This window comes from Chrysoperla carnea, chromosome 2, assembly GCF_905475395.1.
Source record: "Chrysoperla carnea chromosome 2, inChrCarn1.1, whole genome shotgun sequence".
NCBI lineage: Eukaryota > Metazoa > Arthropoda > Insecta > Neuroptera > Chrysopidae > Chrysoperla > Chrysoperla carnea.
The window spans coordinates 15,077,170-15,221,348 of NC_058338.1; the positions used below are offsets into that span (position 1 = coordinate 15,077,170).

Below are 144,179 nucleotides of genomic sequence, written 5' to 3' on the forward strand. Positions count from 1 at the left end.
TTTGAAACCTGTTGTGGGCTTCAATTTATATTGTGATAAAACTATTGGAACTAAAACGAAAGGAAATGACTTCCCTTATTATATTTTTCGTTTTTAAGGCTGGTTTAATCGGGATAGCTGTTTTGATGATCATGAGTCCCTTAATTTTTTCTAATAATAAATGATAAAAATGTGGAAAAATCTTCTATGGTTTATATTGGTAATTGAAAAATATACTACTTTTCTGGGCTTCTATGTCAAAAATTTAGTCGCAAACTAATTTATTATTTTACGCCGTAATATTTATAATTCCAAAAATTAAGCTTGGGTTATTTTTACTTCCCTGTACATAGATAGCAATGGAAGTGTTGTAGACACGAAATATCTCGGTCTCTCACATTTCAACGGAAGTAGTCATTTTAGCAATCCCTTATTTCGTTTTGATGAGCTTGATGACCTCTTCTACTCTTTTCTCTTCCTTATACTTACATTCTTGGATTCTTGTATTTTATAAAAATTATTTCTCCTAGATCGTAGCACAGTATTCGATGCTACTTTTAGAGGTAAGATCTTCCCCTTTTTCCAAGTAATACTTCTCGCGGACATCGGTACTTAGGTATACGGGGGCATCGTACATTCAACAAAGTTGTATATATCATTGAAAACATAATATATTGCATTTTCTCAAGCAGAGGTACTTGCTCATTTAAAAAGTCCATGGCAATTATTTTTCCACCAAAAAAAAAACTATGATACCCCTCCTACACCTACGCAATGTATTTTCTGTATTAAAATCACGGAAGCTAACATCCTGGGAACTATTTATCAAAGTGTATTTAATTATAATAGTTGGAAGTATAGACCAAAAATGACTATTTTTATGATTTTCAAAAATCTAAGTGGTATGTTTATTAATTTTTTAATTACTTTTAGTTCCTTAATAAATTTACACCATGTATAACAATTTTATATCCAGACTTTTTAATCAAGGAGGACAAAACAGGAATATTAGCCTAAAGAGGAGCATATAAAAAATTTTTGGCCTGAAAATTTCATAAATTCAAATGTATTTTGGTATAAACACGTTCTTAACCATCAAAATCTATGGGAATAATGTTTATGGCATTACAGAAACTATTCTTCTGCAAATGGTATATTAATCTTACGTGCAGAAGAATATCTAGCATCTAATTTTATAGTGGTACGAGAGCTGGCACAGTTTTCGAGAGTTTATTTTAAGATGGCTGAATTTCAGATATTTCTTTCCTTATTGAAATAAGGAAGGGATGAAATATGTCTTGCATCTGACAGTGGTTGCGCTAATAGCGATGGATTTTCGCTAGTAAAGCAACCTAATTTCTGTCTATCAAATTAAAATTAAAATCTTTAACTTCAAAACTAAATCATATTAAAATTAAAGCCATGCTAAAAAGACATGAATTCTTTTTTTTTATTTTATTATTATTAGGTTAATATTTGGCGCGGTGTTACGATTGTTAAAACTGTCTGGCAATTATAATTTATATCGCTAAAAGGGAATAACAAATAATTTGATAAACATGGTCTTAAAAGTTATTCTAAATTTAACAATTTTTCGGCCTATTTTCATTTCTATCTATTTTCAAAAACAAAATAAATATCCAAAATCCAGTCGTCTTGAAATCAACTTTTCCGTGACGTTCTTATACTATTCGGCAGTCCTGCTACGAGTTTGAAGCATATATTGGCTAAATAGCAACTCGGAGCGGCTAAATAGCTAAATCGGGCTATTATGAAAGGAATTTTTTTTAATAACGCGGCGCGTTAAAGGTTTCTCGGATAGGATAATTGACTGTATGAAGTTCCTTTAAACGTGATTGAATTTACGGAGCTTTACCTTTTAAGCCAAGCAAACAGATTGCAACACTATAATGTTAATCAAAAACAGTTTTCATATCGATCTTTCAACAGCAGGTGTTTTTTCGTCTATAGTCTGATTTACAACAATATCATACATTTTTCTAGTTCAAGTATTGTGGTATATTTGTAGCTATAGTAACAAATATAATTAAATGACACGCATTATTTATGCGTTTATGATTACAAACGAAACGCTCAAACGCATACGTATTATCATTAATATTAAATAATATAAACCATTTATAGTATTTGTCAAAGAAAATAAATTATCTATATACACGGCACTACAACGAAAATGGATTTTTCTTTTGTATAATCCATGGATATATAATAATTGAGGTCACTTTTAGTTTAAAGTTTTAATTATAGAATCAAAACACATTTTAATTTGAGAATTACCTTCGATAATTTGTATTGATCAAAAATAGTTAATAATTTTGGTTCTTGATTGTATACAATTTTTAAACGTCACTGAATTTCGACGATCCGTCATTTTATTTAGACTTTTTCAGACTTATCAATTACATGACATTTTACATTTCTTTTGTGTTACTATTCCATGAACCTCTTGTAAAATAAAATCTAATAATCACTATTTTTATTGCCTTCACGGCATTCTGATTATCTGCTTGAATAATATTCGTCGATTAACTCTTCCCTCTGACAAATCTGAAAATCAAAACAAGTAATATTTACTAATTTTACAATAGTAAAAAAACCCTCGACAAATGAGGTTTTTTCCTTGTAACCCTTCTTAAACTGAACCGATTTTCTTCCAATGTCAAGTTGAATTTGCCTAATTTTTATGAAAAAGTAGAATCAACCTGATCAATAAATTTTATGTCCAAAAAGGTCTGAGAATTTTTGTATGTAAATTGGATTTCACCTAACATTTCTGAATCTGTGGATTTTATAGCTGTTGTTGATGGGTGGCTAAAAAATCTCAAATGGCACTAATTCATAAGAACTTGGATTTTTTAAGTATAGAGAGTAAAGTTCAAATTTGAGCAATGCCGGCTTCTATTACAAGTTATTTTTAATTTACTGAGTACGATTTATATTAAACTAACAAAAGTACACGAACAGGTCCAAAAATTTCCCATTATTATTATTTTATTTATTTATTTTTTGCTTACATCTTTACTCTCGTCTTTATTTTCAGCTGGTGCTGAGAAAACAGCATTCTTAGGTGTTGTCGCTGGTTTTGTTGTACTATTATTGGTATTCTTTTTATATTTAAATAAAAAATGGTGTTTTGGTACTGCAGCAAATGCATTTAATTGTTGTGATGAAACACAATTATCAACACAACAATTACAGCAACAATCATCTTCAACATCACAACAATCATTACATCATCATCAACAATCAACATCAAATAATCATCACTTATATCATCAAACATCAAATGGTAATAATGGTTATAATAATCAGTCAAATAAACATCATCAATATATTTTTGGTGAGTAGAATTAATTAGTATTTTTTTTAATTTGTTTTCATTCATTCCAAGTGAAAATTATCAAAAACTTTCAAAATATGTCGTTCATATTCTTTGAGTAAAAGTCTACCTTTATTTTCTTCATTAGAATATTTTCAAAATTTCAATTAATTAAAAACTAATTCGAACTTTTTAAAAATACTCCCTTTATTTTTTTCTCAGGTAATAAGACAGCATATTCATTAGATTCACCAGAATCGAGTAGTGATTCTGAGTTAGATGTAATACGTCGTTTACAACAGTCTGCTAGTTTTGTAACAAATCATCAGCGTGGTCCAAGTAGTGGTGGAGGTGGCCTTTTAGGTATAATCGGTTCGCCAACAAGTGGTACACAAGCATTAATCACTTCTTCATCGCATCGTCCAGTATTAAATTCACCGCCACCATTAATTAGTAATTCATCAAATAATCGTAAGTATATTCTGCTTTTTGGAAGAGCAAACTTTAAGACGCAGGGAGTCGACCCCTCTCTTATTGCTTAAAAGCAATTTTTTATTAACTTAAAAAACATGCACATCAAAAACATACAAGTTCATATAATAATATCCTTTTTATATTTTTGAAGATCTATTACCTATCCGATTTTCCAAATTAACAAATATTAGATTTATTCTTTACCAGTTCAGTTTTTAAATTTAGATAATTTTTATAATAATTGAATCATTTATTATAGAAATAATAAAAACACCAATACAATCACCACGTTCGCCAAATGAATCGCATGATTTAATATCGTTGGTTGAAAAAGGACGTGTTGGAGTAAATAACACAAGTAATGTAAGTTCATGTTGTTCCTCGACAAATAGTTCACTAGGTGCTGGTGCTGGACAAAATCAAATAAGACCTATTAGTGAAACTCACATTCATCATGTACAAATGGCAACCCACAGGTATGTAACATTTGTAGCATTTTTGAATTTTCAAAAAAATAATTAGTTGGTGTCTGAACTAGTCTTGTAATCGACCAGAAATTAAATGTATGAAAAGAAGTATAGGTGAAAATACAGGAAATTCAGAAAATCAGAAAAACCGTTACTGGACAATGTATACATTTCCCCAAATTAAATATACTTTTCTCTGCCTTCTTTTCTTAAAAATCGTTTGCTATACGAAAAAAAAATTCTACGATCTTTACTTACATAAGAAGCACAAAAATAAACTTATCTGAGATATAAAATTTGAATTAAACACCATTAGTAATTTTATTAGGTCGTGAATGACTAATTTTTAAATCTCAATTGTTTAGAGCCATTGCACAAGATATACGTGAGACTCGTATTGATAACTTTGGAGATCCAGATAAATCAATACAAAATGGTGGACATAAATATAAAAAATTAACAACAGACAGCAGTGTGGAAAGTCAAAGTACTGATATAAATAGTAATAGTAATAGTAATCAAGACGTAAGTATACTCAATCAAATCTTCTAGTTCTCAATTCGAACTACCATACAATCATTATCTGCAAATTTAGCTTATTGTTATAGAATGGGCGCACAGAGTTTTGGAAAAATTGGTTCTGTACCTCGCAGAATTAACTTATTGAAAAACAGACACACATTTCGATCTAATAAAATGTTCTCTTACTCGAAAAAAGGTTTCTTGTTTTTATTGACTTTATGGCCTAAAATCATTAACAAAACTATGAATATCCCCCTTGGATGATTCCTGCGTTCCCGTCTGTTATAATTTAATTTTTTTAACACTTACGACCCCATCAAATTTTGCATCCCGTATTTGGAACTATGTTCATTTTCAGTATTCAATTCAGATTCGCGCAATCCATTAGTGATCCAGTAACTTTATACATTACAGTCTACGTCAAATTCGGTATGATTTTTCGCAGACATATTTATGATATTGATCCAATGAATAATTGAAGTTTGTGATCTCGAGCGCCGAATCGAAAAAATCGTGAAATGTTTTATCAGAAACTAAGTTTTTAGAACTATAATCGCCAAAATCGTAAAAAGAGCCAAAATTTCCACGACTTTTTTCGATTTTTGACAAAGTTGCGTTCGGCGCTCAAGGTCACAAACTTGGATTATTCATTGGATTAACATCATAAACAAGTCTGTAAAAAATCAGAACTACCGGATTTAACGCAAAACCCCCCGTATTTTCAGACGACAAGGTTACGGATTCTAGCCTAAACAAAAATACTTATGATATAAACCGAAACATTTTTTTTTAGTGTATTGTAGTATTAGGCCAAGAATCATGTTATGATACCGACGGTCAATCAATATGTACAAGTATTGGCGGTGGAATGGAAAGAGACGCAAATGAAATTACCAAAGACAATGGAGGTGATATACAACAAGATGGGGCTGGTAACAATACAACAACTAGTAATAACGATAAAGAAGTTATTAGTAAATGTGGACATTTAGAAGTTGCATTATTATATGATGCGCCAATGAGAAAAATGACCGTGCATGTATTACAAGCACGTGATATACCAAGCAGAGATCGTGGACAACCAACCCACACGCAGGTAAAAAAAATAAACATATCTTTATGATATACGTAAAAAAGTGAACTTTCTAAAAAAATTTAAACCGCCACAAAGTCCACTCCAGTTTACGGCAATATTAAAATATTTTTTGCTCTGACAGGTTCGCCTTTTATTGTTACCAAGTAAGAAGCAAAAACATAAAACAAAAATACGTTCTGGCGATAATCCACAATATATGGAAAGTTTTTTACTTCATCGCATAAATCCAGGTATGCTAAATATAAATCTTGAATAATATATCAAAAATTCTTATCAGTTTGAATCATATTCTGGTGAATTATTTTCAGAGGACGTCAATTCAATGGGATTACGATTACGTGTGTATGGTTGTGAACGTATGCGACGTGAACAACTAATTGGTGAATGTGTCGTAAGTTTCTCAAGTTTAGACCTCGAACTGGAAACGACATTATGGTTAGCTTTAGAACCACGTGCTACAAGTAGTCATCATCATCACAGTGGACACAGTGGAAGTACAAGTGTTCATCATCATGGCCCACTAAGTCCTGGTGGCAATGGCGGTATAAGTAGTGGTGGAAGTAATGCTATACATGGATCGTCTGCCATACACGGATCAATATCTCCCACACATCATGTGGATTTGCGTAGTTTGGCACGTTCCGACTCGACTGGATCAGCACAATCAATGCAACATGGTGGAGTACCTGAATTATTATTGGGACTGGCTTATAATGCAACGACAGGGCGACTAAGTGTAGAAATTGTCAAGGGATCACATTTTAGGTGAGCTTTAAATTGTCTTGACACTTCTTGATTCTATTCACTATTGTGATTCTTCATTTTTCGAAGTTTACCAAAACTATTGTTGAACTGTTGATGGGCAAAAATTTCGAGCTATGATTAATCATTTCGACTCAATCATGCTCCTCCCCCTGCTTTTAAAAACCGTATACAATAATTTCTTTGTAAGTTTTGATAAATTATTTTATTTACAGAAATTTGGCAATGAATCGTGCTCCAGATACGTATGTAAAATTGTGTTTAGTCAGCAGTAATGGACAAGAAATGGCCCGAAGTAAAACATCTGTGAGACGTGGTCAACCAAATCCACTGTTTAAAGAAACATTTGTTTTTCAAGTAAGTACATTTATTAATTTATTTTATTACAAACTTCAAAAATTTTAATAAAATTTTATTTTAAAGGTTGCACTATTTCAATTAGCCGACGTCACATTAATGATATCCGTATACAATCGAAAAGGAATGACAAAACGCAAAGAGATGATTGGATGGTTTAGTTTAGGATTAAATTCAAGTGGTCCAGAACAATTAGCACATTGGTTAGATATGAAAGATTTGCATGCTCAACAATTATGTCGATGGCATGTATTAGTTGACTCTTAATCAAGAGAACGCGACATGTCAGATGAAGTTAAAAAAAACTCCTAGCAGGGAGTTTTATCTCACACAATTTTATATAAAAATATTCACACTTGTTTCTAAACTTGTTGTCTTTTTGAATCAAATCCATTGTTGTTAATTGCGATATTGATTTCGTCATGAGGTTATACAAAGCGATATTTTTTGCTTTGATTTGGATTTTGGAACAGTTTTGACGGATTCCGGAGGATATGAAATGGAAAAACGATTTACATTTCTAGAATTATACACAGGATTTCATAAGGTCTACGAAAAAAGTCACTGATAAAAAAAGGTTTGCTCCTTTTTCAATTGCCAAAAAATCGTTTGCCTTTTATCAGTAAATAAATTACAATAATTAACTTTTGTATAATAAATACGTGCGAGTTTTGAAATCCTCTTTACAATTTGTAAAAGAAATTAATGGTGCTATAATTTTCATAAAACTATTGTAATCAGCGCCAATTGGATAAGTGCTACACGAAAAAAAAGCACGCTCAATACTTATATTTAAATATTAATTGGTCTAAAAAAAATTTCGAAGAAAGGCTATATATACGCCATACTTTGTTGCCATTGAGAATACGGAAAACAAAAATTATATTCGTAAAAAATATATTTTATACTTATATTTGAAAATAACCAAATTTTAAATAATCAAATTTTTAAAATAAAATTATATTATATAAATATATAAAATAATAAAAATGAAAAGTTACTAAAAAAACACATTATATTCGTAAATAAAATTGAATTTTGAAAGAGGTTCATGCTATGACATTATTTCGTTGAATTATTTATTTTTGAATAGACCTTTTTCACATTTTTTTTAAATGAAAGTAAAAGTCTTGATAAATGGGCTAATTTTTTTCTCCGATTTTTTTGGAGCCATATGACCGAAAAAACAGACAATGAAAATCATTAAAATTCAAATTGGCGAAAACGATTCGGAAACACACGAAGTTACACGAATGTCTTTTTGACGTCATTTAAAGTTGATAATAATGATATATTAATACGACTTGACACTGTTTTATTGTCATTGCTTGTCGGATTGTTATAACAGATCACGTGTGCGGTGGAGCCAAAAAAAATCGTTTTAAATTATTTCAAATATAGTGACTTTTTTACAATTTCTTTCATAGTGTTTTTATTGTTAAAAATACGTAATTTTCGAGTTACAGGCTCTACTCGACCTTTATTTTCATAAAAAATTATCAAAAAGTATTTCTGTTTTTCATGAAAAAGGTCTATTGCTTCTATATAAATTATTTGTAGATCTGTTTGTTAAAAATCCACGGTTTGTGATAATCATTTGAATTTGAGTCTGTAAAACAATTTATATGTTAAAAAGCCAATTGCCAAAAGACGTAAACAAGATTTTCTATCTACCTTAAACCTTTATTTCAATGAAACTGTCTATTAGCAAACCTAACTATCTTTCATCCTAAATATAATATATATAGGTATAACTCTATATTATTGTTGATAAATTAACCAAATTATGTCTTTTATATACGATTGAAGCGTCAAATATGTGTTTTGCAAAAGAATGTCGTATGTTTTTTTTTTAAAAGCACGTTGTTCAGTTATGAAAACTGAACAATTAAAACTTTTAAAATTTTGAAGCAAAAAAATTAAAATATTGTTGCACTATATTATGTGTGTGAAACTTTAATAATGAATGCTATTAATGACTGTCAGTCAAAATTTTTAACCACAGTACTTTGTACTAAGGAAAAAATTATTTAGATCATGCAAATTCATTAGGTTGTGTAATCAAAAATGATTTTCTATTCAAAGAAATTTTCATTAAATTTTCCTTACCATTGTGAGTAGAATTATAAAGTATGTATTGAACAGCTGCCATTAATTCAAAATTAGACTCGTTCTTTTATGCAATTTAGTAATCTGTGGGATATATTTACGTAGCTTAAGTGTATTAAGGTGTATTTTCTTTCATGCTGACGCTTGACGCTGAATTTTTAAAATTAGGTCACGTGATTTAGGTCTTGCTGCTATCTGGAAAAAAACTTAGCAGAGTCACATTGTAATATAATTGATTTGACAGTACCGGCTAAATACAATTTATATTCAACTATCGAAGAAATATAATATTTAAAATATAACTATAAAATATTTTAATTACAAACAATGAAATTCTCCGAAGTTTATCATTACCATACCTGTGTTTTATTAAAAATGAAGCTAGGGAATTACTCTTAGTATATATACCTCGAGATATCGACTTTCGATATTGATAAAAAATTGTTGTCACTCATTATCATGAGATTACATCTTTAGACTGTAATTGTAGGAGTTGAGTATAATTAATTTATTTCATTTGATTAATCAAACGTCAGTATGAATTTAGAATTATAGTCAGCACGAAAGGTGCTGTAATTAATTTTATGAGTTAATGCAATCGATACAACTATGTAAGTTATTCTTGGGATACTGTTTGGGCATTACGGTTTAAAATGTGTAATTCAATATGATACCAAATTAATATAGTTTAGGCTAATATGGGTTTAATCATTTTTTCTTATTAAGAATTTTGTCAAAAATTTCGGAGCTATGATATAAAAGTAAAAGTTACGATATTATTTGAAATATTTGGAAGTATTCAAATTACCCGCAAACAAACAGTTTAATTTAGCTTAAATCCGTTCTAATTGACCGATATTATTTCCGCATCTGTTATTTTAACATAAATCTTTAAGGTTGTTCCAGTGAGATGGTTACAATTCAAAGGAATACAAGTGAATTGAAAATCTCTGAACCTACATACTCTCTAATATTCTAGTCCCCGATCGATTACAAAACTTAATTATGTGAAAAAAACATGGATTAAAAAAAATATTGTACATCCTTCATTCTCTTTTCTTTTTAAACAGTGTTAAATTAATCCGTCAGAGACTGTGTTTAATTGCTAGTTTATATTTTGTTAATCAGTTAATGTTATTGTCTCCAAATAAACAAATAAAAAAATGAATAACGACCTTTGCCAAAAAAAAAAAAGATTTCATGTTCGAATTACCTTAAAATTAGTTGTACTAACATAATTGTCTCATCGATTATATTATTATTGGATAGTTAACATAAGTTTTTAATACCAAAAACAAATATTAATTTAACAAAAATTTCAACTTTTTCATTCTTTACGGTATGGGATTCTTTATGAACTTATGTTAACTATCCAATATATTATTATTGCATAAAAGAACTTCGTAAGGCGATTAATAACAGATAATAAAAATAAAAATTTCATAATAATCATAGATACCGAACCAAAAATTTTTAAGTATTTTTTATTGAACAATTTAGAATTATGCAGTAGTTTAAGGATTGTGGTACTATTCAAATAAAAAAATAGTACTTTTTACAATTTTTAGTATTTTATGTAGTAACATGAATACTACATATAAATTAAAATAATTAAAATAGTGTTTACACTAAATTTAAAACAAAAATTTATAAAATTTAAAGTTTTCAATTGTACTTGCTGTCTCAAGTACAATTTATTTAAATAGATACTTTTCGACTGTAGTTTTGGCTACAGATTTAAAATAAGAATATATTCAGAATAAATTACTTGGAAGAGTAATATTACTGAATATAAAATAAAATATTTATTAAAAAGATACTCGCAACATATTGATAATTGTCATTTCGCCATAATATATAATACAGATTCTGAAATTATTTTATAGCCAGCAGAGGTAGAGTTCAGAGACAGATTATGGAGTGTAGAGGTAAAGGAGCACAATCTCTGTGTCAAAAAAGTTACCCTAAAAATTGGATTAAATTAATATGGCATTGGTGTTCCAAAAGACATACAGTTCATACAAATACACATACACTTACACTTCGCTATATGAGCGCCATTATAGCCTCTTTATTTTAAACTATTTTGGTGCCATTTTTTGAGACAAACAGCCATAAGAGATTGTGGCCCTTCACTTCTACACTCCATAGTGCAGACGATCGTGTCTCTCTTACAGTTTGTTTAACGCATAACTTCGCGCATCCTGTACATCGTGACTTCGTGTTCAGGATTTTTACCTACTGTATAGCGTCTCATTTACTCCATACATATATGTGGCCATATGAGCGTTGAGCGCGAAGGAAACCAATTCCACTTCTCTTTGATTTCTTTCTTCCCTTGAGACGCTGGCTATACAGTAGGTAAAAAATCCTTTTATATATGCATAAGAAAAGTTGTTATGGACATCAATGTGTAAAACAAAGAAAGAGAGACATCAAATAATGTGTGTTTAATATTAATAAAACATTAACAAGTATATTCATACGAATTCCAACATACGTTGAGTGAATATTATGATCTAAGTAGTGTTGGATCAAAATCCCCACCACTGAAAGTCACAAAAATAAAATAGTATTATCCATTATATAAAATGGAATTTTTTACGTGCTGTAACTTTTACAATACTTTTTGACTGATAAATCTGCAAGGCTTGCGCGAAGCTTACTTGCACAATTTTAATATGTTAATAGTATCTTTTTTCAATTAAAAATTATTTTCTACAAAACAACGGAATGCTGATATAAAGTTATAAATACGAAATAAAGTATTATAAACATTTTTCAACAATATAGTAAAAATTTCTTGAGTTTTTATTAGATCTAGAAAAGAACCTATTTGAAAAATCTTCAAAGATTTCTAGTTACATTACGATGTAGCTTTTGTAGTCTCTCATAAGTTTTTTTTCTTATCAGTTAAAACAGTATGTATAATGTCCGATTTTTTTCAAGTATGTTTAAATAATTTTGAAGTTGATGATTTACAATTAAAAATGAATTGAAATTCATGGACATTTTTCTGATTCTTTGAATCGATGTTATTTTTGCTATGAAATCACGGTGTTATTGTGTAATTTTATTAAGCAAAAAGAGATTATATTGCCTGTTAGTCCTTCTCCAATTTGAATCATTTAATATAAAAATTAATGCGCATTTTCTTTAATATCTCCTCGAAATGTGACAATCAGAAAATATATACAGTTCTAGAATGGAATAACTTCTCGTTTTAAACTAGCACAGTCTTCGTAATCATTCAAGATTTCATCATCAGAGTACAATCGTATACAATCTTGAGGAAGATTTAACTGAATTGACCAATCACTTTTCCTTTCATATTTGAATACAATAACTTATACAATACTTTTTAATTTAAATTACGAGTTGTTTTTGTTACAACTAAATTTTACGCTAATCAACTATACTGCTATTTTTACAGAATTTAGAATAAAACTCAATTATGTACAAAAAACCGCGACTTGCGAATAATATCAAACATTCACTTAAATTCGATACTATAAGTAACTTTTTTCACCGTCCAGTTACTAATATTCTACAAAATTTACAAATCAAGCATGACAAATTATAAAATTTATTCTAATAATAAATATAATAAATGATAAAAACGATACCGTAATCAAATTGCTAGCACTCTAAGTCGTTCTTCAATGAAACTCACCTCTTGAAAGTTAGGATGCTGTTTGATGACAACTTCTAAAAATTTACAAGCTACTATCAATCTGCCGAGACTTCTCTCAAGACGCAAAGATCCAATAGTTTGGATATAAATATTCTATTCCATTCTGTATCGTATCTAGGCTTATATAGATGTATGTATGTATGTCGCAGTCAACTAGCTTATTTACCCGTTCAATTAACAGCCTAGCCTTTTATTAAACAGCACCGTTCAACTAGCGACCTGAAGGCTATCAGTTATTCAATCAAACATCTAAGCAAATAAAATGCCGAATTTGAGGTTGGCAAGGAACAATATAATTATTTGTCAGTTTGGATTTCTTTCAAAAAATTTCTATTCAAAACTAGTTTTCACAGAAAAAGTTACGCTATTTGATCTAATGAGTACCAAATAACAATATATTATATTTTAAATTTCATCTTTTTTTTGTCAAATGGTCATCCTTTTGTATGAATGGTCTAAGCACCAGCTAGCTAGTCAGTTCATTAAACATTGTATTAGACGCTACGGCTGAATATTATTATTATGGCTAATTAAGTCAGTTGGCTGTAACATATCTACAACATAAATGGAGATTTCGCCCTCCCCATACATCCACTAAATATGGGATCGTCAGAGATTCCCAGAGCGTATTGATATCCATTGTTGGACGAGCACAATTTAGCATGTCCTATGTCTTCTGCGAAATCCCAATTATAAACGTGAACGAGTCGCAAACGCTTTTTGTTTTAAAATATCACAGAGCATCTTGTAGGAGTTGGTGCAATTGCTGAAATGCTGTATTAAAGATGCAAACGAGTTCACAACAAATCCAACTTTTGTGTTTGCGACTGAAAATATAAATATTCAATTACGCAACAATTTAGTTAACGCTAAACAAATAAACTATTTTTCTGAATGTCACAATAATTTAAATAAAATATTTGAGGGCTTTAAGTGTGTTACTGCTGTTTCATAATTTTTTACAAATCATTTTTTTAATTAAGAAAAAGGATGAAAAATACAATTATAACTCTAGATAATATTTATAAATTTATAAACTTATGGATGTGATGGGGACATTATAAAAAAAAAGATGTGGGTGGGTATTGTGCACAAATTAAATTTTAAGCTTTTTATAACCGTTCATAAAAGTAAATTGAAACATTAACAAAATGTAAATTTATATAATTAATTAAATATAATGTTATTTCAAGAATTGTTGTTTTTGTACTTCTTACCTTTATCGAAATCTTTGCAGAGTGATGAAATTTATTACTTGTAAAGTTGTCACATAATTGGAAGATCTTCTGAGCCAAAATATCTTCATATAATCAATTTATTAAGAAGTGAGTAAAGTATAAGTTGATGACACTGATGACGAATGTAGCTTCTTCGTCGTTGCTGCTAAGTGTGAAATTTTTGGTGTTGTCAAGAAATATATACTAATTTACGCCATTTTTTGCTGCTAAAAAATATATTTTGAATTTATTATTTATTGTCAAAAAATTCATATTGAATCTGAATAGAAATCACATCACTCAATCATTTTCTCTCACACGTTAAATAAAAAATTTTTTCATTTTGAAAATTATATTTTTTTTATTGATTTTTTGATTTAAACTAGACAAAATATTATAATAAATTAACATTTGATTTTTGTAGCAAGATGAAAATTAAAAAGTTTAATCATCATTATAATATATTAATGTATGTTTAATTGTATATTACTTTTTAAAAAGTTGTTCCTTTTAATTAAAATTGTTTATTTAATTTTAAATTTGTTTTAATTTATTAAAGTACACAGAATAATTGTATTTTATTTTTTATTTTATAATTCTTAATTAATAATAATATTGCTCTTTTCTGAGTTTAAGGTACATAAGCGATCATTGTCTCTTATTTTTAATTATTATTCTTTTTTTTAATACCGTTGGAATACTAAATAATAATATAAGTCGACAATGAATAGACAAAAAAATTATGTAAAAATAATTTTAAAAAGTTAATTATAGAGATCTCGAAAATATAAAAAAACATATATTTTCGAAAATAATATTATCGACCCGTCCACGAAATGATATTTTCGTATGCTTTAAACGATATGGTGGAAGAACCAAAATATTTATGAGCATTAGAAATTAGATTTGCAACAACGTAAATAGCCGCTATTATAAAAAACCAATCGTCTTGCTCAAAACACAAAAATTTAAATGAAATTAGAATTATGCCGATCGCCGATAATTTTGAAAAAGGGGAAATAATAATGGGTTTTCCTCATATTCTTATAGACTACAAGCCCATGCTGAAAATTTTCGGGTGAAATGACCCATAGGAATCCTATAGAAAAAGATGCTTTTATATGTAAAAGTAAGTTTAAGCACCATGGCGTCAGTTTTGAGCGGTACAGGTGAGAATATAAATGTCACACACCTCGGTATCTAAACCTTGCACCACGAAATATGTACGCCGTTCGTGTTACTAAGGCTGCATAAGTATTCGAAGCGAATTACATAAATGCCGTACAGAAATAAGTCCGGTAACTTCAGTACCGAAAGTTTAAAAAAATTTTTGATCTCGCGTCAATTTCCGAAGCCCTACGTGATTTATTTCTGTACGGTATTTAATGTTTTCACTTCGAATACCTATGCAAAGTTAGTATCCAGCAACGCTGTACATTTTATATGTTGCAGGGGTGAGATACTTTTACATATCCACCATATTTTTTAAAATGATTCCTGGTGGGACATTTCACCCGAAAGATTTCCTCATGGGCTTGTAGACTATGAGGATTTTAACAGGCTTACTCATACAATTTTAACTCGTTGGTTAAAATTGTTGAATAGCCCTATGTTTTTAGTGAAATTTCCCAAAAAAAAAAGTTAAGAATACAAAAATTATTTAACAGTATGCAAATTATAAGCATGAACAAAAACCTAGCGTAAAACGTAAAAGTTTTTTTTTTACTTTTCTGAGTTATCTTAAACGAAACGGAAAACTTATACTTTCGAAAACTCGTCGACGGGATTATTATCAAAGGTTATTATAATAAAAATAGGTTATGACCACCCACATATAAACCTGTTTAGTTACAAAAATTATGAATATTTTTGGGCCCATAACCTGTAAAAATTGTATATAGTATCTTGTTTATTATAAAATTGTATTAACTTTTTTAATGAATTAATTTGTATTATATTTAATTATAAACAAAAAATGATTTGTTGTATGAAACGTAATTTTCAGGCTCTGTTGTAGGGGACATATTTTTTTGGGGTTATAAAAAAAGTTGCTATGTACATTTCCTTTTTAAAATACAAGTGCAATGAAGTATATACTTAGTAAAAATAAATGTTGAGGTATTTTTAAAATTAGTTATACAAACACAAAATTTTTAATCATTCGCACAATTCATATGGATATCTGTTATGTCGTATACAAAACTTGTTCAGTCAAAAATGCTCCAAAATAATATATACAGAGTTGGGAAATTTTGAGTAGATAATGATTTACAATGTCAAAAAAGTTTATAAATAATATAATATCCAAACATTTTATATTATGTTGCTGTTATGAAAATGGAAGGAGGCCTCATTATACCTCTCACTGTCTTTCATTTTGTCCCTTAAATTATGTGTTTTCCATCGTTTATCTATGATACAATGTAATAACCCGTCTTAAACTAGTAGCTTTATCATCGTTTTTCATGACTATCAATTTTTATATAAAATAAATTAAATTATAATATAAAATGACACTTTAATATGAATTAGCAAATATTAATGTTGCATTTTTTTTAAACGCCAGTATACGTTCCGAACTCTGAATATACATCACAATATGCTATTGACATATTTTCACCATTGAATTGTGATTTTCATTTTTACACTAAGGCAAGTATACATTATTTTATTTCTATATAAGTGGGAGGGTAGTAGGTTGTTGGAGAAATTTTATTACTTTATCAAATAATGTTAACTGATGTCATTTAAAAATATTTTGTTATTTATTTACGTGCAACGTAAAAAATACTTTATAAAAATGAAAAAAAAATTCGTAAAATATAAATAATTCTAACTCTAAAATTAGATGGGCGGATGGATTTTTTTTTAAATCAAGTCTATTCTAGAGATCTTAGTGATCTGATCTGAGATTTTTTGAGATAGCATTTATTTTAAGTTATAATTAATCACACATCAATTAATCAATTATAAATATTTTTATCTAGCACTCATATGTTTAGCATTTTTATTTTTAAATACAATTTAAAGTTCACCATACATTGCAAGCAAAATTTATTTGACTATGTGCTTTTTTATTTCTAAAAAGTGTAAAAAATATTTATACTTTTTATGGAATCGAGTGACATATTAGTTCAAAAAAGCGTGTTTACTGAACTATTTGCCTAAAATTCGAAAAATGAATTTTGGTTTACTCAGAAGTCACCAAAATTTAATAATTAATTATATATAATCATATTCCATAAATTATAAATATGATAATTATTAATTTTTTTAATTAATTTGATTTTGCTGATTATTTTTTAAATTTTTATCAAAGTAATTTTGTCGTAATGATTAATATACTGTTTATGTGCATGGAAATGTAAATTTTAAGAAGATGAAGGAAAATTTTCAATTTTCTGTAATAACACTAACAAATGTCTTTTATGTAATACATTTGCTATCGAAACTACTTGTAAATTACGTTTCGTTGCTCTACTCCCCAATAAATCGCTATCGTCAAAGTTTAATTAAGTTTTTCTTAGTCTTCTGTTAAAATAAGGGAGGAAGCGAAATGAAATATATAAAATTAAATTAATTTTTTATTTACAATTAAATTAAACTATCAATAAAATAGTATCTAAATTAAATATTCAAATAAACATTTATTAGAGTTAGAGTTATTCACAATAAGTACTCATTATCAGTACAGTAAAATACATGAAATAATTTTACTGTAATGTCGTAAATAAATGCATCCAATAAATTACTCTTAAAAAATCAGACCATAAAATTATAAGATGCGCTCTATCATGCTGAGCCCATTTTAAGTATGGGTAAATTAATTAGACCCGTCGAATGAGATAGAAATGCTTTAATGAACTCATAAAACCAATGTATCTCTTCGAAATCGGGTTGTTTATTTATAATGCATCCTATATTTACCAACAAATGAGTCATTCTGTCATCTTTCTAATCGATTATGTAAATTCGTTTTTTATTTTAAGTTTCAGAACACTTTTTTAATACAAGAGTGAGGATGATTGAGATCTACATTAAACCGAAATTAATTAAAAAAATTTAATCACTTTCAAAAGGCATATCTTTCTAATGAAACTTCGCGATATTGAATCACCTAACGTTTGTCTATACACCCGAAAATTTAAGTCCAATCCTATATACAATTTGTAACTTAATTTAGGAAAATACACAGGTCAGTGGTATATATAGTGATATTATTGAGGGGTACGAAAGTACCATTGAGGAGACACCGATATAATTTTTGTACTATTTTCCTCAGTTTTTAAAAAAAAAGTCGCAATTTTTGTGGGACGTACGCTCTCCTACCCCGTGTAGCGACGTTTATGGATACATAAATTATAGGGTATTCATTCATAGTGAACGGATTGCAAACGTAAATTTTGTTGATATTCAAATTGGTGCGTTCTGATTAAAGGATGTATCTCCAAAAATGTTTTGTATTCTACTCCAGAAGTGACATCTTTGTACTTCGTACTTGTACAATGATATAGTCTAAAATACAATAAAAATATTTTTGGAGATAAGCCCTTTTATCACAACACGGAAGTTGAGTGCCTCATCTTAATGAAGAGTCGATTGTAATCATTTCGGTTTTTTGAATTTTGTCCATTCCTCAATTATTGAATTGTAATAAGAAAATTTTGACGTGTGCAGTTGAAGTATTCATTGCACCTGCAATTAGCATCTCGTTAATATAATCTCATCAAATATCGAATAAAACTCTTTATTTATCGTTATAATTACTATGACCATTCTGCACTTCCAGTATATGGTCGTGATTTTAACTTAAAAAATTTTTTAATTTTTTACATTTTTATCAATGGAAATATTTAAATAATAATCATTATTCATTAAAAAATTGTATAAAAAATTGTGTATAAATAATAAAATGCATATGGAATAAAAAATATATTATATATATTTTTATACTTATTAATAAATATTTGCGATAAAAAATTCATATTTTTACGCAAATATAACTTTTAAATTCTTTGTATTGTTTTGCATTTCACCTAAAATATATATTTCTATTTTTTTTTCTTTGTGTTATATTACTATAAAGCTTTAGAGCTTTTTATACAAGAGATCTCTATAGAGATATAGAGCTTTTTATACAAGAATTTAGGTGTGACAAGGGAAGAATTATTGAAAGCGTGCATATTATAGATTAGTTTATAAATAGTTTCAAAAACTTGAAAATATGATCTAATGAGTTGTTCGTTGTATAATGACTTTTCTTTATCAAGCTCGTATTGATGATATTTTACAGAGAAAATTTATATTTGACCATACTTTCAATTAGACAAACTTTAGTTTTTGTAAAGAAGTGAAAGAATTTAGCAGAATTAAAAAAATACAAATTTTACTATTCAAATATTTTGCTTTCTTTAAAAATTAAAATCAATTCAAAAATAAATTTATTGATTATCACACACTAAACAAGTATATAAGTAACTTTTAACTGATCTGTAAAATTGTTTATTTTTCCGAAACCACTCTTTTTTCTACAGGTAAAAAACTAAAACTCAGAATATTGCCTTCAAAACTTCGGTAAATCGTATGAAATTTCATCTTCTTTGATGAAAGTAGTTAATAATTTTTTAATTGTCGGCAAATATATTCGTCGATTGTTTGAATAGTTTCAAGTTTATTCTATACAGTTATAATTATACTAATATTAAGGGAATTCTAATTTTTAAAATGTATCATGTAATGTAAGTTTCTCTATTGTAGATTAAATTCTTGGATTTATTGATTTATTTATATTTACAATGATAATATAAATTAGGAAAAATTATTTACAGATTTTATATTCTTAAAAATTGTAATTTAAGCTTTTTCTTCAATAATGAATGCTTTTAACTGTAATTGATCACTAATTGCTCTTTTTCAAAAACGAAGAAGGTTTTTTGTTATTTACTATATCTTTAAATTCGGCGAGAAGATTCTACTTATTGTTATAAGTGTGTGATAATCAAAATTTCACTCATTGTCAAAAAAGAAAGTATCTGTTCAATGTAATGTTCAATATAGTGAATATGTTTAATCACTGATTAATGAGTCAACTCTTTCCTTCACTATAAAGCACACATTTTGAGTTTAGAACTATTTCATTTGTCATATATCACTTTCTTCTTTATCTTATAATAACATAAAATGAGCGAGTGCTATGAAAATTAATAGATAATCCGAAATATAAATAATAATCCTAAAAGTAATGATTCTTTGGCTTCTTAAGCAATTAAATACAAAAATGGGAAAATCATGCAATGAAATTTGTCACATATTTATAGTGGAAACTTTTTAAAATAAGGATTATTTAGTGAGACTTTGGACATGATTATACGCTTCACCCGTACTTTTGCGTATTAACTCTCACGAAATTAATTTTAGAATCCTACCCTCAATCTGATCTTAAATATATGACTAACCTTGTTTATAGTATAACTTAAAAACGGTGCGAAATAGACGATAAAAAAAAAATTAGAAAAATTGTTTGAAGAAAGTTGAAAATTAAAAATTAACTTCTAGTCGCTAACCATGGATGATCTAATACATCCTCTGCACTGAATCGTAAACTTGGTGTTAATTGTAACATATGTTGAATTAATTCTTTCGCTAACGGTGATACCTCAGACCAATAATCATCAGGAAATTCATATTGACCTAACAAAATTGCATCAAATAATTTATCTTGATCATTATCCGTACTAATAAATGGAGGAAAGCCACACAATAAAATATATAATATGACACCAGCTGCCCATACGTCGATTTTTAATCCATACCCTGTTTCAGCTAAAATTTCTGGGGCAACATATGTAGGTGTACCACATACTGTATATAAAGGACCCTGAACTTCACATGCTAAACCAAAATCACCTAACTTTAAACATTTAACACGATCACCTTCCAATTCAACTAATAGATTTTCTGGTTTTACATCTCGATGTACAATATTCATATTGTGTAAATACGCTAAAGCAGATGCTAGATGACTGATCATTAATGCAGCTTGATCCTCGGAAAAAGTTTGTGCAACAGTAATTGCATCGAATAAATCACCACCTGTAAAAAAATGCAAATCTACAAATGTTGTGGCGGTATACAAAAAATAAAATGTGTGTGCTTATGTACGTGCGTGAGAAGTTACACTTCTTCGGTAAAGCTTAAAGAAGTATAACTTCAAAAATTTTACAAAAAGAAGTTTCTTACATAAAGTGGAATTAATAATAATTAGGTACTACGTTATGATTATTAGCCGCTTCGTACTTTAAACTTAAAGAAAAATTGTCGAGAATTTTTCAAAAGTAGAATAAGGTAATTTAAGTTCGAAAACACAAAATCATTTAGATGATAGATTTTTAGTATGAGTTTTTGGTAAAAATAACTTTTATGTTATGATAAAAAATCACTACTTTATTTGTTATAAAAGATGAAGACGAAAAAATACACTAACCTTTTACTAATTCAACCACTAAATATAACATATTTCTAGTATCTTGTTCTTCTATTAGTGACATAATTCGTGGATGATTGACTTGTCTTAAAATTCGTACTTCATTTTCAACCATATCCTCCTAAATAGACAAAAACCACATGTTAAATACGTGAATAAAAATATTTCCTTTAAAAATTTATTACCTTTCCTTTACATTTTGATTTATCGATAATTTTTAATGCAAATTCTTGCCCACTTTGTTTATCTTTACATACTCGAACAACAGCAAAATTACCTAGAAAAAATTCAATGAATATATGCATATAAAATTCACTCGCTGTCTCAGTTATAGAGGTTGCTATGACGATTAAACTGAAAGAACGAATCCTGGACATAGAGGTTTGCTTCGTCTCACTAACAGAGATTCACTACCAAAGTATTGGCACCTCAGCATGAGTTCCAGTTAGGGAGGTTTTTCATTCATCCAGGTCCCACTTAACCAAGATTCACTGTATATATTTTCATCAATTAAAAATTAAAAAATTTTTTTAATGTTAAGTTAATTCGTTCCTTCCCCCTCCCACTTTCATAACAACTTTAATAATATAACAGACTCGTTATAAGTAAATAATCTACATACCATCACCAATGGTTCTTCCAACGTTATATTTAGCACGTAAATTCGGTGGTAATGGAATATCATTTTCTTTACTTAGTTGTGTTAACAAAGAATTTCCATCATCAGTATTTATAATATCATTTCTAATATTGTGTGTTTTCTTTGGCATTTTTGGTTTTGGGCCAGATCTATAACAAATATCTAAAATTAATTGTAAATCATCACAAAACTTTATTAGAGTTTTTTGGAAACGATGTCGCAGAATCTTTTCGAAATATTACTTTAAACTTTTGATTGAGAACTACTTCACCACACTCTGAACAGAATAAGATAAAACATACCTATGTTTCAATACAGGTGTTTTCTTATACTGTTGAATAGCTTTACTCTCTTCAAATTCCAATTCGAAATCATCTTGACTGTAACGTTCATTACCATATACAAAGAATACATCATCATTCTCAAAGAATTGTGATAATGTTTGCACAGGAGTACCAGCCAATGTGAATACACGGCGAACAGCACCCGAATCTAATCGAACAGCATCTGTGATTGATGCTAATGCTTGATCCATATTTGCTGCATTACGTTTGTTTAATAATAATCTTAAAACCTACCAAAAAAAAAAAATATGTCTTAGAAAAATTTATACCAAATTATTTTTTTTAAATATCCGATTTGACTAGATCTCTGTACAAGGTTATTAACAGTACTCTCCCCACTATAACGTTGTTTTTATAAAGTAATTTTTTCGTCCACATTAAAGATTTTGGGCTGGCGAACAAGAAAACTGTTTCAATAGTTGTTAGTTTTGTTAAGAGAAACGTTTTCTTAATCTATATGTTTTGCTCTATCTATAACTACGGTTCAGAGAGATCAAATTGTTAGCAAACTGTTAGAGATAGAACAAATCCTGTAAATAACCTAAATGTTTCTCATAAAATACCAACAACTTTTGTCCGAAACATTTTCTCGAAAGCCCACTACCGAGCGGGGCAAAATTTTTGACCGCTGTATATCAAACTCTCTATCATTCGAACAAATAACATTCAGCTCATATTATTAAAACTAATATTAATTTTAATTTTTCATTAACGTTTGTTATCTTATACAGAGGTAGTCTTATTTACGTTATTTGCACACAATAATTAAATATTTATGCAAATACGTGACTGTATATAAAATTATATTGTAAAAGATAAGGACCACTAATAAAAGAAAATATATTTATCTCTTAACAAATATTAAAACAGAAACTTACAATGGGGAATACAAATTACCGATTTTTTTCGTTTTTTTTTTTTTTTTTTTTGTCTCTTTTTACTATTTTGAGCAATATCATTGGGATGGTCTGGTTCGGTGTCCATGAGCAATATTTCGAAACTGCAAATGATCTGCGGTTCATATATTACGCTTGTTATTGATACTTTACGTTTACCTGGCGCAGTACCTGCCCCACCTGTGAATCCCAGTGAGACTAATCATTCCCGATAAAACTATTATAGACGATACGTTTAAGCAATGTAACTAGATGGGTCAAATTTGTGCTCAAAATGTGTCACCAGCTTTTGGACTATATATAAGCATTAATATCCATGGACAAGCAAAAAATAATAAAATTATTATCAACAGGAAATTACAAATTAACCATATTAAAAAATATTATTAATAGGTAATTGATAATTAAAATTTTTTTAATTAATAAAATTAAAGCGTGAATGTTGATATTAAAAATGTTATTTAAATACTAAAGGTACTGAGCCTTTTTAAAATGTTAGAACTATTTTTCTCTTTTTTTCTTTAGTTATCAATACATAGTATAAAACAAAGTCACTTCCTGTCCCTATGTCCCTATGTATGCTTAGATCTTTAAAACTATGTAACGGATTTTGATGCTGTTTTTCTATCAGATAGAGTGATTCAAGAGGAAGGTTTTTATGTATAAGTTTGTTTATACATGCATAATTTAGTAGAGAAACACTGATAATTTTAGAGGTTAATGTGATTTCGACGAAATTGTGAACAAAAGAAGGGTAAGTGACGGCATATGAAGCGACGGATTTAAGCGTTACAAACTAGAGACAAACTTAGTATACCTAAATATATATATATCTATGGTATAAAAAAGCGCTGAATACGATCGTGACAAATAAAGTAAGGAGTCAATCGGCTATAATTTCAAACGATGAATTTTTTATCCTTTAAAACATAGGATATAAAAAAGAAAGATTCCTTAAGGAAAACATAAGGTATAGCACTAAACACTGAAATCGCACCTTACGCAACCAAGTCATTACTTTTTCACAAATATTTAATTGCACCATTACATATAAACAAAACTTTCAAAACCACGTAGGAGCTAACTAGTTTCAATTAAACAGACGAAAAGGAACTATTTCTATTTTTCGTATGTTTATTATAATTTTTTTTTCTATTTTATTATCATAAGAAAATATTTAAACAATGCAATGTTTATATTTGAACTTGGAATATTTTTAATCAATTATTATATAAAGCATAAAAATTATAACAATAAATAATGAATAAGACCAACCGACCCCCATTTATGTACTTTAGTTTCTTACACAATACTTAAAAAAATTTTGAAATAATGACAATAAATTTTATGACATATAAAGGATTACTAAAATAAAATTTGATAAATCATTATTACTTATTTACGTAATTACGTATGCGTCTAAATTAAATTAGACGATTCAAATGACGTAACTTTATCAGATTCTAGAAAAAACAATATTAAACAAATGCTTGTAAAAATGAATTTTGGTAAAAGTTTCTGAAACTGTGGATTCTAATCATCCCCGCGGCCCCGTTTAGTAATTAATTACGCAATCACCAACTATCAAAAAATTCAAACATTTTTTCAATTCATTCAAACACAATTTTTGAAATATAAGATATCAAAATTCAAACATAGACAAAAATTTAACTTTTCGGGAGCTTATATTTAGCGTATTATTCGCCTGAGCAGCAAAGTCACTGAATTACTTTTTGTGTTTTCCTTATGACTAAAATGAAAGATGAAATTTTTCACTAAGGTGATTATAAGCTGTTATTTTAGATGAGTCTTTAAAAATACAATACAAGTCATTCAGTAAATTTTCTCTGAGACAAATATTGTACCAGACATACAGACGTTCCCGAAATCACAAAATATTTTTCAAAGATCAATATTTCGAGCCATTATATTGCTCGGCAAATGGCCATTCTTTTGTACGAATGGCCCTGAGCATCAGCCAGCCAGTTCATTAAATTTTGTATTAGATGCTACGACTGAATATCATTCAGGCCGCTAGTTAAACGGAGCCGTTTAGTAAAAAGGTTAGGCTGTTAAACGAAAGGCTAATTAAGCTAGTTAGTTGCGACATATACACAAGAAAGTATACACAAAAAGAAATAGTATTCCAGTTTGAAAACACTAACAACTGATAAAAATGTTATTTCACATGAAATTTTAATGACAAAGGTAAATAATTTAATTTTAAAATTTAATTCCTTCAAATGTGCGTTAAAGTTTATAATAATAGCTGCGGTTGTGTGCAATATGACGAACTAATTAAATAAATCATCGAATATTATTAATGTAAACTTTTCTGGATTTGGATAAAGCTCCTTGTACGAGGTAAATCAGACTTTTAAACACAATATCAAAATTAATTAAATTAAATTAATTACAAAAACACGAAAATTGTTATATTTTAGTGAGCTATATACATAGGAATTAAAAAAAAACCGTCCTATGAACCGAATTTTTGTGTTTTAAAGCTGTTTATCAGCAACAGGATTTCGCTATCAACAATGTGAGTGAACCTTGTGAATAAAAGTTAGCTTAGTCCTGGCCTAAACGTTCACTATTTAATACTTAGCATTTTAAAAATGATTAAAAATTATGTCAATTTTTTCTAAAATATTTATCGTAAATTAAAAGTAACCATGGACTGCATAAATCGAAATTTTATTATAAATTTTAAACATAAATGCATATTTTACCTTTCGTGGTTTAATACCATTACGTATTAGTGTTACAATTCGCGGACGGACACAATCCGATTGTGATGTATTAATTCGGGGTAACGATGATTGATGGTTTAATGATTTTTCATACGATGACGATGTGATTGACGATGATCGTGTACTTGTTTTTGATCCAGCTGACACTGATTTACGCATGGATGTCGATAATTTGTTGTAATCTAAACGTTTAAACGTTTCACCTTTACCAAGGCATACATACGCCTTACCATCTTCTAAATCGTCCAACGAAGAAACCTTTTTAAAAAAAATGTCATTTGGTAATGTTTATTTAATTACTTCAAATGTTTAACGGTGATTGAAATTACCTTTCTACCATCCATATTATAAATTGAACGAACTCCACTTGGTAAATTTACATGATCGACTAATGTTCGTGTTAAATCTGCTGTTAAACTGTCAAATGACCTAAAATCAACCGGAAATTTTTTAGAGAGGATAATCAAATAAGCAAAAATAGCGCTTTTTTCTTTAATAATAAAATTTGTGGGTAGCAGAGCTCCATCACTCATATTTTCCCTTCACTAGATTCTTATTATTATATGGTTTTATTGGTTCATTAGATTTTTTAATTATTAGCATTTGTGTCTTTTCATGAGGCCGTCTACAAAAAAATGGATAATCTAATCTCGGCTGCACACGAATATCACTACGAATTGGTCCCCGAGGTGCCTGGTGTCCAGGACAGACGAAAGGAGCGAAATACGCTACATATTCTCTTAAAACTTCAAGAGGAGAGGTGTATACTGTCCGTTCTGGGCATCAGATACCTTGGGGCCATTTTCGTAGTGATATTCATGTTTAGCGGCCCCGAAAACCCTCGTGTAACAAGTTTCGATGAAATATGTTACGTATTCTCGTAAAACTCCAAGAGAAGATGTGACATTTTTGTTGTGATATTCGAGTTCAACGGCCACGAATACCTCCGAGTAACAAGATTAGTCTCATTTCCATCGATATTTGGTTACCAGCTTTTCATTTCTATTTCATCGCTTTTGATCACAAAGTTTGCAAAAAACCGCATCCCGATCCATCTTACTGCTCACAAAGTCGATAGCTGACCCGTTTTTAGTGCTTTATTTCTTTGTCTATAGAGGTATTTTGTATTTTTAGGTTATTGAACATATTTAATATTTACATAAAGGGGCAAGAAATGTAGCTGGGAAGTTTACACTGCTAAAAGGCACTTCTTCAACATATATTCAATTCACATATTCTTTTTCTGAATTTCAAACTAAGTATTCTAAGTTCCAGAAAAGATTTATTTCCACAAATGCATCTTTTTGCCACGAGCACCCAAAAGCTCTCACTGCTCTTCCCAGCTCGAAAACTAAATTTCGTTGACCCCAATAAAATAATTAAACAAGAGCATTTTCAATATCTCATTAAAACATTAAAAATAAAGAGCTTGAAACCGGCACAAAACCAAAAATCAACAAAGGTATCAAACAAATAATTTGAATTTTACATTAATGTTTTCTTTATATAATTTATTTGCAGGCACTGGATAGGGCTCTTAGAGAGATTAAAGCTTATATTTCAGTGAGTTAAAATGCTTCCTTTGGGTCATTTATCAAAAATCCTTTTGGAAATTAAGCGATTTTGAATAACAATCCTCGATACTCCCCAATAATTGAAATTATCGCGATTGGGTAAAACTATCCCTACATAGTTGTATTTAAATACAAAAAATTATATACAAACCTATAACGTTCCTGCATAACGGGAATAACAACACCACCAAAAAACTTATCACCATTCCGATAAAAACGTACTCGCTTCGCTTTCCGTTGCAAAGTATTAGATATAACACCACCCCCACCAGAGGGTGGTGTTTTATCTGATGTCGCAGAATTTACTGTTGATTTTTTTCTTGTTGTATTATTTTTTTGTATATTTAATTCAGTTATATCATTTTCTAAATTATCTACATCCGATACCGATGTAATACTATTACATGAAGTTGATGATATACTCCCATTATTCTCCACTTCCAAACATTTTATATTATTTGTAGTCATTTTCACAAAAAATCACACTACACACACACCGGTTTTTCACAATAAAAAAAAACCGATTTTGAGGAATTATAAACACGTATCAAATAAATTGATGAAACCCACCCAAGCAAAACCAATTTACCTTACTTTAAGAAGAAAAATATGTCAAAAATGTGTTCGTTATGCATCGATTGTTAAATAAAATTGTACATTTTTTTTTTATTCTTAAAAAAATCTTAATTTTTCATTTGATTCATTATTTTTTTTAAAGAAAACACTCGGTAAGTGTAAATTTTCGAATGTAAACTTGATGTAATTCGGTGTTATAATTCTAACCTATAACAATAAATGCTAGAAATGCATACACAAATGGTATGTATATAGTAATGTATATACTCTTTGGTATATACAATAAAACAAAGTATATGATTATTACTCATTGAATTCCTTATGCGGCTTTACTCATATTTCCTGATTTTTAATGACACTTGACAGAATTCAGAACTGACACATCATTTGTAACTCACTTGAAATGTGCAACTAACTTCTAAAGTCTCAATTATATTAAACAAAACATGAGGATTTAAACTTCATTTTAACCATTAACTAGTGCATTAACCGTATAAAAATGAATTAACAATTATTCGCTAGTGAGTAAAGAAGAATATTCAAGCAAACTCTTAATACCATGTATATGAAATATACATAGTATATTAAGTTTAGTCCCAAGTTTGTAACTTCATTAGTCCATTTCCGTGTGTCTGTCCGTCTGTCATCACGATAACTCAAAAACGAAAAGAGATATCAAGCTGAAAATTTTACAGCCTACTCAATACGTAAAAAGTGAGGTCGAGTTCGTAAATGGCCAACATAGGTCAATTGGGTCTTGGGTCCGTGGGACCCATCTAGTAACCGTTAGAGATAGAACAAAAATTTAAATGTAAAAAATGTTTCATATACAAAAATGAACAACTTTTGTTTGAATTATTTTTTCGTAAACATCACTGTTTACCCGTGAGAGCGCAAATTGTATAGTATGTATGTTATGGCTATATATACGTGTTACATGTATGTATGTTTAATATGACCGAGTAATAAACACTGTCTATACATGGTATTTCAACAATTAACTCAGTCAATTATTTGTTTTTACAATTTTTTTTTATTAACCTTTGAATATTATGTACTATAATATTTTAACAAACTGAAAAAAAAAATGGGTTAAACTCTTATAATGTATTAAATTCATATAATTGCATTGCAGAAAAGCAGTAATTAACGAATCAAATCTCAATAAATTGTGGACCATAAAGAGGAAATAAAAAATAACACAATTTGTATCTACAGATATTTATTTTTGCAGAATATGTAGAATAAATCGCTTATAAAATTACTACAAATATTTATACTAAACCAACCGGTAACAACTAATGAGCCATATTATTTGTTCGCTTGATGATAGAAAAACATATATTTTCTCACCTCAGTGCAGAAAGTGTCAACTTTCTATCCACTGTGCAGAACGAAGATGCCGCTTTCCGCCTCCGCTGGAGAGAAAAATAGTATAGACACACCACGGGAGCAAGTAAAGAATGTCTCAGATCTCATATTTGTCACCCTCGGCTTCGCCTCGGGCTACAATGAACATGATGATCTGAGGCATTCTTTACTTTTACTCCCTAGGTGATATATATACGATTAATGTATGCGTGCTTTGCTAAATTATAAAGCGATTAGTAAATACCAGCACAGCATATATCGATAGTTCATTTTTTCTTTAAGATCCATGAATATGACGCTCAGTTCTACCAAATTGCAACTCAAAATAATGTGAACTACTCGTACACAGTCGCGTAGTCTAAACACATTTAATTATTTTGCATTTGATTTAAAACCGCAAAATAAGAATAAGAGTTTCTTAATATCTATAATTAAAAAACATGTAACAATGTTTAACATAATAAACTGTTTTGAAATTGATATTTTTATTCAAAAAACCTACCGCCATAAAAGTGTGTAATGATAACGTAAAAAATCTTCCAACACGTAATTTTAATGGCCGTTGTGTATGGAATATTAGAAATTCAACATATTTTTTATAGTTTTTATCCGATTCATACCAATTTGTTTCATAAACAGTGTTCGGTAATGATAAACTCTAATCAAATAAAAATGCCATCGTTAGTTTATATGCATTGCCTGTAATCATTTTTAATTTATATTTTAAGATCCAGAAATTCAAAACAGTGGCTTAACAATCCGATCAATAATGCCACTCCATCGAAAATTCAAGTATTATTAAGTAACTTTATTTCCTCGTTTTATTTATTCTATTCGATGCAGTGATATTATATCACGTTACTTTTATATGTAATTTTTCGGATTATAAGGTATTATTTTTCAAAAAGTTCCGGGCTACAGGAGTTTTGTGGCAGTACTCTATAGTTCGATAAATTCGATAATTCAACACCACGCTTGCAAAACGTTTGTCGGATTATCCTGGCCCACTGTATTTGATTTTTTTTAACGCCTGGGCTGGCCTGTACAAACGTTATTTACTGTCGAAAATGTCATTTGCGCAAGCGTTATCAAATCGCTTCAACTTTATTTAAACATTTTTTAACTCAAAATCAGAACTATTTGCCAATTTAGATGAAGTGTGAGAAAACCTTAAAATATATTTTTTGTGGATTTTGCCATTATTTAATTCTTATTAGATTTGTTATAAACAAAACTTAATGAAACTTTTAAAAGTGGAACTTCTAGATCTATAATTTTGTTTGAGATTTTTCCTTACATGATGTATAATTTCATTTCCATACCAACAATATAAAAATATTTGACTTAGCATACATATTAAATATGTAATGAAAGCGAAAAACTCAAATGTAAACGGCGCAACCTATACACAAATAAAAAGTGAAAGTTACAAAAACTAATATATTAAAATTCAAAAACCCACGCTACGATATAAAGTTATACTCACAATAGTTAATTGTAATGCAGTGATACACAGTATTAAAATACTTGCAGAAAACTGTGCAAATATTCCAAACGTAAAAATTGATTCTGTTTCATTTAAAAACCTATAATATTTCTTTTTAATAATTTTCTATACTCGTAAGAAACTTCATTAAAACAATACTTAACTCTTTAATTTTTCTATGGTGAAAAATACAATGAACGCATCGACTTGTAAATTCAATTCTTTTAGCTGTAAATTTTGTGTGATTTGTGGCCTAAAAATATTTAAGTTTCTAATTCAAATGTTTGCATGTGAGCGGGAACAAAATAGGGCGGTAGAATGTAGTGCATCTGACCCACGCTCTAGTAAAAAATTTCAATCGATTTCCTCTTGAAAACACTTGGAAATCAAGTGCAAATTAAAAAAGATTTATTCATACCTATTTAAATTTTATTCAAAATTTTGAATTGGAATTAATGTAGCAAAAAACCATCTAAAGAGATTTAAAAAAATTTTCTTTAATTTTCGCGAAAAATTCGTTTCAAGCTATTAAAATTTATTCGAAATTTTCAGTTTCCGATTTATTATTGCAAGTTTGTTTTAATGCAAACTATTGGAAATTTTTTCTTATAATCTATATACGCAATTTCTCATTGTTGATTCATACTCATATTATTTTTATTCATTAAATATTTTTACCTTTAATTTCATTAGTTCATTAATAAGTATTTTTAAATTTTCAATTTCATTCTGTAACAACGCTAATTGAGCACAAATATGGACCATTAGGCCAGAAATGATTGTATCAATTGCCGCATTATGCACAGCATTATTTACAACACTAATCGTTTGGTATGCGTAAGTTAATATATATCTTATTAATGATTCATGTATATCAAATGGGTACCAGATTCGATAAGGTAATTTTCTTTCATCACCTTTCTTATCCAAAAATGGAAATATTGAGTACATTGTACATCCCGACATATACAACCACATGAATAATTTTGTATTAAATATGACACGAGTTAAATATATGTTGAATATAGACTTTTGTTTCTCTGATTTTGGTTGAAATATATCGATATTTAAATATTGTAATAATCGATATAATCGTTTTGAGTAAAAGAGCATAAAATATATTTTACAAATTTGAGCACAATGAGTTAAAAATAAGAAAGATGCCTCAGCCATAGCTGCTAAATCTCCCCATACCTAAAATTTAAAATATATATTTTATAAATAGCAGGAAAATATGATTTAAGTATTTATTACAAGATCAGTGGCATATGAATTGTGAGCTAGGACGAGTTATTCCCTGCCTGTAAAATCGGAGTTGATGTTTTTACTACTAAAAAGTACCTAACTATAATAGGGTGTAACTTCCGTTTCTCTGAATTTACAATTCATTTTATGATGTTAATACCTGACTACTGAATTTTGGATTAACGCCTTGGCCAAGTGAAATTTTGGTCGGCAATTTTAAACAAAAGATCTTATTTCTTTCTATAAACGACCAGAAAGAAATTTATCTACTATTACTATTATTTTAACAATCATTGCAAAAGGCTAATCGGCAGTAAATTAACTTCAATGCAGCGATGTGTGTACCGATCAGCTTGTGAATTTACAGCATTTATAAATGTAATATGTAGTTACCATAACCATTGTAATAAATTCCGTGATCATGTATAAAATGAAAAAGAAACCAATAGTAAATGTTTGCCAATAAATATATGCCTTAATTTTTATATAATTAGACTGATTTATATTTGATGTTATATACGGCCATGTTCCAAATAATTGTAATAAGCGTATGTTAAATGAAAATGATTGTATTCCACTTAAATTATTTTCTTTCATTTCGTTTTTCTTCTTAACTGAACTAAATAATAATGTAGTTATTTCGTGTCAATACGGTTTTATATTGCTCAAGAATAATTAAAAAGTAATTAAAAATGTTGAATAATTAATGAAATTTAATCATTCAATTCCTAAAATATTTTTTTAAATATTTTAGAGTATGGTGACAAAGAGAATATTAAATTAATTAAAAATATGATTTTAATATAAATATTTAATAGCTTCCTAAATTTAAAAGATTTATTTTATTGGAAATTTCCATTTATATCTACATACAAAAAATACGATATTGCAATTAATACATCAAATCTATCATTACTTCCCAAATTCCGCGCGTAAAGGTAATATTATAATAAAGAAAAACAAAAATCATTGTAAACTAACAACCCCAAAAGACTAATAAATATAATCCGTGTGGGGTTGAGCTAACACAATCTAGCGTTATTACTAGCTCCTATCAGAAGATATTATATTCATATAAAATTTAATAATTTCAACCCCTCATCTTAACTTTATTAAAGTTCACCAACAACATAATAACACACCCATCTTCAAGAAATAAACAAATATTTTATACAGATAGTCGAAACAGATGATATTGCATCAATTCATGTCAACTAAGTGAGCATGATCAGTATTTTAACCCGAAAAATGGGTCGGATCTCTTATGCAAATCACACTCATTGCTGTAATTTCTTCAAACTACAAAATTTGCTTAATAGAATACATTATTAATTTTAATATAAACACACTTTAAACAACAAAGCAACATATTTATTTTTGAAAAAATGTATCGTAGAAGATAAAGAAAATAATATGAACATTTTGTAGAACACAAAATCTATTTAACAAATTAGCAAAATCGAGAAAAAATAAATTTAGAAAAATATTCAACATATTAATTTCGGAATTAATAAATTGATTAGCATTCTAACAAATATTATAATAATAACTGTAAATAAACAAATTAATTGAGTTTAAGTTAATACAAATTAGTTCAGTTTAGGTTCATCATAGCAAATCGTCAAATAAATAAGAGTTTAGAAAGTAGAAGATAAGTTATTATGAAATTCCATACAGAATCACTATATTAAATTTGTACGATTTGTATCAATTCATCACTTTCACCATTATTTGCGTCCATCACACTAACGGTTGTCCTGTAAGTTTTAAAAAAGGGATTATTTGCATAAGTTTGAATATTTAGACAAAAGGCTCCCCTTCATTGACACGATTAAATCACTATAGTACGTGGAATCCAATTAGAAGCTAGCCACCCCCAATGTAGTACAGCATTAACCTTTTTCATTGCTAAAACATGCTTCGCAAATAAAAATATTATTTTAAAATTTTCAAGTAAGCAATATAGAAAAAATTATTGTATGATTGAAACTTCTTTAGTCTGCTATCGAAGTCAGTAAGTCAGTAAAGCCAATGAGATATTTAAGGCAAGGTCAAAGATTTTGGTATGGTAGAATCGCACGTAAGTATTTCAAATAGAAAATGGTACACGAACTAGAACTAGTGAAGGAGACTGTTTTAAATATGTTTTTATAGTCAATCATGTAAAAAAATATGAAGACAGCGCAAAGTTCGCGCACTTGTAACATTAACAGAGCGGTTAATAGATTAAACTGTTATTGTATGGATAACCGACGAAGTAACAGGCTATAATTTAGAAAATTTGCTGCAGTTTCTCTTCCCAAACTTTAAAGAACGCTGGTAAAGTTATTACAAAAAAATTAATTGTAGCCGCATATCTTTTGTCAGTTTTGCCCCAAACTTTTAAAAGTAAAAGTAGTGTTATAAAAGATTTTAAATTTAAAAAAAAAATTACTTGAATGTAGCTAATTCTCGACTCAACTCTGGATCATTTTGAAAATCATCATCCAAATTTAAAGGATTATTTTCCTCATTCTCAACACCCGGATACCCCATACTATTTTCATTATGTTCAATACTTTCATTCGGGGAAGATAATCGACCAGATTTCACATATTTTCGACGCTTACGTCTTGTCTCTTCAAAACTTTCAATGTTATTACCACCATTGTTGGATCGTAGATTCCATTCTGGATCACTTTCAGCACTATTTGCTAATAGTTCTTCCACAACACGTTTTGTGGTTATATCTTGTACATCACTTCCCGGATTCCCATTGATACCATTTGTTGTAAATCCAGGAGCACCCATTGCGAAGGCACTACGTAAATGATCAGTAGGCATACCTTGTAAACCACCAATTTGTGGATTTACCATCAAATTCGATGCTGGAAAACCAAATCGACCTAAAACCTGTAATTCGAAAAAAGTTCATAAATTTGTTTCCCCGTTTGTAGTATAGTACTCGAAGAACATTTACTCGAAGTTATACACGTGCTTGATATAACTCAAATCACAATTTAAGCTGGCTGACTTGAAGATTGTTTTGAAATATCAATTATTTTTTGACTGGATGAAGGCAGTGCTGGATTTAAGCTTAGACGCGTGAGGTAAGTACCTAGGGCGTCAAATTTTTTTAAATTTTCCGCAATGTTAATTTTTTAATAGATTTAATACCTTGGAATACTCTTCATTTTAATAAATTTAGTTTGATTATTACCTGTGAAATGTAAAAATGTTTTTCGGATTCTTGTAATGTGTCCCATGCAGATACAACAATGTTTTTTAATTCTAATTTTGATGTGGACGGATATAACCAGTGATATAAAGTTCTGGTACGTTTTGAAAATAAAGACTTTGCTGCTTTTAACACTTCCTCGGCTTTATCACCTGTTGGTTTCGGTATACCAGCTGCATGCTTCACATTCGAATTATTGTGTACATATTCCTAATACGAATTTTTCAGATGAAATTGATTTCGAAAATAGAAACATGTCATTATTTTATAAAAAATTCATTACCTCATCATTATAATTTGGATCACGAAATTTACGTTTTCTATATTTTCGACGACAATTTTGATCAGTTTGTATTAAGCTATCACTATCAATGTCTGTTGATAAATCTCGGCATTCAATCCCATTATTTTCGTGTTTTGTTTTTAGGTCAACTTTCTCAACCTTAAAATGATTTTATAAACTTTTTGTTTCAAATTATAAATTAAAAGTAAAAATTTTGAAGAAAATATATCGATTTCGGAGTTATATTGGAATTCAATTTCAAGGTTACAAAAGTGTGTTAAATAAATTAAAAAACAAACTAGAATAATAAATAATGTTTCTGATAAAAATTATACCCCATCAAAATCCTCTTTAACAACATTTCCATCGACGGTATTATGGTGTACAATTTTGACTAAACTACCATCGAATGGATTCACTTGATAGTTTCCAATTAAATTTTCTGCATTTTCAACAAATGGTGATTGTACAGCAGTTGATGTAGATGTTGATTCGATAGAATTTTCATTATTTTCTTCGGTTGCATCTTCTGTGGGAATCGCTAGAGGATCGGTTGGTGGTGACGACATAGATGCTAATTGAGCAGTATGATTTATTTCATTTTCAGCTATTCGATTACGATTTTGTATAAATTGCCCTCGATAATTAGGCACATGTTCATGATCACCACTTTCGAGTCCTGATTGATGTTCATTTTGACCCCACCAAGATTGAGTACCACTTCGTGCTAAAGTATTTGATGTGGTAAATATACCACGCTGTTTTCGAATTGATCGAGAATGGATCATTCCATTTATAAATGACGATGAAACATCTGGACTTGATATTGCAGTAGTAGACGACATTACCTTTTAGGAGATGAATAATAAAAGCGTTTTAGAAAAGATTATAGTGTATCTCTCCTACGGACCCAAGACCCAATTGACCCATGTTGCTCTTTTACGAACTCGACTTCACTTTTTACATTCTCAGCACGCTATAAAAATTTCAGCTTGATATCTTTTCGTTTTTGAGTAATCGTGATGACAGGCGGACAGACGACAGACAGACAGACAACCGGAAATGGACTAATTATGTGATTTTATGAACGCCTATACCAAAATTTTGTTCATAGCATCAATATTTTTAAGCGTTACAAACTTGGAACCAAACTTAGTATACCTTGGTATATTTCATATACAAGGTATACAAATTTGGAGTGTTCCCTTCTAAGAATTGGGAAATAGAAATATATGGTAATCCATTTTCTCACCCAACTATATTTTTAAATAAAATAAAATATGATATGTAGAAAAACCATGAAATACAAATGTTTTTATGGTAACCATTTTATATCGAATCCTAAATTATTCCTAAATTATTTACCTGTGGTTGCTGAGGTATTGATCCCATAATTTGTGATGATTGCTTTTCTTCCATACTTCAAAACAATCAATAATAAAATGAAATATTCTGAATAATAAATAATTAAACATTCATTAATCTACTGTTCTTTTACCATTATCTTCCTATATAGAAATAAACAAAATATATGACGATCACGGTAACAAACTTCAAAATTGCATGGCTAACTATTTTTATAAACTGTATTTCAGAAATTTTTGTGGTTGATTCAAATTTTTATTTTCATATTAGTACAATAATTTTATGTGAGTGTTTCATTAAAGGAGACTGCAGAATTCTTATGGGAAATAGCTTTCGGCGAAATTGGTTGAAGGTAGTTTTTAACATGCTGCTTAAAATATGTAAAAAAGGGGCACAAAGTTCTGTAGTGTATTGTTCTGTAACAGTTTTTGAGATATTTAAGGTCAAATGTTCCTATCTCTACCACCCTTAGTGCAAAAGTATAAAATATTTTTTATAAAAAATTTTTTATTAATGATGAATTTTTTTTTAAATTAACAATTTTAACAAAACACTTTAAAAATATGTTTATAGTTGTTTATCCCACCTCCAAAGGGTACCATCGTCACATGCGCATATTAATACTGATGCTTCACGACTTAAACTAGTTTGACGAATTGCAGCTGTACATCGTGGATGCTGCAATGTAGCATATTGTAAGGCACCAGGTTCTGAAGCGGTTAATTCCCATACATATGTTTTACCAGCTTGATTTCCCAATGCCAATATCTGAAATTTAGAATAAAAAAAACGCTTTAGGGGATCTTTTCAAAGCAGCTAACGGTGTAATAGCCTGATTTCCTATCCTAATAAAGAAATAATATTTTATTCATAACGTAATGAAATAACAATTTACCTTTTGCCAAAAATCCATAGCAAATCTTACAAACCATATTTCACATTCTTTATATTCAAAACGATGTATGATATGTGTAGCAGTTTCTCCAGACCTTAGTTCATTATCTTCTAAACGACCTGGTTTCCAACATACAATACAATTTTCACACGATTTACTTAAAACGAAATCACCTAGCCAACGAACACAATCCACATAATTTCTGTGTATATCACGAGTAGAGAAATCTGGAAAATGTTCCTTTAACGTATTAAATGGACGAGAACTGCGACCTGACACCCATTTATATGAATCAGCTATCGCTGCTTTTGTAACTTCTTTATCTAAACGCCACAATTTTAACGAATGATCCATTCCACATGACATAATACGTTCACCGCGCATATCAAAATCAGCACTTAACACTTCATCACGATGTCCTTCAACGCCACCAAATATTACAATACATACATCAGTTTTGATGTTCCATAAACGTAAAGCATGATCTTTTGACACAGATAGTAATAAATTTGGATCGCGTGGATGAAATTTCAATTCGTTTATCGCATGTCCATGGCCAATATAATGCCGGGCGCATGACATTGTGGCCGGTGTTAAAATTCGTATGATCCCACGAGAACCAGCTACTGCGAGTAATGGTTTTCCGTTATCATCATCGTAAGACCAAGCGCATGTGTAATAATTTTCATCTAACTAAGAGTTTTAATTAAGAAAAATAAAACGAAACTTTAATTAAAAAAAAAAAAAAACTTGATTTTTTATATAAAGGATACATCTGGATCGGCATAGCATTGTAACAGTTTGATGCCATTTTCTTCTGGACATTCGTATATTGATACTCGATTACTACCAACAGCAGCAAATATTAAGGGCTGTCCATCTTTTAAATGGTGATTGAATTGAGCCCCAAACAATGGTTGACCATGATCTTCTTTAATGCTACATCTAAAAATAAAAAATAGTTTGCAACTTCCACGATTTCAATATTAAGACTTCATTTGATATCAATCAAATTGTTAGGGTACAAGGCCTCTGAGTGGTACCTTCTAAGGAATTTTCATGCATCCCTATATTCCATACTTAAAGTCCCTACAAAAAGGGTTGTGGTCGTTAAAAAAGTTTAAACGTTCAGTAATTCTTTTTTAGTAAATAATTAATCCATTTTAATGAAAATTGTTAGGGTACAAGCCCTCTGAGTGGTACCTTCTAAGGAATTTTCATGCATCCCTATATTCCATACTTAAAGTCCCTACAAAAAGGGTTGTGGTCGTTAAAAAAAGTTTAAACGTTCAGGAATTCTTTTTTAGTAAATAATTAATCCATTTTAATGAAAATTGTTAGGGTACAAGGCAAATGACTTTACACGAATTTTTAAAATTGTCTGCTAGCTTCAGTTTTCCTTAGTTAGAGTCCCTATGAATGAGATTTTCACCACTTTAGAGACTTGAACCTTTTTAAAATTTATTATTATTTTAGTATAAACTTTATATAAATTATTATTTTCAATTATATTTGAGTTTTTCAAATTTTTAATGATGTACAGGAAGTTTCGTATATTCTTGAGAGGAGAATAAATTTGCTAGCTTCCGTTCAGTAAGAAAAGACCAATTACTTGTTCCAAAAACTAAGGACACTTATTTCAATTAATTAACAAATAACTGGCAATCCCTGCTAAGCTATAAAATATAGTCGGATAGTTGGTGGCTTAAATGGAATATCTCACAAAAATTTATTATTTTCCAAATTTTTTCAAAAGTAAAATCGCAAAAATTTGGTTGTTAACTAATAAAATCGTTTATGAGGGGGAGAGCAATTTCTTCAATATCTCAGAAAATTGTCGTTTGTTTCAAAATAAACAACATTTTCGTCTGATTTCGATCTTATTTGGCGGTTTTTTTTATTTATAATAAATAAGGTTAAAAAAGTTAAAATTTACGTGTATTTGTATGGTGGTTTTTGAATTTTTTGTACTTTTCTACGCCCTCGTCGTCCTTTACGCCCTTTTATAGTTGGTGTTTCACTTCGGGATGTATTATCAGTTGTTGAAGTACTTCCAATACTTGATGTTTCATCCTAAATTTTAATTTGTTTTTATAAAAAGTATTCGAAATAGTTTGACGTTTGTTTACCACTTCATCAGCAGAATCTTCGGTGTTTGTTGATAATTCCAAATTAAACATTGAATTTTTTATTACTTTATTTTTCATTTTAGTTTATACACAAAAAAAAAATTCATATAAATTTTTTAAAAACAACTTTGTATTGTATATCAAACGCTGTTATATGTATCTGCTTATGAACTATTTCTACAGTTTTTAACCGACTTCAAACAAAAACGGAGGAGGTTATCAATTCGACTGTATTTTTTTTTTTTGTATGTTTGTTACCTCAGAACTTTTGACTGTATGAACCGATTTTGATGATTCTTTATCTGTTTGAAAGCTGGTGCTTCCCGTGTGGTCCCATTTTGGTCTAGTTCTGATAACGGCATCCATGAGAAAACCATAAAAGTCTTAAATTTGCATTAAGTATGCATGACAAGAGAACGAATATCAAGCCAACCGATTTCGATGATTCTTTTTTTAGTAACTAATTAGTGTATTCACTAAAAAACACAAAATAAAAAAACTTTAAAAAAAAAAAACAACCGACTTCAAAAGAAAAACTTTTCCAAAACAAATTAATATGCACTAAAAAGTAAAAAAAAAAACGATAATACATATAATGTAGTTAAAATTATTGTTACTTTTGGAGTCGGTGTCAGCCAAGGAAACAACTCTGACAGAACAGTTTGCTACATTAGCTTGGCTAACACCGACTCCAAAAATAACAATAATTTTAACTACATTATATGTATTATCGTTATTTTTTTACTTTTTAGTGCATATTAATTTGTTTTGGAAAACTTTTTCTTTTGAAGTCGGTTTTCTTTTTGTTAAAAGTTTTTTAGTGGTTGTGGTTATTTTATAAATTGTAAAGCATATATTACATGATACAGTTTAGTTATCTTAAAAATATTGATGTTTTGCGAACCAAATTTTTTTATAGGTGTTCATAAAATCACCTAATTAGTCCCTTATTTAGGTTGTCTGTCCGTCCGTTCGTCTGTGGACAACACTTAATTTATGAATGAATAATCAAAAATTTACATAGAAAACTTTTATTTCTAGTACAATTCAAATTTGATTTGGTTGTAACTTTTCAAGAATCCTTCTTCCAAATTCTTCACAGCCTCTTATATTCTCTTCACTTCCTTGTATATGATGCGTACATCGCTTTATCCATTTTTTAATATTTTTAAATCGTGAGAAATCCCATCCAATTGCCTATATACAAAAATGATTAGTTTGTTTGCGCCAACAAAATGGCGATAATATAATCAAATTTAATTTTTGCTTGGTTAACGAATAATTTTTTTATGATTTTTAAAAACACAAACCTGAACAGTTGTAGCTGTTGCATAAAGGGAAATATCAGCGATTGTTAAATAGATACCACAAGCAAAATCATCACGTTCTAAGTAATAATCTAAATGATCCAAAGCATTGTTTAATAGTTGTTTTTTATCCCCCGGTATCGTGCTTGCGTTCATATGCATTATAGGTTGCTGTAAAATAAATTAGGGAGATGTAGGGCATGTTCAGAGCAAAAACGTTAAACTACTAACTCCAGCTTAACAGATAGCGTTCAAACATGATATTTGATTGCTATTTGAAATCATAAAACTTTGATGAGGACTTACACAAACATTTCGAACAGCTGGATATAATGTGGTGGCATCAAAATATAATCTCTGATTGACAATTGCACGTTTTTCTAAATTTCTAGGATATAATGTATCAGTTTTTGCATATCTATCAACTAGGTAACAAGCTATTGCTCGACTTTCCCATAAAAAGAAACCATTATCCTCCAACGTCGGCACTATATGCTGTGGGTTCATCTACAAATAAAGCCTTGAAGTTACAATTAAGCTCAGCTATCTATTTGTTTGATAATGTATCTGTTAACTAACATTATGTCGATGCCCATAGCGAGAGAACAACCTTACAAGCCGAATTTTACAAATTTCGTCAATTTTAGAAAGTTTTCAAATAATGAAATAAGGAATTTCGTTTCAAAATACAAAATAATCGAACAATTTTTTTAACATTGTACATACCGAAAGAAATTCTGGTGAATATTGTTCTTTTTCAGATAAATCAATCATTTTTACTTCAAATTCTAATCCCAATGTTTTTAATGTTAAATACGCACATCTTGATGGAGCGCTTGGGGGCCAATGGAACAATTTCATAGGCATAATTATAAAATTATTTTCACTTAATTAAAAGGTTATATTCAATTTATAATTCAGCACCCCTAGAATTGGAACATCAGATCCATTAAAATATTGTTGGAAACAATTTAATAGTTTTCACTGTTTATTGTATCTCACGCCTACCTTTTTCCCTCAAAATAGATATTGTCCGTTTCATAACGAGTATTTATCACAAAAACATTGTGTTTAAAAAATAAGTAATAATGGTTTTAATGACTTATAATTTTGAAGGAATATTTTCAACCAAAAATAATTTTTGTTTAAATATACTATTCGCTGTCAAAAATGCCAATGAAATGAGTTGCTTTGATCCTGAAAATGGGAAAAATCACTTCATTACTTATTGGTCGAGTAGTCATTCCTTTTACTGTATTTATTAAATGTTTGAATCGATGAATGATCTTCATATAAATTATCCTAAAGGATGCATATGAAGGGGATTCACAGGATCTACTATGTGACTACTGCAAGGGTACTATGGCGCCAGCCACGTAATTGTAAATATTCGTTTCAAAACATGTAAATTAATAAAACAATAATCGAAAACATTTATAAAATAATTTTATTTCCAATATATTTATAATTGATTCGGTTCTAAGTGCTTATGCACGAGAGCCGCAAACTCTTTACATCCTTTTACATTTTCATTAACGCCTTCAATATGGTTTGTGCATCTTCGTATCCACTTTTCAATATTTTTAAACCGTGTAAGATCCCACCCAATTGCCTAAAAAAGATCAAAAAGCTGTTTTAATACAATTAAAGATGAATTATTCTATGTTTGTACGTTAAATTGTCAGCCTTTTAAGGTATCATTTTACTCTGGAATTTGTCAAAAATTCGTACTGCTATTTGGCACGATGCCTTCCCGTACAACATAAAAACTCACCCATGAGTTTTTTCTTTTGGAGAACTATTAATAAATAACTAATTTGTTCGGTTTATTTAAGTTTCTGCACACGAGCAAAGTGTTTGAATGGTGGGATTGTACAGAAGCGGTGCATATGGGGGAAATGATTGGTGGAGAGTCATAAGCTGTAGCGTTTGTGGAGCTGAGAATTTAGGAGGAGTTAGGTATTCAGAGGCAGGTCTGGTTGGGGATTTAGAGGCTGCAGTGTTCAAAAGTGCTTCAGGTGTTTTGTCTTGTGGGGGTAGGAAGAATCTCTGTGCTGAGAATAGTAGGATTCGGAAACAATATCGTTGGAAAAGTTTTTAGTTACATTATGTGTTCAGTTATAACTAAAAATGTATTTTTTTATGCAAATAAGCTTTTTATTGAATGTCCCAGAAACACCAGAAAATAAATTTTTGAGAGAGAATGCAAATATGTTAGCCCTTTAACAAGAAATGCAAATTTTTAAATGTTTCAAAAATTATTTAATTTTAAAAAATTATTTCTTTCTACCATCTTTTTGGAAAAATAATTTCGGACCATTTTTTTAGGACCATTCAATAGTTTTTCGTTTTTTAAGGCCATTCCTCTATTAAAATTTTTTGAGGTATAGTCTACAGTATGTTCTCAATTATCAAAGCGCATATAGTTATACAAATAAAGCTCAGTTTGCTTTATTTTTTATGTACTCTTACAGTTTTTCTTTAAAAAATTACCTATTTTTCGAGGAATCCTTTTTTCTATCGACAGTTACCTACTATCAATGAGTATATTAATTTTTTAAACACACAAACCTGAACAGATGTAGCTGTTGCAAAAAGTGAAATATCAGCAATGGTTAATGCTTTACCACAAGTAAAATCATCGTGTTCTAAGTAGTAATCTAAATATTTTAACCCATTTTGTAATGTTTCCTTTTTCTCAGCTGGTATAGTTCTTTCTTTATCATATATAATTGGTCTCTGTAATACAAATAATAAAGATGTGAAAAGGGCCCGAAGAATCGATTTAGTTGATTGATTATACAAATCGAGAATTTGCGACAAACTTACACAAACATTACGAACAGCTGGATATAATGTAGTCGCATCAAAATATAATCTTTGATTGACAATGGCACGTTTTTCTAAATTTTTGGGATATAAAGTATCAACCTGTGCATATCTGTCAACTAGATATGAAGCTATTGCACGACTCTCCCATAAATAGAACCCATTATCCTCTAGTGTTGGTACTATATGTTGTGGATTCAACTATAAAACACGAAAAAACAGACAAATTAGAAACAAGAAATACAAATTTACACTGTTTAAGTTTCGGTAAAATCGAGAATCCGGAAAAATCGAATGTTTGAGTCGATTTTAGGCCGTATCTCAAAAACTATTCGACCAGTCATCAAATGCACACGTTTTATGTACTTTTTGGGTCAAAATTACCTAAAATACTGAGTTTTATCGAAATTGGAGATAACAAAAATTTCTCGATTTTTTGCAATTTTTTTAAGGGGTACCCCTTTGAAAAAATCGAGAAAAACGCAAAAAAATTTTTGTTTTGGAATTTGATTAAACTCGGTGGGTGGGGTAATTTTGATCCAAAAAATACAAAAGTCAGGTTAATTTAACGATTGGATGCAGAGTTTCTGAGATATCGCAATATTTGGGTCGATTTTAGGCCGTATCTCAAAAACTATTCGACCAGTCATCAAATGCACACGATTTTTGTACTTTTTGGGTCAAAATTACCTAATATACTGAGTTTTATCGAAATTGGAGATAACAAAAATTTCTCGATTTTTTGCAATTTTTTTAAGGGGTACCCCTTTGAAAAAATCGAGAAAAACGCAAAAAAATTTTTGTTTTGGAATTTGATTAAACTCGGTGGATGGGGTAATTTTGATCCAAAAAATATAAAAGTCAGGTTAATTTAACGATTGGATGCAGAGTTTCTGAGATATCGCAATATTTGGGTCGATTTTAGCCCGTATCTCAAAAACTATTCGACCAGTCATCAAATGCACACGATTTTTGTACTTTTTGGGTCAAAATTACCTAATATACTGAGTTTTATCGAAATTGGAGATAACAAAAATTTCTCGATTTTTTGCAATTTTTTTAAGGGGTACCCCTTCGAAAAAATCGAGAAAAACGCAAAAAAATTTTTGTTTTGGAATTTGATTAAACTCGGTGGATGGGGTAATTTTGATCCAAAAAATATAAAAGTCAGGTTAATTTAATGATTGGGTGCAGAGTTTCTGAGATATCGCAGACTTTTTGATTTTTTTTCACCACTTTATAATAATGGCATAATAAATAATAATATAATTGTGTGTGGGTATTTTAATAGTTAGTTAAGCAACTATAATTAATCACACTTTAATGTTATTAACTAACTGAATTAAACTTTCTGCGCACACTATAATAGAAAGTTTAAATATTTTGTAGATAGGCTCGTTTTTATGGTGCGGGCGAATATACATATATTTATAAAATTACACATATTTTTATAAAATTTACAATTTCTTATTTATATTCTACAAAAAATTAATCATTTAATTAAGTAACAATAAGTTTAACCACATACCTTCATAAAATCTGGATTTAATTGTTCTCCTTCCTGTAAATTTACCAATACTACTTCAAATTCTAATCCCAACGTTTTCAATGTTAAATATGCACATCTTGATGGAGCACTTGCAGCCCAATGGTACAATGTTATAGGCATTTTTTCCAAAATAAAAATGCAAAATACTGGAGCCTAACGCTATAACAAAGTTATAAAAATATAATTTAATACTACAATCTACAACTGAATAAAAAATTCAGTATCTACTTCTTATCCCCTTTTTTTCATTCAAAAAGTGAAAGTGTTCTTCATATAATCTATGTCTCTCTTGTGATAATATATTTATCACAAAACATTGTGTTTAAAAATTGAGTAAATTATGTTTACTTTAAAATTTAAATAAAATATGTTTTTAAATTAAAAATACGTTTAAATTAAAACTCAAAAATTGCTGTCAAAAAATTCGAAGGGAATATGTTGCTTGATCCTTGTAAAACAGAGCAAAAAGTCAATTATAAATAAAAATTACAGTTAAAAACGAAGTCGATATCATTTTTTGTTTGCTCGATATAGATCTGGAAATTTTTTCAAAACATTCGCCCAACTCTACCGAATGTTCGGAAATTCTTTTCAGATCATATTGGCGTTAATATGCCTCGATCGTCGCCACAACGAAGTCGATATCATTTTTCATTCACTTCAAGCTTATTGTGCTTTTACACATGGTCTAAAAATGTACCGTTAAAGAAAAAACAGGTTAGGGAAATAATATTAAGATTAATTTTGTTCATTATGTAATTTGTATATCATATCTGTGATAAAATTGCCTATGATGACGATGTAATACAAGCAAAGTTTAGGCTATGTACTATAATTTTAACATGTTTTGTAATACACATTGTAAACTGACGACTTACTAAATTAACTTTGAACGTGCACCTGTGTGCAGACAGTCGCCAAATTATTAATGATTACTGATGAAGACTACATGATAGTCGAAATACGTATTGATATAATACAAAAATTGATATAGGAAATCGAGGAAAAAATCGAAATTTAAATCATTTATATTGTTTTTATTAAATAAAAGCTAAATTAAAAAAATCACAAGGAGAATAATAATATACAAAAATAATAATTTATAATAGATCATTAACAAAATGATTACAATGTTTTTTTTTTTTTTTAGTTTAAAAATGTAACTTTTCAGAGATGCCAACGTAGCTTTCGATCGAGCTACACTGGCAACACTGTTTGCTTAATAGTTCACCCATGAAGGTTATAAAGAAGGAGAACGATTGCTAAGTACTAAAGCGCACCTGTCCCTGAAAATTTGTAGAATTTATAGTTCATTTTCAGCCACCAGCCGCGCTGTCGTCGGTAAGTAGTATATTAGCGCACAACAGCCCGCATTTAATGATACAACTTAGCGATCCCAGCGCCTCACTTATTTTTTCTAAATATTGGGGACAATATTTTCTATTGCGATCGTTCTCCTTCTTTATAACCTTCATGAGTTCACCAAAAATATACAACGGTATTTTTATTTTGTTTCTTTGTTTGTGCTTTTCGGCCGTGAATAAGTTTTTAAATTACTTCTTTCAGTAGTCAGTGTCAGTTTTTCTTCACCTAAATGAATCCATTTATGTTGAACTAAAGCATCTTGGTGTTTAAATGTTTTATTACACTTATCACATGAAAATGATTTTTCCCCAGTATGAATACGTTTATGTTTCATAAAATTACTTCGTCCATTAAATCTTTTATTACAAATATAACATGAAAATGGTTTTTCTCCACTATGGATCCGTTTATGTTTAACTAGATTATGTTGATGTTCTGTATGTTCATCAAGTTCGTGTTTTACACTCATATCACTACCAAAAACATTGCTGCCTTCTTCTGGTACTTCATTTTTAATTCGTTCGTCTTCGATTGTAACATTGTCATCGAATGGTTCATTTTTAATAAAAATTGTTTCTGTATATAAATCTTCATGAACCGGTTCCAGTTTTACACTCACAACACTATCAATATCATTGCTGCCTTCTTCATTTTTAATTTGTCCACCTTCCATGATAACATCGTTATCCAATGTTTCATTTTTAATAATAACCGATTCTATATATAATTCTTTTTCAAGTTTAATTTTTTCTTCATTGATAAACAAATGATTGTTTGTATCAACAATTGAATTATTTGCCATTTTGTATTTATTATTATTTATTCCCTAAACTTATTTAGCCAAGGTTCAAAAATCAATTCTGCTTTTAACTCAGTTAGTTATTTTCACTTTTTTTTTTAATATTGGTTTTGTGTTGGATCTGTAAGTGTATTAAAATAATCGTATTATAATAATAATTGATTCTTTATTGATTATTAAATAATATTCCTGTTACAACATCAAAACTAAGTATCAATGACATTCTACATTCGGCGCGTATATCTATTGAATGAATAATCACGTCTTGATTTAAATCACAATGGGCTGCATTCTATGCACCTGACAATTAATATTTTAATACGAGTTATTATCAAACACTTACATGGTGCCGAAATTAAAAATTAATTAATTAAATTAATAAATGAAGTGAATTAATAATATTGCCGGTTAAAATAATAAATATAAAACTGTGCTCCAAAATACCTTAATATTAACAATGATAGCAACATGTCAAAAAATTATTTGGATTGGATACAGCAGTTCAGTTGGTATGCTACGGCAACTAATCTGGCTAGTAAATCTGCAGAAGTTCAAGTCGCAACGTTTATGTCTGCGATCGGCCCGGACGCGGAGAAAATATACAACACATTCAAACTAACAGCAGATGAAGAAAAGAATTTAAAAACGATCCAAGAAAAATTTAAAAAATATTTCGTACCGAAAATAAATCTAACATACGAAAGATACATCTTCTTATATATATAAAACAAAGTCGTGTTAGTTACACTACTTATAACTACTTACACTACTTATAGTTAGTTACACTACTTATAAGAACGGCTGAACCGATTTAGCTGAAAACTGGCAGGGAGGTAGTTTAGAGCCAGGAGAAGGACATAGGATACTTTTTATCCCGTTCGACAGCATTCCCGTGGGACTTGATAACTGGGTTGGGTTTCGGTGGTGGCGCCATCTATAGTAAACATATTGAACTAACATTTATTTCGATGGTGGCGCCATCTATGGTAAACTTATCGAACTAACATTAATTTCGATGGTGGTGCCGCTATGACATCACAGCAGGGCTTACCCGCGTTTTAGGTCACGTGCTATACAGTTTAAAAATTACGATTTGTAATTTTAATATTTTAAAAGAAAAACGTGCTTTTATGACTCGAAATCAGAATATTTAAGTATATTTTTACATAAATTTTAACTTTTTTCAAATTTCATGATTTATTTTTGACTAACGATAATACTCGATTATAAATAAAAATTATAGTTCAATATTGTTTAAAACAAGTCGTGGATAGGGTCTAGTGCGATCCTTGAGGTCCACAAGAATAACTTCCCAGCTTAATACATAGTTATAAAAAATATAAATACCTAAATAAAAACTTGACCGAATTATGTAATGAAACTCTTTTCGAATCATATTGCCGTTAGTATGCTTCGGTCGACACTTCAACGAAGTCGATATTTTTTTTTTTTCGATCGATATAATGATATTTCTTCTCCAAATTGGTATTAATGCCTTGTCCAGATCATGAAATGTAAAGATATATTGGAAAGTTTAAGCTATGTACTACAATTTTAACATATTTTGTAATTACACATTGTAAACTGACGATTTAATACATTAACTTTGAACTTGCCCTGTGTGCAGACAGTCGCCAAATTATCAACGAGTACTGATGATGACTACATGGTAGTCGAAATACGTATCTATATAATACAAAAATTAGTCTAGGAAATCGAGGAAAAATCGAAATTTAAATCATTTATATTGTTTTTATTAAATAAAAGCTAAATTAAAAAAATCATAAGGACAATAATAATATACAAAAATAATAATTTATAATAGATCATTAACAAAATGATTACAATGTTTTTTTTTTTTTTAGTTTAAAAATGTAACTTTTCAGATATGCCAACGTAGCTTTCGATCGAGCTGCACTAGCAACACTGTTCTTCGCTTAATACAGCGGTCGGGGAACTTTTTTAATCATTACCCCAAAATATTTTTGTGTAAGTTGATATTACCCCATGGCGAAGAGCAAAAAAAAAACGAAATCGCCTCTTTTTAGCATCTTTCATATTATAGCCCCCCATGATAATTTTGAAAATATATACATACAGATATAACTCGAGAACGCACTAATGGTGGGGAGTGAATGGCGTGGCCTGCATATGTCCATAAATTGTTTAAGTTGAAAAAAATACTAACAGGTTTATAAAATAGCAAATTATAAATATATGCTTTTTACTCACAAAATGTTCATTTATACCCCCAAAAATTTCATTTTTACCCCATTTGGGGTAATTTACCCCGGTTCCCCGACCGCTGGCTTAATAGTTCACGAATATTACACAACGGTATTTTTATTTTGTTTCTTTGTTTGTGCTTTTCGACCGTGAATAAGTTTTTAAATTACTTCTTTCAGTAGTCAGTGTCAGTTTTTCTTCACTATTATGAATCCATTTATGTTGAACTAAAGCAGCTTGGTGTTTAAATGTTTTATTACACCTATCACATGAAAATGATTGTTCCCCATTATGAATCCGTTTATGTCTAATTAAAGAACCTTGACGATTAAATTTTTTATTACAAATATCACATGAAAATGGTTTTTCTCCACTATGAATCCTTATATGTTCAACTAAAGGATTTTGTTGACTAAATCTTTTATTACAAATATAACATGAAAATGGTTTTTCTCCCGTATGAATACGTTTATGTTTCATAAAATTACTTCGTCCGTTAAATCTTTTATTACAAATATCACATGAAAATGGTTTTTCTCCACTATGGATTCGTTTATGTTCAACTAAAGAACATTGGTGATTGAATGTTTTATTACAAATATCACATGAAAATGAATTTTCTGCGTTACGAATCCGTTTATGTTTAACTAGATTATGTTGATGGTCTGTATGTTCATCAGGTTCATGTTTTACACCCATATCACTACCAATAACATTGCTACCTTCTTCTGGTACTTCATTTTTAATTCGTTCGTCTTCGATTGTAACATTGTCATCGAATGGTTCATTTTTAATAAAAATTGTTTCTGTATATAAATCTTCATGAACCGGTTCCAGTTTTACACTCACAACACTATCAATATCATTGCTGCCTTCTTCATTTTTAATTTGTCCACCTTCCATGATAACATCGTTATCCAATGTTTCATTTTTAATAATAACCGATTCTATATGTAATTCTTTTTCAAGTTTAATTTTTTCTTCATTGATAAAGAAATCATTGTTTGTATCAACAATTGAATTATTTGCCATTTTTTGCCAAGTATTTAATATTATTTATTCCCTAAACTTATTTAGCCAAGGAACAAAAATCAATTTTGCTTTTAACTCAGTTGTTTATTTTCACTTGTTAGTTTATACTGGTTTTGTGTTGGATCATTTTAGGATTATCTTAGATATGAAAAATGAAAGAATAGCTTAGAAAATTATTATAAAACCACTGATCATTAATTTTTTTCTATGCCACTGAGCTACATATAACCGCAACTTTAGTTAAACAAAACGAGAACACTGACAGTTTAAAATTTCCTCTTTCAAAATCATAGATAGAACTACTTGTATTTTTTTAATTTATTAAAGCGGGATTTTATCCAGTCAAATTAGTCCATAAAATATAAGTATAAAGTTACAAAAATTCCCAAAGAGCTAAAAATTGGTATGAATGTTCAGAATACTATTATAAATAAATTGTGAAAAGTCCCCATCAATCCCCTTTGTGCAAAAAATTTTATAGAGAGGGGAAGTTTGCAAAAATAGGTTTTTCGCGTTTAATAATGTAGAAAAAAAGAGTCTTTTTAACACGCTTTTATTAGCTTCATACGTATGTTAGGATGTAACGGAAACTTTGAACATGATTTTGACCCCTTCAAAACTTCGGAATAACTAGAAATTTAGCATACTTATCAAGGATCAACAGTTATTTAAACAGTGAGCCCACTTAATAATTGGGGGCTAGCCGCCAAAACTATTCTATTTGAACTGCTTGACTGAAACGTTACATCCAATTAGAATGGCTATAACGTTACATCCAATTAACAAACTATTAGACAAAAATGCCTTTAAATAAACAAAAAAATTACAAATCAAATTTTTATTCAGTACAAAAATGTTTGGCTTTACAAATTATTATGACTTAGCCTGGAAAAATACTAGTAGTAATAATCATAGGCTGGTTGTTGGTTATAATAATGTGCAGGTTTATAATCAATACGATCATCGTAGTATGCACCTTGTTCGTATGGATACCGAGGATCTTCATAAATTGTTATTTTTGGCTCATCGTACACGGGAGCTGGGTGTCGTATGGGATGATGTACAACTGGTGTTGGAACTGGCACAGCTACAGGAATAGTTTTGGCTACAACAGTTGGTGGGTATGCTCCACCATAATATCCAGGAATTTGATGTTTGTAAGCTTGTTCTTGGGCAATACCGTGTTCACCATATTGATTACCCAAATTACTGACAGCATGTTGATTACGATCATCGTAATATTGTCCCTGGTTATATTTTTTGTTACCACCACGTTCGGATTCGTAATCAGTTCCTTTATGGTATCCGGCATGTTCTCCAACACCATTTGATAGTAATTTATTATCGACATGTCCACCGTGGACAGCTTTTTGAGCAGCATCACCATAAATTCCTTTGTTTGAATTATAATATTGTTCGCCACCTTCGTCGTTAGCGTCATCGTAAAAACTGGAATTGGCGGAGGATTCATCTTTGTGATAGCTGTTATGGAATCCTGATTTATGGTGTCCTTTCTTATGGGATAATTTTTTGCCTGCATCTGCTAATGAACCACCTTGGATTTTATGGAAGTTTTCATCATTGAAATTATCTGGGAAAAAACAATAATTTAAAAAAAAGTATTGGTATGTATTCTTTGATGATGAACTTTACAAACTACGTTTTGAAACAATATCAGTCATATTTTTATAAACCATGAACAACCAGAGCTTTCTGCTAATTAGCAGGAGTTCGATATATGTACATACGAAATCCATGAAAATGTACTATGAGTCAGTCATGTTATAAAAAATCCGCAAATAGCACTGTATCGACTGTATATGAGTCTACTCATATTCAAAATAACTTCATACCTGATAGTTGATGTGCTTTCTTGAAAGCATCGGCATGATCAAAATGTCCACCAGCTTGTGAATGTTCATATTTTTTTCCTTCGTCTTCGGCAAAACCACTAACAGCTTGTTCTCCGGTTACACCTTTCTTTGATGCTTGATCAAATAATGCTGTACCTTTTTGTAAGGCATGGTCACGTATAGCACTTGTTTTAATCGCATGTTCGTATGGTAATATTGGTGTACCATAAATTTGCACTAAACTAATTAACAATAGAATTGAAACAATGTTATAGGTATTCATTTTTGTTACTCCGAATTATTTCTATACACAAGATATTTTTAATTGTTACTAAAGGATTATTGAAACTGTAATGACTACGAATTCATCTAAATTGGGAAATATATTTATAGTAAATTTTAGAAGGGATGTTGTATATAATATTGTCTTCAAAAAGAAAAACATTTGACCTTCCATAATTAATATAAACAATTGGTGACAATTCCTTCTTCTAAAATTAATAATATTATAATCTAAGTTTCACAGTTTATTAGATTTGGATAAGACAGGATATTTGTATTATAAAAATAAGTTTGTTCTATGTTCTAAGTAGTGTAGTAATCAATATTTTTGTCCAGTTCAAATTTACCCCTCTTGAACGTGCCTATTTAGTATTTACAAAAAAGACAAAAACTTGATGAAAAAAGCAGTTTTAGAAAAGAAATCGAAAAACTTTAAAGAGATCGCATCATTATTAAAACCCTTGTGGAAATATTTTAGGCAAATGACGTAAAAAATCTTACTAATTCTGAAAAATTCTTCTTTTTTTGTTAGTAAGATTTTTTAAAGACTCTGACATATTTTCACATTAAATCAAATCAAAATTAAATCAAAATTTGGAGAAACTTAAATGACAGAGGTAAGAGATGTATACTCAATTAATTTTTTAAGCAGTAAATACCCCCATGAAATAATTTTCCGCCTAAAATTCAAGAATAATAGCCTAATAACTTCAAAAAGGTACTTCACATTGACTAAACTTTATTGACTCTATTGACTATAGACTTACAAGAAGTTGAAATGAACAAACTTAAGTATAAACTTTATAAATGTTATGGTAATTTTAGCGTATCATTGAACCATGATCAAAATTTTTGAATATAGTATGAATAAACTGAATATTATTACTTGTAAAGAAAAAATTCTATACAGTTCAATAAACACCATGTAATCAAATAATTAATAAATTATATAATGCAAGAAAAAAATTTATCATTGGGCTCGTCCGGGATTTGAACCCGGGACCTCTCGCACCCTAAGCGAAAATCATACCCCTAGACCAACGAGCCGGTTGTATAACTCTTAAGAAAGTATTTACACATTTGATAGTTATTATTATTCTATAAATATGTATTTAAATGAAAATAAAAAAACTAATTTATAATCTCTACACTCATAAAATAACATTTCTCTTAAATTAATTTATAATAGATCCAGATAATTGTTCACAGTAAAACAATTTTTATTTTAGAATAATTAGACAAAAGCTCGTAATGAATTACTTTGTAGGCATGCATTAAAAATTCTTGATGAAAAAAATCTAAGATTATTTAATATATCATGACTTTGACCTTGCCATAAAAATATTTATTAGATCACCAATTATTATATATTAATTTAATATTAATACATGGATAAATCGGGAAAAAAGTAAGAAATCATTGATGCGTATTTTTTATAAAAAATAAATCAATAGCCTTCATGCTTTTTTGTACACTGAATAAAAATAAATTTTTGAATATACCTATACATAAATTCAAATAGAGGATTTCTAAATAATAAAAATTTAGGTACCGATTCTATTATAATTGATTGTTTTTTCAATAAAAATATTTTCATGCATATTATGTATGGTAATTATATTTGAAATATGTACTTATTATCTAAAACGGTTAGCCTCTAAAACAGTTATTGATTATCTATAAAGGTTAATCAATCTCAATACGACATAGTAAAGATATTCGCTGTTAAATCGTGAAACAGGATGTTGGTGACAGACATCACCCCCACAGTTGACTATTCAAATTTTGGTTAAATAAGTTTGATAAAACAATAAATATCATTGTAAATTACTATATAATTCTGTATTCTTTACAACAAATCGTACATTTTGAAAATTTTTCTCGGTATTATTTCATTTAATTAGTATAGACCTTATCTTTGAATGATTTCCGATTGGAATTCGCCTCATTTAATGAAAAATGTATACAGGCTGAGAAAAAAAATAAATATACAGTTGTATTAAGGTAGTACGAGTGGCGAGGCAAGTAAATTTAGACTTGCGATTGAAATTATTTGTACCTTATTTTCAACTTAGATGATGATTTTCCACCGACGAGTTTTAGAGAAATCTATGAAAACATATCATCCATCTACCGTTTTACCATAAAATCAATGTTAAATATGCATACTTATGAAGTTATTAATTAATTTAAATAATCGGGCAACCCCCCCCCCCCTCCTAAAATTTTCAGAATTCATTTAGTGTTAGTCCAATTTCATATTTTATACAGATTTTAAACTTAGATTTAATTTGGGCTACCTCTACTATCCAGTTTAGGTGAATAGGGTATAGAAATCAACGATGTACTTTACCTTAATGTGAAAAGAGAAGATAAAAAATAAATAAGAACGTCGTTACAATCCCATTCCAACATTTGAGAAAAGAAAAGGGTCAATTTTTTTATTACTTTAATTACTTAAAACGTACCAGTAATATATCACGAAATCATTATGCCATCACACACTATCAGCAGTTGATTTGCCACATGTAGACTTTGTACAATTTCTTTAGCCTCATGAGCGTTGTTTTTTTTTATGGTTGGTTCCAAAATATCAAATAATGGGACTTCTTTGATCCATATAAGATTTATTTTGACATATTTTAAAACTAATCGACAGTCAATTATAAAACTAATAGCTCACTTTCCTTCAATTTCAACCTAAGCTATGGATTGCAAACACATATATCATAAGGTATTACATGCACACAGGGTATAAAAACACAGAATATATTTAATAAACTTATTTTATTAATATAAATAAATTGATCAATATAATTTACATTTGGTATATTTTGTAGAAACGTATACACGTCTATTTTTCATATGAAATATTATATTAAAACGTATAAAAAAAAAACGAAAGCAAAAAAAGCTGATTATGAAATTTTTCTTTTGACAAATGATAATTACAAAAAATTATTTTAAAAAAAACAAACAAATTTTATATAAAAAATGCTTACTATGACAAATATTGTACAGATTGAAGAAGGTTATCAATAAAAATTGAAATATATGCAATTTTTTTTGCGATAATTATTATGCAGGTTGACAGGTTCACCGATATCAATATAAATTGAGTTTTGAAGTGGCGAAATATTTGTATTCTAAAACTACATATTTCTATTGATATAGCAGTTTTGTTACAGATACATTCATAGAATATTATGAATTATAATGCATAATCATGATCATTCTTTACTGGATGATTCCAACAGCAATTATCAATTGCAATCGCAAATTAAAAAATTTATCAGATCAGAGAGTGAAAACTTAATAGTTTGACATCTTATACACAAGGTTTTAAAATGGGAAAAAAATCTAAGTACCAATTTAAAGAAGCTTGTATTGAATAAAGGCTTAACTCTTAAGAGAATGAGGTAGAGTAAAGATCGTCTCAGATAATTTTCCTTCAATTTCTATGTTGCTTTTGTATTGAGATGTTAATTATCTTAAGCAACAACAATAAAAGAAAGACATGCATAACTTCAATTCGATCTTCTTCTCTATTTAATTCTCTTTTATCTATTTAATGCTATAAATTGATTCTAAGAAACTTCTATAAATAAATAATTGCAAAAAAACAAATAAATATAAAATATTTAAATAATCATTTTAATGGTATAGGATGTTTAATTTTTAATTATTAAAATAAAAAAACTATTATCATACGGTGCCATTTTGTAATTTACAATTATTGTCATTATTCACTTTTTTATTATTAATTTTCAATTTAATTTCTTTTATTAATTGATCACGTGGTATTTCATACTCTTGACGAGTATCAACTTCACGTAATTTTACAATACCATTTTGTATTTCTGATTCACCAATAATTAAGGCCAATGGAATACCTTGTTCCTCACAATATTGTAATTGTGCTAACAGTTTTGGATTCTTTTTATATGGTTGTTCAGCCTGAAATAAAAAACGAGATTTAAAATAATAATAATTGAAATTTTAGTTTTTGGAAGATCGAGGTAGTATTTTTTTTACTATCAATTTGGTCTTTAATATAATTATCCGTCATTATTAAAACAGATGGTTGTAGTGAAGAACACTTGGATATTATTGATCGATGAGTCAGTTATCGTTGAACATCAAAATACAAATTTTCAACTCTAATATTAATTAAGCCCTTCTCTAAGACTCTTTGACTTAGATATAACAATTAAAGTTATGGGTTTACTAATTTTGTAAATATAAGTCCATGGTGTTTAATGACGATTCCACGGCACGAAAGCAATGGAAAATAACATTTTGAAAACTGTAAGGAGGCAAAATTAGTAAGCAGAACTAATATTCAGCGAGTTAAAAGCTGTGATGCTAAACAAAGCTAGGTAACAGCGGTTTAATGATCACTGAAAAACTATCCCAAAAAATCAATCTACACTAGACTCGGATCCCTAACTTTTTATTTGTAGATGCCAGATAAAACAAAAATTATTACCTTAATTCCATTATCCCACAATTCTTTGCATATTCGCATGCGATGTTCCAATAAATTCTTTTGAGCCGATGCAACATAGACTTCTACTTCTGTAGTACGCACTTTTGTGTTATTTGCAGCTAATTTTGCTTCTAATACAGCAAATATACGTTCAACACCAATGGAAACACCAACACATGGTACTTGTTTGTGGCGTGGATCAAACATACCAACTAAATTATCATATCGACCACCACCAGCAATAGAACCAACAGATATACCTTCTCCGTCACCATGATCACCTAATAAAATTGCTTCGTAAATAATGCCCGTATAATAGTCAAGACCACGTGCTAAACTTAAATCAAACAACACTTTATCAACAACTCCGTACAATTCACAATAATTCAACAACACTTTAATTGCTTCCAAACCATCTTTAGCTGTTTTGCTATTTTTTATTAAATGTTCATTTGCTAATAATTTCTCAACTAATTCCAATTTTCCGTTTAAACGTACATATTCACCAATTTTATCGGCTACTTCTGGATTTAAACCTTTTTCGTTTATCATTTCATTTCGGACTTCATCCCATGGTGACTGCAAAAAAAAGAAAGAAAAATATATTGAATTTATAAGTTTTTATTGGATACCAAGAGATCTAGTATAGCTTCACTATTGCCAATTTCATTATGGAACTATTCTTGAAATTAAATATTTCAAACAAATATATTTTACCTTATCGAGCTTATCAACAGCCGAACAAATTGCGCGGAAATTGCTTTCAGGTACACCACATGCTTCAAAAATTCCATCTAACAATTGTCTATGGTTAATTTTTACAATGAAATCACCTAACTGCAATGATGTTAGAATTTCATAAACAACTCGGATACATTCGGCATCGGGAATCATATGATCATAAACGCCAGCAATGTCAAAATCCTGAAATATTTTTAATGAAAAATTTTATAACTTAATAAAATAAAGAAAATTGAACTTGTTTTTGACAACTTACACATTGATAAAATTCACGATATCGTCCACGTGTGATTGATGGATTATCACGTCGATATACTTTCGCTATGTGATAACGTTTAATATTACTAATTTTATTCATTGCCAAAAATCGTGCAAATGGTACAGTTAAATCGTAACGTAATGATAATATTTCTCCACCTTGATCTTTTAAATCGTATATTAGTTTTGAATCTTCACCATATTTCCCTGTAAGTACTTCCTAGAATTAAATAGAAAAGACTCTAATGAGAAACGTTAACAACGAAATTTTCTTTTTGACAAAATAGCAAGAATGATTTATGATATAAAAAGAATAAGTAAGTATTATTGTTGTAAGTAAATATTGTTGAATTTATATGTAATTTTGCATCTGTCTAGGTCGAAGATTATCGATATGCGCTTCTTCCACCTAGGCTAAAAGCTGGGTATAACTACGGTTATCTTAACTAAAATACAAATACATTCTTTTCTTAAGTCCACCTCACACCATGTATATATTATTGACTCAATATCGATATTGATTGCCTAAGAGTTTATTGAAACAATAGTATTGATGAAAAAAATATTGAAAAATATTTTTAATAATTAATTTTTATTGAAGATCAGCTGCTTCCTAGTTCAAATCAGAATTTTAATTGATCAATGAGGCTAGTTTTTATAGAAGATGCGTCAATATATTTGACGGCGATGTGGTTACTCAATACTACTCTCTTATTGTAAGCGAATTCTGTTTCTATTCAAACTACGAGGCACCCTTTGTATAAAGAATTACAGAATATAAAAAGCAGTTCTTATAATCACGTGCCTGCACATAATTGCAATTAGTTTGTGCAAAAAACGTGAATAAAAATTACCGTTATTTGAGATAATTTATATTATGCATGCAAAAAATAAAGAACTAAATAAATTTCTTTATACATACTTTCAATTCAAATATTGGTGTATCAATTGTTTCAGCTCCATGCACTTTAAATACATTAATAATTTTCTCTAGAACACTTGAACGTAACGCCATTTGTTCAGGTGAAAAATCTCGTGTACCTTTCGGTGTTTTAAGTGTAAACTTTTGTGGTCCACTTGTATTTCCATCTTCATTACTTAATTGTGCTTTTAATTCTAATAATTTTGCTACTTCTTCGGCTATCTGTAATTAATGAAAATTTTTCTTCGTTAAATTTCTTATTTCATTGACGAATTTTATAAAACGCATACATTCTCATTCTAATTATTCATTTTATTAGTTTAAAAAAAATATTAATAAAATTATTCTACATTCCCTAAAATAATTGTCAGGATTACTTTTTTAATAATATCTCAAAAGGTTTAATGGGGAATTTATTGATTAATTATTCTATTCTCAATATATCTAAAATTGATTTTAATTTTAAGAGATAATTTTCGTATGAAGAATTTATATTTATTATTCGAAAATAAAAATTTGAAATGAATTTTTTTCCTTAAATAAAATAAATAATCAATCAAACATAACATAAAATTACTGTATTATATTTTCTCAATGTTACAATATTTCTAACAGTAAATCTAATGTATATTACAAATAATTATTGTAACATTTAATAATAAAAAAATACCTTTCACTCATAAAAAGAATTGCCAAAAAGAAAAAAAATTAACCTTGATTCTTAAAACATAGAAACTATTGAATATTAATAATGAATTTACAGATTCGTAAATTTGAAATGTTTTCCTGAAAATTTGCAACTGAATTTCTAAACAGGTCTATATTTATTATTAAATTTCAAGATTAGGATCATCAAATTTTGCATTGCATCGATAAGAGTATTCAGTTTTTAAGCCCTGTATATACAGTGTGTTCATTTCAAAAGTATCCACCCTTAATAACTCTTGACCTGATGTGAATATGAGAAAGAAAACACGTCGATTTAGATATCGGGGGGGGGGGGGGAGTTCAAAAAGATACTTAGAGAATTTTAGTTTTCACCCCATCATCCCTAGCCACGATAATTTTAAAATTTCAAATGGCACCCTCTACCTTGCTATACTTTATTTGAAAGGGCATAAAATTCTCTATTCAACCATGATAAAAAAAATCAATGAAATCGATTGATAAACTACACAGGAGATGGAAACTATCCACCCTTAATATCTCTTGACCTGATGTGATTATTGTTTTGAATTAAAATACGTCGATATAAATATGAACGGGGAAGCTCATTTTCAATTTCAATTTCCTACCTTCAATGACTGTGCGTGGTCTATCAGCCAGTCAGTCAACCAGTAAAGGAGCAGTTTCATAAATATTGAATTATACACACCAAAATTTAATTAAATAAATGTATTTTATTTTATAAATTAAATAAAACACGTACTTAGTTCTATTGCATAACTATAAAAATTATTTAAAGAATAAAAAATGTATAAAATATTCTATTTAAAAATAAATTGTTAGTTATATGTAGAAAGTTTGGAATTAACTGTAAGAATTAATGCATTTTTTTAATTGTCTGTGTATTATAATATACAGAAATAGAATTAATATATATTTTAATTTTTTCTAATATATTAATAATAATCTATCAATCTACAAATCAATAAATATGAAACAATTCAAAATGATAACGGGCTTCATTGCGAATATGAACTACATGAACTGTATGGATACATTTTCCAATGACATATTGAGCATTCAAATTAGAAAAATAACAAGTTTTATAAATTGGTTTTCCTTAATTTTTTCTCAGAAAAAATTATCTCTGCTACTAACCTAGATCCTCCTCTTTTTGCATTGCATGAGCTTACTGTATTAATAGACTTATTAAATAAATATAGACTGCTAATAAATATCCCTAATTAGCCTTTTTCCTCTGAAGACTTTGGAAGAGGGGGGGGGGTAGTATAAATTCATTGTAGGTGGTACAGTTCGTGATATCAGCAGGGCTGCCAGATTGTATAATCGGATACAAAAAGTGTATAATATGGTTTTTTTTTGTATCCAGTTTGTATAGCAGATTGCCTTCTATAATTGGATACAAAAATAAAAATTCAAACGTGAAGTAAATTTTGTGAGAGTTAAAATACCGATTATTTGAGATAACGGAGATCGAATATTTCTTAATCGTAGATGGCGTGATGCGCTTGTCGCTCTTTCGAAAACTATTCTAATCGAAATTGGCGCTTTCTGAGTAATATTCGTTAGCATTACAAGTAAACGTAAAAGTGTCTTTTTAACCCAGCGCCACTTGCTTCTGGACTTGCTACAGCGCCACTTACAGACTATTTTTGAACAATTTTGTCGCTTTGTATAATGAGATTAGATTCTTTATAATTTCAGTGACCGAGCGGTATAAAATTAGTTGGCTCTACTGGAAGCCCTGGATATCAGCTGTAAAATTGTTTATTACTTATAAATATCGACAATAGATGACAAAAACCTACGATCCACGAAGTAATGCCAGCTGATATCAATAAAAATACCCACCTATATGTAATAAATAAGTCTGTGATAACAAACAAACGTAAAAATAATCAGGTGGAATGGTTTAGTTAGAATCCAATGAAATTATTAATTAAATTGTTCGATTGGAAATATCACGCAAATTGCATTATGCACTTATCAATAATATAAAAACAGTTATCAATAATTACTTTAAAAAATAGAAACAAAATAAACACAAAATAAGTATCCAAATTGTATAAAAATTCACTGACCTGTGTCGTGTTATTAGTTAATTTATAATTTGATGTAAAAAGTGTATTTGCCATCAACCATAACGGTGTACAAATTTTTGATGATGAAAAATTTCGATGTAACGGATAAAACAGCCGCGACAACAGCATCGTGGAAAAATAATCAAAAAGAAATTCTCTTCAACACCACTAAATCGAAATTAAAAGTCATAAGACAAGTAATAATAATCTCACCTGATCTTTTAAGGCGGTAGAATTTTTTAAGAATACTAATTCATTTGGAATTGTTATGCTATTTGGAAAATTATTTTGTTCTATTGATGAAAAACTATTGATATGATTATACCATCGTATAAAATTTGAATATTTTTCATGAAAATTATCGATTGATTTTACATTTTTAAATATTAATTGATCAATTTTTGTTGGAGTATATCCACATATGTAGCTAAAATTCCTAAGTATTTTATCCAATATGTTTAAATGTTTTTCCTCAAGGTTAATAATTTCTGATAAACCATTGATTTCCTATAAGAATTTGACAATTTTTTACGACATGCAACATTCAAGGTTACATTTATAGAGCAAGTTAATTAAAAACCAGTCTATTAATTTTAATTTAAATGCCGTCTACTGTCTAGTCTCTTCCTTTTCAATATTTCATATGAGTGCCATCTTTAACAATCGATGCACATAATTGCATCATTATTTTTTACATTGTTTGGAAAGTATTAAAATGCAAGCAAAGGAAAGTCAAACATACAAACCTTATCTTTCGATTCTTTAGCTGCTTTTAATTTTCTTACTAGATCTCCTTGTTCTTTTATTAACTCTTGTAATTTTTCACGATTTTCTGTCATTTTAAGTTTTGAATTTTCTTTTACACGTGTTTTCACTCAATCACATAATATATTACGTTAGTAGGTCCGGGTATATATGAAATGACTGTCTATGTAATCTTATTATTCATAGTAGATTTTTTCCGTGATTGGCAGACGTGTAGGGGCTTTCACATGTTCTTATTTAGAGGCGCATGCTCTGATTGAAATTGAAAGTATCATGATTTTTTATGTGTCATAAGAATGAATAAATTCTTGAGATTATATCCTAATTAGAAAATGTAAAAAAACATTGAAACAATTTGAAAATTTTTGACATTTAGAAAGAGTACTTTCAACTCGTCAAACAATGCTATGTCTGCAGCGTCAAACCCTTTTAAATATTGAAAAATAATAGATAATGCAGATTTCTATATTTAACTTTATGTTGTGAATTTTAACCGATAGATTGCACCATTACATCTCCATCTTGGCTGTTAGTAGAGCAGCTACAGCACAAGTTAAATGTTCTTGTTTTAAACAATACCACGAACAATGCTTATCAGCAAAAATACGTTAATTCTTGAGTTTGGAAATTTGTTTTTACACATACATACACTAAAAACATGTTTCTCATTTTCCAACTAGTTCAAATGTTGAGATGAGTTTCTTCCGACTTACTCCAATTTTACGATGAAAATTTTAGTTTACAACAATGCGACCTCGTTATCAGATAATTGGGTTGTGACCTTATTATTAGAAAATGTGTGTTTAAATATCATGTGAGCAATAAGTAGCTCCCTTTTTATGCAATGGAAATTTAATGTTATTATGGTTAACTATTGTGATTAGTATAAACAGCACTGTTTTTAATATAATTCATTATAGTACATTTTATTATTGAAATGTCTGAATAAGTTACATTTTATCTATGTCTCGTTTGTATTTTTTGCATCCAATGACCTTATGATTTCTTTCAAAAATAATAATCGCCGATATTTTCGGAGGTGTACAATCTGATATTTTGATAGCAGGACAGAATATTTCTGTGAAGAAGCTACAATCAAAAATATTTTCTGGTTTTCACTAAGCCCATATATGCTTCATGGAACTAAGTACTAGATACAGGTGTTAGTTGTGTGGTTATATTATGACGGTTAGATCGTAAAGCCCATCCTTGAAACAATAAAGTAAAAAACTGGACTCTTTTTAAAGACTTAATTCCTGTTTGATCAGTTAATCTGGCAGTTCAAAGTGAATTTTTGTTGATTTTCAAATCTTTCTTCTGATTTTAGTCATCCTTAAAACATATTTCATTATTATTATTACTTATTGTTGTTGTTTACATATAATTATGCATACGATATTTACAATTTACATCATGGTCTATTCGATTATTTTTGATGTAATATGCTACATACAGGTGTAAACTAAATATTGACAAATATCTTGTCTAGTAATCTTAATTAAAGAGAATTGAAAAAAATACACTCGAACCAGGACTCAATTCTCTTTAATATTTCATTATAGTTGGAACGAATCTGCGCCAACTCCTATGTAATTTTTAATAGTTCAAAGATAATTTTTACTTATTTTCTATTTATTACTCTGATTTTAAGTCTTCACATCCAAAGTCTGCTAGTTTTTAGACTTTCTGGCATTACTTTAAAAAGTCTTTATTAACACATCCGAATTTATGACAACAGATATATTAAAACAATAAAGAAATATCTAAAACAAATCGATTTATCGTTGCGCTAAACTACCGGCATGGTACTAAATACATACAACTCTGCCGGTTAGTAACGTGAACCAAATCAACATTCTACGTCTTCAAGAAGAATCTCCTTACAAGTTTTAAGTTGCCACTAAGCAAAGTTCGCTTGTTTAATTCGTGTGCATTTGTTAAAAAGTTTAATAAATAATTTTTTTTAATCTAAAAGTAAGTATTAAAATATAATATCATTTTTATTAATATTATTCACAAATAAAATATCTATTTTTACATATTGATCAATCCAAAAATTCAAAAGGCCTTGAACTTGTTTTTTTATTAATATTTGATATGCATAACTAATGTTATTACATCAAAAAAGCATTTGATTGTACAAATTTTACAAAATTTTTATTAGATTTTGAGAAATTTTATTGTTGAGGGATTTTTTTGATATTTCAGAGAAATTTTTGGATTCTTTTTGATTTAATTTATTTATATAAATTGATTCTTTTTAAAACGAGAGCCAATATTCAATTTTTTATTGAGACGCACCTTAATATTTAAAAGTGTTGCTAAGGCGTTGGTTCTCTATATTAGTTACCATTGTTGGTCATCCTACAATGTAATTCCGTTATAGATGTAATGCATGGAATTTAATAAGTGTTATAGATTGCAATTTTTTTTATTATTTTAATAAACATTTTGTTAACATTATTTTCAAAAAAAATTTGACCCTATTTTCGTTAGAATGTTTAATGGAAATTACTTGGCGTGTTGCCAAAAACTTTTCCTTATTATTGATTTATGTTGGATAAACAACATAATATTTTTCATAACTAAAGATTGGATTATATGTTTTATGATAAGAGATTAATAACAACCAATAAAAGAAGTGGTTAATTGTTAACATAATTCATTGTTTTAATATTCTATGTATTAAAATCCACAAAAATAAAATTTTCTTCGAGAGTTTTAGGTATTTGAATATATAGATCGAGGTGTGCGGAGAAATTTTAGAAATCTTTTTCTTTATTGTTTGTTTGAGGAGAAATTATCTTGTTGGATAGGTCATTAAAAATTTAATGAATGTCTTGCAGTGACTTTTCTTCAAACTATTTTTGAGGGCATTCTTGGACAGGTTTTTAAAAATAGAATATCCAATAAATCTTTTCTTAGATGAATATTGAATATTTTGTTTTATATAAGCTAAAAGCCGCCCAATTTTGCAATATAAATTTTTTGTATGAAAAAAATTCATCAAACAAATTTAAACGTTACATAAATACTTTATATACAATTTTACTAACTTACTTTTTTAAATCTGTATTATACATATAATATGTTTTTGTTTGCTCACACACACCATATCTCACACTGTTACGTGACGATTTCTACGACTTACTTAACCATGGCATTAACCGCGTTAAGGAACTTCGTTAAAAAAATGGTAAATATATAAAAATACTAACATTTACTGAGTGTGTCCGGAATTGTATATTTTATTGTCCTAAGCTTTTGGAATGATAATATTTAAAATCCGATCTCTGTTTAACACAAATTTTCTCCCTATTAAAATGGTTTAGTGCGTATATTTTTTCGATATTCTTGAGTATAATAAACCTTCCTTCCACACATCATGTGACCTAATTATGTCATTGTGTTGAATAATTAAATCGTATCAAATTTATATTATTCCAAAAAAACTATGTGTACCTACACACACATATTCGTAGAATTTTATACTCCAATACTTTTCAAATTTCCTGCTATTATTAATAATTTTGTAATATTTCAGTGAGTTCAACTGATATGCTATTAAAAGACCACATTCTACTTCCGAATAGTTAATTTTATGGTTTTTAGCTGGTTCAATACTACTTATGTGCTCAATTCCGGAACCAGTACTCCACATTATTGAAACCTATCAGAGCTAGGTTAATTTTGATGACAAATTTGAAAAGTATGACCAAAATTTAGTAGGATTACATGCTTGGTTTATCAAAATTGGATAAAATTTAAATGTGATAGAGCAAAATTAAATTTTTTGGATTTTGATGACGTCATAAAGTTCAAAAATTTGATTTTTCTGATAACACAGGCAAATTTGATCCGATCTTTTTGGAAATTTTTTTGAAACCCACTAATTTTGGGCCATTCTTTTCAGCTGTGATGTCAATTTTGGACTAGCTATCACTTATATACTTGATTCCGGGACCAGGCTTCCACATTCTTGAAGCTATTAGAGCTAGGTTAATTTTGATGACAAATTTGAAAAGTATGACCCAAATTTAGTAGGATTACATACTTGGTTTATCAAAATTGGATAAAATTTAAATGTGATAGAGCAAAATTAAATTTTTTGGATTTTGATGACGTCATAAAGTTCAAAAATTTGATTTTTTTGATAACACAGGCAAATTTGATCCGATCTTTTTGGAATTTTTTTTGAAACCCACTAATTTTGGGCCATTCTTTTCAGCTGTGATGTCAATTTTGCGCTAGCTATCACTTATATATTTGATTCCGGTACCAGGATTCCACATTCTTGAAACCTATTAGAGCTAGGTTAATTTTTATGACAAATTTGGAAAGTATGACCCAAATTTAGTAGGATTACATACTTGGTTTATCAAAATTGGATACAATTTGGATATGATAGAGCAAAATTATATTTTTTTGGATTCTGATGACGTCATTTTCGATTTTTTTGATAATACAGTCAAAAATAATAGGATTACATACTTGGTTTAGGTATCATTTAGGAGAGTAATAAGTTCCTTGTTTTGCTCGGAAACGTACAGAGAAATCAAAATTTTTATTTGATACTCGATCATTTGAATTTTAAAAAGTTTATCAATTAAATATACAGACTCTTTAAGGTAAAATGACACGATTATGGCTACTCTCACCCATTTTGTCTTTACTCTCCCATTTTGTCTTTTCTGTTAAATACTATCATTTTATATATAATACTATATGTTTAATGTCATGACCTATTTGTATAGTTTAACACCTAGAGTAAATTGAACTAGGTTATTATGGTGATATTTATTAAAATAAATAACCTTGACAGGTGACTATACATGAATAGATTATTATTATATGAAAAAGGGTGCCACGGTACCTGTATATCGTATAAAAGCATTCAAAAATCAAGCAAATACGATTATTATTTGATAATAGGAAATATTTATGAAATTTAAATTTGGTACAAATATTTTTATTGGCTAGGCATTTGAACTAAACCATTATTTTAGTAATTAATATCTTTTTTATTTCTTAAAATTAATTAATAAAAGTATAAATTTAGTGAGACTTGTCAGATTTATTATGTGCCTTGTCAGATTTATTTACTTATATTTGGTATTACCATGAATATATACTATAAAAACTACTTGCGTGGGTATTACACCTGTTGTAAACAGTACATTGAACTGTCACCAATTTACAGATCCCATATACACAAAAATTCTATGCGACACGCAAAATTGTTCCTCATACCAAAATAATTTTTTGCTGAACGTTGTCACTGCTAGATTATTGACTATTTATCCTGATTCATCCGGTATAGATAATATTATATTTTGATTATGACTCTGAATAATCTTTGAAAAGTTTTTATTGCTTCATAAATATTACAAACAATGAAAGATTCATTTTGTTGCATTTGTAACGGTCTAGAATAGTTCTGCACTATTAAATTTTTAATGTTGACAATATTTTGCTGTTTCATTGAATATGAAAGCGGGTATTTGTTACGTATTTGAATAGAAAATTAACAAAAGTCATAATCTTAAATAAGAAAGCTTTGAACTTTGAAAAATTTATTTCGACATGTAGGTGTATGTCGCAGTCAACTAGATTAATAAGCCGTTCAAGTAACAGGGGCTGAATTAAATTCTCCTGTAATGATCTTCTGTAAGAGGTGCTTCGACGAATCATGTTATCAATTATAAATACACCATATCACACGAATTTTGAAATATACAGTTTAATTTTCTAAAAACCCAAGACAAATATTGTCATTTATTTATGTTTTTAATTACAAGACTCATATTTACATTTCTTAGTATTAAAATGTTTGTATGCAAATAATTATTATATCAGTTCTATTTATAGAAAGTAATATACACATACAAAGATGTCTGTAAACATATTTTTTATAATGGTCAAAAGTCCATTGGAAAACATACTTTTTATTGAATAATTCAATTGATAAAATGTAATTGGACATTGCAATTTTTGAAATGGCCTCTACCTTGGCAAAAGGCAGTCTTGCATATTTGTATCGTGCATGAGTTTTATTTCAGGCGTTTCCATGGTAACGATTCACTATTTTATTAATATAATTGTATGGGTGGACGTATAAGTCTATGGATTGTATATATGGCTTATATTGAAAAATTTACATGTACAAAATATTACTTATACACTTCCGTCTCTTATCGTCACTATTTTTAATGCAACAAGTTTATCGCCAAAATTATCCACTGGAAAAGCTGACATCGATCTGATTTTAATTTAGATGTGAAAAATCATTTTATCTATTATGTTATTTCTATTTTTCACTATTATAGTATAGCTTTTTTGAAGGTCAAATGAAGTGACTCAACAAGTATTCATTCATGAATTTTTCTTCAATTCGGATTTCTAATTTTCAATTATAATTCGGAAATTTTTTTCCCGTATGAAAAGATGATATCATTTGCTACGGTTCTTCATACGTTTACTAATGACTTCATAAAGATTATTAAATATGTACCCAACTATCTATTTAGTGTAATGGTATGTAATTCATATTTTGACGATGACTCATAGTTGTTTCCATAAAAAAATAAATTATTAAAAATTAACTGTGGCCTCTAAAATTAAAACAAAAATAGTTTTTATTAGTGAATTTATAAAACAATTTTATCTTGTTTTTAAGAAAATATACAAACTAATCTCGGCTTTCATAATGCAACATTATGCAATTTTTAAGCATATAGAGGACTTTTTCCAGATATCTGACTTGTAAAAATAATACTATTAATAATCCTACGTAAACTTCTTTAAATAGGTATTTCTAACGATATGAGACAAAAAGAAGTTATGCACGAAATATTTCAGAATTAGTTTTCAAAGAAATAAAGTGGTAAAAAAAAGAAAAATTGTGGAAGCATTTACCGTCTTTGCTAGCTGCTATAAATTTGTTAATATACAAACGAGAAAATTTTTTTGAAATTGTTAAACAATAGGGATTTCAAGTAGTGTTTTGACGCCAGAAAACCTACAAAAAAAAAAATATAGGCAGGATTATTGATAAGTTCAATCACCTTCAGTATTATAAATATTCCGTAATAATTAAAAATTATTGATTACAACTATAAATTATTAATAATTTTGTTAATTAAGGAAAAAATGATTTAAATTTTTGTAAGTATTTCATTATCTCATTTTAATGATCCTATATTTGATTGCTTTTGGAGGAAAATAAAACAAAAAATTTACCTTTACTTTTTTAATTTTGTGCTATGCGTTAAAAAAGTTAATTGAGGCTTAATTAAACAACATAATTTACCTCTTTTAGATAAGAAAGCAAATGTGGCAGAATTGCATATCTCACCACTTCCGGGTAAAGTTTTAACATTTTTTATCAATTGAAATTTTGAGTAGGAGTCATGAGTGTACATATGTTATTATTTTTTATTCATATTCTGCTTAGTTGTAAGCGCTCCCTTATTCAATTGAAAGATACTTAACTCCTAAACGATTGTCAAAGAATTATAGATTTATTAGATCATTTTGCCGTTACGAGATACGAATTTGGCAACTGAGATGATCGTATAGGTATTTACAGATAATACTTTATGATGAGATGTAAACAACAGCAAAGACTCAATGAGAGGCCCCAAAAATATTAAGCTGAATTAAAAATTTTTTTATGATCATAAAGTATTCTTTGGATTACAAATCGAAAAATTGCGAAGCTTGATTATAGCGAAAAAGCGCTTGTTATTGGTGTCAATGTTTTTGAAAGTTTGAGGAGTGTCAATAGTGACAGACACATTAGGTTGTAAAATGGAGTTGCAAAAAAAGCAAGTCGTTTCAAAAGTAAATATTTGTGATTATAAACAAAGTTATTCATTATAAATTATTCTAAGTGGTTCCCCCATACTTTATATGGAATTCGGAAGTTATGTTTATTTAGGTATGATTTTTGATTCGGTACGTATGCTAACAATATGTGACTGTGGTTAACAGTTATGTACATGACCAAAACAAATATGGCGCCGATAACACTTCCTTTTTTTGTTTTGATTTAAAAAACAATTCACACATTCAAAAAACTTGTTAATTTTATTTTGTGTACACTTAATGAATGCAAAATATTTACAACAACACACAGTGTTTTCTTGCGGACACCCATCCTAGAACTAAATTTGCTCAATGTTGCTTAATTTAAGTGACCGGGTTAAAAACCATTTGTTTTTAACTATTATAAAATCTATTATTCATATCAATAACAATACATAATTATAGATATATGGCTTGTAATGAGGGTTAAAACCGTTGTTTTCAATGTGGTTTGTTCACCCAAAAAGTGCTCAACTAGCTATAGAAGTTTTCGCTTCAAAAACCATCCAATTCTTGAGAGCTTTATGCCTTTGACGAATGAACGAAATAACTCTTTGGATTCCAAGACTTGTTCCGTTTTGGAAATCTATATTTTTAAGATTAAATTATTCAAATCGAAAACGGGTTAAATATGCAAAACTTGCTAAATAAGTACATTTATCATCATATAAAATGCGTGTGTACAAAAACTCTATGCGTAAGGTGTAATCGGAACATCCGATGATCCGATGACGCCATTAAACTACGAATAAATGCAAATAACTTTTAGTACATCATATACTATGAATTTAGGTTGAAAACCTTTTCATTTGTATTAATCATATTATGTATAGAGAATTCCTCTATACGTAATTAATTTGTAGAATTGAGAATAAAAAATAATGAGTATGAGTCATAACCAGTCAGTCATTGTGTTTATTACATGGTTATTACAGCATATCCACGAAACAAACTTGAAAAATAAAATTTAATATATAAATGTTTATGATTACAAAATCATTGAATCATTTCTAGTCAAAACACCAACGACAAAACAAGTTGAATTTTAATCAAAAATAATTATTTATACATATCAAGAAGTACAAATCGGTTAGTGATTAACGCTTGAATTTATAATTTTTAAAAATTAATTTTTGTGATTTAATTAAAGTTTGTATGTGATTTTAATAGTTTCCATAGTGTTATTTTTTTCATTAAATTCACGTTTATTATTTGCTAGTGGAAATTTCTTGAATTTTATCGAAATATTGCAAATTCAGTTTCCATCAAGAATGCGAATTTCTATAAATCAAATACGTATATTTCAACAATGTAGTGTCAAGTGGTTCAGTATAGACAATTAGTAACGGATTTAGTACTGCTGCTCTAGGCAAGCTCTGATTTGTGAAAGCCGCCTGCCTTAGAATACCGCACTTTTTTGGAATTTTTGTTGGCTACCAAAATTTACCGCTTCTCAAATTATGACACTATAAGCAGTTGCATAACTTGCCTGAACCTAAATTCGGAACTATTCTGCACCAATTTTGGTGGCTAATTCCAGGACAAAGGAATAAATTGAGGTCAATTTAGAAGTGATTAATCAATTAACCGTAATACATGCAATAAATACGCATAGGATACATCCTAATAAATTGCTTGTTTGAGATATTCATTGCCGCATAACTACTTTATTGCGATGAGATTATCTATAATTCGTCTATTCTCGGATATTTAAATATTTAACAAATTGGCGCAACTGGCCAACCTGGCAATTACCATAGCTTGACCTTTAAAGTAGATGTAGTCTTGTAGTCAATAAAAATGCAACATTATATAATATATCAGATATATTTGATTAATGAAAAATACACATTTTTTAGTTATTTCCAATACCGCAATTTCCATTTAGACAGTCTTAGTTAGGCCTCAAATAGATTTACGATGATTAAAGCAAAAGAAAAAGTGGTACTGTATTTGTTAGAATGCTATTTTTGTAAATTGAGTAGTTCGAAATCAAATTATATCAAAAAATCATCTATCCCATGTAGCTATGACCTGACATATATAAATGCGCTTGTAAAATCAATACTTCGATCATTACGAGACGAATTTGATCCTTTACAACAAGATAGGTCAAGGGTACCTACACGCCTTGGGCCTTGATTTAATTATATTTGATATTTTCTATATAAAAGATTAATTTTAAATTTGTGGAAACTAAAAGATACCCTTTTCCAAATCGTTTGACTCTTAAACCTACATGTACATACATTTTGTAAAAATATGATTCATAAAAACGCCTCTAAAATAAATAATGGATTTATACGAATCACATACAAACATGACCTTCAATTCTTTACTATTGATGTAATAATGCGAAGAATTTTTTTTCACGATAATCATTATTATAAATTATAAAAAATAATTTATTTAAACAGAAAATATTTCAATGACGATGTTTTTAATTTCTAACAATTTAATTTTTTTGTTCCAGATTAATATCAACAATACAAAATGAGTTCTTCACAATACTATCCAATACAAGTAAGTATTTTTTTTTTAATAATTAAAAATTAAATATTTCTGCCTCTCAAATGTGATGAGAATATTAATTTTTGTTTGTTTATTTTATTTTTTATACCCTGTGTGTATGAAATATGTATCACGGTATACTAATTTTGGTCCCAAGTTTTAACGCTGAAAAATATCAATGATGTATTTATCAAAATTTTGGTATAGATGTTCATAAAGTCACCTAATTAATCCGTTTCTGGTTGTCTGTCTGTCCGTCTGTCTGTTAGCACGATAACTCAAAAACGAAAAAAGATATCAGACTTAAATTTTTATAGCGTGCTCAGCATGTAAAAAGTAAGTTTGAGTTCGTAAATGAGTAACATAAGTCAATTGGGTCTTTGATCCGTAAAACCCATCTTGTAAACCGTAAGAAATAGAACAAAAGTTTAAATGTAAAAAGTTTTTCTTTTAACAGATAAACAACTTTTGTTTGAAACATTTTTCGTAAATATCATGGTTTACCCGCGAAGGCACAAGTTAGGACAAAACTTTGGTGTCCATTTTCTCCAAAATTATAAAAGATTCGGTCTCTAGTAATCTTGTGAAATATTCTCGAAAAAGAAAAAAATTCTAATAAATTATTCCGAAAAACTTCGAATACAAAATTTGCGGCCAAAAGACTGGCATAATTGTGTTGATTTTAAAAAATTTTTAATTTATTAAAAATAATGCCAGCACTGACATTCAACACTTTCTATACAGGGTATTTCTACAATTTACTCAGTCAATTGTTTGTTTTCACTTGTTTTAATTATTATCAGATGAAAAAATATAAATAATTATTGTCTATTGTTCCTATGTTTCAAACATGGAAGGAATTAAAAAAGTATTATTTTGAAGGAGTTTTGTTTTGAGTCTATTTTGAATTATGTTTCTATTGTGTTAAATTATTTATTAATTCATTGGGAATTAGTCAGGGTCTTCGTTTGTTACATGGGTATATTTATTTATGTTAGTTATAACTTGCAATGTAATATCAAAACCTTGGTAAAAGTTAATTATTTAGGAAAAAATTATTCTGTACTTAAAGCAGAACGCTGCTCCAGGATCCGATCTAGACCAGGAAGAATAGGCCATCTGTGTTAATGCCCAGAGCGGCAAAATTGATTGCTCCTTAGTTTTTTCTCTTGTAGAGAGAAATTTTATTAAAATTACCATGCTTAGCGATCCGACAAAAAAGTTTTTTCTAAGGTTTTTGCTTTAAATCGTTAGACAGTCCAATATATTTCAAAGTAATGTCATTCCAAGAACAAAAAAGTGGTTTTCTATATTTTAAGTGTTATTTTTTTTTATAGTGTACTCCAACTGTCTACCCAGCTGATCCCTTCGACCCTGAAGCTGACGCAGCCACTTTACGTGCTGCTATGAAAGGCTTTGGTACTGATGAACAATCTATTATTGATGTCTTAGGACGTCGTGGTATTGTTCAACGTTTAGAAATTGCCGAGACATTCAAAACTGCCTATGGAAAGAATTTGATCAGTGATTTGAAAAGTGAATTGGGTGGAAAATTTGAAGATGTTATTATTGCATTAATGACACCACTACCAGAATTGTATGCCATTGAATTACACGATGCTATCTCTGGCATTGGTACTGATGAAGAAGCAATTGTTGAAGTATTATGTACTTTATCAAATTTTGGAATTCGTACAATTGCTGCCTGTTATGAAGAAAGTGAGTAAACTTCAATAAATTTTTAGCTTAAATGATTAAAAAGAAATTTACTTACAATTAATTTTTCGTTATAGAATATGGCAATTCATTAGAAGATGACCTTAAAGGCGACACATCTGGCCATTTCAAACGTTTATGTGTTTCATTATGCTGTGCAAACCGTGACGAAAGCCCAGATGTAGACCCAGAACGTGCTATTGCTGATGCCGAAGCACTTATTGCTGCTGGTGAAGGACAATGGGGTACAGATGAATCTGTGTTCAATCAAGTTCTCATTACACGAAGCTACCCACAATTGCGACAAACCTTTGCTGAATATGAAAAACTTAGTGGTACTGATATTGAAGATGCAATTAAACGAGAATTTTCTGGTTCTGTTGAAGATGGCTTACTTTCAATTGGTTAGTTAATTAAACATCTTAAAGATGTTGTTCTTAGTTACTAATTTACATATTGTCCTTTATAGTTAAATGCGTAAAGAGCAAAGTTACTTATTTCGCTGAACGATTACACGATGCCATGGCTGGTATGGGAACAAACGACAAAACTTTAATTCGTATTATTGTCACACGATCTGAAATTGATTTGGGAGATATTAAACAAGCTTTCCAAGAAAAATACGGCAAAACTCTTGAAAGTTGGATTAAAGTAAGTAATATAATTTTAATTGATTTGTTTTATTTAGAAACAGTAGTGAGTAGAGTGTAGACCATTAAATTATTTTAATCTCGAGTGTTGCTGCTTAGGAAGTATTGCAGTAGTTTTAATAATAAAAGATTAGATTGACGTAATAAATTTAAAAATCTAGGCTAATGTTCTTTTTGTAAATAAATGATTAATTGCATGACTTATTAACAATTTTGCATGGATCAAATATTTCTATGAAATATAATTTTGTACATAATTTAATTTTTCAAAGAAGTCCATTAACATTCTTTGTATTTTTTAAAAGTAATCATTTCGCTCTTAGTATTAAAGACCCAGATACTTGGCGGCCTAAATATATTTCCGAAATTATAAAATAACAAAAGGTGTATTATTTGGCCTTTCTATAATAATTTATGTTTTTTATACAATCGTTATGAATATAAACGTTAATATTTCTACAACTAGAGACGAATTTATAAAAATACATACTGAAAAACTTCGTGAATGGCTTTTTTTGGCGACCCTACCATATTTTTTCTCTAGTGCTGTGTTTTGAGCATGATAACGACGTATGTAAGCTATCGGTCTGAAAAAACGCGGCATGGAATTTGTCGGACAAAGCACCCTTTCTGCCCCGCAATATTTTCTTTTTTCGTTAAATAAAATAACATATGATGGTATGTTCGAAGTAAACACATATATCAATAATATCATCGAAGAAAGATCATTCGCGGAGAAAATTGCGTTTTTATTCCCTATTCGTACGCAATATTATTTTTTCTGCTAGTTCCAGTTTCGAAAACTTCTGAATTGGTTGAAAATCATTGTCCTGGATTATTCTATATATTAATTTTTTGCATGCATTTGTGCTGTCATTGTCATTTTAAATAGTTGTTTTAAGTAGCAAGTTGTTGCAATTCTTTTCCAAGAATGGATTCCAAATTTTCTGGATAAATGTTGCGTTTGCTAAAATTGTCATCTAAAGCATTTTTATCCGGCTAAAATTAAAATTAATTGGGATCTAGAGTCGCAAGACCATCTTAAAATTCGGTTTTGTTTACAAATATTAATCAATATATCGGCCATTAATATTACCAATAAAGTTACAAATCCCGTGTAAATATCTTAAGCCGCTGAGTCCAGGGCGATACTTCTGTAGTGTCATTAGGAAAGGCGCCTAATTTATTTGGTTTTTTTTAAATTTCTTGCTAATGCCATTATTATTATCAACTCTTTGGCAAAAATAACTTAGGCAAAGGACATGCACGTCGAAATTCTAAGTATTTTAAGCAAGCTTGAATTAATTAATATTTGAAAGATTAATTTATTGTTTGCGGCTTAATCATTGTATGCTGTGGTTATCACCAATTATTTTTTTTCCAGGGCGATACATCTGGCGATTACAAGAAAATTTTATTGACTATTGCCAGCTATTAATAAAAAGCACTAAATGCACTTTTTTTTCCTCACTTCTCATCCTCTTTTTTTATTATTGTACTAAAAATCCGTTGTTCATAAATTTCGATATTCTAAAATTTATTATATTCTCAGGAAATAACACACAAACATCTTTTAATTTTTTTCAGGATGACTACTCGGGTGATCTACGCAATCTTTTAATAACTATTGTTAGCTTTTAAGACAAAATAAAGCATAATATATTTTTCAAAGCAACTTTGCTGAACCATTTCTAGTTTTCTTAAATGTCAATTATTGTATACGAAAAAAAAAGTTCAGGTCACTAAAAAATATTTTGCATGAATTTAATCATATTTAATATTTTATGTCTAAGCGATACAAAATTTGGATTAGATCCATTTAGTGTTTGATAGTTAAAGTGGAAGCTTGCTTTATGTGTCTTATTAGAAAAATCACTTATTTTTCTAAAAAAATATACACCGAATTTATTGCACATTTTAAAACTTAAAAGCTTAATTCAAAGAAAATATTTTTTTACGTTTTATAATTACAGGAGGATTATGGAGGTGACTTATCCTATCTTATGGTTACATTAGTTGCCTATTAATGCAGCTACGAAGAACTTAATAAAATTCCAAAAATAAAATATATTCCAAATACTTCGAAATGACGATTGATGAATACGCTTTGATGAAAATTATATGCTAAATGTTTTTTAGAATTTTAAGAAAGATGTTAGAGTTTTAAATTTTTTCAATGAATAAGAAAAGTGCTTTAAAAAAAGAATATTGTTAAAATATAAAGTTGTGTAATATTTTTAAATTAGTTTAGAGGTTTCAGCATAGTTGCTATTTACGAAAAATATTATTTATTTACATTTATTTTTATAAAATATATATTTATACAGTCTTTTCTTCTATGTTAAAAAATAAAGTTTTAGTAAAACTACAATAGTTTTTTTATTAAAAATTATAATCGTTCTTGCGAAAGATCAAATTCTGAAGTCAAATCCCGTTTCATTTTGGGGCTTTTTTTTATTCTAGTTCGAGTAATAACATGTGTGCTTTCCTCCTAGTATATTATTGTTTGCGGCTTGATTATTACACTTTGGTTATCACCAATTATTTCTTTTTCAGGATGATATATCCGGCGATTACAAGAAAATTCTATTAACTCTTGTCAGCTACTAAAAAAACATTTAATGTACTTTTTCTCTGTGCTAAAAATTCACTGTAAAAAAATATATTAAACAATTTTTCTCAGGAAATAACAAACACAAACGTCTTTTCATTTTTTCAGGATGACTACTCGAGCGATCTTGGAAACCTTTTGATAACTATCGTTAACTATTAAAAAAATGCACTTTGCACGATATATAATTTTTTAAAAACTTTGCTGAACCATTTTTAATGAAAATATAAATAAGTATTGATTAAAATATGTGCATGTTAAATTTAATGACGTTTGTGTCTAAGCTATTTAGAATTTAGACACAAAATTGAGTTAGAAAACTTGTAGTGATTGTTAATGAAGCTTGCTTTATGTGTTTTATGGGTTTATTAGAAGAACACTATTTTACTGAAAATTACACATTGCAATTCTCAAAAGAAGCTTCAATTCAATTATTTTTCATTCAAAGACAATATTTTTTTTACATTTTATAATTACAGGAGGATTATGGAGGTGACTTGTCTTATTTTATGGTTACCTTAGTTGCACCTTACTAATGCAACTAACGAAGAATTAAATAAAATTATTCCAAAAACAAATATATTCCAATGATTTCAAAATAATGATCAATTAATTAATATGCTTTGATGCAAATTAGAATTTGAAAAAAGTGCTTTATACAAAAATTTATTATAGGTATTTGTAATTTAAAAAAAGTATATTTATATTTTTGTGGTATCAGCATTGTTGGTTGCTATAAATTGAAAAAAAATATTTATTTACATTTATTTTTATAGAATATTATATTTATACAATTTTTTCTTCTTATGTTAAAAAAATAAAGTTTTAATAAAACAATACATTTTTTATTATTGATAACAAATTAGATATTTTTGTAGTTTACCGTTTAGGTCGAGTACAAATTGAGACGCAGCCCGATGAGATGACGTTAAGACTGCACGTCAATTCGCGGTATACAAACTAGGTAGAGAAAATGTTTTCATTGTGCAGAAAACTAAAATAACTACCGTAAATTTGAGTTAGCCGCTACAAATATAACTAAATAAAACTTTGTAACTTCTCCTCCCAAGCTGCGTCTCAATTTACGATCGACTTAATTTGGTGTATTTGACTGGTCGAATAGTTGATACGGGCTAAAATCGATGCAAATATTGCGATATGTCAGAAACTCAGCATCCAATCATTAAATTAACCTTTTTTTTATACTTTTTGGATCAAAATTACCCTATCCATCGAGTTTCATCAAATTACAAAACAAAATTTTTTTTTGCGATTTTCTCGATTTTATCAAAGAGGTACCCCTTAAAAAAATTGCAAAAAATCGAGAAATTTTTACTATCTCCAATTTCGATAAAACTCATTATATAAGGTAATTTTGACCCAAAAAGTACAAAAATCGGGTGCATTTGATGACTGGTCGAATATTTTTTGAGATACGGACTAAAATCGATCCAAATATTGCGATATCTCAGAAACTCTGCATCCAATCATTAAATTAACCGGATTTTTATACTTTTTGGATCAAAATAATCCCATCCACTGAGTTTCATCAAATTCCAGAACAAAAATTTTTTTCCCGATTTTCTCGATTTTTTCAAAGGGTACCCCTTAAAAAAAATTGCAAAAAATCGAAAAATTTTTTTTACCTCCAATTTCGATAAAACTCAGTATATAAGGTAATTTTGACCCAAAAAGTACAAAAATCGGGTGCATTTGATGACTGGTCGAATAGTTTTTGAGATACAAACTAAAATCGATACGACGATTTTTCTTAAGACGAAAAAATTATCCAAAATTGTCAATAATTTTATGATGAGATGGAAAAGAAAGGTTTCATTAATTAAAATTGTAATACAATTTAACAATAAAATTTATTAATTTTCTCATCAAATATTCCATACATTTTACAATTAATAACATCTTTTATTGGAACAATTTCTTTTTTACAATTATAAAATTACATATAAAGATAATTTAGTATGGATAGATAAAATTTTGAGATCATTTAGAATGTTTAATAATAATTAATTGTTTATAGATTTAATTACAAAATCATTTCATGACTCTTCATTTCATATAAAGTACAAAAATTATTAATTATACAGAGCATACATCGAATTTGTTAATTAGAAAACTTTTATATTTATTTTCGATTACAATTAATTTTAATTTCTATTCTTGTTAGCACCAATACTCAAATTGCCTATACTCAAAATGTAAAGACAACTTTTTTTAGTAGCTTTTCACATTTTAAAGAAGACGGAAAAGGCATCAATTTAATCGAAGGCATTTAATTTAACCGAAAATGGCCTAAAGCTCCGCTACCGGGAATGACTGATGATTTGCTAACTTATATATTTCATTTTTCTCGTAAATGTATCGTTTTTAAGCAATAAAGTTTATTTATTGATTTCACACGTAGCACATTTTCACTTCTCTGGATTCAATATTTAGCAAAATTCTGGGATTTGTAATTATTCACAAATTTGGACGTTTCGCTTTTACGAACCTTACTTGTTTTGTGGCGTATTTCAAGAAATACTTCTTAATTTTTTGTTAATGTGAAAAAGTCTTTCCATTCGGACAAACTGGTGTTCTAACAAACATAAACTTGTTTATCATATATTAGCTGACCCGGCAAACTTCGTATCGCCTAACAATCGATTCTTTTTTGTTTTTATACGATGCTAATGTCACTCAATTGTTTTGCTTTCCCGGAATCCTTCTACTAACACTTAAACTTTATAGTATGGTATTAAAGTTCAAAATAACTTGAGTTTTTCAGGCAATTTTTTAAATTTTTCTCTCCGTGAGAACCACCCTCGTACTTCAAGGAATATTATAAAAAAGGAATTAGCGAAATCGCTTCAGCTGCTCTCGAGATTTGTGTTTAGCAACACATTCAGCAATTCATTTTTATATTATAAATTACTGGTAATAGATAAATCAAAATTTTTCTCTCATCAGGGGTCTTTAAAAATTTAAGCGTATAAACGAAGCCTTTCAATCTGCATAGACCCCAATTTAGGGGTCATCCATAAATTACGTCACACGATTTTTAAGATATTTGGATACTTTGTGACTTTTCAAGTTTTAATAACACACTAAACCAACCTCTTGTATTCAAAAACACACTTTAAAAGTTTCAAAATTTTATTGAATTAATTTAAAAATATATTTTTCAATGATTTGCCTTTATGATGTCACAATATATAAAAGCCACTTAATATTGTCACAAATCTGAAAATATTCTTTCCGCTAATGTGTGTGACGTAATTTATGGATGACAAGATTGTGTAATTTGAGTGAAAGTGCTAGCTTTTATTTTAAAATTTTATAGAAATGATCACAGTCATTCTTTATATATTAAATATCTAAAATATATTTTATTAAAGCAAGCAGCATTTTTTTTAAAAATTTAATAAAGTTGCACATGCCAATTTAATATGTTTAACCTATTCGCATACGATGAAACATGAAAGTAATAAAACTGATATTTGGGATAAACCATGATTTTCTAATTCAAGTCGAATCTGCTGTTTTGTTTATATTATGTCACAGTTAAAATACTTTCATGTTTCCAAGTGCGCTGGGTCCTAACAATTAGATAACATATATTAATAAATCTTAGTAAAGGCGATACCCGATGTATTGTTGCAGACTTAATTACCATTATTTAATCAACCCTCAACAAGTGAAGGGATGGATTTTCCAGATGAAAAAATTTTCCGAGTTTTTTCAAAAAACTTTTAAATTTTACTTTATCTTCAATTCCCTTGAGAATGAAATGAGGTAGGTAAGGACAATTTAGCGTTTTGATGAATTCCTATTAGAGCGACAGGCGATTAGCAACTCGCGATTAGTAACAGAAAAAGATGGATAAATAAGTTAGTGGGCATAACTGTATGAAATTATGATTAATAATTCAGCCTAATCAATTTCGAGACATACCCTTGTAATAAAACCTCGGAGGAAAACTGGCCAATAAGATTCGAAAAATTATTTATTCTTTTATAGGACGAAGCTACGAGTTCTGTTATTAGACCGCAGAATTTTGGTTACGCCGAACGCCACTTCTTACTTATTATTTTGAAAATATTTTATTTGAATTCTTTTTGGTCCGTTTATCTGGCAGATTCAGATAGGTATTGAATTAAATGTATAGTCTTTGGCCCTAATCAAAAAGAATAATTTTATTTGGCACTAAAGTCGTCGTTTGTTTTGTGAATAAACCAACACGGCGGCTCCGACGGCTCCAACCGGCGGCTCTATCTTGACCTAGTTTAATAATAACATTTTGTTGAGTTTGAATTTTCTATTGTAGACTGCAGAGAACCAGGTAAAAGGACAGGTATTGTTTTTAATTTCACTAGCTTTTATAGGCTCGTTTCTCACCAATTTAAAACAGTTTCAAGGCAAGTTTTTTTCTTAGTGGGTAAAGTATTATAAACATTAAACATTGAACTTCACTTAAGAAATGGCAGATTTTAGAAAATATATGCAAGAGAAGAGCTCAGAACGAAAAACCAAAAATATTTCGACGTAATACATATCTTGAATAGTTTGGCTACAAATTACATTTTTTCTTAGGGGGATCATTTTAGGACACATTCCCCTAACAGTTTTAACATGGTAGCAAATAAATTCTTTCTTGATTCAAGAAATTGCTTACTTGCTTTACTTTAATTTTTAAGCACTCAAATACTTATTTTCTTGAATTAAGTATTGAGATTGTAGACACCATAAATACTTATTTACTTGTTATAGGAACATCAACAGTCACGTTTTCTTCAATTCGATAAATTTTTTTACTGTGTAATTCGTATGGGAAAATTCCTACGCTCTGCCAGCTCTTTATGTACACTCACAATCGTAGCGCGACGCGTCGATTGACGATTTAAAATTTCCATAATAAAAACGCATTATCAAATTGATTCAATTATAAAAATAAATGATTTTGACCGAAGTAACAAAAAAAAAAAAAAAAACACAGATTTTAGACACACTCAGAAGGAGAAAGAACTTTTTACAATCAGTAAATAACCAACTCAGTGTCCGTATTCTGTGTGTTTGATAAAGTTCAGGACGGTTTACGGATCTCTGTTAACGGAATGGAAACACGAGAGTGCGCACGAAATGACATTGTTGCATATGAAGCAAATCGTTGTCCACGTTCACGATATTTCCATGCTGTATATTTACGTTTTAATTCGGCACGTACTTCCCCATTTAATAAACAATATAACATTGCTACACAAAATCCCTGAAACAGAATACAAAAATTAACTTCGGGTCTATTATCCAAATAAAACATGAGTAGCCTAATTCACCAATCAAATTAAACATCTTTCTTGATATGTTGTTTGTTTCCTTACTTCAGTTTTTGAACAGAAAGGACTGGTTTATCCTCAAAAATTTCACTCTTAATTTTAGTCTTAGATATTATCCCAAGTTCTAACAGGAATCCACCCTCAAAATTTGAAACCTAAGCCACAAATATTTGCATACACTCAATTTTTGGGAACGTCCTTAAGCGTTTCTTGGTAATATACATATAAAAATTGAGTTATGTTGGTAGAATGGATTTTTCATTGTGCAAGGACAATTTCAATTATACTTTAATAGCTCACCTGAAATGATGAAAAAAATTGATCACAAAATAACCAGCCCAACATTATCATTGGTTTTGATTGAAGATCAGCATAAGACATCGCTAGAAATACGCTGTAATGAACACCAAATAATGGGACCAAAACTAAAGTTGAGCGAACAAGACGTCTGAGAATAAACAAAGAATTATTTTTAAATACTTCTGCCCTACAATTTTAAAAAGTGATCAAAATTAAATTTCAAAATTTGCAATTTTCAGCATTAGCTTCGCCAACGAACCTTTCAGTCTAGCACTTCCTTTGCCTAATTATTAAATTAATTTTTGTTGCGATGGTGAGAATCTAATTCCTAACCCTTGATATACCGAATTCGCATGTCAGTAGCTTGTGTTTGAAGTTTTAACCCACTTATCTGTCTACACTACCTTTGCGTTAGAAAATTAATCGTAAATATATCCTGAAATTCAATTTAGATCACTTTTTCTTGGAAATAAATAAAACAAAATAAGCAATGCGCATTTTGGTGATATTAGATTGATATGAAATTATAGAGCAACTACATTGAAACGTCTTATACCTCAATGATTTGCCTGTGGCCGAGAAATTTGTTTCGGCAAAAAATCTCAGTGACGAGTAATTGAAATAGATTCTTTATTAATGGAACTTGTGCTATATAATTTCCAAAGTATATTTTTTTTCTAATTCTTTTAGCATAGTAGACTACAATCCCATGCTAAAATTTTTTGGGTGAAATGACCTACTAGAAATCATGATGAAATTGTTTTGCGCGGTACAGGTGAGAATATGAATGTCACACTCCTTGGTGTCTCACCCCTTCACCAGCAAATATGTAAGGCATTGCTGGATACTAACTCGAAGCAAATTACATAAACGCCGAGGCCATACTGAAATAAACTTAACTTTCGATACCGAAGTTACCAGATTTATTTATGTAATTCGCTTTGAATACTTATGCAGAGTTAGTATCGAGCATCGCCGTACTTATTTGCTGGTGCAGGAACTAAGAGGTGTGACATTCATATTCTTACCTGTACTCATCAGTACCGCGCAAAAATGACGCCATTGTGCTTAAAATTAGTTTTACATATAGGAGCATCTTTCAAAAAATTTTAGCATTGGCTTGTAGTCTATAGGTAGGCTCTATTGTTCCGAATGCAATCCTGAACATGTTGAGAAAAATCATATTAACTAAATCTAAATAAATCTTCCGCTCTATTATTTTTTACCACGTCGGCATTGTGAACTTATTTTGTTTCAGCCAAATTTTAAAGATAAATTACCTATATCGTACTTTTCTTCGTTGAATGTAAACTGAATTTAATTTAACTAAAAGGACTCGGACAATATTTAAAAATAATATAAAACTCGTCTGAAACAGATAAAACAGATATAAATTATTTTATAAATAAAAACTGTATATATAGAATAAGATATAGTGGCACACTCTTAAGAAAAATAATTCGGGCTAAGTTTGTTTTAGAATCGTCTACGTTCGGGAAATATAGTTTGTTAAAACCTGGGTTTTTTTTAATAAATAGCCCGGTCTCACTCGGACGGCTACACTTTTATACGTACAAATCTCTGCGACTAAAATTGGCAGAATCGAAAGTAATTTCTGGCTAACTCTGGGTTTTTTTGATAGATAGATTTGGTAATAATTGTTCTCACCTGGACGTTTTAAATTTTTATACGTACGAATCTGCGACTAAAGTTATACCCATAGTATGTTTTGACTCAATCATCAAAATTGGTTGAGTCAAACATGGTTTTATAATATTAGTTAAGAAATCTATCGCCCATCAAGCGTCACCCATCGCTTTGATGTGAATTTACTATGACATATTAAGTAAAGACATCGCTAGCGATCGTCCAAAATTGACTACGCGATCGACTTGAGACTTGTTGACCATCCCGAATTAAGACGGTCTAAAACAAAAATTCAGATCGATTGATTTTTCTTTAGTATGCGCAACTATATCCGATACTAGTAGCCGAATTTATTTTCTGTCGAATAAAACTTACAAATACCGATAAAACAATTGGCATACGTATTAACATAAAAACTAATTTATTTTTATGAGTTGTCCAACATAAAGTATCTTCATAATAAATTCGTGAAACAGCCCATGCTATTGTAAAAAATGATGGTACACCTAAAATGAAAAATAATTCAATTAATTATCTTTTTAACACAATTATTTATGTTAAAATTCAGTTAAAAACTGATATACAATAGGCTAGTGAAGTCAGGGCAGTAAGCTATTGTCAGTAGTGACCATCACACATAAAAAAATTTGTTTTTTATTGTATTTAACAAGAATAAAGACCAAATGTGAAAGGAAGGAGGGAAATTTTTTCAAAAGACTTCAAGAAAAAAGTTAGCAAACAGAAGAAAAGTGTAAGCTAGGAGGCAAAGGCCCCGACACAGAAACACACACACATCCCTTGATTGAATTTGCAACCCCACACTGGCTTAATCCGGTACTGGTAAACATACATCAAAATCAGTAGGTTGATTTAGAATATATTTTATTCAGTTCATTGATTCAAAAATATACCACTTTTTATTATGAACGAATGGAAGTGTACGCAGGAAGTCGTACAAAAACCCATAAAACTCTATTTACTTTTGAGTGTATATGAATTTAGGATTTATATTAAAAAAAAAAATTATGAATCTAGATGCAAATAAAAGCATTACCCTTAACCATTTTTATACTATTAAATTTAGTACAAAGTAGTAACCAAAATAGTCCAAATTTTTGTTAAACTGTTAAATTCAGGTTCGTTCTGAAAACAGTTTGTATGAGGATGTTTACAATTTATATTTGGTTAGGTTAGGTTAGGTTAGGTTTTATTGGCTGGCGACGAAGGGCACACTTAAGCTATAGAGCCCATTCGTTTTACCAGCGGGCATAAAAACAATATTTTTTATAATTTTTTTTTTCAAAAAACAGTAAAAATTATTTTCGTACTCAAAAAAGTATAATACTGTTTTTAACAGTATGGTAGAGGGCCCCTCTACATGTATAACCTAGCTTTTTGTCACTTTTTAAAATTGTAATTCAACGAAATTAATAGTATTATCACTATCACTATACATATTATAAAGCCAAGTCGCTTTTTCTGTCCCTATGTCCCTATGTACGCTTAAATCTTTGAAACTACGCAACGGATTTAGATGCGGGTTTTTTTAATAGATAGAGTGATTCAAGAGGAAGGTTTTTATGTATAATACATCCATATTATAGTAGAGTAAGGGGTTGAAATAGGGGTTGAAAAGGATATGCTTCAAAAACTAAAAAAGTTGTGCATCGATTAAGCTCAAATATTGACAGGATATACAACCAGCTTCAAAGATCTATTGTTTTTATCTACTTTTAACCTTCGGAGGGTAGAAAGGGGTAGCGAGAAAGTGGGAAGGAATTATCGAATATTTACAAATATACCTAAGTGGGGTATCAAATAAAAGAGCATGACGTGTACATTACAAAACTGTTATCCCACGGAAGGAAATGTGGAGGGAGGGGTGCAAGTGGGGATGTTGCCCAGCAAGCGGGTAGTTCACAGCTAGTATTATTATAATTTTTTAAATATCGTCGTTGATGAAGGTACGTCATTAAATAAAAATGTCTATTTTTTGTTGCATAGAGTGATATGATTATTTAAAACGTTAATGAACGTCCCTCATAAATGTTTATTTGTTAAAAATCCGGCACTGACTAAAAAATTTTTATTCATATTATATTTTTTATAATAAATTATTTCATTTCATTGAATTATTATTATTCTCAAAAGTGAGTTAAAATATGATAATAATAAGATTAACCATGAAGAAAAGAAAAACAATTACTTATTTGAAATGGGTTATATAGAATACAATTCGAGGAATATGAAAAATATTAAAAAAGGTATTAGTATTTCTATATTTACAATTCTAGGTATATAACAAGGTTTTATACATATTATATTTGTGTTTATTAAATTCCTATACAGGTTGGTATTCCGATGTTCTTCCTACATGTGAGTAGTTTTTATTTAGTAATTTTTGTACATTGAAAAGGCGTTATATTGGTAATTGCTAAAATCCTTCCTTCGAACTTAAAAGAATTATAAGGGCGGAAAAAAAATAAATGCAATCGATGCGATCAATCGTATACACGCAATGTATCTCCGATAGACACTAACAGACTGACACTAAAGATATAAGGCGGACTGCTTTATATTAATCAACTAGCTGTGAACTACCCGCTTTGCTGGGCAACATCCCCACTTGCACCCCTCCCTCCACATTTCCTTGCGTGGGATAACAGTTTTGTAATGTACACGTCATGCTCTTTTATTTGATACCCCACTTAGGTATATTTGTAAATATTCGATAATTCCTTCCCACTTTCTCGCTACACCTTTCTACCCTCCGAAGGTTAAAAGTAGATAAAAACAATATATCTTTGAAGCTGGTTTATATCGTGTCAATATTTGAGCTTAATCGATGCACAACTTTTTTAGTTTTTGAAGCATATCCCTTTCAACCCCTATTTCAACCCCTTACTCTACTATAATATGGATGTATTATACATAAAAACCTTCCTCTTGAATCACTCTATCTATTAAAAAAACCGCATCAAAATCCGTTGCGTAGTTTCAAAGATTTAAGCGTACAAAGGGACATAGGGACATAGGGGCAGAAAAAGCGACTTTATTTTATACTATGTAGTGATGATGAAGAATGCAGATTGTGTGTATCTGTCTGTATTCTACGGATAAACATTTAAACAATTTACGATTGTGTCCAAGATCAGAAAATACAAATGGTTCAAAAAGGTAAGATCTATATCGATGAAAATCTGATTGCTTTTATTTTTATGTAAAGACGTAGGAATAAATCTACACTGTGCAAATCTACGAGAAATTATTTTTTAAAATTTTCTATAAAAACGTAGGTGATACTTTTAAGTACACTCTATACATTTATTTAATCGGTGAAATATTTTTAACGATCATTTTAAAGAAGGAATATTGAAAAATATTTTATTAATATCGACTTGACTGGATTATGTCGAATTCACTTGTACATAATAATGTAAACATACCGATAAATACGCAACTTATAAATATACCGATAAATATTATATCTACAATATGTCCCAGAAGTTCTTAGTCAACCTGCAGTGGCATATTTAAGTTCGATGTCGCTTTAAGTTTCATCTGATATGACACCCTTTTTGCTTTATACGGAAGTCATTTTCAAATATTTAAATTATTGCGAGGAAGGATAGCATTTTTTGAAGGATATCGTTCAAAAAATGCCGCGGAACGTAAAAGTGTAGGTGTGGGTACTAATTTTTTTTTTAAACAAATAAATAATATTGTCCGAAATTAGATTTTCTGTCCTTTACATGCTAGAAAGATGGAATTTTCACCAATCGACTCGGTAAGTCAAAATTACAGAAAAGTTTCAATTTCCATAATGAAATTGCCCGGAAAATCGAAAAAACCGTGCTTCCTATTTTACGGATAGTTGCGTTATGGAAAATGAAAATTTTCGAACTTTTCTGTTAATTTGACTTTATTTCGAGATTGGTTTGGCCGCCCTAGGTCCAGATTTCACGGGTAGTATCTGACTGATTTTAAAAGAGAGACCAAATTAAAGAGTGGCTAAAGACTTTTAGGACATACTGTATAAAGATTTTTAGTGCTAGCTGATGACACTACATAACAACACGATAAATATGTTTATTGAAATATTTTTATCGTAATATTATATTAGTGGTCCAAGAGCCCGCGGTAAATTTCAGGTACGAAACTCAGTTCCGCTGATATTATATATTATACTTACGTTGTTGGTATGAAACCTCGAGAACGACAGCTGGCTCATTGGCGCTGGGTTAGAAAAAGCGACCATTCACACAAGTCAAAAAGTGGTAAAATTAAGGGAAATCACTTCAGTTGAAAAGTAATATATTCGTTCTGGCTAATATAGGCAGACAGATCAAGTTGATTTGTGTTTGAGCGACAAATTTCTGAGGTATAGATGATATAATTTTTGAATAGCAAAGGAAATTCACAAAACCAGACTCACAGGGAATGCTTTTTGGAGATTTTGTCATGAAGAGGAGAAAACCGAATAGGAGGAATACATATTCTGTGTAACGGTAAAAGCCTTTCGCTCAGACGATACCAAACGAAAGTGTTGTTTACGAATTTCCTTCACTTTATTAAAACTGTAGTACTTTTGTAGCACCTTTGAAGCAAAGGTGGTATAATAAATGAAACTTGGGCCAGTCTTAAAGATCTTCTAAGCAAGCACGCCCTGCTGGCTATATTTGAAAGGTTCAAAACTCAATTACCTTTGGCGTTTGTTTCGTAAATACCTACATTGAATAAACTAAATTGAAAATTATTCAAAGTGTAAATTATGGTGATGAACTTACCCCAACCAAAGCAAACGTACATGGTGATGGCACTGTTGTCAGAGAATAGTGATGTAAATATTAAATTATGTAAATAAAGTCCTTCCATTAATATCCAAGTATAATTGGCTAAAATAAAATATTCCCATGATGTCGTTATTAATTTACAAATCCATGCCTGTAAGGGAATCATAAGTATTAAGAAAACTCATTATAAAAATATGTATTTTGTTTTTACGTTTTTGTTTCATATAATTCCATATAGTCTAAGAGCTGAGTGCCTTTTTTGAGTACATATTTGAGGCACATTGAAAATATTAAAGTTGATAACTTGCGAATGTGTGGATGGTGAAATCGACAACCTGGCTGGGAGGTTGGGGAGCGTTAGTCACTTATGAAATTTTTAATTAGTAATATTTCCTATGTAGAAAATGTTCTTAAGACATGAAACCTATACTATTTTAAAGTCTAATATTCAATCATACGAAATATCATCGCCTGGCATGATTTGGTGGGGGGCTAAAATGGCCTGGCAGGTGATTTTATTTTGCAATTTTTCCTATGCAAAAAAATGTTCATGAGGCACTTTGAAACTTACACCATTTTAAAGTCTTATATTCAATCAAACGAAATATCATCGCCTGGCATGAATTGGTGGGGGATAAAATCGCTTGCAAAAATTACTGGGCAAACTTTGACGAAATTGAATTTTTTCACAGCTTATGGTCAGACTTTAAAATTGTTATACAGTTTATCTCGCTACAATAACGGTGATGGGAGATTTAAGTTATTTCATTTTTACAATATTGTCTGAAATTTTAATTTGTTGTTAACAATTCATATCAAGTTTGGAAAACGGAAATTAAAAAAATTGACGTTATTACACCATTTTGAGTAGTACCTATTATGGTTAGCAAAAATAAATGATATTGTGAACATTTTCGTTAATTGCCATGAAAAACCTTTTCTTTTGATAAGTCTCCTGAATTTTATTTGTTATGATATTATGGTTTTAATAAAAAAAAAAGAAAACATTATGTAATAACATTCTGTGTTTTAATGAAAAATGTCAACTTTTGTCTTATTAAATATGATAAATACCTAGGATTTAAACTCATAATATGTAAATTTAAATGAAGAAGAATTTTAATGAAATGAATATCTTTGTGAATAAATCATAAAAAAATGTAAACTACGTTTTAAATTTATTCCTAAGATTTATTTCATATTTCAATGTTATTACAATCTATTACGTTACCAGTATAAGCCCGGGTAGCTCAGTCGGTAGAGCATTGGACTTTTAATCCAAGGGTCCAGGGTTCAAGTCCCTGCTCGGGCGATATATTTTTATTAATGAAATAAATACACATCTTACATAAATAATATACACCACTTTTATAAAAAGAAAATATGATTTTAAATTATTTATTTTTCCAGTCATACTTATTTGAATAAATTAATGGTACAGTGTTCAGTGAAATGTATTATTAAATAAATTGCTTTCATATTTTTAATTAAATTTTATGCATTTAGGACAGGAAATAGTTTTTAGTCCATTATTGTTTTTTGAATAAAATTCTTATAATAATAATTTGAATACAATATGGTTAAAAACTTTTAGAAGGATTGACTTCATCACTTAAAATTATTTTTAAAATGTTATTTTTGGCGATGTGATTATAGTTTATAAACTTATTTTTACATCATAAAATTAAGATGATAAATTTCTTAAATAAAAAAGTTTATTTCTTTTATATGAAGTTGACAAAAGTAGGCATTTTTATCTAACATTGGTTTTATGGTAAAACGGTAGATATTTTCATAGATTTCTCCAAAACTAGTCGGTGGAAATAAAAAAAAAAACTACTTAAAGTAAGAATAAAGTTTTTCGATATCTGGTGTAATTTTCAAAACATCGAAAATTGAAAATTTTGTTTAATTATTTCGATATTTCGAAAACCAAGGCACATATCGAAATGTTTTATTCTTACTTTTTCGTGAAAAATTGAAAATTTTGTTTATATATTTAGCTTTTGATATTTCGAAAACCAAGGAAGGTATCGAAATGTTTTATTCTTATTTTTCGTCTACAAAAAACTATAACAAAATTCATCATGAAAGTTGAAAATTAGGTACAAATTATTTCAACCTAAATCTCAAATTGCCTTGTTGAACGTAGGTACTACCTTAACGAACCAAATTCCTAATTTTCCCGGTCTAGAATAATTTATTATGATTGAATAACTATGAGTATGATATATATAATAAACTGTTGATAAATGTTTTAATATTGCGTATTTTATATTAGACTAAACAAAGAATCGAGAAACGTTATATCAGCCTCAGTTACAAAAAAGATTAATCTTAAATAAGTACTATAAAATAATGATAGATCATCACTAGAACAAATTAACATCTCTCTCACAAGGATTATGTAAATTTTAAATTTGCAAAATAATATATGCTAGGATAATAAAAATGTACAAGATGTTACAATCCATCAAATGTGTCATACGTTTGAATAATGCATACACATTTTTGATCTAAGATTTTATACGGTAGTTTCTCTGCGCTGTGAGCACTTTTCCACTAAACGGACAGACAAAAACGAAACATAAATTCGAATCGAAAAAAACAGAACTGCTACTTTTGACAAACATTTTGGAGACTTGCAATGTATTAGCCAATGGCTATTTCAGTTTTGGTTTTGTTTTTTATTTTTGTTGTAGTTTGAGTTTTGTTTTTATTTGTCCGTTTAGTGAAAAACCGGCATAAAAAAAAAATAGTTATCTTTTGCCTTTTGGTTCAATGAAAAAATCAGCTGAGTTGTTCAAGTATGGTTTATCTTAGCGTTAAAATCGAATCATATAAAAAAATAAAAAGTAAAACATGACACTTGGAGGGCTCACAGTTGAATGAGCTTAATGAGAAATTATCAAACATTTCCGTTGGCAGGATTGGGGGCTGGTTAGTTACTGGGAATTATATTATTTTTGTTATGGATTGATGTATTGTAAATCACAAAGTTGTTATGAAATAGAAGTTCGACCACAATTATATTTTTGACATTTCTGTAGATTAAAATTTTATTTACTTAGTTAATGCTAACAAATGTTTTAGAGAAAATTACAAGCCGTGAAATATGTGAATTAGTCGGATGGATATGCATAGAGAAACATACATAGAGATAATACGAATTAGAGGTACTTGTTTATATAATAAAATACTAGCTGACCCAGCCACGCGTTGTTGTGACTTAGTTGTAATACAATCAACTGAGGTATTTCCATGCACTTGGTCATATTTGGTTTATTTTTATAAAAATTTTACAAAAATATATCTCGAACAAAACGAATAAACATGAAAATTTTGCACGAACGTGACTTAAATAGAACGAATATAAAAGTTTTACAACTGATTTCTTATCGTGATAACAACAAAATAAGCTGAAAAGTTCTATAAACACTAAAATCATGAACAAAATCAAATCTCACTACTCTAGTTGCTGAGGTCAAATCCATTGTGGTGGCGATTCAGCAATGATAATGCTAAGTTTTCTTTTTCGACCCTGACCACGCGGTGGCCCAACAAAGTTTTCGCAGGCGTCGATTTGACTGTCCCTACCATGACTACGAACCCAACGAAAAAAAACCTTAAAAACCTTAAATACGCAAAAGAAATTGACCCTAACTTATCGAGATATAGAAAATTTCATCAAAATCGATTGAGTGGTTTCGTAGTTTAACGTAAACGAACATCGTAATACGAGATTTTTTATATATTAAGATTACCATTTCATATTTTCAGTTTATATAATTAAATATCAGATAGTCCGTTCATTTAAAAACCAAAGTTGTGGTGGGTGTGATAAGTTGTTGCTAGACCATTTCTAACTTATTAATAAATTATTGTGTCTTATATTAACAGTTATAAAACATATATTTTTCTTTTAGAAAATAGCAAAGGTTAGGTTATCATAAATTTTCTTGTTTCGATTGTAGGGGATGAAAAAAATTACTTCCTTCTAGAAAGATTTATTTACATAAAATATGAACGTTGCATATATTCTTGTGACAAGCATTATATCTTTATGTAATAGTCTATGTTAATGGTTAGTATAAATTTATTTGATATTAAATCACTGCTTATTTAATTTAAAAAATAATATTCCAATAAATTTTTAACGGGTCCTTTCGTCGCTAATGTTAATTTAAAAATGTTAGATTATAAGGTAAAATAATTTTTGTGCAATAGTTTGAATTTTATCTATTGTATAGTGAAGTTTCGATCATACTTTACCGTGTAAATTTTTGTGAAAAAATTTTTCAGAAATGTTAACATTTGTTGACAGTCTTACGAGAGAGTAAGACCCTTTTAAGTTTTCTTGGATTATGCTACCAGTTATCGATTAGATGGAGTGAAAAAACTGAAAATTAGTTGTTCGATATATTCAGGTTTCTGTTTTTGAACTTAAATATAAAATTTACCGTTAAATTTATTGAGAAATAAATAATAAACTGAAAAAAAAAATACCGTGTTCGTACCGATTTAACCGTACATACACTGAATAAAAATAAAATAAGATAATGAATAATATATTTTACAGCATCAAACCATTTTTTTAAAAATAAACAAAATTTATAATATAAAAAAAAACTTTTCAAAACATCAAATTTTTCTATGTTATTATACTTATACCAGGTTGGCGAAAAATGCTGAATATGAACATCATTATTAAAAAATTTTTGCTTATTTTATATTGGTAAAAAGTATATATCATGTAAAACTACTTTTCTTGTATATCCAGTGTCCTTAGGGGAGTGTCAATAACCTAAGCCAAACTACGTCTATTACGTCTTCCAAAAAAACAAAATAATGTCCCGTTTTTTTGTCTTTTTTCAATTTCTGAGGAAATTCGCATAGCTAACGGAGCTCTTGCGGTACGAATATTTTATACTTTACGAGTGCTATATTCTTACAATGCCGGATGTGCAGTGCATCGTAGTCATGTCCACATTCCTACCAAGGAGGGCGGATCATTTTAAAGGCTACGGCAGGCTATATGGATGGAAGGAGGAGTTCCAAAGTGGCTGAAATTGAGATAATTTATGGACGCTCCCTAGCTTCTTTGTGTGATACCACGGACAATTATTAGCAAATTTTATGAAAGAATTTCGCATAAAGCTCTTTTAAATGTCCATCGATCGTACCTACTGGCAGATTTAGGTAAAGGATTTAATGCGTATTTTATTAAGTCGAGTTTTTGATTTAACAATTTCTAACTATCTGTTAATTTTCAACGAGCTTTTCTATAAAAAAGTGTATAATAAACTCGAAACAATTTTATACATTTTCGATATATACCTAATAAAAATTCGATAATGTATTTTTGTGGTAGTTTTCTTTTTTTTATTATCAAATTTCGAACATCTGCGTTACTTGCAGAAAATTTATTTAATGTCAGATATCAAAAGGGAACATTTAGTATGTATTGATTAAAATATTATCTGATCTGACTGTAAGAAGTACTCTTTCCAGGGTCGGATTGACGAAAATAAACCAATTAAATTAATGAATCACTATCGATTATAAATTGTTCACACTGCCGCTGCCTGGATTCGAACCCGCAACTTAAGTCTAAATGGACAAACAGACAAAGGCAAACGCCTTAGACCGCTCGGCCATTTAGGCTCAAATTATCATATTATGAATCAGTACAAAGCCATTCATATAAGAATCCATTGAAATGAGCCTATTGTATCCTCTCCACTTGAATCTGCCTGCCATTGATTAACAAATATACCAGGAACTTTTTATTTTTCACTACAGAAATTAATACTATAGAAATTAAATATGAAATTGAATACTACAGAAATTGGATACGAGGAATTCGATTTCTAGGTAGGCATTGATTAATTAACATAGAATACTAACTTTTTTTACATCTATATATTGTATACATTGTAAAGGTATGCATCAACAAAGTTGATAAATTTTTAACTTTTTATATTGTATTGACGCTCCCTTTTAGGTCGTAACAGAAAGAAGTTAAAAAGATTTTAAATTTTTGAGAAATTCAAAATAATTCGAATTGATTATTTTAAAAAATTGCTACTTTGTAGCTTTTACACTAAAATGGTCATAATGTAGAATTATAATTAGTAAAATCGGTACATTTTTTCGTTTTTTATTCACAGTAATCATTTATTTTGTTTTAGAGACGTTAAAAATGATTAATTTATTTGCTAAATTAAATTGGTCTCGATAATTTAAATTAATCCGCCTTGTTCTCTTATTAGAGACAATATGAGCGAAAAAGTGGGCTTAATGGGGGGTTAAGTCACGCGCCCTAACCAGTATTTTGAAAAAAATTTCGGGTTCGGAGCGGATTTCGGGTCATTCAAACGGAAGGATAAAATGCCCTATTTATCAGCAGTAAATACCAGCATTACAATCAACGAGTCACAAGTTGCATTCAATCCATTGTTGTTTTACCAAAGAATGTGCGTAGCGAAAAATTCCGGGACTGACATGAAACGTTTTCTGGCATACGACCTCGCTCCGTTCTCATTGTCTTTGTTCACCGAAGAAGGAAAGCGAAAAGGAACAAAGTCACTATTATACAGTGCCTTCGAACTTTTGACAGAAAATTTACAACCTGCGAGCCACATGCCAAATTTTCAAACACGTACGCTCGCTTAGAAAGACTCGGGAAAACTGAAAAAATAAAAAAACGAATTTGAAGTTTATTCGATCGATATCTCAATAACGATGGACGATTGGTCAAAAATGTAAAGGACTATAATTGTAGATCGCGAGTAAAACAACAAAAAAGTATTGCATAAAAATTTTCGTATTTCAACGGAGAACCGAATTATTATTCGTCGGCAATTCGAAGTTAAGTTTTTCTAGGCCTCCTCCACGTAATATAAAAAATTGAGCTTGATTAGTTCATATGCTTATCTACTCCATTTTTTCCGACGTAATGATTGGATTAAGACGGTGTTTCAAGATTTTCGTACATAATTATTAAGTACTTACAAGGTCATTGTTGATACACACCTTAACATATTCACTAAGCAACGAGCTTTGCGAAAAATATATAAATAGAAATACAAAATAACTTTTGTTGTTTGTGATGTTGTACTGTTTTATAATGTTTTTTGTTTTTATAAACTTGTTTCGTCTTTGATCCGTTTTTTAGGGTTGGTATACAAACATCAACATTTTATTATGTAAAACATATTTTGTTTAGCCTTTATTCCCATTTTTTCAAAAAAATATGGTATAATAGAAGTAACTTTCTGAAGAAATTTATTGTTTTTATCTTCAAAATCTTAAAATCAATTTACCATTGGTAATTTGTTTTCTTCAAAGCTAATATTTTTGATGGCTCTTAAGATATTTAAGGTTTCAGATTTGACTACAAAATTTCTCACTTAATAATAAATTTTAGTACTTACGTTTGGTTCGGTGATAAACATTTCACCTTCGATGAATACTAAATTTTGAGACATTGCCACACCTTGTAAAAATAACGCATCTTTTAATAAAGCCATAAATGCACGCATACTGAACGATATAAATAAATGCAAATGAAGACGATTTCGTGCACAGCGTAATTTTCTGAAACAAAAACGAAACTTTGTTAATATCGAAATTTCACTTTACTGTTAATAAATTTTCCTTCTTTAAAAGTATATCTGATTGTCAATCAAAATTCTCAGTTGGTTTGATTATTAACTTTGTTTCAATTTCGGAAGGTTTCTCAATCAATACATGGAGCTAACTTTATATGTCAAAAGTTTTAGAGAAATTAAGTAATTTAAAAAGAAAATGAAGAAGTGGGTAAAGTTAGAGAATATTAATTTTCTAGGTACGTGTATATTATAAGAAACGAGGATATAAATAAAACAAATACATCAAGGAAAACGAAAAACAAAATTTTATTGTTTTTGACAGTTATTTTGTACAAAAACATTATCCGAACGAAAACTTAGTTCATTTCTTGATAAGAGGGAATTATCCCTAAATTATTTTATAGATTTGTTTTTTATTTTTATTTGATTTATTTCAAGTCATTTTAAAGTTTTATAACTATAGGATCATTATTGTGCTTGGCTTCTAAAATCGAAATCGTCCAACGAAGCGGGTTGGTAACTGCTATCTTTATATATTATAGCCTATTTGTATTCTTAAGTGTGAGCTATATTATTGTAAAGTTTCATTTAAATCCACTCAGTAGTTTTTGAAATTTTAAGTTAAGCAAAGCAGGCAAGTGACTGCTAACGCATGATGTTACATAGCCTTAAGCTATCCTCGGTAAATGGCCTATCTAACACATTAGAGGTTTTCAATTCGAACCAGTAGTCCTTGAGATTATCGCGTTCATCCAAACAAACAAACTCTTCAGCTTTATAATATTAGTAACGATTTTAAATACTTTGGTGCATTATTTTTATATTAAAGGTGTTTTTCTAAAGGATTTGACTAAACTTTTGACTTATATCTATAGTCTTCGCCCAAGAAAAAATTTTATTGGCTACACACTGTATTTTTTAAACTGTGGGGTCATATATTTATCGTATCGAAAACATAAATTTTACTTTACCTTCTGAAAAGAAAATTTTTTATATTAAAAAAAGCTTTGTTAAAGCCCTAAAGCTGTTTAATAAAAGAAATTTGTAAGAGAAAAATTTATTATCCGTTGATAATGCTTTTTTTTTCTGGTACATCAAACAATATGTATTAGAAAGAATTGTAAGGATTTTTTAAATAATTTTTCATGTTCAGAATCGAAAAACAATAAGACTCGATTATCGTTATTGTCTACTGTAATAGACATGTGTCATTTATGAATTCTTGACTTTCCTTAGTGTCACATTCAAACTGATGCTTTGAATGAATACATACTAATCAGGGACGGGATTGTGGGTTACTTTCATCGCGAGTAGGTAAGGTTGAATGCAGCAAATAGATTTAAAAAAATAAATGGTTGCAACAGAAAAAGTTTTGATACATATTTTTATGTGAATTGAATTTGAAATCAATGTTTTCATGATATGTAAGAGCATAATTTATAAAATTTAACATACAAGTTGTTCGAATGCGATTAAGACTCCAACTGACGTGACGTGTTAAGACAATTTTCAATAATATAAAATGTATAATGTTCGGTATAATAAAATGTATATTTTTCAATATTTTTACATAAAAATGATTGCATTTATATATGCTGCAACATACAAAGTGTTAACGAAAAGTTTATACGGCGAATGGTGCCACAAATGTGATACAACTACCACCCGGAGTTGATTGGTGAAGTTGACACAAACGCAGGGTACGAGTTCTTTGTATGAAAGTAATACCTATACTGTCTAACAAATTTCAAATATTGTTGTTTTGAATTATATTAATATTATAATAAAATACTGATGTGATTGTCACAACTACATGCGCAGGTAAAAAAAATAAGAGGTTAATACCTGCTAAAAGGTTTATTTAAAACAAAATTAGATTTCTTCAAGTCGGGTTTGAATCAGCGACATATGAGCTAATTCAAATTACTAATGATTTTAGTGTCCTTAGTCTACAGCTTAACCAACTGCACTATATCGATGCTTGTTGTATTTGCCAAAAAATAGTAAATGTTATAAAAATGATAAATATGTTTATTTCAAACTCTCTGTTAACTGGTAACAACAATCTTCATGAAGTTGGCTCCATCACATACGGACTAGACATAATAGATATGAGATCATAATAACCAAATACTCTATTTAAAGCAAACGCAAAGAAATTTTCTTTTAATTCATTTACACGATTATATATTCCAACTAAGCACTATTTTATTTTCCATCAATAAAATGCATGAATTTAAGCTAAAATTTTTCATATAAGTAATGATTTTGTTTATTTAACTTCAGTGATTTTATATCAATGAATACATTTTTTAAATTCAATCGCATTCTATTGTAAATACAAATATTTAGCTTTACTTGTTCCAATCGTTAGGCAATTGTATGAAAGTATTTCTACTTTATTTCAATAAGAAACGACCAACTTCAGAATGAGGTTGTAATTATTCAAAATTTTTAGTGTACGGATGAGTTAAAATGGTTAATTTTGATTTGCACAGTATCTGGTTGACTGTTTAACAGCTTTTCCACGAGATATTCTGTATATTTTGATTTTTCAATAAAAATAAGGTTTAAAAATTTATCTACTACAATATGCTTCACGTATAGAGAGATGGTTACATTAAATTTAAATTTTACCTACAAAAAACATCATAGGTATATAGTGTGCAATTTGATTGGTACCATATGAAATACTGTTTTATTATTGGCTTCATGAAAAGAATCATTCTTGATAGAAAGTTCTGCATGGCCTAAAACGCAAAGAAGAGTTAGTAAAAATAAGAAAATCTGGCAGATGAATAGTATTGAATAAATATCTGATTGTAGTTTTCAATTATAATCAACTTTTTTCAATAGATATTGTAAAAAATAAAAACACTTTATTTACTCTTGGGAAAAATTTACATTCGACAACCTCGTACACAAAAAATTTTATATTAATCATATTTCATATTTCTGTTTTTCATGAAAACAAATTATTAAAGAATTTTTCATATGCTGCCAATTCAATTTGCACCCTGTACAAAACTCGAGTCCACTAAGGTGTTCATTTAAAAATATAATATTGAATAATATAAGATTTTACAATTTTGAACCTTCGCCGTCAATAAATTGGTATATTTTTCTTCAAAACGGAAATGGTGTTAATACTAATCTGTTCCTCATGTTCATACGATCGAATACGTATTAACATATCAAGTGTATGATTGGAATAGGATTCTTCGATGCAAGAATTATTGTGTATGTAATATTTGTCCAGCCAAGAAAATTGTACTGTATTTGGTATAAGGAATATGTGTATCTGGGTACACTGAACCGTTTCTGGACCTTATACCAAATGCATTTCATTGTAGAAAATTTTGCACACGTACGTTTGTTTGTTGGCAAATCTGTTGAATTTCTCAAAATGATACTTTCCTTATTTATTTTAAAATAAATAAGGTTATTATCAGGATTCCAGAAAATAATATAAACGAAAGTTGGAAATAGGAGTGATGCCTCAAAATATGTTGGCAATATGCCTGCAAATGGCCAAGTAAGATTAAGGGTCTGAAAAGCAGACTGAAATGCTTTAAAACGGATTTTTTTCAATAAGTGATTCTTGCTGGTCACTTGCAAAGATTATATACGAAAATGGAACTTTTTCAAACCCACTCTAAAATATTTCCTGGGTTATTCTGAGCTCTCACGGCCACAAAAATTTTTAGAGAGTAATTTTCGAGCTTCGGGCTCTCAAAGCGACACATATATTATATTTATAGTATAACCTGGCAACCTGAAAGGTTGTGTGAATGCAGTCTTGTTTTGGATGTCATCGTTTAGAGTTCGGCCAGGGAAACCGCATTGAATTCTCATCCGTGCAAAGAGGGCTTAATCAATCAACCGCTCGTTAAAATGCTGTCTTCAAAACTCGAACTTGCAACCCACTCGACTGAATCAGCAACTACTTTTATTTATAGATGTATATAATTTGAACACGTAACATTCCCAATTTGCCTGACCGTATTCTCGAATTGATATGAAAGAAGATATGTAGAATATGCAATCAATAGAATATGTGAAATTGTGAAGTCAATAATTTATATATGTATCTATAGAAGTGTTATGGCTCTTAACACAATTTTATGAAAATATCTGCAAATAGGTATGTACAACTGGAATACATTATTTACGATAAATTTTCACCTAACCAAGCTAACGTATTGTGGAAATAATAATATATAAAGTGGTAAATTGGAAATTGTTTAACTATAAACCAGTCAAAATGGATAAATGCAATCAAACTTTCTATATTCTACAAAGCAATACAAGTTTAAAAAGATAAAACGTTTACTGGCATAAATATTTGGGTGGAATGAGATCTTTCTGGAAGTATTTCTATAATAAGAGTATATACGTACTTTGTACGTATGTTACGTAGGTACTAGGAAAATTCTTGCATTTTAGTGCAACATTTGCACTCTTTACAAAAAATATATGGTGGGGACAACTGAATCGATCGTATTGATTGATCCCTGCGGGCAAAATTTCGTTATCCCATACTTTTTATACCATGTAAATATGAAATATATCATAGTAAATTAAGTTTAGTCCCAAGTTTGTAACGCCCAAAAATATTGATGCTACGAACAAAATTTTGGTATAGTTGTTCATAAAATCACCTAATTAGTCCATTTCGGGCGGGCAGTTCGTGTGTTTGTCAGCACGATAGCTCAAAAACTAAAAAAGATATCAAGCTAAAATTTTTATAGCATGCTCAGGACATAAAAAGTGAGGTCGAATTCGTAAATGAGCAACATAGTTCAATTGGGTCTTGGGTCTCTAAGACCCATCTTGCAAACCGTTAGAAATAAAACAAAAGTTTAAATGTAAGAAATGTTCCTTATCAAAAAATAAACAACATTTGTTTGAAACATTTTTTCGAAAACATCACTGTTTACCCATGAGGGGGCAAATTAGGTTCGAATAGTGTATAGTATGTATGTATTATAACAGAATATCTGTTATGTGTGTGTGACAAGTATGTATGGCTAGTAATCAACACTGTCTATACATGATATTTCAACAATTAACTCAGTCAATAGCTTGTTTTTTATTAAGTTCTCTGATATAACAGCAAATTGTATATCTATCAATATAAAATATCTTCTTTTAATTATTACAATAATATATTTATTGAAAGGACAAATATTTATTGAAGTTTAAAATATAAATATTTAAACAAAACAATAAAATCTCTTGTACTCTTTGAATTGCTTATCTTCTATTTTCTTTTGTCGTTCGGCGTTTATCTGAAAATTATAATTTATTTGATATTAAATTATGGAATTGATGTATTATTTGTTTTAATTTCATCGGTAAACCACACTTTATTCTCGAATGATTGTATTTCATATTTATTTTATTATCTCTGTATATTAGAAATATGAAAGTAAGGATGTTTGTTTGTTTGTTTGTTTGTTAGTTTGTTACAGTTTTTTGATTTGAATGAATCTGAACAACAATACAGCTCATACATCAGAATAACACATGAGCTATAATTTATAAAGATACACTAAAAAAAAGGAGGATAACATACTTGGTTTATCAAAATTGGATAAAATTTGGATGTGATAGAGCAAAATTAATTTTTTTGGATTCTGATTATGTCATAAAGTTAAAAAATTCCTTTTTTTTGTTAACACAGGCAAATTTGATTCGATCTTGTAGAAATTTTTTTTGGAACCCACTAATTTTTGATCATTCTTTTCAGCTATGATGTCAGTTTTTCGCTAGCTATCACTCATGTGCTAAATTCCGAAACCACAATTTCAAATTCTTGAAACCTATTAGAGCTTGGTTAATTTTGATTACAAATTTGAAAAGTATGACCCAAATTCAGTAGGATTAAATACTTGGTTTTTTACAATTTTATAAAATTTGGATGTGATAGAGCAAAATTAATTTTTTTGGTTTCTGATTGCTAGCTTTAAAGTAAATGAGAGAACTTGTTTATACGGAGGTACAATAGGTTTTTTATCGTGATTTATGAGACTATATATAGAAACGAAAAATACGATTTACGAAAATCCTTTCTGCGTTCTTATTACCCTAATAATTGTACCATAAAAATTCTATTTAGAAATTTGATAAATAAAAAGAAAGTGAAAGTTATTTTTCTATTTGGTATTGAGTTGATGGGTTGCTAATAGCTAAATTTAAGTTTTTTTCATGCCCATAAACACGTTTTCGTCATTTTCGTATGTTTATATATATATATATATATATATATATATATATATATATATATATATATATATATATATATTTTTTTTTTTTTAGTATCCGAGTATTAAATTATATTATTCAAGAAGGATATACAATTTGGTTGACGTTCATTTGAAATTCAATTTAAAGCTTTATCATTATTAGGTGTGAAGTGATGTTAGCTTTGAGCTTTACAAAAAAAGGAAACTCTTCACACAGGTGCTGTGTAAACTAAGCGATTTCTCTTTAAAGAATAATTTAATATTCACAACGCAAGCTTAAGGAATTTAAAACATGCCACAATATTTTAATATAGAGTAGCATAAACTAAGCGAATTCCTCACACATTAATGAATGTTTCAAAATTTGTGTCAAATTTGAAGAAATTTTTAGAAATATCATCAGTGGTAAACAGCCAATAGCTCATTTTTCTAGAAGAAATGGAAATTCACGAACAAATTGATCAATATATTTGACGGAGTTTTATTCTAGTTCTTTTTTTACAGTAGATGTACTTTTGTAATGCCCCCGGAGGAGATATGTGATTTTAGGGTGTTACGGAAGGAAATGGAGCTATGAACGCAATCACAGGTAAAAAATTAGATAATATTCCCTTCATGTTAATTATCTATTCCAAATGTAGACTATCATTTGTTACAACAGGGAATCTGACATAATTAGTACACTTAAAACTAAATTAATTGACTTTCGTCATATTTTACTAAACCACATCAAAGTTATGTCTTTCTAGTAAATGTGTATTTACTCATTTTCAATCAACTATTACTGATGTTTGAAGTAAGAGTTTACTCTGCCTAGAAAGAGTGAAAATACAATTCATCTTAGAATCTACAAAAGTCTTGAATTTCTTGGAATGAAATATTCTTACTTATTATTTGATGTACTTAAAGCTACGAAACCTTCCATTTTTCATATTCGCAAACACTTAACTACTTAGTTCCATTGATATTATTTACAAATAAAATTGACACTTGACCTAATGTAGTGAGTTATAATGGTATCAAATATATCTTATATTGCTACAACATATTATTGAAGTGTTTTTGTTATTTTCTCTGAATTTGTGTTGTTTACTCTGCAATTTTCTATCTGTTATTTTACGACTAACTAACTTTTTCGAACTTTTCGTAGAAAACTGGTTTTTACTGTTTGTAAATTTGTAATTAAATATAATAAATAAATACACTGTAAAGTAAATCGTAAAAAAAACCTTTGCTATTGTGGGTATGGTAGTTGACGGAAATATAAGTTACTCTTAGCTATACTTACATTTATTTATTGAAAACATTTATTATACCATGTATATGAAATATATATAGTATAATAAGTCTAGCCGCAAGTTTGTAACGCTTAAAAATATTGATGCTACGAACAAAATTTTGGTATAGGGGTTCATAAAATCACCTAATTAGTCTATTTCCGGTTGTCTGTCTATCGTCTGTTTGTCTGTCATCACGATAACACAAAAACGAAAAGAGATATCAAGCTGAAAATTTGAATATTTGATTTTTATAGCGTGCTTAGGACGTAAAAAGTGAGGTCGAGTTCGTAAATGAGCAACATAGGTCAATATCTTTAAAATCTTTGATTCTGTTTGAGTTTGTAATTGTATTTTGCTTTTTAAGGACTTTGTAATTGTTAAAATCTTGATTTTCCATAAGTGTGTCTATTTACCTACCCTTTCCCTTATATTCGAAATTGTGGAAGTACGAATTGTGGATGTCTTACATAATAAACATTTTGTTCAAGAAATCTTATGCATGCTTACGTTGGGGGGGGGGAGGAAAGGGCTAAAAAAGGGTTAAAATTAAATGTTTACGTAATTCATGAATGGTCCTTATCGTCAGACAATATAGTAATAATTTCGATTAGTACACTCGTTAAAAATCGTAAGGGTTTCCCTGCTATACTGATGCACCTAGACTAATTAAATTATTATATTATTTCATAAAGTTTTTGAAATGTCATATAAAAATTTTATTTAAATTTGTCGTACATGCATGCTAGCTACTCTCTGTTCATATAATTATATTTGTATGGGTCTACCTTAAACTTTTTTCACATGGCATGTAGAAGATACCTACATACATCGAGTATGTTAGCTTTTCCATTTCGATACATATTTATGTTAAAAGAAATATCATGTTATATAGATGATCAAATTAGGTTTATACGTTGTTTTTTTCAAATAAATGCAAAAAAAGTATGAGATATAATAAGGTAATATGATGAAAAACCAAAAAAGTACGATATATTAGGTTGTAGCGGGCTTAACGTAATCAAATTTGTGCACTGTTTACATAGTAACAATCAATTGTTATCGTAAAGTCTAGTAAAATCTAGAACTGTCACGTATGCTCTATTGCATATACTTTACTTGTATATGTTTTCTATGTAATAACTTTTTTGGATGTTTTTATCTATTTAATTTTTGTTATCTTGAACGTTTCAATTTTATTTTTTTTGATAACTATCTATTATTTAATTACGAATTGGTTAGGTTGAGTTTTTCGACTCTAGACATTCAAAATTGGGACACTATTACCGAAAACGTAGATATTATCGTAAATTATAAATAAAAGTTCAAGTTATAATTTTTTATGCATATATCTATATAAAAAAAGACGTATTCCTCAGTTTTGCTAGGTTTAAAATTTAAAAAATTGCTAAAATTAAAAAAAATTCATTTTGATATCTTACACCGTTTTGTTTTTATTCCAATTTAAATATGCATTACTCTTATCTGATCATCCTTTATAACTTAAAGATTGAAGATACCAATACAGAAATAGCTTTTTCATTTGGTTCACTTGAAAAAATATGCATTCGTTATATAAACTTATTTATATATTTTTTCATCATTATATTATACGTTTTTATTCTGACATCTTCAATTAGAAGTCAACATTCTACACGGGCGTGTGTTGGAAAAGTATGTCACACCCTGCATGCGTTTTATTTTAAGATTTTCCACTTCGTTATTAATATAAAGTTTATGAATGGGCATACAACTCTATTAATCGTTTATTCGGTTTTTATTGAAGACTAGCAAATACCCGCCTGGTTTGTTGGACAATTTCTGCTTTAAAAACAAAGACTACCGATTTCGCTTTACTCAAGACAAGACAAACTGGACTATGGAGAACCCAATATCATATTCAATAAGCCTTGATTTTGTAACACACTGTATAGATATGAGGCATAGCTATAAATATCGAAGGCATACTAGCAGCCTTTTAAATTACGCATTTGTAGAAATTAATTACTTTTGTGAAAATTATACAGATCAGGATTCAATTATTGAATTAATTAAATACAAAGCCAAATATTCCGGTAATTGATAATTTTTGTTTTAATTGAAATTAGTAAATTATAATATTATTCTCCGGGATTAATATTTATTCCACAGGACGTTATTGTATGAAAATAAAGGTTTCTGTTCTATTTAACCGACTTCAAATAAAAAGGAGGAGGTTATCAATTCAACTTTATTTTTTTTATGTGTGTTATCTCAGAACTTTCGATTGGGTGAACTGATTTTGATGATTCTTTATCTATTTGAAAGCTGGTGCTTCCCGTGTGGTTCCGTTTTGAATAGTTATTAGTTAGTGTATTTTAGATTCACTAAAAATCACAAAATAAAAAAAACTTTTAACAAAAAGAAAGCTGACTTCAAAAGAAAAACTTTTCCAAAACAAATTAATATGCACTAAAAATTAAAAAATAACTCCTTGGCTGACACCGACTCCAAAAATAACAATATTTTTAACTACATTATATTATCGTTATTTTTTTACTTTTTAGTGCATATTAATTTGTTTTGGAAAAGTTTTTCTTTTGAAGTAGGTTTTCTTTTTGTTAAAAGATTTTCTTTTTAAGTATGAAAAATTGTCTAATCTTCCAATGAATAGATAGACGAATGAAAAGGTAGAAAAATAGGGTGACACTGAGTATACGTAGAATTCAAAAGGTAGTACTTTTTATTTGTTAATTATTTTGGAAATTATTCGAATTTTGGAAAAATTTTGGATTAATGTTTTAGTAGATATTTCAATTACGAATAAAAAGTAATTCAATTTTTTCAAAAATCACAATTAGTACAAAAGTTACTACATGGCAAGCTCATGGCAAGTCACTTGTTCCCTATTACATCCACATTTTCGCTCACATACTCTTCAAATAGAGCTGTGTGATGACTCGTTTTATTGAAGAGCCCTCAAAATTTGAAATTAGACAGTCGAAATGTTAAAGGTTTGTATGGAAAAGAGTACATCAAACACGGACGGTTTGTTATCTCAGGCAATATATCGTCTATTTTTAAGTTGACCTGCATACGTTGATATCTTATTAGATGTAATAAATATATATAAATATATATTTTTTAATTACTAAGTACTTAGTTGTGGTTTTATATGACAGTGTTTAATTAATATATGTACTAATTAATTACAACTAATGAATCAGTATTTTATGAATTAATGATATACATAACTATTAATTTATTATTATTTAAAAGTGGATTTATAAGGTATTGGAACCATATAAGGTCCACATATTTCTAAAACTTCACAAAGATTTTAAATCAAATTTAAAAAAAAATTGTCTTGAGTAAAATAATTATTTATTCCTTGGTGTCTGTTTGTGTCTAGGTGGGGTTGCCTTTTTTCTGCCGCTTAAATGGAAGCAAAAGAAAATTTCCAGTCGAATTTGTTCAGTAACTCCAATCTCCAGGTTTCGGGCAGGTGGCAGGTCTATTGTTTAAGTATTCCCCTCCAGAGATTAACCTAACTTCTGACCTGTAACCGAAAGCAATACGTAAGCTATATCATTTCCCGTTATTCTATGGGCTTAAAAGCCCATGGTGATTAATGAAGCCGAGCTACATTAATTTATTTACCTAGATTAGTATCTTGTGCATTTCTATTTATCGAGTTTTTTTATTTCTATTCATCGATATCGATGATATCAACAATTTCTCGACAATACTGCTCTATTTTTTAGCCACAGTGGTGCTTGATATTCTGGATTCAATATCACTCTAAGATAATTATTTAAAAGCATACTGTAGTACCATCAACCATACTTTGAAATGTGATCATTTTCATATTGAAAATAATAAATGTATAATTTTAATTAAGTGAAATTGAATATCATACATATTATTTAAATGAAGTAACCAAAAACCCTTATCATATGAATTCTATAATAACCATTTTAGGTATCACATTTGACACATAAACCTGACATTTTCCTTTTTTAGTAGTATATTTAACTTTAGAAAATATTGAAATTTTCCATTTATTCAATACCTAAACGTTTTGGTATTAAAAGTCATAAAACATGCATTCACTTTGTTAAGTCACTGAGAACTAAAACCTAACGTTAAAATGGTGGCGAATTTGTGTATAGGCGTAGTTTCCTTTTTGCTCGTGATAGTTCTTACACATTCTAACGAAATATGAAATTAATTAGTGATTGAATACTTATTTTTTTAAATGTGTGCTATCGTAGGAACCGGGTCATTATTGGTTCGACTACTTAAAATATCTTTTTTGTTACATTTTTCTCAAAATTTTTTTCCATCCTGTGCCTCAATTTACGTATGCTTATGTAAAAATCTTAGTGACGAAATGCACTGGCTCTTGGTTTAATGTTGTTCGTCTATTGATTGTTTTGAACACAAAAATAGTTTTAAATAACTTTTTTTTTTGATTATTTACTTCATTCCTATGCTACCTTTGCAGAAATTTACTGACAATAGAGAGAAACCTTTTTTAAACGAATGACATGACATTTCCAATATTAAATAAATTTTATCTCAAACGAAGATACGATATTTTATATTCTATAATTTGGCTTGAATTTTATGGTAAATATAATCCTTTCACACATAATAGAGCACCATAAGACATAAAAATCGTAAAATCTCGGAATCCAGGACCAGTCAATGAGTTTTTATAAAAACTGCTCTACTGCGTTGTTAAAAGCTGGTATGAAAGGAGTTAAAAATAAAAATTAATGTGATTGATCCGTTGGGTGTTGGATCCGTTGAACCCGTCTTGTAAACCGTAAGAGATACAACAAAAGTTTAAATGTAAAAACTGTTCCTTGTAAAAAAATAAACTTTTGTTTGAAACATTCTTTTGTTACTAATTAGGGTAGAACATAAATTATTCCATAAGACTATCTAAGCTTATAGCTAATTAAAACTCTTAATTAAAAAAAAGATAGGTAATTTGAATTATATTATTGTATTAGATCCAAATTTACTGAAAAATACAATATTATCGTCATAATGGTTCTTAATACTTGTGTTCATCAGTCTCATTTTTGTTGTTTTATCATCAGGAGTATAGTCAGTTGTTAAAATACATTTTAATTCTGTCGGTAAAAGCTGCCAGTCATCGTTTTCTTTAGGGTATTTGAAAAATTGCTCCATTGTTGCTTGTCTACTTATTTTGTGACAGGATATGAATTTGTTTCTCCTTCTGGGTCGTTTTTATGATAGTTCTTAAATGTATGTGACATTCCACGTGATACATAACTCCCTGAGACACTAACAAATACTTCAACTTCTTTTATGAATATTACGACAATATTCATTTTTCTCATGACTTTAAAATGGTTTTCTTGAAATTACAGATAGTATACAGCTTGGACCTTCTTCTTTCTTTCAAGAAAAAATGGACACTTGTGTTCTGGCCTAATTAGTGCCCTCACGGATAAACTATGATGTTGACAGATAATTGTTTCAAACAAAATATGTTTATTTTTTCGCAAAGAACATTTTTTACATTTAAACTTTTGTTAGGGTTTACAAGAAAAGCTCTACGGATCCAAGACCCAAGATCGCACAAATTTTTTTCTTAACTTCTTAATGCCAGCTTTAAACAATGCAGTCGAACAGTATTTATAAAAACTCACTGACTAGCCCTTGATTCCGAGGTATAAATCTTACGTTACTCTGCTAATAAATGTTTAGTTAGTTGCAAAATGTCAGCTAGCTTTTGGAGTTTGACGAATCCATTCAAGCTCACGATTCAATTTTTTTTTCTATCATTGTCTTCTAAAATAAATATTTTTCATTTGAAACCATTCTCTTAAATTGCGAAAACTTTTCATGTAATCAAAAGTTCAACAAAAAAAAGAAAAGGAAATAAAAAACGTATCCTCAATTTATTTGTATAAATTAATTATGAAATAAATTGTTATTCTTAACACGTGTATGTATCTGTGATACTCTACGTTTTACTGTAAAACTCTTTTATATAAAGAACTTTTTTTCGTGTCAAGTTTACTACCAACTTAGTTGCATACAATTTTTTTTATATACAAAGTCACTTAGAACTTCCCCTAGACTCCTTATTATTATATTCTCTGTATATATAGATATGCGATTTGTGGTTTAATTAGTTTACGGTTGAAATGAAATTAGTTTATGGTTAGAATGAATGGTTTAAATACTTACTTAATAGATGAAAATATTATAATTGCAATAATTAATGTTGTTAATGAAACACTATAACCAGTTTGTGATACAGTTTTCACTAATGGAAACCATTTTCGAAATGCTGTTGAATTTTTCACACCATGATATGAATCAATTAAACATTGTGAATAATTTGTCCATGTTTGATTTAATTTTTCATCATAATACCAGGAACCATTTGGTAAACAATATTTCGTTGCTACATTCTGAAAATAAATTAAATGAAAAATTACAAAATATTTTATACAATAGTTGAATAGTTAACTATTCAGAGGATAATTTTTGGAACAATACGTGTAAATAATTTAATACTTCTTAACGCAACGTTTCACAATCGTTTATTCACAATCGTGTTGTTCCAAAAATTATCCTCTGAAAAGTTACTATTATTAATAATTCACGGAACTGAAATACTGACATAATTTATGTATGTTTTTGAATATATTGTGATTCGAAGGAGCTAATTTATTCTCTGAACATGAATGATATGTTATAATTTAAAATCTAGCTCACATCAAAAATTTGGTTAATACAAGATCGAATAGTATAGCCCCGAAAATGAAATATTAGGGATAGTATACACTGAAACTACTCAGAAAAGAAAATTTTCTTCAATTTAGTTTTTTTGTAAGCAATACGTACCGAACATGTCATAATAATAGGATAGAGGTAATGAACCGAAGGAGAAAGAACTATCACAGCATTTATCCCTGTGCAAACCTTATGGAAAACCATCGAATGTTTGATAATGTTCTCCAGTAAAATCTACAATTGGTGGGGATGATTTTAAGTACACGATCACACTTGAAGGACGTCCATCAAGGAAATTTGTGATTTTGTTACAAGGTTCATAAATGTTGTACCCTAATTTCCATTTTAATATTTTAAAAATTAATTTTGGTGGAAGCATTGGGAATATTCAATTTTGTGTTAAATAGATATGTTGAATGCATTTACATGCGCTTCCACCCATTTATTTTGAACTTCTTAATGTAGTAATTTTTAAAGTGTTTGACATTTAGACACATTTTATGTTTTCAAAATTACCACATCGCTTTTTTTATACCCTGTATATATTGAATATATATCAAGGTAAGGTATACTATACTATCAGTTTAGAACAAGCTAAGAACAGAAACTAGGGTGAAAAAAGCTTAGCATAGAATTGTTGTAGATGACAATGATCAGCCAATTGAAGAAAACGGAAAAGTTTTATGATTTGAAATTTTGGAAAACAGTAAGTGACTTACTAAATTTATTTGAACATAAATATAATAAATAATTATTAATATTTAACTTTTTTTTCAGAACACTCGAAACACTAAAGAGAAACAAATTATAACCTTTACATGGAAATTTCCATCATAACGCGCGAATCATGTATTACAAATTTGAACATCGGCATAAATAGGAAATATTTACATTATGTTGTGCTTTCCTCTCTCGAAAACATCATAAAATAGGATCGTGGGCTGTGTTGTGAATATCTTTTCTTTATCTTTCAACCGTCTTATGAATAATTAATTTGACATTTTAATGTTCTTGTTATTATGAGGTTTTTGATATTGTTTTGTTTAAAATAAACATCAAAAAAGCCACATAAGGTTTCTCTACACGAACATAAGAAAATGAATGGAAAATAATATATTTTGTCTTTGATGATCATTAGAAGTACGTACCTAATATACAAAAAATATTCGCCTAAAGATATTAAGAAAACATTTCGTCTATTGTATGATTTCCTTTAATAAATTTTTAATAAAGGTTATTGCTTAAAATTTTAAATATATAAGGTGCCATTTTTTAGATAATTTTTATAAGATATTCGATTATGGGATCTGGCTACCATTTTCTATCTTGTGATTTTGTGGACCACTTAGAATTTTTTGTGGAAAATGCATCAGCGGCGTTAGTACTTTTTATTGCAAAACTTTCCAATTACTTGGTACGTTTTTCGGATATAAAATAATCAAAATCAATCTCCAGGTGCCTGCAATATGTTCAACTTGACTAATAGAAAAAGAGATATTGTCATTTGATCGAGTTTCATATTAATTATACCTCAATAAACAATTATGATTCTGTTATCTTGGTTTTTTTTTGTGAATAAAAGTTTAATTACTCCATGTTTAAAATTTTTATTATACCACAAACGTTTGTCGATAAGCTTTAACTTAATAATATAACGCCCATAAAAAAATAGAGAATATAAGGCTACAGAGTTTCAAAATAATTAAAATTTTCATTTAATTGTATGTTAAAAATGTCTGTAAAATAATTAAAAACATTTTAATCTGTCGTATTAAATTAATCTTTAATTGGAATGTATAATGTATATACAGGGTAGGCCATTTTAATCTATACACCTAAATATCTCTTTTTCTACCTAACCAATATAACTTAAACAAATGTTGCAGAGTTTGGTGGGGGGACGTAAAGTTTTAAATGGTAAGGGATAGAGTAATAAGTTTATCCTCATAAAAACTATCAATTTTTGTTTAAAACATTTTTTTCGAAAAACGTTAGCTTTCGGAGAAAATGCGACTTAAAAATATGTCATCATTGCATTTAATCGAAAGTATCTAAATTGGCTATTAAAGAAACCAGAAGAACTAGAACCGATCTGATGTCCGAACATGATGTCCCCCATAATGAAATTTTTGTTGAAGTTATTTTTTGATTGGTTAACTACGAAACGAGATACTTAAATGTATAGATTAAAATTGCTCACCCTGTATAAAGAATTTTCTTGATGTTTGGAGTAAACAGTTTTATACGCACAATATGGGGTCGGGTGATTTATTTTAATGAAATAAGTTATATGGAAAATAATCTGGAAATGATTAGAAAAAAACTTTTCTCTTTTAATATATATGAAATTTCTTCAATTTTGTGATAATGTATTTGACACTATCAAAAAAAGATTTTTTAATATTTATCACACCCTTTTAATATTACATTTCTGATTAAATAAATATTTTTTTTAGTATTTTACAAAAAAACTGAATAAATAGCATGGAAAATTAAGTATTTATTTTTTCTATTAAACTAAAAATGTTAAGCAAAAAATTCGTTGATTTTTTAGTCACTTTTTGGGGAGTGTTAATGGTACATTTAGTGAAGAAAATTGCGGTTTTGTCCGTACGATTAAAATCATTGACAAAATAAATGGAACAATTTTGTAAGGGTCGAACGGATAGTCAAATAATCATAGAAATTTCATTTCATTATGAGGTTATATTTCAAGATAGCTGCCAATTTTGATAAACCAAGTATGTAATCCTAGTAAATTTGGGTCATACTTTTCAAATTTGTGATCAAAATTAACCTAGCTCTAATAGATTTCAAGAATATGGAGTCCTGGTCCCGGAATTAAGCACATAAGTGATAGCTAGGGAAAAATTTACAACACAGCTGAAAAGAATGGCCCAAAATTAGTGGGTTTCAAAAAAAATTCCAAAAAGATCGGATCAAATTTGCCTGTGTTATCAAAAAAATAAAATTTTTGAACTTTATGACGTCATCAAAATCCAAAAAATTTAATTTTGCTCTATCACATTCAAATTTTATCCAATTTTGATAAACCAAGTATGTAATCCTACTAAATTTGGGTCATACTTTTCAAATTTGTGATCAAAATGAACCTAGCTCTAATAGATTTCAAGAATGTGGAGTCCTGGTCGCGGAATTAAGCACATAAGTGATAGCTAGCGAAAAATTTACAACAGAGCTGAAAAGAATGGCCCAAAATTACTGGGTTTCAAAAAAAGTTCCAATAAGATCGGATCAAATTTGCCTGTGTTATCAAAAAAATCAAATTTTTGAACTTTATGACGTCATCAAAATCCAAAAAATTTAATTTTGCTCTATCACATTCAAATTTTATCCAATTTTGATAAACCAAGTATGTAATCCTACTAAATTTGGGTCATACTTTTCAAATTTGTGATCAAAATGAACCTAGCTCTAATAGATTTCAAGAATGTGGAGTCCTGGTCGCGGAATTAAGCACATAAGTGATAGTTAGCGAAAAATTTACAACAGAGCTGAAAAGAATGGCCCAAAATTAGTGGGTTTCAAAAAAAGTTCCAATAAGATCGGATCAAATTTGCCTGTGTTATCAAAAAAATAAAATTTTTGAACTTTATGACGTCATCAAAATCCAAAAAATTTAATTTTGCGCTATCACATTCAAATTTTATCCAATTTTGATAAACCAAGTATGTAATTCTACTAAATTTGGGTCACACTTTTCAAATTTGTGATCAATATTTACCTAGCTCGAATAGATTTCAAGAATGTGGAGGCCTGATTCCGGAATGAAGCACATTAGTGATAGGTATCAAAAAATTGACATCACAGCTAAAAAGAATGGCCCAAAATTAGTGTGTTTCAAAAAAATCTCCAATAAAATCAGATCAAATTTGGCTGTGTAACCAAAAAATTCGAATTGTTTAACTTTATGACTTAATGTAAATTAATGAGCTCCTTTTACATGATTCTTTACTAACGCTTTGTTTTGGATATAAAACATATGTTTGGTTTTGCTCCTCAATTTCCTATGCCCCGGTGTGTGGGTGCCTCCTATGCCACGCCCTAGTTACGGACCTGGTCAGAATGAGACCATTCATTTACTGAAGAAATTGCTCTCTCGATTTTATCGACGTGTGATGACAATCAAAGGCAATACAAGTGGATAGCTGTTTCAATACGTAGGTAGTATTAGAAAAGCCAAAATAACAGAGCACTAAACGAGGTTTGTAAAATTATGAATTTCTTACTGTTGTTCACTTATTTATTTGCTTGTTTATTTTCATGATTGTTATTTGATCAGATTGAAATGGAGCGACGCAAACGGAGCTGATACCATACGAGCTGGAGATATAGGTAATACTTTTTATCATTGGAAAAAACTTCCTTCAATATCAAACAGGGATTTCCCGGAAAATATAAGTAAATAAAGAAAATATGTTTATTAAAATTTAATTTGGAACGCATAACATAATATTGATTTTTTATGTATTATAGAACTCATAAAATATTTCATATTCATTTTTATTTGGTGACACGCATCTAAGCCTACCACTATTAAGTATCATATCATTTTTTGCTTCAAGTACCATTTTATATTATGTATGTGTAAATTTTCTTATTGTAAGGGTTGAATGTAATACGTATAGAGTAAATATGTAATAATACTTGTAAAATAAATAATGTAAAAATGATATTTATGTACAAGTCTACGTATATAAAGAGTCTCACATCATCGCCTCTCTTAAATATGGGAGAAGTGGTTATTCAAAAAAAGTAAAAATAAATTTTCTTATAAATATATACAGTATGTCGCATTTAAGATGAAGACACCCTCACACTTTCGTCATTTATAGGAATATCGATTTGAAAATTTGCACACTCATACAGGGAGCTGGGTCACATTTTTTAAGATATTTAACCGAAACTTGAACTTTAAACTCAGCGTATTACTAATTGACAAATAGGGAAAATTATTACAATTTTGCCTAGCGCCAGAGATGGTTAGAGATATCGAAGAGCCTAAATGGCCAAGCGGGCTAAGGCGTTTGTCTTCGTCTGTTTGTCGATTTAGGCTTAGGTTGCGGGTTCGAATCCAGGCACCGGCAGTGTGAACAATTTATAATTAATGGAAGTGCAGAATTGATCACATTGTCGTCGCTTGGATAAGAACGAATTAACCGACTCCACCCACATCAAAATGTAATTGTAAATATGTTTGTAATTAAATAAATAAAGATTAACAAATAATGAGGTGGGTGGCCTCTGTTATAGGTGTATATGTCAGAGAAACGGAGGTTAAACCCCATTATTATTATTATTATGCCCATATATCAATTTTTATGACACAATTCGTAGTTACAATTTTTTTTTAAATTTTGGTCTGCACTCCAAATTCTACAAGTTTATTGAAATATTTGAATACATAACACTATTAAATTATCAATTTGTCCAGTTTTTATATTCCATAGTGATAAGATCTACTATTACAGAAAAAGCCGAATTATTAATTTTAGTATTCAATTTCTACTGAGACTTCTTTTGGGCAACCGAGATGTACGGTTATCCAAAATAATGTTTGGTACCAAGGTTGCATATTCTTTCCGATTATATTCGAATGTATAATAATAGTAATAGTTGCTGATTAGGAGGTTAAATCATAAAAAGTATAAAAGACCCCTAAAATCTGACCTATAGATTACCTAGGTAACTAAAAAAAATAATTGACCCTTTAATTTTTAAATGGGTGATACAGGACACACTGTATTTGTTTATATGTTTTCGAGTATAAATAAGTTTTGGTACCACATTCGTTCCCTAACGAAAAACAGGAATGTGTTTATTTTCTATGGAAACATAAATTTGTCACAAAATAAGTTTTTCATATTGTAATTTCGACATATGTAAAACACATTTTATACAAATTTTTTTTATATATAAAATGTAAATTAATTTGGGACATATTTGAAAAGTCTTTTTTCTGGTAAAAATTTTCCATAAATGTCACATAACTTCTGTAAAATACGCAAAAATTTGAGTCACGACCTCAATCGGAAGTTTTGACTGAAAGATCGATATTATAAGAAGACAGGTTTTACTGTCTTATCAGTAGTAAACGAATTTTTAGTTTATTTCCACTTTTTCATTGTTTGCAGCAAATTGAGATAATTTAATTTGTTTATTATTGAATAATGACTCTGTAGATTCGGTTTTTTAGATGGCTGAATGGTCAAAGACTTGAATTTCTCAAAAAGGTCAACCATTTCTTTTGTGAGACCCACCCGCTTCGCTGGGTTTAAAAGTAAAGATTGATAAAGATTGCTCTCGCCTATCCCCTTGCTATAACACTCGAAATAATGGTAAGGATCGTTTCACACAGATAAAATATATGTATGGTTTTCTATTTTCTTAAATATACAGGGTGTTCTGTTATTGACTGCAGATCGTCGGCCTACAGACTAAGCTCATAAAGACGAAGGAAAAAGTCATTTACTAATTTTGGATTTGAGCCTTAGTTTGGGCGCTACAGGTATGGCAAAAATTGATAAATTTGTTCATTCACTGACTATGATTCGATATCCAGCAGCCAATGATAATCAGTAGATATTAGTATATTTCATTCAAGAATATTAAACTAAAGAAGGGATATGAACTGATTTCAATTGGAGTATATCATTTTGAAAAAACATTTAAAAAAAGTATTTGATTGGTTTATCAAATTCTACTTTTTTTATTTTTTTATATTTTTTTCCAAGAAAACATTAGATTCTTAGTAAAAAAACAAATTAAACAAACAAAATTATTAAAACTTAAAATGCAATTGGTAAAAAAACAAATTACGTCAGTATAGGCGTTTTTTTTTTGTTTACGTTAAATTAAAACCACGCCTTTTATGACGTAATTTGTTTTTTTACTAAGAATCTAATGTTTTCTTGGAAAAATATAATAAAAATAAAAAAAGTAGGATTTGATAAACCAATCAAATACTTTTTTTAAATGTTTTTTCAAAATGATATACTCCAATTGAAATCAGTTCATATCCCTTCTTTAGTTTAATATTCTTGAATGAAATATACTAATATCTACTGATTATCATTGGCTGCTGGATATCGAATCATAGTCAGTGAATGAACAAATTTATCAATTTTTGCCATATCTATAGCGCCCAAACTAGGGCTCAAATCCAAAATTGGTAAATGAGTTTTTCCTTCGTCTTTATGAGCTTAGTCTGTAGGCCGACGATCTGCAGTCAATAACAGAACACCCTGTATAGTAGTAATTATTCATTGAGTATATCAGAGAAGATGGCCGTGAAATATTTTATATTGACTATTATTACAGAAATCTGTAACTTATTGCAATGTCAAATGGCTACTTTTACAGAAATCTGTAATTTATGGTAATGATAAATTAAATTAATTTTTAAATTTTCTTTATTTTATTTTATTTTTTTATTCAATACATTGTTTATTTACTTATAGATAAAAGTATTTTGAAAATGATAAGTCATTTTAGATCATCTAGTACATATAGAAATATATAAGAAAAAAATACATATAGAAAAATCAAAAATTTTCATCTTTTTCAAATGCTTTTTCTTGGAAAATTACACGCCTATATACTTTCTATAAAATGAAAATCAAATTATAGTAAATGACCAAAGGACACGACCGGGTACTTTTGTATTATGCTCTTTTTGATGATGACCATATGTTTTTATGGTTTTTCATAAAAAAACATTTTTATATTAGATAAAAAGATATATAAATAAAGAAATATAAAAAAAAACCCAAGTCATATATTATCTTAGAGTGCATTTTGCTTTATATAAATATTGATATTAAATAAAAGTTGTATAACAAAAAGTTTTTCACAAACAGTTACTTTAAATGAATTCTTGAAATTCACAGTATCTTCTAATATCATTCCAGTTTTTTTTTCTTGGGTATGCAATATCCTTTTTATCCCAACTTCCATTACTTACCACTAATTTGAAAGCTTATCGTACTGGTAAATTTCGAAAAAAGTCTATAGAGTTAAAATACGGTGTCATGGATCAGATCTTATCACCAGAAGGTAGCTTAAATTAGTTAGTCTAAAACAGTTAAAAATATCCTGAACTAAATGCTAATAACATTTCAACTTAAACTTGGTGATATCAGCAGACTGAAAACTTATATCACTGCTAAACTGGAATCGGGATTACTTATCAGATTTGATAGTCACATTCAACGCCCGTGATGAGGTACTGAACCCCAATTACGGGCATGTTCAACCACCAATCTTCTTGAACATGCCCGTGATTGGGGTACGTAACTGAGTGCAAAAGCTTCTAAAACAGAATTTCTCTAACTATTTTAGCCAATTCCCATTAAACCGAGTACAGTTGCTTCTTGTGAGCGTTTGTTTGCTACGATATAACAAAAAAATCTGAAGTGCTTAAAGACACCAAAGACCTTTGGTGTATATATATCCAAGAACCAATTGTTTCTCATATTAAAAAATGAAAATTTGTGAGAAATATTTTTTATTTTCAACTGTGATGTTTTCTTTCTACAAATAAAGTATATGGTCGCGAGCATCGACTGGTAAGCTACTGATGTTGAATAAATCATTTCTAGTCTACGAGATCTTTAATTTTTTACCAAATTTTGTATTTTGTCATTTTTTTTTCGTAAAAAAATCTAATTTTGAATGATTTAAAATAAAATTGAGTTTGAAATGTATTGAAATGGAAATGTAATATCCGTACCCCAAGTCTTTTAAGAATATTGGGTGAAAGTTTATAACGTTAAATTGAAAATGAATAACACTAGTAAATTGTTAGGTGGCCACTTCAATTTACTCATAAGCACAATTTTTTTTTTTTTTTGGTTTGATAATATTGAATATTTAGTAGAAATCCAGTAAAACTTTTTGGATGTTCTCTGTAGTTTTGCAGGGTTGTATTCGTATATCATCTATTTTTAGATATGGTGGATAACGTAATCCTATAATATATTTTATAAAAATAACAAATCACAAGTCTATATCAACTTTTCTAGGATACCTTTTCAAAATTTGAATATTTATCCGATATAAATTGTAAGTATTCTTAAGGATGTATGAGCATAACATCAACGTTTGATTTAAAGGCTCAAAATTATTTTATAAGGAAAACTTTTACTCAAAGAATATGTGGTTATTTCAGCATAAGTATCCAGGCAAATTTTTAAGAAAAAAGTCATTGAAAATCGATATAAAATACATTGGCTCTTATGGAGGGCTCTCAAAAAACGACATATTTTGTAAGTTTTACTATGTCCATGGTAAAAGAAGGGTACTTTTTCTTTTTACATTTCATATTCATCATCCACAGCGTTTCTGAATTTTTCTTCTATCACAAATAATTTCTGTATCATATGAATTTTTTGGGTTCCTTTATAGTGACTCCAGAAAAAGTGTCACTGTGCCTGTCAAGCAAACTGTGACTCGATACTTTATCATTGCACTGTTTACTAAACCCTTTACAAACTGATAACAATCGATACTCTAATAATATTTTATGAGATATATAACATCTCAATAAACCCATGTGACGTTGTAAGGGTTAAATTGGATTCAATTTGTTTTTTTGTCACATATAAATATAAAAAAGCACTCTTTGTTTATCTCTGTAGCATTCTCGTTTAACTCCTGAAGGAATATTTATGTTATTGTGTCACATATTATTATCATGGGTTGAAGGTTCTATCTACAGAGTGGCCAGCTATAGGTTTTATTACTTATATCAGGCTTAGATCAAAAGGCGCAAAATGGTCCGCAAAAAAAAGAACACTTATAGTCTAAATTAAGCTGTAATAATATATTCATAATAGAAATGGCAGGTCTTGTCTACTGGCAGGGCTGATTCGACATGTGTCTCTCAGCACTTCTTTATGGCATCTACGCTGTGTGGTTTTTTCAACTACATTTTTTGTCTCAAATTTAAAGCCTAGCTTGAGCCTACGATTTTATTTATTTTACTTTATTTATTTATTAATTTGAGAGTAAATTTTACATATATGATATTGTTTTCGATGTGGGGGGGGTAAAAAGGTATTGTGCCCCGGGAACGAGTTAAGCTCGCTACGCCACTGACTTAGATCCTTATATTTTACACACTTTGTTATTGATACTAATTATAATTTTGTGTAAAATTTGTTTGTCTCAATAAAATAGTGTCACTATACCTTTTAGCAAAATCACATAGGTACTAAGTACTAAAAGTAGTTCAAGTAAGTTTTAATGAAGTTATTTTAAGCTGAACTTTAACTGGAAAAGCGAAGTAAAGACCCTTTTAGGGACCCTCTGTATATTATATGAACACTAATACATTACGTATGTCGTTTGCGAAAAGAAAAATAAACAAGTTTTTTGTATCGTGACGACAGGCAAATAAATTGTAGTTTGTTTAGACTAAAATATTATAATAATGTGTCTGGAAGTATTTATTTAAGTGGATATTGAGTATGAAAAATGTCTCATTGTCTGTAAACTAAGTTTTAAACTGAAACAGTTTTAAACTATTATTTAGAACTAAAAAGTTTCATAGCATAAAGCTTGTCTTACATAAAGAATTAAAGACAAAATACAACATTAAATTTTCTACAGCTGTCCTAATTTAAACAACAGAAATTAGAACAGTGCATTTTAATTTGTTTTGGAAAAGTTTTTCTTTTGAAGTCGGTTTTCTTTTTGTTTAATGTTTTTGTTGTTTTTTTTTTATGATTTTTAGTGAATCTGAAGTACACTAACTAATTTATCACTAAATAGAATCATCGAAATCGGTTGGCGTGATATTGAGTTATCCGTCCTCTTGACTCTATTTGTTTTCCCATGGATGCCATTGTCAGAACTGGATCAAAATGAAATGGTACCACACAGAAAGTACCAGCTATCAAATAGATAAAGAATCATAAAAATCGGTTCACCCAGCCGAAAGTTCTGAGGTAACAAACATAAAAAGAAAATACAGTCGAATTGATAACCTCCCCTTTTTTGTTTGAAGTCGGTTAATAAAATGCACAGCTACTGGCAAAAACTGGAAACAAAACATATCGGAATTCCTTTTCTCACTTTTTGTTTGATAGAATAATAACTGAGAACACTCTCGCAGTACAATTATTATCGAGCTAATAATATTTTCTTACCAATAAAATATAATATAAAATATTTTACCATGCTATATGTCAGCATATTAAAATAAAATAATAATTAATTAATTAATTTAATTTAAATAGTAATTGATACGAATGACGACAAAAACAATACAAATTATAATTGAAGTTGAACCACGATATTTTAAAATAGAAATAGGTACATACACGGGCAAAGAAATCGGTTCACTATATTCTAAAAATTGATAATATTATCTGGGGATATACTAACAAGCATTTCTCAATACCAACAAAAATATAAACAACTTTTGTTTGAAACATTTTTTCCTAAACATCACTGTAGCCAGCGCTTCATTTGAAAGTTAGTAGCAGCCGCAGTCCCATTCGGAAATATTGGAGGTAAAGATTCGAATGTAAAAAATACAATATTCGTCCCATCACTCCTAATATATATCTAGAAACTGATCAGTACACGTAAAAAGTGGCCGATCTAGGGAAGAAGATACCATGCTGCCAAAAACATGATCAGAGCTTCCATTAAAAATGTTTCTTTTTACCTACTTCCAGCCTTGGGCCAGTAAGTATCTGATATTCAAGCTTGAAAAGATGCATTCGATGTTAATTCAAGATTGGGCCAGTATTTTGGAACAATGCTCAACGATCTTTGACCTCCAGAATTAAACCTTAAAAAATTACAAATCAAAATAAAATGTGTTTGTGTAGAAACGGATTATGAATTCTCTAGAAATGTTATGGATTCAAACTAAAAACAGTTTGCTTGTCTAGGATTGTATATTGATTCATGTCAAATGTGAATTGTTGTAACTGTTTTAGTAAATTACAATTGTTTTAATTAAAATTAATTATTTTAAACAATAAACATTATTTTGTTATTATATAACAGCTCCAAAAACAATAAATTATATACAGTTTGGTTTATAAGAAACGTGTAACACATTTCTTAATGAAAGTTTTATGTAAGTATTTCAAACTCTTTTAATATTGACTTTTAGCTGTGTGTTTTAAATAAAATCACCTCTTTCTAAGTTTTACCAATCGTGGCATGCTGAGATTGAACGGCAAGTTAGCATCGAATAATATTCTGTGCTAACTTTGTTAGATTAGTACAAAGCATTGTAACACCTTTTTTTGTTTGGACATTGAATATAATTACATTTTTTTTAGATTTCCTTCCATTGCAGAAATGCAGGGGAAATGGCTAAAAGCCTTACACTTGTCAACTTTAGCAAATTTAAAATTTTGTAAATAATGTCTCTTTTGACGTTTCTACTTTTTGAATCACTTTTAATGTATTAAATAATATTCCATAAATCTTTTTTAAACTACCTATTTACTAAATAGCAATAATGTAAACAATATCTAGCCAGTGACATATAGATTAGACAAGGACACTTAGGAACTAACTGGCAGTCTTCTCTTTCATTCATCATATTGCAAATTTTGAGTCATGGCGTTTTCTATGTACCTATAATATTTTATACTTAATTGAACACACTGTATACAAGTAAAAGTTTTTAATGTTTTTTATTAGAAATGGTTTCGAATAATTAAAATAGCAAAAAAAAAGTTGTTTCAAACATATTTATTATTGTTACTAGACAATTTTTTGTTTCGCATCGAAAACTTTGTTTTCGGAACCTGAAAGTTTTATTTATTTTTTGTTAGAAAAACAAATCATGGTACAGAAGTTCTAATCAAAGTTTGTATATGTAAATCAACAGATCCCATTTCTGAGTGTATTTCGTATTGTTTTGTTTGAATTTTATTTTTTTTTTTCAAGTTAATTTTTATACCAAAACTAGCTAGACTCGTGGAGAATTTAGCAGTACGGTACCCTCGTCTTCCCTAAGACCGTTTTTACTAAGTTTTAGGAAATCATGTCTTAAAAATGGTTCAATTTGAAATATATTTAATTCACTGACTTGTGTGTGTAATTTGGGCGAATGTTTCAGGAAACTTCAATACAAACTTTCACTTCTTATTTTAATCAAATAGGGAATTATTTACCAAAATTCCCTTCTTACATCGTCTAAGAAAAATTTGTGCAAAATTTGATGCTTCTTAATCCAGTGGTTTCAACTGTGGGGTGTGGTCGATCAGTCAGTGAATCATATTTAGACACAAATGATAAAATTATATTGTTTTCCTATAAAATGGAATAACAACGTTACTAGAAAATTCTTTAAGTATATTCAAAAATCATCTTATATTTTTTCATTTATTTTGTGCAAATGTAATCTCTGTCGAAAAACAATAAACATATTTATTTATAAAAAATAAAAACAAATTGAAAAAGGCTATAAAAAAGTACTTTAGTTCTTTTTCTATATATATTACCTAAGAAAATGGATGAGCTTTTGAAAACATTTTTATTATAAAGTTATAAAAATTATTTTTTTATTATCCTTTATTTTTATTTTTAAAGGATTATATAGATATAGATATATTTTTGACAAATTATAATCGTAAAATAAAGTAAAAAATAAACAGAAATTCGTAGATATTTTTGTTAATAAATAATCAATAAAATCATTATTTGTGACACATTAAAATCACCTTATTTATGCGATCGTTAATAATGAGAGTAAAAAAATAAATAAAATAGATAATGATTTTTATCGGTTAATAAAATTCTTTGGTAGGCATAAGGTTTCGTATAAAAATTCGAAAAAGTTATATTACAGAAGATTTTTTTAACCTTCAATTTCCTTTCTGGTCAAAGTGGTAGTGATCGGGAATCTTAGATATCTTATTAAAACTGTACTAGTACCCTTTAAACGGTGCTAGTAGCATTTTTAAGAGAACTCAATGCTTAATCAACTCGCATGGTGGTATCTACCTTTAGTCGACTTGGCAAAAAAAGTGTAAAGTGTAAGTGCAAATTTACAGGATGATTTGCTTTTTACAAGATGATGGTCGTGGTCAAACTCCCTCTTGACAAACAAAAATAAATTTGCGTCCTCCGTCTTTTGCAATCCCAAACGTAACTTTAAAATAAACTATTGTTGTCCAGTAGTCTGCAGAAAGATATTTTACGTGTTGCGTGGCAAGATTGATAACGTATATTTTTATTATTTCCATTGTCCACCCGCCTCCTTCCATCCAATGATAAAACAGCTCTTCTCACTTGGAGCTTTTCATGTTTCCTTGTAGAGATGCATACTAATGATGACTGAAATGTAATTATTTCGAGTATCGTGGTATTTATTTGCATAACTATGTCTCAATTCGTCTATAAAAATTCAGCCTTAAAGTCAAAAGTAATTCAATGGCAAAATTAGTATTAACTTTTTTTGAGACAAAACTTAGTACTTGAAGAGTAGGCCATTTGCGACTTTAAAACTTGCCAGTATTACATTTGGAAAATGCACTGAAATACCTATTTCAAAATTATCTTTACTGGTAAAAATTTATAAACTAGTAAAAATTTTTTAGCATAACTTCAATATTTTACGAAATAAATCCTTTTATTGGGATAATACTGACTATTGTTTTTTAATGTTTTTTTTTTGTCTAAAAAATATGAAAATTTTTAAATGATATAAAAGATTTTGGTATAGTCATACGTCAGAAAATATGTGTATGAAAGAAATAAAACCTATATTTGAGGTTTTTTATTGAATATAAAATAATTTTTTTAGAACATTTTTATGTTTTATGGAGCATTTTTTTATATTATACACCGTGTTCCGTTATTAACTGCAGAAACCTAACTTTTCAAAATAAACTCATCAAGAGCAACAAAAAAACTCTTTTCCAAATTTCGATCTGAGCCTTAATTTGGGAGCTACAGGTATGACAAAAATTGATAAATTTGATTATTCATTGGCTGTCATTCGATAACCAGTAACCAATGATAATAAGAAGATAATAGTAAATTTTTTTTTAATAATATTCAACTGAGGTAGGGATTTTTAGAAATTATAACATGATTTGATTCGTTTATATTATTTTGCAAAAACATTAAATTATTGTACGTAAACAAATAAACTATGTGACAATGGGTGTGGTTTGCTTGCTTAGATTCAATGATAAATTGTTTACTTATAAGTATTATTATTTTCTCAGAATAATAAAAAACAAAAAATGTATCAAATTATTAAATTGTCCCACTTTTTATAATTTAAATATTTTTTTATTCTATTATTCTTAGAAAATAATAATAATTATAAGTAAAACCACACCCATTGTCACATAGTTTATTTGTTTACGTACAATAATTTAATGTTTTTGCAAAATAATATAAACGAATCAAATCATGTTATAATTTCTAAAAATCCCTACCTCAGTTGAATATTATTTAAAAAAAATTTACTATTATCTTCTTATTATCATTGGTTACTGGTTATCGAATGACAGCCAATGAATAATCAAATTTATCAATTTTTGTCATACCTGTAGCTCCCAAATTAAGGCTCAGATCGAAATTTGGAAAAGAGTTTTTTTGTTGCTCTTGATGAGCTTATTTTGAAAAGTTAGGTTTCTGCAGTTAATAACAGAACTCGGTGTATATCAATTTTATTGTAAATATGTTTATGTTATTCTGTAACGTTAAGTTAAACCTAAAAATTCGATAATAATCTATTCAAAACACCTAAAGATTAAAATTTTTATATTGAAGTCTTTATATTCTAAGAGTATGATTATTTTGTCTAGTAAATAAACTGTTTTACCAAAGTAAGGCATATTTTTCAAGTATATGTAAACGGGCAACCAGTTTTTTATACGAAAACAAATTCCACCACAATTTTTTTCTGCCTTTTCTTGATTTTTTCAAAGGAGTGCCCTTAAAAAAATTGCAAAAAATCGAAAAATTTTGTATATCTCCAATTTCGATAAAACTCAGTATATAAGGTAATTTTGACCCAAAAAGTACAAAAATCGGGTGCATTTGTTGTCTGGCAGAATAGTTTTTGAGATACAGACTGAAATCGATTAAAATATTGCGATATCTCAGAAACTCTGCATCCAATCGTTAAATTAACCGGATTTTTATACTTTTTGGATCAAAATTACCCCATCCACCGAGTTTCATCAAATTCCAAAACATTAATTTTTTTCCGTTTTTCTCGATTTTTTCAAAGGGGTACGTACCCCTTAAAAAAATTGCAAAAAATCGAGATATTTTTGATATCTCCAATTTCGATAAAACTCAGTATATAGGGTAATTTTGACCCAAAAAATACAAAAATCGGGTGCATTTGTTGTCTGGCCGAATAGTTTTTGAGATACGGGCTGAAATCGATCCAAATATTGTGATATCTCAGAAACTCTGCATCCAATCATTAAATTAACCGGATTTTTATACTTTTTGGATCAAAATTACCCCATCCACCGAGTTTCATCAAATTCCAATAAAAAGTTTTTTTTGCGTTTTTCTCGATTTTTTCAAATAAAAAAATTGCAAAATATCGAAAAAATTTTGTTATATTCAATTTCGATAAAATTCAGTATATAAGGTAATTGAATAATAAGAAGCATCTAATAACGGGGAAATATGATCTTAGTGATGAAACTCCGAAAGAAAGCTTCCAGTTGCCCTGTTATGAGAATTTTTATAGAGAGGTTAGAGAAGTTATTTGATACGATCTTAACAACATTCCGTTATGTGTCCTTAATAAGATAAGATCCTAAAATGAATACTGGCTCTTTACCTATTATAACTGTCGGTCGGTCTTCTCTATACTGCGTAGGTTTTTATACAAAGTTTATTAAAATATTTCTGTTTTCGAATATGTTTCTCTGATTATGTAGGTAATATCTGATCGCATACTAAATGTTTATACATATACTCAATATAATAAATGAGATAAGGTATCTCTTTTTGTCCTTTTACTACATCTATGTTCCTTTATTGTTGTATGTATTATCCTTGATTAGTAAGTAAGAATTTCGTACAAAATATATTGAGTGTGAAGTATAAAATTAAAATTTAGTGTAAAAATATATGGGCTATTTGTTTTATGTTAATGTTCTTTTAAAATTATCAAATTTAATTAATTTTCATAAACGTTTATTGTTAATTAAATTTCGTATACACATTATATTGCAGTCGAAATTTTCTATCAATTTCCTTAGAGTCAAAAACGTAACCAAAAAGAAACGAGAGGGGTCGTTTGACACCCGGTAGGAACTATGCTCCGTTCATACAAATAACTGTATTAGTGATTAATTATAAATATTAGTTTTTTGGTACGCTAAGAAGTCAGATAGTTGTGTTATTGTTTAAAAAAGTAAAAATCTTAGCTACTTTAACTTTATAATTTATGAATCAATTGTAGTATTAGTTTAAAAAAGACATACTTCTGATTTAGTACTCAACCCAATATGTGTGTATATTACCTACAATTTAATTGATCAGGTTATTTAATATGATATAACATAAAATTTCCTTGTACCTACTTTAAATTATCTCTACTATCTTTAACTTCTGATAAGTCACATCTCATTTCCTTGAATGAAAAGACAAAAATTTTTGCACAAAAATACATTGACAGATTGTGAAATGTTTTGCATATTCTCAAAATTTATGGCAAGCTGAAGCGATTAAAAAAATTTTAGTTTTCTAACTAATCTACATGTCGATTTTTGGTTCCTGTTGCACATTTTTGTGGATTTACCTTCCAACCAGCAAACAAAACAGAACGTGCGATAAATAACATAGCTCCAATAACACTCCCTTAGGTCCTTTCAAGGCATTGGTACAATATCTGCGTAATATATAATAACCTTCTATTAGGGATAGGCGATTCTTTCAATTAAAGGTTTTTTTTGTGGGTAACGGTTAACAGGAACAGCTGACGGGTTGTTTTAAAATTTATGCAACTTCTACTGCTTTAGGTACCCTTCAATATTTTATTTAAATAATTCGTATATATTTTCTTCTGTTTTACAATTTACCAAGTGGTAACATCTGTGTCATGTCATGTCAACAGGTTCATTTATATAAATAATATTGTCCTGTTACAGAGTATATATCTTTGAAAGTGGATACACAGACAGATCTGTTTCATTCTTCCGTATCAAGTAAGGATATGTCAGGGAATTGTGGAGTTGTGTCAAGGGATGATTTTGAAAAGGTTGATTTTGATCAGAAATCCTTCATTTTTTTAAATACAGTAGAATCTCGATAAGTTAAAGTCCAAGGGAAACACAAAATATTTTAAGTTATAGAGGTTTTAAGTTATCAAGTGTCTATGTTAGGTAAAGGTTAATATAGAGGTATGTACATGTTTCTATGTAGTTACTGAGGGCCTATACAGAGATGATTTATTTAAGTTATAGAGGTTCCGTATTTTAAGTTATAGAGGTTTTGGGCTCTGATGGGAAGGGAACATAGTATTTTTTGAAGTAACAGAGGTTTTTATGTTACCGAGGCTTAAGTTATCGAGATTCTACTGTAATCTATTTACAATTTTAAACTTGATAAAGGCATTTAAAAAACATTTGTGTTTTTACAAGCTTTTATTTAGTTTCACCTATATCGGTGTCTGTAATCAAATCTTGCAGGTTAACTTAACCCACTTCCCGGTTTCCGATTCAGCTAGAGTTTAGCACGCTAATGTGAATCGGATGACAATTTTTAAGGTAAGTATGATCGAATTTTCCAATCGCATCGACCATATTAGAAAAACATAGGTGTTCTAGTTTAATGGATGAAGAAAATCAACTTAATTTATTTTAAGTTGCAATTAAACCAGCTTTCAAAAGAAAAAGAAATCGGTTAACCAAGTCTAAAGTTCTGAGGAAACAATAATTAAAAAACAAAACAATCGATTTGTGAATCTCGTTTTTTGTTTGAAGTCGGTTAAAGAGCCTGGAAAAGTGGATTTGACAGTTTTTTTTTAATTCGTTTTCAAAATCGAACACTTCTCTTCAACACAATGTATATCTAGTCGTATGGTAAACAATTCTTACCATATACCTAATGTGTGGTGACATTGATTAATTAAATGGTAAAGTTTTCAACTATATTCAGGAAATACAATCAACTGAAAAGCTTGTAGAATACATGTCTATGGATGATGAAATAAACTTAAAGGCAGTAGAAAATGTTTTACGCATTAGAATATTCATGAACGAATCAAATCCTTGTCGAAATTGCCAATCAAACATGTATACATATTATATTACATAGTAGATAAATAGTTTGAATAGAAAATCGATTACGTTAATTTTTTTATGTTACCAATTTAGAGTTTTTTCTTAAACCAGTCCAAGTAGCTTTGCAAGCTTTGCAAGCTTCCGATTTGTAGATAAAGTGCATCTAACGCGAACTTTTTTGTTCCTTAAACAATTGTGAAACATTTTTAAAAAAAACCAGATAATACTTTTTCAAATTTTCGAAATCTTTCTTTTTTTTTTCTTTTGAAATTTCTTTCTTCAAAACTATATGTTGAGATTTGCTGTACGTTCAATAAACGGCAAGATATGAATTTTTTCATAATGAGTTCGGTGGTAAAAATGAAAACTTTGATTAGGAGAACCTTTCTGTTAGTGTTCATATCTGATATTTGGAGATAATTTTCTAACTTTCTTCGAAAGTTAAAGAAAATAGTCAATTTTTTTTTTTGTTAACTCAACTGTAGATGCAGATGCAGATGCACCCCGTGAATGTATTCCCGGCGGCGCCCATGTGTTGTGCGAACAATAGTAGGCGAAAAAGAATGGTTTTATAAGTTAGTAGTATTTATAGAGAAATTGTGGTTCGTTTTTCTTTGAATAAGTTTATTCACATTTAACCTGTATGTTACTTCAATTTTAAAGAAAATTGTATATCAAAGTCAATTTAATTGAATACGCAACTCATCTGTTTTTGGGGGAAGAAAAACTACTCTTTGTGTATAGATTTCTTGCTCATACCATAATGTACTATATTTAAAGATGTAATCTTGAGGAATGAGAACATTAAATTAACCAACAAAAATAACATCAGAGACAGACTTCAATATTAAATTTCATTTATCCATTTATTAGTAGAACCCCGTGGCTATATCACGTAGTATTCTTTCATTTATTTCATACTTATTTCCTAATTGAGAGATGTCGTGTCCTGTATGTTTTAATGTTATTTTCGATTACGTTTTAACCAGAAATGGCCATTTTAACATAATCTCACATTGAACGGGTACAGATTGTGGTACAAGAAAAGTTGAATTTGCTATTAGTCTAGAATTCTAGATTGTAAGAAAGAAGTTTTTCTTGTAACCTTTCATTTTGTGAATAAGTAATGATATTTCTTGCATTGTTCATCTGGCCTAAGATTTAAGAGATATTGCCCACCTGCCAGGTTATGCAGAGGATTACAATATTTATTCATTCAGTACTGATGCCTATTTTGGAAAGTTACCATACCATAAGAGTGAATGGAAAAGTGATGGTGAAGGTGACAAATAGCTTACGATTATTTAACCTTCTCCTCCTAAATCCAAAATGTGACTCTTCCATAAAGTTATGACGTTATGGCTTTCGGCCCAATTTAAGCCACGTTCGCTTACTATTGCGGTAAATATTTTTGCAACATTATTTAATAGAGATATACCCCTGCAGTTACTTGAGTCATCTTGTTTGCCTTTTTTGAATAGTACGCATAGTCGCGATTCAGACCATCGATCAGGTTTCCTTTCTTCGCTTAAAACCTTGTAAAATATTACTCTCATTGTTTGGTGAAATTATTCAGACATGCCGATATATGCTAAGCTAATTCATTTAACAATATACGTACACTCACTGTCAAAAAAAGTGCCACAGTTAAAACATTCTAAGCGTACTCATCATATGTTATGTTATAATAGTAACACTTAGAATGTTTTAAAACGAGCATTTTTTGTGACATTGAGTATACATAAAATGTGTTTAACTAAAAAAAAAACCTTTTCAATGCTATGAGTCTTGAGAGTACTTCTATATCAGTCTAAAAGAATGTGAGGAAAGAAATCGATCAACCGTAAAAAATGTTTCTTGTCAAAGACATTTAAATGCTTGTTTTTACGTATTGAAATAAAAATATCTTTTTATTCTGCTGCAGTTCTATATTGGATCGATATTTTGCTTTTTATAGACATTTGCACCACCTATATGAAAATAATTTTCTTTTATAGAATAAGATGTCATCAAAGTTAGTCCTAGCACGTTTTAAGGGCGGTGCAAGATTTCATTGTCACACTCTATCAAACGACTTCTTGGTAATAATTTTAGTATAAGATACCGATTTACGCCGACCTACACGCTTCGAGCTTACGAATGAAATGCATAATCTTTAAAAGATAACGTAATAACAAATGAATTAGAAATAATATGGTTTTGAGCAGTGAAAGAGGTAAGAATACACAGAAGATGGAATTCATACCTTCCATATTCTGCATTAACACCATGATAAAAAAATGAAATCGATCGAATGGTTTTTCTGAAAGGCTACACAGAAGATGCAATTCATACCTACCTTCCATCTTTTGTGTTTATCATGGTTGAAGAGAAAAATTATGCTCTTTCAAATAGGGTACCACAAGGTAGGGGATGCCATTTGAAATTTCAAAGTTAGGATGGGTGAGAGTGAAGAGATTGAATCCGGAAATTTTCTAAGTAACTTTTGTGAACTTCTTTCTTGATACATAAATCGACGTATTTTCACTCAAAACAATTACCATATCAGGTCAAGAGTTATTAAGGGTTGAAACCTCCCATCTTAGGTGTGGTCTAATTTAAGTACCAATCGATCGATTTCATTTTTTTTATCGTGGTTGAATAGATAATTTTATGTCCTTTCAAAGCAGGTATATATCAAGGTAGGGGGAGCCTTTTGAAACTTCAAAGTTGAGGTGGGTGGGGACAAATCGATGACACCAAAAATTCTCTACGTATATTTTGTGGACTTTCTTTTTCTTTATCATATAGCTCTACGAAGAAAATAGGTATATTCTATAATTTCTTCTCCATCTCAGAAAATTCGCTAAAACTACGAAGCACTTGCGTGATGAATGCTTTCTTTTTACCGATATAACGACAAGGTTATGAAGAATGATTACATGAAAACTGTTCGTTGAACATATCGGTAACACTATTACTCATTATTTTTTCACTTGGGTTAGTCATTACACTTTCATCTATACGATTTATATAAAAATAGGTTTTGCTTTTAAAGGAAAAGATGCCGTTTTTAATTAGATAAATTATTATTTTCTAATATATTTATTTATAAGTAAAATAATATTGTTATGATTCCCAGCTGGAGATGGGGTCGTTCAAAGTGGCACCGAACAAGAAAGAGTGTAGATACGAGTGGACTTATATATACATCATAGCTCTCTCTTGCTCGGTGCCACTTTGATTTAAACGACCTCTAATAAGATAGATCCAAGACAACACTGCGGCTGGAAAAGCAACATATACAATTTGTAAACCATATCGTTAGCCATTTATATAATATGAAGTCTTATGAATAAAACAAAGAGGTATTGTATATGAGTATACATGAACCCACCAATTTTAGACTTTTGCAAATAAGTCAAAAAATGTATCCTATATAGAATGGGAAGGTTGCTTTTTTTGTTTATGTTCAAACAACGAGTTGCAAAACGTAAACCAAATCAAGCAATGAGTATAGCCAATCTTGTTTGGTACACTTGGCACATCATGTTATATTAATTTATTATACGTCAATGGATATTTAGTCTAGTGATGAAGTGGTCATCAATATATAATAAACTCCAATGGATAAAGCCCCGATAATGTAAGGGATAAACTCGGATACACAATAAAGAAAAGAAAATGCTTGTGATTATTTTATTATTATTGATAATAATAAAATTATAAGAATGTACAGAATTTTAGATACAAAAAAAATTTAAAATGTAATTTGTACAGTTTTCAAAAAAATTTATTTATATAAAAACAATAAAAATGTATAAAATTAAATATTATTGGGTTAAGGTACCAGTCTAAGTTATACAATATACAATTATTTCGAAAAATATCACCTTATAATTTAAATTCGAAGACATACAATTTTCTCTCTACTTTATAAATTATAGTATTAAAGAAAAAAAGTCAACGAAAGAACTTTAAAAATGATGCGAAAACCAGTAAAGGTTTTTTACATATTAAAATATATATTGTATTCATGAGGGTGAACTTGTCCAATGATCCCATCTTTGAATTTCTTGATACAACCGTAATCCAGGACTAGCCGTAGCAATAACTTGTCTTTGTGCTATTAATTTGTAACGAGTAGCTAATTCGCCCTTAGTGACACCACATTTTAGCAGATTCTTAGCAGCTTCTAATTGTTGTTGATTTGGTAGTTTTTCTATTAAATTAAAATTACTTATTTAATTAACAAGAACAAAAAGAGCGAGAGGTTTCGTTGGACACTCGGTAGGAACTATGTTCTTCACACCATAATTTATGTATATTTATTTCAAGAAAAATTTAAAATTCTTTCAAATTAAAAATTAAAAAAAATTTGAAGTGGATGTCAACGTGTGTCAACTGGGTATCAAAGTGGATAACGTGTGTCGATCCTTTATCTAGCCTCCATCGACCAAACGCGTGATAAGGAACATAGTTTAAAAAAACTTTCATACAAAAATCTTACTAGAAAAGTCGCCAATAAAACAAATACCAATCGATTTTGAATTCCATCCAATAGTGTGTGCTCCAATTCGATGCCATCCGGTTCCTTCATAAACGTTACCATCACCGCCAATTAGGAAGCTGTTTACAAAGAAAAAAAAGTTATGTTGAAATTTATTCCAAAAGAAATAAGCATAAACTGCAGTATCTGTCTAATATGCTCCGTTCGGTATGATCTCTTTTAGAGTATGGAAAGATAATTTGAAAGGGATCCTATTGCGGTCAGCGCAAAAAGTAGATTGAAAGAAAATAGCTTTGAAATAGATATATATTCGGGAAGATTTCTTACTTGAATCCAATGTCATCCCATCCATTGACATCCATATGTCCCGCGCGAATATTTTCAACAATTTCAGCACAATCGATTACAGTCTTGCATTCTGAAGTCACACTATGTGTTACAATTACATTCTGAACAGGTATTGTCATATATTCTACACTTTTAGCGGGTAAACCACCCCACATATATCTGGTAAGAATATTTGGACATTCTAAAAATAAAAACAATTCAAAATATATCGGGCAAATTACAATTATGAGCTTAAATTCTTAAATTTCTTTTAAAAAGCTTTTTAGTTCAATAATGATGCTGCTTGAGTCTCGGAGTTCTTAAAAAGTACTTATTTTTTTACTTGGCACACAGAATCAGAATACCGGTTGAAGGCATTACAAAGAAAAATCTAAACAGAGAAAATATAATAAAAATTTCAAGTCTTATGCTGTGAATTGGGGCAAAAATCGAAATTTATTTCGAATTATCAACAAATTCTTTTTCGTAATTTGAGAGTACTTATAGCTACTTTTTAGCCTTTACGACATGTTATTGTAGTGCATAAAAAGTGTAAAAATTATAATTTATTATTTTTTATATATTGTTTAAAAAGTCGCAAAAGTGAGTTATGTTACTTTGTGCCCGTACTACTAGCTAGGTTTTTCTACGGGCCTGCATCTATTCATAAAAAATCTTTCGTTAGCTGTAACTTTCAATAAAAACGAAAAAGCTGATTATGATGAATTTCTTCAAAAAGTATTTTACAAAAAGCGAGAAATAGTTATTGCTTACCTGCTCCAAAAACAGATAACAAAGTGTTTAAAAAAATAATTATAATTCCACAAGATTTCTGCATTTTTTAAACAAAGTAATCGACACTAAACTAATTGTATATACACATTGATTTAAGTTTGCGAGAAGAAATCACTGTTTAAAAATATAAAATTAAATAATGAATGTAGAAATAATAAAGTCACACATTAACAAACACTTTTAACAAACTCATTTATGAAACTCAGTTTTATATATAGATTAGCACCGAAAAATCATAATTTATAAATAATAAGAAATCATTCGTGTTTAATATACTACCTGGAAGTAGGTGATAATTTAATTGAGGTAATTCCCCTAATTTACAAATTTTTTTATGTTAAACAAATTTATTTTGTCTTTTAAATGTCAATAAGCCACAAACAATCAGCAATACATATTTCAAGGTAGGCCATTGAACTTCTTTTAGGTGATGACGGGGTCATGGAAGCTAGCGAATAATGGAAACGACTACAAAATTGTCTTCTCTAATACTCGCACTTGTGTACATGACATTCGGTCGTCTTCGTGTTGCTCCGTCACGCTGGAACTGGACTTTACCAATAAAAATCCATAATTTAGAGCCAGGATGCTGAATAATTATAATACGGACATTTAAAGTTTTCAAACCTGTTCTAAATCGTTTGTAGTTCAATGTAGTGATGAGATAAATAATTTTCAAGGTATTGAATAGGTATTTGAAAATCCTTATTAAAAAATGTAAAATAAAAGAACAAGTCCAGCATAGATTAACATAGCGTCGAGACCCCTTGAAAACAAGATCGACTCAAACCTTTCCAATAATGGACCTCTGCTGTTTTTTTGCTTTCCAGTTTGTATTGTACTTAACGCAGTCGGACTTTTTAAATTAAAAAAAATTTTTTTTTCAATAATAAATTGATTTTTTTAAAAATATATGTCGAGCACTATTTCTTGGGCCTCTGTTAAAACTTCAATCTTTCAACAAGCTTTAGAAAACAAATATTCACATTTTTTCCTAGCCACGCTGTATACAAATAATATTTATTTGTGTGGGTCATAAAGGTCAAATACACAATCAGTAATCTATAGATTCATTTCAAAAGTTGCAATTCTTCGAAAAAAAAAACACGTTATATCATAAAAGGATGAATGTTTACTATTAGCTCCCCTTTTTCAATAGCGCATACTTTGAGTGAAAATTTGAATGAACGTTTTTTAAGGTTTAAGGATTTTGTCAATATACATTTAAAATTTATTTCATTTCGTACAAATTTAGGTTTGGTATTGATTTTAAGTCCAGAAATACACATACGAAAATCTTAGTTTTATTTTTTAACTAGAATAAGGTATTATCGTTAGTCAAAAATAAATCATGAAATTTAAAAAAAGTTAATCATAAAAGCACATTTTTCTTTTAAAATATTAAAATTAAAAATCGTAATCATGTCACCTTAAACGCGGGTAAGCCCTGCTGTGATGTCATAGCGGTATGAGACATAGACCATCAATTAGTTCAGTGTAGACAGCTGGGTATAATGTATACATAGATAATAAGTATTTATATTTATTATAATCAGATGTCTTTTAATATATTTGTCAAACTTATTTGTGTTATTTCGTATAGTGATACCCATATTACGTCATTAAATTGGATGCCCACTTTTTTGACAGTTTAAAAAAGGTTTAAAATTTAATTTAAGTTTTTGGCAAGAAAGCGTGTGTATTTTTCCGAAATAAATTTTTGGTGGGTTTTTATTAGCAAAATCAACATTTTGAAGTACTTTTTCAAAAATAGTGGAATACCCTATTATACAAATTTCGTTTACACTCGGTATACACAGTTTTTTTTAAAAATGTGATTAATAAACTCTTATTATTATTAAATTTTTTGTATCTTCTTATAAAAGGGAAACCCCCCGACTATCAATCATATTGCTTAATCTCTACAGACTTCTGCTCTGACGTATTTTGTGAATGTCAATAAATTGTTTACGTCACAAAAAAAGATCTCTCATTAGAATACCAAGACTTGTTTTTAATTTAAATATATGTATGAAACTTCAATCCCAATATTCACTTTTGAAACATCGATTTAATACAAAAATTTATTTAATCTACAGCTATATTTAAAAATTATAAACCTATTATAATATGCAAAATATTTACTTAGTTCAAACCGTTGGTCATTAGAGACAAACCGCGTTTCGATTTTATTTTTGATGTTGTATTTTTATATTATTTTTATTTGTAATTATTATGAATTGATTAAAACTAGAACATCATGATTTTGTCTGTAAAGGTAAAATTATTAAAATGTATTTATAAACGTTCGATATTTTCAAAATAAATAACAAATATTTAATTAAAATCGTTGATATATATTACTATATTATTATATAGGATGGGAAACTTAACTCGAAAGTTCAAATTATCATTTTTTTTGTGGCAAACATTTTGTAATGACAGAATTTTCAATAAAAATTAAGGTCTATGTTGCCCAATGAAACGTCCCAAGTTTATTACTACTTTTAGTACTATTGGTCCCATAAAGGACGTTAATGGATGTCAGTAATAAAAATAAACAGTAAATGTCGAAAAATTATTTCTGTTCTATTTCGGTTTCCTATTTAGTATACCAGTCACTGAGCCATGTAATTTTTCATGGCTTTTAACATACGCTGATGCGTAATCACTTGACAATAAAAGAAGTTCTATGAAAGTATTTCAAGGAGTGTGACTTACGAGACCATCATTCTGAATCATTTTCTCCCACTTATTTTAAAAAAATTTTTAAATCTCTTTATATTATAAATGCGAAAGTAAGCATGTTTGTTTGTTTATTTGTTAAGCTTTCATGCTTAAACTAGCAAATGATTTTTAATGAAACTGTACAGCAATATAGCTGATATATCAGAATAACACATGATCTATAATTTATAAAGATATATTTAAAAAAAAAATAAAAAAATTAAATTTAATTTGGCATTTGAAATTACCATAAATTACAGATTTCTATAAAAATAGTCAATATAATATATTTCAAAGCCATCTTCTCTGATATATTCAATGAATAATTAGTATTATACATTTAAAAAAAATAATATATTTTACCTGTGTAAAACAATTCCCATCATTATTTCGAGTGTTATAGAAAAGGGATAAGCGGGAGCAATCTTTACCAATCTTTACTTTTAAGTCCAGCGAAGCGGGTGGGTATCACTCTAGTAACATATAAATCAGTTGATTCCTCGAAAATGAAGTAGAATTACCAATTTACCATATCATTACTGTGTTATATCAGATATGATATGAGATTTTCATTATTTATAACATCATACATATTATGTGTCGTTTACCAAAAAATAATGAGAGATGTGTTTAGCATTAGTATTGTGAATATATGTGTAACAGATTAAATTAATTATTTGTCATACCAAATAATGTTGCCTAAAAGGTACAGGTATTGTATTCAGATTTTCTGATTGAATAAATTCTACATGGGTAGGTAATTGATACTTTTCATTTCACATAATTTATAAAACAGACAAATTTTAAACCAAATACATTGTTTGAAGATGACAGATTTATAGGCTAAGAGCCAGTAAACTTCTCCCTATTTTTATATTATAAATGTGAAAGTAAGGCTGCTTGTTTGTTTGTTTGTTTTTATGTGTGTTTGTTTCTCTTTCACGCAAAAGCTAATGAAAGGATTTGAATGAAACTTTACAATAATATAACTCATACAATAGAATAACACATGAGCTATAATTTATAAAGGTATATTAGGAAAAAAAAAATTTTTTAAATTCAATTTAGATAACATTTTACTACGCCATATCGCAAGTTTTGGGCCCTGGAGTTCTCTGGTTGTATAAACTCTGGTTTTTTATGAATTGTCATAAGAGACGACATCATGATCAATGGCGCACGATTTTGAAGAGGTTTAATGTCAGAACATTTTTAAGCGAGTATATTTATTGCAACATACTTTTAAATGTTAATATTTTATTATAGGAATCATTTTTTTTTTTGGACCATACCTACAATCGATTCGACGTGTTTTTGATACATCGAAAAATTTACTGGAAGTGTCTATTGTATTACAGAAATCGTTAATTTATGGTTCAAATTAATGCTGATATTATTTTGAACCATAAAGCGAAACAAATTCTTAAAACTTAGCCTAGTTAGCCGACATTGTACATAGAAGTAAGCGTCGTAGACATCATTAAGGAAAATACAGTTGTCTGTTTGTGTTGGCAAACATCTATCTAGAAACGTAGCTTTAGTTGTTTTATTTCGAAATAGAAACATTGAAGTTGCCGTTAGCAATTATCACAGTACATCCTATACATTATTATTATAGACATAAACAAATAAAATATACTATTTTACATTTCAAGTCCGAAATTGACTTTAACCGATTAAAAGTGTGATAGAAATCACAAAGGGAAGATGATTGAATTTCCGAGCACTTTTTCTCCTGCAAAATAATAAGACAGGAAACCGCATTTTTCTAGCATGTGTGGAAATGGGTTAAAATAAAGAGGTTATTAGATGGAGAGTGAAGTGTTTTTCTAGCATGTGTAGAAATGGGTTAAAATAAAGAGGTTATTAGATGGTAACGATACACTGCTCTAATTATAGAATTGTAAGGATGCATATATAATTGTATGGATTGCATTTATGACTTACATTGAAAATTTAATATAATTGTCTCACAAATTATAAATAAATAATTAATTAAGATAATTTACATTTGAAAAATAATATTTGTACATTTTGATTTCTTATTATCACAATTTTTAATGCATTAAGTTTAATTAATTAGTGTTTTTCAATAAACATTAACATGTAAAGAATTGCAAATTAGTCATAACAGCCTCCTTTAACGCCAAAATTTTTCACTGGAAGCGCTGGCATCGATATTGTCTCTACCATGACTAGGCACACAACGAGTTTAGTTAATTGCAAGAGCCAATCTTTCTAACGGCACCAATTTAGATGTAGATTTTGATCGACGCAACTTCCAAAACATTTTTTAAAAAGAATTGGTCCAGTAGGTTGAGGTACCAAAAAAAATTCCTCTTTTTACTCTTTTATTCTTCTAAAATGGTTAATGTACCTAATTGTGTATTTTCGGGGTCGTATATTCCACGTACAATCCAATATTGCTACTGTTATAATAATAAATAAATCAACTACTGCATTCACTTAATACACTACAAAGGATATAAGCCTGGTTGTTGTTATTTCATTGTTTATCATTTTCTGAAATATCATTTCTATAATAGCTTAGTTTGTTTTCATAGTGTAGAGTGTATTAAAGCTGCTGTTAAAAAATATTGTTATTCACTTAGCAACTAATAGTGAAAATATCGTGCTTAATTCTAAATTAAATATTATAATTAAAATATATTAAATATTATAATTTAATATTGTAATTAAAATATAAAGAAATGAGAATTAAGAATTATATTGAGCTTCTCTTGGCCTTTATTTTGATGCCATAAAACATAAATTTATAATTAATTAAAAAATAATTTTATTATTAGTGTTTGACTACTGAAGTTTTATTATATTATCTCAAAATTTTTAGAACTTACGTTCATTTTCAAGAAATTAATAAAAAAAATAGAATAATAAAATAATAAAAATATTCTATTATAGTATGTACTACCAAAAACCAAATATAATATTATTTGAAAAATAATTCGTAAAAGATCGAATGCTTCTATTTCACCTAAACTAGAAAAAAACAACCAAGCTATGGTTTCAAAACTGACTTTTATTTTTTTTATTGGATTCTAGGTATAGCTAGAGCTTTACCTAATGTTTACATTTTAGATAAAAATGTCATTTTTAAACTTTGAATGTAAGCCCACATGCTTTGTAAGGTTTTCACTCAGTTGATTTTCTTGAAAGAAAAACGAAACACGAAAGAAAAATAAAAAAAAAAGATAAGTATTTAGTTACCAACTCTCATCACACAACAAAACAATATTGTATTTTTACTTTATTTTTTTCCGAAAATGTAGACTGTACCGAAAGTCATCGGGGAGAGTTTCTTTTTTTTTTATAAATCGTTCATGACCCCTAAAAAAGAATTGATATGGTTTCACAGATGCCTGTCTATAAACATATACCGAGTATTTTTTTTAACTTTACATTTACAAAAAAATGTGACAGCAATTGGAGAAAATTCTCAATGATTTTGTTTAAATAATAAAAATTTCATGTATTCTACAATTTCTTAGAAGAGGGTTAGCTAGAGAATTTAAAACTGATACATAAGTTAATGTCATGTCAATAAAGATGTGCCAACTTCAAAGCGCCACTCTCCTGTTTATTGTGATTCTTGCTCTAAATAGAGATTATAAATGTGTATTTGAATTGGGTTCATATTCAAGAAGTGCCTCTTTTAATTGTATTCCTTTGGCCTCTTTTCACCCTTTTATGCAGACATTCATGTTTTCAAAAACTTGGAAAGACAAAATTCCATTCAACAGTAAGAAGCACTAAGTGATGGAGAAATATTCCGTTA

General features: G+C 28.9%; 13 protein-coding genes and 2 non-coding genes across 22 annotated transcripts; 3 read left to right on the forward strand and 12 right to left on the reverse strand.

Moving 5' to 3' along the window:
- Positions 1–3,293: 3,293 nt before the first annotated feature.
- On the forward strand, positions 3,294–7,700 carry LOC123293175 (synaptotagmin-16). Its single transcript, XM_044873902.1, has 10 exons — positions 3,294–3,340; positions 3,542–3,790; positions 4,053–4,269; positions 4,626–4,785; positions 5,576–5,878; positions 6,000–6,108; positions 6,187–6,348; positions 6,469–6,643; positions 6,856–6,997; positions 7,064–7,700. The coding sequence occupies exons 3-10, from the start codon at positions 4,256–4,258 to the stop codon at positions 7,262–7,264; spliced, it is 1,266 nt and encodes a 421-aa protein (XP_044729837.1). The 5' UTR covers positions 3,294–3,340; positions 3,542–3,790; positions 4,053–4,255; the 3' UTR covers positions 7,265–7,700.
- A 12,314-nt stretch (positions 7,701–20,014) lies between these two features.
- On the reverse strand, positions 20,015–28,254 carry LOC123291990 (serine/threonine-protein kinase CG17528). Its single transcript, XM_044872487.1, has 8 exons — positions 27,859–28,254; positions 26,463–26,562; positions 26,113–26,391; positions 22,443–22,714; positions 22,123–22,289; positions 21,686–21,777; positions 21,501–21,621; positions 20,015–21,109 (listed from the first exon to the last, which is right to left on the reverse strand). The coding sequence occupies exons 1-8, from the start codon at positions 28,173–28,175 to the stop codon at positions 20,562–20,564; spliced, it is 1,896 nt and encodes a 631-aa protein (XP_044728422.1). The 5' UTR covers positions 28,176–28,254; the 3' UTR covers positions 20,015–20,561.
- A 1,768-nt stretch (positions 28,255–30,022) lies between these two features.
- On the reverse strand, positions 30,023–32,091 carry LOC123291625 (odorant receptor Or1-like). The gene is made up of 6 exons (XM_044871975.1): positions 31,819–32,091; positions 31,284–31,393; positions 31,141–31,240; positions 30,952–31,056; positions 30,157–30,312; positions 30,023–30,079 (listed from the first exon to the last, which is right to left on the reverse strand). Exons 1-6 carry the CDS (start codon positions 32,089–32,091, stop codon positions 30,023–30,025), a joined length of 801 nt encoding a protein of 266 aa, XP_044727910.1.
- Positions 32,092–33,969: 1,878 nt separating this feature from the next.
- LOC123291991 lies at positions 33,970–37,397 on the reverse strand. The gene is made up of 6 exons (XM_044872488.1): positions 37,251–37,397; positions 36,221–36,733; positions 35,886–36,044; positions 35,585–35,812; positions 34,820–35,277; positions 33,970–34,142 (listed from the first exon to the last, which is right to left on the reverse strand). Exons 1-6 carry the CDS (start codon positions 37,302–37,304, stop codon positions 34,073–34,075), a joined length of 1,482 nt encoding a protein of 493 aa, XP_044728423.1. The 5' UTR covers positions 37,305–37,397; the 3' UTR covers positions 33,970–34,072.
- A 379-nt stretch (positions 37,398–37,776) lies between these two features.
- LOC123291974 (polycomb protein eed) lies at positions 37,777–40,421 on the reverse strand. Of its 2 annotated transcripts, none has more exons than XM_044872466.1 (5): positions 40,278–40,421; positions 40,082–40,218; positions 38,919–39,090; positions 38,146–38,838; positions 37,777–38,018 (listed from the first exon to the last, which is right to left on the reverse strand). In XM_044872466.1, the coding sequence occupies exons 1-5, from the start codon at positions 40,350–40,352 to the stop codon at positions 37,818–37,820; spliced, it is 1,278 nt and encodes a 425-aa protein (XP_044728401.1). In that variant the 5' UTR covers positions 40,353–40,421; the 3' UTR covers positions 37,777–37,817. The 2 variants fall into 2 exon arrangements, with proteins under 2 accessions (XP_044728401.1, XP_044728400.1); XM_044872465.1 differs by having other exon boundaries at positions 40,275–40,421.
- Positions 40,422–41,289: 868 nt separating this feature from the next.
- Positions 41,290–42,662, reverse strand: LOC123291373 (glutathione S-transferase 1-1-like). Its single transcript, XM_044871639.1, has 5 exons — positions 42,590–42,662; positions 42,308–42,507; positions 41,888–42,088; positions 41,585–41,752; positions 41,290–41,471 (listed from the first exon to the last, which is right to left on the reverse strand). The coding sequence occupies exons 2-5, from the start codon at positions 42,446–42,448 to the stop codon at positions 41,322–41,324; spliced, it is 660 nt and encodes a 219-aa protein (XP_044727574.1). The 5' UTR covers positions 42,449–42,507; positions 42,590–42,662; the 3' UTR covers positions 41,290–41,321.
- A 348-nt stretch (positions 42,663–43,010) lies between these two features.
- Positions 43,011–46,143, reverse strand: LOC123291372 (glutathione S-transferase 1-1-like). Its single transcript, XM_044871638.1, has 4 exons — positions 45,939–46,143; positions 44,411–44,611; positions 44,153–44,320; positions 43,011–43,193 (listed from the first exon to the last, which is right to left on the reverse strand). The coding sequence occupies exons 1-4, from the start codon at positions 46,077–46,079 to the stop codon at positions 43,044–43,046; spliced, it is 660 nt and encodes a 219-aa protein (XP_044727573.1). The 5' UTR covers positions 46,080–46,143; the 3' UTR covers positions 43,011–43,043.
- A 4,323-nt stretch (positions 46,144–50,466) lies between these two features.
- LOC123291630 (zinc finger and SCAN domain-containing protein 12-like) lies at positions 50,467–51,381 on the reverse strand. Its single transcript, XM_044871980.1, has 2 exons — positions 50,946–51,381; positions 50,467–50,669 (listed from the first exon to the last, which is right to left on the reverse strand). The coding sequence occupies exons 1-2, from the start codon at positions 51,379–51,381 to the stop codon at positions 50,467–50,469; spliced, it is 639 nt and encodes a 212-aa protein (XP_044727915.1).
- Positions 51,382–52,227: 846 nt separating this feature from the next.
- LOC123293494 lies at positions 52,228–53,577 on the reverse strand. Its single transcript, XM_044874341.1, has 2 exons — positions 53,235–53,577; positions 52,228–52,972 (listed from the first exon to the last, which is right to left on the reverse strand). The coding sequence occupies exons 1-2, from the start codon at positions 53,515–53,517 to the stop codon at positions 52,278–52,280; spliced, it is 978 nt and encodes a 325-aa protein (XP_044730276.1). The 5' UTR covers positions 53,518–53,577; the 3' UTR covers positions 52,228–52,277.
- Positions 53,578–54,491: 914 nt separating this feature from the next.
- On the reverse strand, positions 54,492–54,563 carry Trnap-agg. The gene has a single exon. It is a non-coding gene; the product is annotated as a tRNA-Pro (tRNA).
- A 2,658-nt stretch (positions 54,564–57,221) lies between these two features.
- Positions 57,222–63,684, reverse strand: LOC123291634 (histidine--tRNA ligase, cytoplasmic). The gene is made up of 7 exons (XM_044871984.1): positions 63,441–63,684; positions 62,908–63,201; positions 59,927–60,148; positions 59,003–59,224; positions 58,723–58,929; positions 58,006–58,584; positions 57,222–57,473 (listed from the first exon to the last, which is right to left on the reverse strand). Exons 1-7 carry the CDS (start codon positions 63,531–63,533, stop codon positions 57,222–57,224), a joined length of 1,869 nt encoding a protein of 622 aa, XP_044727919.1. The 5' UTR covers positions 63,534–63,684.
- Positions 63,685–65,294: 1,610 nt separating this feature from the next.
- On the forward strand, positions 65,295–79,364 carry LOC123291447 (annexin B9-like). 7 transcript variants are annotated; one of them, XM_044871739.1, is made up of 6 exons: positions 65,295–65,433; positions 73,799–73,848; positions 75,174–75,555; positions 75,630–75,956; positions 76,022–76,203; positions 79,293–79,364. In XM_044871739.1, the coding sequence occupies exons 2-6, from the start codon at positions 73,819–73,821 to the stop codon at positions 79,347–79,349; spliced, it is 978 nt and encodes a 325-aa protein (XP_044727674.1). In that variant the 5' UTR covers positions 65,295–65,433; positions 73,799–73,818; the 3' UTR covers positions 79,350–79,364. The 7 variants fall into 7 exon arrangements, with proteins under 7 accessions (XP_044727674.1, XP_044727681.1, XP_044727678.1 ...); XM_044871746.1 differs by lacking the exon at positions 79,293–79,364 and adding an exon at positions 78,922–79,042; XM_044871743.1 differs by lacking the exon at positions 79,293–79,364 and adding an exon at positions 78,759–78,835.
- A 4,510-nt stretch (positions 79,365–83,874) lies between these two features.
- On the reverse strand, positions 83,875–112,906 carry LOC123291635 (parathyroid hormone 2 receptor-like). Its single transcript, XM_044871985.1, has 8 exons — positions 112,895–112,906; positions 112,232–112,458; positions 98,320–98,482; positions 90,878–91,034; positions 86,466–86,596; positions 85,724–85,812; positions 84,444–84,591; positions 83,875–84,076 (listed from the first exon to the last, which is right to left on the reverse strand). Exons 1-8 carry the CDS (start codon positions 112,904–112,906, stop codon positions 83,894–83,896), a joined length of 1,110 nt encoding a protein of 369 aa, XP_044727920.1. The 3' UTR covers positions 83,875–83,893.
- On the forward strand, positions 92,123–92,195 carry Trnak-uuu. Its single transcript has one exon. It is a non-coding gene; the product is annotated as a tRNA-Lys (tRNA).
- A 22,962-nt stretch (positions 112,907–135,868) lies between the features above and the next one.
- LOC123292218 (peptidoglycan-recognition protein SA-like) lies at positions 135,869–137,799 on the reverse strand. The gene is made up of 4 exons (XM_044872786.1): positions 137,636–137,799; positions 136,862–137,063; positions 136,535–136,653; positions 135,869–136,246 (listed from the first exon to the last, which is right to left on the reverse strand). The coding sequence occupies exons 1-4, from the start codon at positions 137,697–137,699 to the stop codon at positions 136,059–136,061; spliced, it is 573 nt and encodes a 190-aa protein (XP_044728721.1). The 5' UTR covers positions 137,700–137,799; the 3' UTR covers positions 135,869–136,058.
- Positions 137,800–144,179: the final 6,380 nt, after the last annotated feature.

Bases quoted from the DNA above. Each gene is read 5' to 3' on its own strand.
- LOC123293175 (XM_044873902.1), top strand. The intron at 4,786-5,575 runs GTAAGTATACTC...ATTTTTTTTTAG, and splicing joins ATAGTAATAGTAATCAAGAC to TGTATTGTAGTATTAGGCCA. The intron at 6,644-6,855 runs GTGAGCTTTAAA...TTTTATTTACAG, and splicing joins GTCAAGGGATCACATTTTAG to AAATTTGGCAATGAATCGTG.
- LOC123291990 (XM_044872487.1), bottom strand. From the start codon at position 28,175: ATGACTACAAATAATATAAAATGTTTGGAAGTGGAGAATAATGGGAGT. The intron at 26,392-26,462 runs GTAATTTCAATC...TTTTTTAAAAAG, and splicing joins ATAATATGGATGGTAGAAAG to GTTTCTTCGTTGGACGATTT. The intron at 22,290-22,442 runs GTATGTTTTATC...TATTTGTTATAG, and splicing joins ACACCTGTATTGAAACATAG to ATCTGGCCCAAAACCAAAAA.
- LOC123291625 (XM_044871975.1), bottom strand. From the start codon at position 32,091: ATGTACTCAATATTTCCATTTTTGGATAAGAAAGGTGATGAAAGAAAA. The intron at 31,394-31,818 runs GTAAAAATATTT...AAATATTTTTAG, and splicing joins ATGAACTAATGAAATTAAAG to GCCACAAATCACACAAAATT. The intron at 30,080-30,156 runs GTAGGTTTTTTG...TTTTAATTATAG, and splicing joins CATTACACACTTTTATGGCG to ATATTAAGAAACTCTTATTC.
- LOC123291991 (XM_044872488.1), bottom strand. From the start codon at position 37,304: ATGGAAGAAAAGCAATCATCACAAATTATGGGATCAATACCTCAGCAA. The intron at 36,045-36,220 runs GTATAATTTTTA...AATCATTTTAAG, and splicing joins TTAAAGAGGATTTTGATGGG to GTTGAGAAAGTTGACCTAAA. The intron at 35,278-35,584 runs GTAATAATCAAA...TTCGAATTACAG, and splicing joins AACATTTTTACATTTCACAG to GTTTTAGGTCGATTTGGTTT.
- LOC123291974 (XM_044872465.1), bottom strand. From the start codon at position 40,352: ATGAAAAATAAAGTAATAAAAAATTCAATGTTTAATTTGGAATTATCA. The intron at 39,091-40,081 runs GTAAATTTTAAC...TTTTATTTTTAG, and splicing joins AAACCACCATACAAATACAC to ATGTAGCATTAAAGAAGATC. The intron at 38,019-38,145 runs GTAAATTGTTAT...TCTAAATTTCAG, and splicing joins CTATGGATTTTTGGCAAAAG to ATATTGGCATTGGGAAATCA.
- LOC123291373 (XM_044871639.1), bottom strand. From the start codon at position 42,448: ATGCCTATGAAATTGTTCCATTGGCCCCCAAGCGCTCCATCAAGATGT. The intron at 42,089-42,307 runs GTATGTACAATG...CTTTATTTGTAG, and splicing joins ATTCACCAGAATTTCTTTCG to ATGAACCCACAGCATATAGT. The intron at 41,472-41,584 runs GTTTGTGTTTTT...TTTTGTATATAG, and splicing joins CAACAGCTACAACTGTTCAG to GCAATTGGATGGGATTTCTC.
- LOC123291372 (XM_044871638.1), bottom strand. From the start codon at position 46,079: ATGCCTATAACATTGTACCATTGGGCTGCAAGTGCTCCATCAAGATGT. The intron at 44,612-45,938 runs GTATGTGGTTAA...CGTGTTTTATAG, and splicing joins TAAATCCAGATTTTATGAAG to TTGAATCCACAACATATAGT. The intron at 43,194-44,152 runs GTTTGTGTGTTT...GATCTTTTTTAG, and splicing joins CAACAGCTACATCTGTTCAG to GCAATTGGGTGGGATCTTAC.
- LOC123291630 (XM_044871980.1), bottom strand. From the start codon at position 51,381: ATGGCAAATAATTCAATTGTTGATACAAACAATGATTTCTTTATCAAT. The intron at 50,670-50,945 runs GTAATAAAACAT...TTAATCGTCAAG, and splicing joins TTCATTTTCATGTGATATTT to GTTCTTTAATTAGACATAAA.
- LOC123293494 (XM_044874341.1), bottom strand. From the start codon at position 53,517: ATGAATACCTATAACATTGTTTCAATTCTATTGTTAATTAGTTTAGTG. The intron at 52,973-53,234 runs GTATGAAGTTAT...GTTTTTTCCCAG, and splicing joins GAAAGCACATCAACTATCAG to ATAATTTCAATGATGAAAAC.
- LOC123291634 (XM_044871984.1), bottom strand. From the start codon at position 63,533: ATGACAGAAAATCGTGAAAAATTACAAGAGTTAATAAAAGAACAAGGA. The intron at 60,149-62,907 runs GTGAGATTATTA...CATTAATTACAG, and splicing joins CTACCGCCTTAAAAGATCAG to ATAGCCGAAGAAGTAGCAAA. The intron at 58,930-59,002 runs GTAAGTTGTCAA...AAAATATTTCAG, and splicing joins ATCGTGAATTTTATCAATGT to GATTTTGACATTGCTGGCGT.
- LOC123291447 (XM_044871739.1), top strand. From the start codon at position 73,819: ATGAGTTCTTCACAATACTATCCAATACAA. The intron at 75,957-76,021 runs GTTAGTTAATTA...TGTCCTTTATAG, and splicing joins AGATGGCTTACTTTCAATTG to TTAAATGCGTAAAGAGCAAA. The intron at 76,204-79,292 runs GTAAGTAATATA...TTATAATTACAG, and splicing joins CTCTTGAAAGTTGGATTAAA to GAGGATTATGGAGGTGACTT.
- LOC123291635 (XM_044871985.1), bottom strand. The intron at 91,035-98,319 runs GTAAGTACTAAA...ATTCCCTTACAG, and splicing joins TGTTTATCACCGAACCAAAC to GCATGGATTTGTAAATTAAT. The intron at 84,592-85,723 runs GTAATTTATCTT...GTTTATTCTCAG, and splicing joins CGAAGAAAAGTACGATATAG to ACGTCTTGTTCGCTCAACTT.
- LOC123292218 (XM_044872786.1), bottom strand. From the start codon at position 137,699: ATGCAGAAATCTTGTGGAATTATAATTATTTTTTTAAACACTTTGTTA. The intron at 137,064-137,635 runs GTAAGCAATAAC...TTTTATTTTTAG, and splicing joins GTTATCTGTTTTTGGAGCAG to AATGTCCAAATATTCTTACC. The intron at 136,247-136,534 runs GTAAGATTTTTG...TTAATTTAATAG, and splicing joins TTTTATTGGCGACTTTTCTA to AAAAACTACCAAATCAACAA.